The following is a 142,478-nucleotide window of genomic DNA, read 5'->3' on the forward strand; positions in this document are numbered from 1 at the left end:
TTGTAGGCGGACGTGGTTTGCAGAGCTGTCCCATCCAGGCTAGGGCACCACTCAAATGAGCAGAGTGAGGAGGATGGCCTGGGGATGCCTTAGTGGCAAGGATTAGCAGAGGGTGGGGAAGATCTGGAAGTACTCCTGTGGCTACCAGGGAGGGGCTGCACAGCACCCTGTTGGCTTACCACACCACTGCCCTCTCACAGGCCTCCACTCACAGCCTTTCCAGCTAGGGGGCTGCTGTTGGTGGACAGTGCATCTGGGCCAGGTTTTTACTACACGTTTCCTGCTTTGTGGCATTTTCAGGGACAAGAGGCAAAGAGCTGGGTGGTAAGAGGTTGGATGGGCTCACAGCGATCCAGGAATTGTTACAAAGAGATTGGGTCATTGAGAGTCCCTGCGGATCTTGTGCTCTGGAGTCTGTGGTCTCTGTGAGCACCTGAGACTCAGAGGTGGCCTAAGTGTCAGAGAGAAGGATGCCTGGGTCCCAAAAGGTAGTAAAAGGTGAGGAGATGGATCAAAATGAAGAGAGTTTGCCTTTGAACTAGACCTCATTGGACAACAGAGCTGACAAGTAGAATGGGTTACCTTGTAATCCAGTGGCCTCCCAACTACTTGAGGTTCATTAGCATTAGTTTGGCCCATCTAGAGGTAGTTCTGGCACAGAGGGTGTGTTTCAGGAGAGCCAATAAGAACCCTAGATGCTCAGGCCCACTGGAGTGATCTGAGGTCTGGGGCTGTGAATGGAATCTCAGTCCCCTGATTCTGATACATACCAAAAGTTGAGAATGACTGTTGTAGGGGAAATCCATGCATGCAATTACAGAATTTCTGAGAGTTTCCAAAGCATGTGTTCTAGAAAAGAATTTCAGATGACATAGCACCTATCTCACGGCCTAATCATTATCATGTGAAAGAATCCGTGGAAGATTACAGGTGTTCAGAAAATTAGTCTTGTGTCCTATTTGCCCTGCCATTGTCCAGATGACGATGGGCTGGGGTTAAGCCAGACAACACGCTCACTATGGGCTGCAAATTTATCTATAGCAGGCAAGGCCTAGAGGAGACAAAGGGACAGATGTCCTGGGTAGGAGGACACATCAGGCCAATATGTGGAAACAGCCCAGAGCTGGATTTGGAACAAACCTTGGTCAGCAGAACTTTGTGCCCACCTGGAGTTCAGACTGGTTTGTATGGCCCAGGCATCCCTTACCCTTTTCCTGGCGTAATACCCAGAGCCTCATGATCCAGGCTGCCTACCACCTGGCTGTAGAAGATTCTCTGCAGGTGCCAAACCGTGCTGCTGTAGTACCCCAAGCTCCAGTTCATGGGCAATGGCATCGATGCTAAGGTGTTGCCATCCAGGGACGGTGTGTATCATCAGGTGCCCCAGATCCCTGCAGCAAAACCAGCACCTGAGCGGCCTGAACCAGTCCCCAGCATGGACACAGAAATTGGCAGGCCAGGAAGAGCTACATGTGCTTGGCTTGGGCAGCTGGCCTTGCCACCAGGAAGGGCAGAAGCAGCAGGTGGGACTGGGGGATCCTGGGAGTCTTAGTGTGCAGTTTGGGTGGATGGAGCCAGTGAATTGCATCCCCATTACCTCAGGGGGAATAGTGGGGCCCTCTCTGGTGTACCCTGGGAACAGATGGAGGAGGAGCAGCAGGCTGTCCTCACCTCTGGCCCCACCTTCTCCCTCACCTCTGAGGGCTGAGCACAGGTACTCCCAGATGCCCTAATTCCAGAGCTCAGGAAGGGCTGAACTAGCCTCAAGCCCTTTTTAACTTTGTGGCTTTAGTGCCAATCAGGAAGTGGGCAGGCAGCCTAGAGGGGAGGAGGGGTTAGCACCTCTGATGTGTGTGACCCACTGCTCTCAATCCCTCTCCCATCTCTCTCCTCCCATCTAGAGTGGGTTCTGTAGAGAAAGAGGGACCTAGTCATTGGAGCGTGTGGGCTGGTGGAGGCAGCCTCTCCCTCTGCCCCTAGCTGCTTATTCTTTCAGGATCCCCTTTGACTTTTAAAAGCCAGACTCCAAGTCCAGGCTTACATACAGATCTGCTTTATGAAGGGAGTTGGGGGACCAATTCTACCCATCAGCCCTTCTGCCTCCAGCTGCAGTGTTTGGAGGCAGGGAATCTGGTCAGAAGGCAATGGCAGGGTTGAAGCACCCAGTGTCACACCTGTGTTCTCAGAGCAAGGCATCTCACCTGCAGGGTGCACGAGTCACTACCACCAGCTTCTCTTTAGTTACCTTCCTTCTGGCTCAGCTCAGGCGGGATGGTGCGTGGGTCAGGGACCTGTGAAATCTTGCACAGTGGTTTATGAAAACCTTATGAGAATAGCATGACCAACAATTGAGACAGGGAAAGGTCTTGAGTTTTTAGATAAATACCAAGTCACTGAGTCAAGCAGGTGAGTGTACAAAGGGAGAATTTGCCTTTAAACTAGACCTCATTGGTTAATAGAGCTGACAAGTAGAATGGGTTACCTTTTAATCCAGTGATTGGCTTCCTTACCCCCACTGGGGACATCAGCTTCTGGACTGATATAGGGTGTCTGGCTTCCTCATCAGCCTTGCTCCTAGCCCAGCTAGAGGTGGACAGGGGAAATCTGGATAGCACTATTAGCCTGGGACACAGCCTTTCCCTCACCCAGTGCCTCAGTTTCCCTACTGGTGAAAATCACCCCCACCTGCAGGCACAGCAACACCTTCCTGGTTGTTGATTCCACACCTCAAATATTCCACTTGACCTGCACCTTTCAAGGCAGGCTGATCTCAGATGGCTAAAGGTGTGGGCTGCCTCAGGCAGGAGTCAGTTCAGGAGCGCAGGTCCCCCTTGCAGGTGTCTGCCTCTCTGTCTTCGGCTGGGAACAGGGTGAACTGAGCTCCAAGGGGTGAATTTGATAACAGTCTTAGTGGGTAAGAAGGTTCTTCCCAGAGAGGAAAAGGAAGTCAGGACTAGGGGTGCCAGGAGTTGAGTGGCTCTGGAAGAGGAGGAGCAGGAGGGGATATTTCCTAAGGACCTTGCTGTGACCCCACTCATCACGGTCTTTTTCCCAACTCTAACCTCTTTATCTCCACCGCTCCCTCCCTATGGGAAGCAAAATGCAGGTCTGCACTGCAGATTCCCAGCTTCAGGAAATCAATGAAGGGGAGGTACTTCCTCTGGACCCCACTGCACTGTTCTCTGCCTGTATATGGGAAAGGACACAGCTTTCACCCTCCCGTGGTCCACAGTGTCCAAGTCATTTCCATGCTCTGGTCTTTGGGGGAAATCTGGGGGCAAAAGGAGCAAAGGGATTTTCTGAAGGTAGGTGTGGGGGGACGGGGGCAGTTGGCGTGGGGGCGGGGTGGAGTGTTCTCTGTCCCCTAGCTGCCAGTCTCAGGTCTGGGTGCTTCAGAAGCAGTATGACTCTGCATCCAGCAGATGGCGCACGGACGCTCCGACTGCTGGGACCCTATGGAACCCAGAGCGGGGCAGTTTCCTAGGCAACAGACAGCATTTCTGAAAGCCCTGTCCTTGGCAACCATTCCTTGGTTGCCCACGTCCATAGTAAAACTGGCTTCTGAAGGACAGGAGGGGCACAGGGGGTAAAGCAATCTCTCAGAAAGAGAGAGGCTGGCTGGGGTGCGGAGAGGAGAGGAAAAGATCTGTTTTCTGCTGCCATTTCTCTGTACCCGTGACCTGCTAAGTGCATCTTAGTCTCAGCAACCTGGGCTTGCCTAGATGTCCTCCAGTCTGTTCCAGTCTGCCTCACAGCAGAGTGGACTGTCCAAGTCTGGAGAGGGCAGCTGGTGGTGAGGTTTGCTGTGCAAACTAAGAACAGAGCAGAGGGTGAGGAAAGGGGTGATGAATCCAGCCCTTCCCAGCTCAGTTCAGTCTTTGCTGGCCCTGGGCAGGGGACCCCTCTGACCAGGGTCTCTGCTGTCTTTGGAGGGGCTTCCCTCTGTCAAAAGACCAAAGAGATGGAAGGAAGGGGACTGAGGCATTCCAAAGGTTATGTGACCTCTCCTGAACAGGAATGCTCTCCAAGAAGGACACAAGCCCAAGGCCTGTGAATATTCTGAGGAGAGGCAGGAGGTTCAGCCTCAGAAGAGGAGGAAACCAACTTCAAGTGGGTCAACGGACAGATTTGGAGCGTTCAAATTTAGTACAATGATCTAATGTACATTCCCTCAAGAGTTCGTGTCCCTGCTTTCACTGTATCTCACACTGAACATAACCAATACTGAACTTCTGACTCCCTGAATTATTAGTCTGGGGTCTCTAGAGAATTCATTTGTCTGTCTGTCTACATTTTTTTTTTTTTTTTTGCAGTACTGGGGTTTGAACTCAAGGCCTCGTGCCTGGTAGGCGGGCACTTTACCACTTGAGCCACTCCACCAGCCTTCTATCTGCCTATTTATCATTAATATTTCTAACTAGAGGGACAGAGACAGAGACAGAGGTATAAAGATAGACAGGACATGTGTTCCCTTGAGGAACTCGGCCCCTAGCAGAGGAGATCAACTTTGTCTTGTGTTTGTAGGCAGTATGGTACCTACATAACAATGCAAAGACCTGTTGCACTTGGAGGGTTTACTCTGTGCCCAACACTGTCTACTTGCATTGTGTCATTAGTACAACTCTGTGAAGTGAAAACTGTTACCATCCTTATTTCCAGAGAATACAGGCCCAGAGAGGTAAAGTAGTTTGCCCAAGGTCATCTCAGCCACCGAGCTGAGGGTGCGTCCCCATCCTCATTCTCTAGCCCCAAAGTCCCTTCTTCTCCCTTCTAAACTCCCAGGAGAGTTCAGAAGAGCCAGGGGCGGAGAAGGGGAAAAGACAGGGGTCATGGGGTGCTTCATGTCTGGAAAGAGAGTCAGAGGAGAACCAAGCTGGCAAGTGGCCGTGGGTAACACAGGCCAGCCCCTGCTAGGCTTCTCCCTCTAAACCCCGGGGTTGATTGGCGCTCTCCCAGGCACCAGCCTTCTTTGCCATCCCCCACCCTGGCCTAGGGACTGGGTACACAGGGATCCCTTTAGAGCCCAATCAGGCATATAACTTTGGACTGACAGGCGTCCGGGTGCCAGGGCAGCTGTGGCTGGCCAAGGGTAAGGTCACAGGCTGAACACTCCATGCTTATCCCCCTTCCTTCTCTCATCACAGGGTCAATACTTGCCCTTCCCAGCTGCAAAATTCCCCTCTGACTTCCCAGCTGCACCTCAACTTCTGCACAAAAGGATATGGCCTTACCTGGCAAGACAAGGTATATTAGTTTCCTGTTGTTGCTGTGATGAATTACAACAACATAGCTTAAAACAACGTAGACTTCTTTTCTTACTGCTCTGGAAGTCACAAGTCTAGAATGTGTCCTCCAGGTTGCACTCCTTCTGGAGGCTCTGGGGGAGAATCCATTCTCTTTAAAAGCTGTCTGAATTTCTTAGGCTCGGGCTTCTTCTTCTACCTTCAAAGTCACAATACAGTATCTTCAACTTTCTGTCTTGCTGGCCTGCTTCCAGGTTCACATCTGCTTGGACTTTACACTCCTGCTTCCCTCATAAAGGTCCTGGTGTGATTGCATTGGGCCCACTAGATAATCCAGCATAGTCTCCTTGACGCAAAACAAATAAAAAAGGGCTAGGGGTATGGCTGAAGTGGTAAAGCACTTTCCTAGCAAGTTCAAGACTCAAAGTTTGATCCCCAGTAACACACACGAACACACACACACACACACACACACACACACACACACACACACAAATCTTAACTAATATCTCCGAAGTCCACTTGGTCATGTATATACAGCACCATATTTACAAAGTTCAGAGACCAGGATGTGGATATTTTTGGAGTGCTGTTACTTGGTTTGTCACACCTAGTAGGAGGCTCATCTCTCTCCATAACTAGAGGAAGTGTTTATGGCATGCTTACCATGAGCTATGCTCTGTGCTAATCACTGTCAACATCTCTCATCATCCTTAGGAGGTGGGTATGGATCCCCACTTTACAGATGGTGAACCTGGCATCTCCAAATCTGATGGACTTGTCACACCTAAGGCTGCCTCCCTAGATTGGAAATAAACTCCTCCCTCTGAGACCCTCCCCAGGGCTCCATTGGCTTCCTGACACTTGTAGCTCGATCTGATCTGAAGCTCCCCATGCAGAGGTGGTATCTTAGTGCTGGGCGTCCTAACATAGAGCACGGAGGAAGGCACTTGGCATGAAAGTTTGGAAGGAGACATTCTTGTGGGTTGGGGCACATGGATGAGCTCTGAAGGGTTTATGAACTCAATTCCCTGCTGCAAGTACAACATTGTGTATCTGTCCATTTTTCTGGACAGAGAACAGAACTTCCACCAGAGGGGCTCTACATTCAAGGATCAAGAAATCCTGCTCTGAGCCAGACACTGGTGGCTGTAACCTTAGCTACTCAGGAGGTAAAGATCAGGACCATCATGGTTCAAAGCCAGCCCACACAAATAGTTCACGAGACCCTATCTCGAAAAAACCCATCACACAAAAAAAAGCTGGTAAAGTGGCTCAAGGTGTAGGTTCTGAGTTCAAACCCCAGCACAAAAAAAAAAAAAGAAAAGAAAAGAAAAAGAAAAAGGAAAAAACCCTGCTCTGGACTGTCTCCCTCCCTTCCTGGGCTTTCTGAGACAGCCTGCCACTCAGTTCACTCAGCACAGGGACCAAGGCCAGGGAAGATGGTGAAGAGGGGGTGGGGTGGAGGGCTGCTGCTACTGCCCCCTGTTCCCCACCAGTTGTGCATTCTGGTAGGACCCACCAAGACCTCCCAGTCACAATGCAGCTGAGCTTCCTGGGCCTGGCTCAATCCAGGGTCAGTCACCAAAGCAGCTGGATGTCTATAAGAAGACACAGATGGGTCTAGCACTGCCACCTGGCTCTGGACCATTTCTGCTCACACATGGCTGTGCAGCAGATCAGGGGATCACTTGCTGGAATGCAGAGCTGGGTGAGCCCAAGTCTACTTCTCTAACAAGCACCTAGTTGACACTGAGAGTACTGCTGGTCCGTGGACCCCATTTTGAATACAAGGACCTAAGAGACCTGGGCCTGCCTTTGTCCTTTTCTTCTCTGCATTCATGCAGTGTTCAACATTTCTGGCACTCTTATCACACAGTATGTCACTCTGTATCCCCACCCCCCTTTACTTTCTGACACTGGCTGTGAGGGTCTGGGTGGCAGCAGCTATTCACGTTCTCATCCCTGGTGGAGACTGGTCCCTTGAGAGGAAGGCAACTCTCCTCACCTCAGGGGTCCCTGTCACCTCTTATGCTCCTGTCTACCCTGAGTCTCTGTGATGGTCTCACCCTTCATGCTTTTCCTACCCTTGGTGCTCACTGACCTGGCATCACTCAGGCTGACCTGAAAGAATGGTGGGGTACTCTGCACGGCTTTTCTCACAGCAGGACTGGAACACAACTCTCACTATTCCCAGGGAAGGGCAGTGTGGACACATTGTTAGGATTTCAGCATTTGAGACAGAATTGGATGAACGGCTTATTTCACCTTGTAGAACAGGTGTGTTTTGAGCCATTCGGAGGCACTTCTGTTTCTGGTTTGCCCTGTATCTAGGTTTTACAACGGTCTCCTCTAGCGCCCCCTGCTGGCCGCCTGACTGGAGGCTGCACCTGTGGAGGAGTTGGGAAACTGAAGAAATGTAGAACACAAGCTGATGTCAACAGCCAGATGTCAAACTACCCACCGACTGCTTAGGACAGGGTCAAAGGGTGAGAGGAAGGGAGAAGCAGCACTAAGAGCAGACGAAAAAATCCTTTCTTCTCCAGCGGACTCAGGCACAGAGTATGTCCCTACCCTACCCTCTGCTTCACCCTCTGTCTCCTAGGGGAGGTGGACTGGTGGTCCCACACCACACTGCCACTTAGGAACACTGTCATGTACCTAATGAAGACCTCAGATCTCAAGGAAGATAGGGAGGAGGGCTGAGAGGAGGGACCAGAGATTTTCATGAGCTTCCTCCCTTGCTCTTGGCTTCAGGAAGAAGAGAGGCCTGCAGAGGAGAGCTGGAGTACCATACTGGTACTCCCAGGGAAAGGGAGAGTCTTCCCCGCCCATGGATACCCTGACCCAGACCTCCTGTGGGTGCTGATCTGGTAGCTCTAATGCCATCTGTCCTCTCTCTCAGTTGCAGGTCCCCCAACTACTCCTCTCTCTGGTCTCTAAGGACCTAAGGGACAGGGCATACCCAGAAGGGAGGGGATCTCTGTACATCCCTGCTGTGGGAAGCAGCTAAGTTGCCTGGGCACCTGTCCCAGGCACCTGTCTGGGCTGTTGATGCCCAAGTTTGGCTGAGTTTTGTCCCTCCCACCCCACTCCCCCACCCCAGTTGGAGTTTTGTGGAAGGAGAGGCTCTTATCACAGCCTCCAGACTTGCCCTCAACCTCCCATCCCACCCCCTTTCCTTTATTTTTGGCTGGGTGCTCCACGGGTCTGTGGCAGGATGGGCAGGCAAGAAGGAGGTAGTGACTTTGCTCTAAGTGGACAAACTGACAAACCCTGTGCTTTTTCACGGTGACATAAGAATTAGGACTGTTCTCCCTGGGGGCTACTCTGTCCTACAAAACTGAAACAGATCAATCTTTCAGATGGAAACAGCTCCCACCAGCCTCTCTACCTCTCCTGCTGGAGAGAGGGCATCCTGTAGCTCAACCCTGCTGAGATTCATTTTCTCCTTGCCAGGTCATCTCTTACCTGACCCCACCACTTCCCAGCATCCCCCACCACTCTCTTCTGTTCACTGTCCCAAATTTCTCCACTCCCTTCACTCCCACCCCCACCCCCACACAAGGGCTTTATTTATTTATTTAGGTGCTGGGGATCCAACTCAGGGCCTCAAATGTGCTAAGCATGCACTCTACCACTGAGCTACGCCCCACCAAGGGGATTTACTTGTTACCCCTGGAATCAGAGTACTGAAATAATGATCGTAGCAAACACACAGCATTTGTATGTGCCAGGCACTGTTCTAAGTCCACTCTGAATTGACTCATTTAGTGGTCACAGTAATTCTATAAGGTAGGGACTATTATTGTCCCCATTTGGATACACTGGAAAATGATAAAGTTATGTGTAAGGGCTGAAGACAGGAGTTAGAGACCCCCAAAGCAGGTATTTGGGGATAGCAGTCCTTGTCAAAAAAAAAAACACTGCTTTTTTTTTTTTAATTTTGAAGTAATATATACAGAAAACCTCCTAATCCTCCAAAACTAAAGGCACAGAGATGAAAAGCAGGAAGTCCCTGGAGGGCCCCTATGCTGGCCTGCTGCAGCTCCCAACCCCAGAAGCCCAGTGGCAGGGAGGAAAGATGAGGGACCATAACATGTAGAGCTTCCTGGTGCTGATTCTTCCTCAAGCCTGCCCCTTCCCACTCCACTTCTCAGTCACCCCATTTTCTCCATCTCTCTTGGGAAGTCATCTGCTGGCACTAGCCCATATGTGCCAGGGAGGTGTTCTGACCTGCCTAGGAGGAAGCAGCCCTTGGGAGGTAGGCTGAGGAGCCTGGCCTGTCTCTTTTTGGTATTCTTGCCTCCCAGGAACCAAGCCTAACTCTACTCTTAGGTGACTGGTGCATCAGTCCCATACTGTTCCTGGGCCACTGTCTCTTCCCAGGAGCGACTCATTCCTGGACTACCCCTGGAAGGTGACCTCAACTGTCCCAAAGAAGGGGCCAAAATCCAGGGTCAGAGGGGAGTTACAGGGTAGTCAGAGAGAACCATTGAGCTGAAGCAGGCTAGACAAGGAAGTGATGTTTAGGAAGATCCAGACAGGGCCACGGGGAGTGTGGGGGGGATCCTAGTCTGGGACCCAGGAAGATCACAGGATTCTTGGATGATAGAAGTGTTTAAGGTAGTGAGAACTGTGTGTGTGTGTGTGTGTGTGTGTGTGTGTGTGTGTGTGTGTGGTACTGGGGTATTGAGACTTATGAATGGGTGAGTTTAACTTTGTTTTGTACTGAATCTCAATAGCACTTTTTTTGTTTTGCTTTTGTTTGTTGAGATGGGGAGTCTCGTTAACTTTTTGCCTAGGCTGACCTTGAACCTTGATCCCATGGATCTCCATCTCCTGAATCCTTGGGATTATAGGCCTGTGTCACTAGACCCAACCTACCACTTTTTTTTTTTTCTGATTAAAAAGTAATCTATGAGCTGGGCTCCAGTGGCTCATGACTGTAATCCTAGCTACTTGGGAAGCTGAGAAGGAGAGGATTGTGGTTGAAGGTCAGCCAGGGCAAATAGTTTGGGAGACCCCATCTCCAAAACAATCAGAGCAAAATGGCTGGAGGTGTGACTCAAAAGGTAGAGTGCCTGCTTTGCAAGCGTGAAGCCCTGAGATCAAACCCCAGTCCCATGGACAAGCTGAAACTGGAAGAAAATATTTGCAAAAGACATACCCAATAAAGGATTGTTATCCAAAATATACAAAGAATTCTGAAAATTTGGTAGTAAGAAAATGAAAAACCTAAAAGGCCTGAAAAGACAGTTCACCAAAGGAAATATATGGTCCACGAGCATATGAAAAGATGCTCTTTTAATATATAACATATATAATAACATCATATGTTATTAAGAAACTGAAAATTTAAACAACAGTGAGATGCTACTATACACCTTTGAGAACTGACAAAATTCCCAGACACCAAGTTCCCAGACAATGGAATATTACTCAGTGCTGAAATGAAAAGAGCCATCAAGCCATGAAAACACATGGAGGAACTTTAAATGAATATGATGAAATAATGAGTCTTTGCTCCCATTTCCTGCATGAGGGCAGGACATGTTTCTCTCTCTTTCTCTCCACCCCCTCTCCTTTGTCTATAATTTATTTTACTAAAATAAAACCTTTCTAAAACTTTAAAAAAAAAGGGTTATGATGAAATGAAAGTAGCCAATTTGAAAGGGCAACGATTGTGTGATTCCTATTCTAAGCTATTCTGTTTGGAAATCAAAACTACATAGACAGTAAAAGGATCACCATTTACCAGAGGTTGGGAGAAGGAAAGGAAGAATAGAGCACAGAGGATTTTTAGGACAGTGAAACTACTCAGTATGATACTATAATGGTGGACACATGTCATTGTACATTTGTTTAAACCCATAGACTGGACAACACCAAGAGTGAACCCTACTGTGAACTACAGACTTTGGATATAATGATATATCCATACAGGTTCATCACTTACAACAAATATTCCTGTCTGGTGGAGGCTGTTGGTAGTGGAGGAGGCTGTGGGTGTGTATGTAGGATCAGAGGGCCTATGGGAAATCCCTGTACTCTCCACTCAATTTTGTAGTGAATGTGAAACTCCTGTAAAAAAAAAAAAGTGTACTAAAATTTTTTTGAGTATTGAGTGAAAAAGGAGAGAAACAGGACGAGGTCCGTTGGTCAGTACCGTTCATGTAAACTGAAAGCACAAACACAAATAAAATGGCATTCCCTGGTATGAAAAAGGTAATCCGTGTTTAGGCCAAAAATCACAAAGGAATACACAGAAAAATGTAGAGAATAAAGTAAAAACCATCCACAATTTTAGAAAGCTAAGATTACCACTGTTAAAATTTTGCCATATTTCCTTTTGTTCTGTTTCTCTATGTATAAATATGTAAATTTTACATAGTTGTGACTGTATTGTACATATGCTTTTATGTTCCCTCTCTCTTTTCCTATTTCTCTCTCTCTCTCTTCCTATTTCTCCCCCCCCCACATTTCTCTTCCTCTACCTCTCTTGTTGGTGTTCTGTTTCCACATGGTTTGAAAAATTAACATTGTAACACAACCTTTCATTATAATCTGTAACACTTGATTTGTAACATTGCATTAGGGATGTACCATAATTTATTTAGCTATTTCTGTAATATTAGACCTATAGTGCTGTCCAGGGTTCTGTTATGATAGATAATGCTGTCGTTAATATCCTTGTACATATGTTTTCCTACACGACTGAATTTTAGCATGAGATTAACATCTAAGAGAAGAATTGTTGCATCAAAAGGTATGAACTTTTAAGTTTCTAGTGCCTACTGTGAAATTGCATTCATATCTCTACCATTTCAAACTATCCCAGCCATGTGCAGAAATGTCCATGTCACCACGCATTTGCTAGCATTGAGTACTGTCGAAGGGGGAAACCACATGTCAACTTGATAGTTGCATGTTTTCTTCATGTTCACATTGTTGGCATTGTATGTCTCTAATGAATTGCTCATCCCTATAGGAAGTGGAGCCAGATTGCCTGGGCCCAAGTCCTGGTCCTGCAATTTCCTGGTTATGAGACCTTCGACGACTCTCCTAATCCCGTGCTTCAGTTTCTCCATCTAGCAGTAAGCCAGGATGGTATTGTGAGCATTAAATAAATTAATACACCAAAGTACTTACAACAGTATTTGATATAAACTGAGCACTTGATCATGATTGCTTAGTATTGCTGTTGGTAATCTGTTTGCAAGGAACAGAGAGTCGCTGAAATTAGCTCAAGAGAAGTTCGCTGAAGAGATATGTGTGGTCTGGAGCTGGATTCCTGTGAGGCCGAGCAAGGTAAGCTTTGTCTGGTATCTGTCTTTATATTCCTGTCTCCATTTCTCTTTCTGCTAGTGGTGGTGTCTTGTACTAACTCAAATCTCACACATGGCTTGGCTTACAGAATCTAATGGGCCTCGTTCAGGCTATACATTATCAGGCTATAAGTCATAAGTAATCACTTCTGCTCCTACGCATTGCCAAAGGGGGTGGGGATCTTACAGAGAAAGCATGACCCCTCCCTCCCAAGAAGTCATAGCAGGCTGTTCCTTAAAAGGGATTTGTGGGAGGAATAAAGATATATTTTGGCACTGGTGGTATAGTGGTGAGTATAGCTGCCTTCCAAAGCTATATTTTGGATGGATTAGATATGCAGCAAGAGAAAAGAATCAAGGTTGAAGTCAGGAATGGGGTCACATGCCTGTAACCCCAGTACTTGGGAGGATGAGGCAAGAGGATACAAAGTTCAAGGTCAGCTGGGCTACATAGCAAGACCCTATCTGAAAGAAAAAAGAGGGGTGGGGGAAAGCTGGAGTGTGGCTTATGTGATAGAGTGCCTGCCTAACAAGCCAAGGTCCTGAGTGAAAAAAAAAAAGAGAAAGTGGAGATAAATATATCTATTTCAACAAGTCAAGGTTGAGGTGTCTATTAGATCTCTAAGGGGAAATATCGATGGGAAAACACAAGGAAGTCATTGAGACCCAGTGCTGTTTCATGAGCTATTCCTTATCATTGGAAACCTACTGTTCCTCTTCCTATGCCCTCTAAATGTCAAAGGACTCCAGGTTCTGTCGCATCTCTTTCCTACCTTTTCTTTCTTTCGACAGCAGTGGGGTTTGAACTCAGGGCCTCATGCTTGCTAGCCAGGCGCTCTACCACTTGCACCACTCCATCAATCCTCTTTTCTACGTACTCTTGTTCCCTAGCAGCTCTTCCTCCTCCTGAGACTTAAGTAATCTAAATGTTGATAGTTTTAAAATGTTGCATCTCTAGCTCCCATCTCTCCCCTGAGCTCCAGATTCATAAATCCAAACACCTAAAAAACCAACAACACTTACGTGTTGACTACATATTAGGTACCAAGAACTCTTAAGTGTTCATTCAGGAACAGGGTAAAACAAGATGCACAGATCCCCTGGACTTTACACTCTTTTAATCAGTGTCAGACAGCAAACCAGTAAGCAAATAAGTGAGCAGGATCCCAGCAGGTAGTGAAAGAAAACAGGGGAGTGCAGAGTGACATTTGAGGTACATCTCTAATGACAGGAGGGAGGAAGCAAGGTAGGAGAGAATCTTCTAGGAAGAACAAACAGCCAGTGCAAAGGCCCTGAGGCAAGAACCAAGATGGAGTGTTTGCCAGTGAGGAAGAAGGACAATATGTCTAGGAGGAGATGAAGCCGAAGCAGAGACAGATGAAGCTGGAAGGCAAGATGGTATAAGACGTGGGTGATTGTCAACTGGGACCAGATTATATAGGTGAACCGTTTAGGCTGATTTTCTTTTTTAAATTTCAGTTGTAATAGGAACACTTTGGTAGGAATGATGTGAGCAGATTTACATTTTTAAAAGATCATTCTAGCTGCTGGGTAGAGAATGGTAGGTACAAGAGTGGAAGCTGAGAGTCCACAGAAGTAATCTCTCTAGATGAGACCATGATAGTGTACGTGGATGATACGAATCATATTTTGAAGATATGGTTGAAAGGATTTTCTGCTTAATTGGAAGTAAGGGTGAGAAAAAGAAAGGAAGCAAGATGTGATGTTATATGTCTGTAAGTCCAGAGGATTCCAAATCTGAGTCTGTTTGAGTTACATAAGTGAGACTCTGTAACAACAAAGAGCAATAGTTGGATTTTTGGCCAGATCAACTGAGTAGAGAAAGGTTGATTAAGTAAAATAGGAAGAATTTGGAAGGCTGAAGGAAAAGTTCTTTTGGTGAGAAGATGGGCTTTTTTTTTTTGAGAAATGGTTTGGGGGAAAAAAGTGTGTTTTGTACATGACAAGTTGAAAGCATCTCAGATAGTGAAATAGAGATGTCATATATGGTTGGGCAGTGGAGTCTCCAGCTTAGAGGTCAGAGTTGGCATCTTCTAGGTATATAAGATTGCCAGGAAAGACTGCAGGTGAAAGAGGCAGAGAAGTATGGGCAGAGAGCACCCCATCCTCTCCTGTCCTTTGTTTTTTATTGCTGTAGCTTTGTAATATAGTTCAATATTTATGTAAATGAGATAATTTATGCTACTCAAGGAGCATGTTTTTACCATATATTATCCCATTTACCACTCTTTTCAAAATATTCTTTTTTTTTTTTATGTGGTTCTGGGGTTTGAACTCAGGGCCTTCACCTTGAGCCACTCTACCAGCCCTTTTTTTTGTGATGGATATTTTCGGGATAGTGTCTCATGAACTTTTTGTCCGGGGCTGGCTTCGAACTTAAATCCTTCTGATCTTTGCCTCCTGAGGAGCTAGGATTACAGGTGTGAGCCACCAACACCTGGTTCAAATTGTTCTTTAAGTATTTTTGCTTGTTAGTCTTACAATTTTCATAATTATTTCAAAATTTAAAAAAATCATATTGATATTTTAATTAGAATATTATTAAAACATTAATCAAGTTGGAGAGAATTAATGACCTCATAAAATATTGAGGCACTCCCTCCAGAAACAAGAGTTATTTCTTCACTTATGCAGGCCTCTTTTATCTCTCTCAATAAAGGTTGGGTTTTTTTGTTGTTGTTGTTGTTGTTTTGGCAGAATTGGGGTTTAAACTCAGGGTTTCATGCTTGCTAGGCAGGTACTGTACCACTTGAGCCACGCCGCCAGCTTTCTCAGTAAAGTTGTGTAGTTTTTCTTTACCTAAGAACTTAGTTTCATTTCTTTTTCTTTCTTTCTTTCTTTTTTTTTTTTTTTTTTTCTTTTGCAGTACTGGGGCTAGAACTCAGGGGCTACACCTTGAGCCCTTTTTTGTGGAGGGTTTTTCAAGATAGGGTCTCTTGAACTATTTGCCTGGGCTGGCTTTGAATGATGATCCTCCTGATCTCTGCCTGATCTCTGCCTCCTGAGTAGCTAGGATTACAGGTGTGAGCCACCGGTGCTGGCAGGTTCATTTCTTGATAAACATTTCTTTCTTTAATGAATTTTGCCTATATTGAATGACATTTTTTTCTCCTAGTTCTGTTTTTCCTGTTTCTCTCTCTGTCTCTGTCTCTCTGTTTCTCTGTCTCTGACTCTCTCTCCCTCCCTCCCTCCCTCTCTCTCTCTCTCTCTCTCTCTCTCTCTCTCTCTGTTGAGACAAGGTCTCACTATTGTAGCCCAGTCTGGTCTTGAGCTCACAATCCCCTTGCCTCTGCCTTCCCATTGCTGGGGTTATAGATGTGTACCACAACTCCCAACTTCTCCCAATTCTTATATAGAAAAACTATTTCTCAAGATTTCTGTCTTGAGACTATGGCTCAAGTAGTAGAATAAATTTAGTAGCATAATAAATCTTTCCTCTTTAAAAAAAAAAAGAAAGAAAAGCTATTAGTTGGAATATTTAGCATTAATTTAATCACACTCCTATAATGGTTTTCCAATTGTTTCACAAAATTTTCTTTTCCAGTTTTATTCTTGTGATTTCTCCTTACCTACCTCTTCCTTCTCATTCTCTCCTCCTCCTCCTTCCGTTCTCTTTATCCTCCTCTTCCTTTACTTCTGGTCTTATTGCACTGGCTACAACTGCAGAACAAAATTAATGGTCAGCACTGATAGCAGAACTCTCTGTGTCTAACCTAATGGGAATTCCTCTTGTATTTGTCTCTCCACTGTGGGATTCCCTGTTCTTTTGAAATAGAATCATTATCAATTAAAGACATATCCTTCCATTATTAATTTTTGAATATCTATTTAAGTGATCATGCTTTTCTTAGTTGGCCTTTTAATGTAATAAATTATATTAATGCATTTAAATTTTTACTTAAAAATGAATCATGGAGCTGGGCACCAATGGCTCACGCTTGTAATCCTAGCTACTTGGGAGGCTGAGATCTGGAGGACTGCAGTTCAAGCTGACCCAGGCAAATAGTTCTCAAAAACCCCATCTCCAAAATAACCAGAGCAAAATGGACTGGAGGTGTGGCTCAAGTGGTAGAGCACTTGCTTTGCAATTGTGAAGCCCTGAGTTCAAACCCCAGTCCCACCAAAAAAAAATTCATGTTTTCAGAAGAGTACATAAAAGTGTATGTGTATATATAAGTATAAATATATATATATACTTTAAAAAATAAGAAAATGAACACCTATGTATATACTACATAGCTTAAGAAATAATCTTGTAGGTAGTATCTTAGAAGCCTCCCTCGTTTCCCCAACCCAGGATGATTCTCTTCTTTTTTGACTTTACCACATGTGTGAAGCACAAACTGAGAAGCAAGCACAGTGCTGACTATGAAAGCAAAGGACAATCTGGTACCAGATGCGACTCTCAGGGGAAGACATGCTAAGCAGCACCTCCAGGTCCTGGAGTAACTTTCTTCAGCTTCCCCAAGAACTTACAGGGAGCTTTTCTAGGGACTTCAGGGAGCGAGGTCAAGAAGGAGTCCTAGGAAAGACAGAACTCACTGCGGTTATGGTGTGTAGCAGGACTGTAGTGTGGACCAGACCTTGGACGTCTGGATGGAATATGGTCAGACACTGCTCTGTGCTTTCTGCTTCAGAGCTCACTTGTGTCTCCTTCTCTCAGGAAATGATCAGAGTGGAACACTTCCTGATCAGGCACCAGGGCATGGAGGGGAGAATAAGAGCCTTGTGACACTTGGTAAAGAGAAGGCAAGTACAAATAAGAACTGTCCAGGCTCACCAGGCATTCTGACCTGAGATCCCAAAGATGGTACTTGGGCAACAAGGATCTTGGAAATGATAGCCATTAATGTACCTGCCGCCTGAGTTAGTCATGTTACCCAAATCTAATACCCTCTACATATGAAGCACAGTTGAATCCTGGGGTTCCCTTCACCATCTTCCAGGGAGCTCCCTCCTTTGCCTGTCTCCTGTGGTGGATTTCCATTTCTTGTAGTCCACATCTACTTTTCTTGGTTTTTTTCTCTGGTTTTGCTGGGGTATTTTACAAGTAGCTTTTTCAAAAAATGTGCACAGGAAGTAAATCTTTTGAAATGTGTATGTCTGAAAATGTATATATTAGCATCGTATTTGGTTGATAGTTTTGAGTGGGTATATATTCTAGGTTGATAGTAATTTTTTCCAAAATTTTGAAAGTGTTGCTTTTAACTTCCAATGCTGCTGTTGAGAAATTCGGTCTTTCTGACACCTTATACTTTGCACATTGCTTCTGGTTTTTTTTTTTTCTTTTCTTCCTAAAAGTTTCTACACTCTTCTTTTTAATATGCCTTGCTGTAAGTTTATTTCATCCAAAGTGCTGGGATTTGGTGGACCTACCATTATTAGAAATTTTCCTGAATGCTTGGTAATCTTTGGTACAGATTATGGTTGGAGGATGGGGTGAGAGGCTGGTCAGAAATTTGAACTCACAGGTTGAGTTTGATCCTGTCTGGTGATCTCACTGAGCTGGTTTTTTTTTTTTGAGTCTTTCCTCTTGGGCCCCAGGGTGGAGTCTTCCAGTCTTTAGCCTGCAGAGCAAGGATCATGCTCCCACTACTTTGGGAGCCTGGCTGTGGAAGAAGGTTCAGGACCTCTGCATTCAGCATTTCCACGGGACATGTCACTTTGATTTCAGCGTGTTCAGGATGGTATCTCTGCTCACAGCATGCCTAAGAACCTACCTTCTATTTTACTTCTTCAGAGGATAATCTTTCAGATGCAGTTGGCATATGGGAAGGACTGCTGCCTAGCGGTTTCGAGTTAGGGAAGAGACCTGGGATTCTAACTGCATTTCACTGTTGGTCTGTACTTCAGCCCCCTGCCTCTCAGAGTTCCAGAGGCACTTTGGACTGCCAGTTTCTGTGCTGTCTGAAAACTGTGCAATGTAAATCAGGTTGACTCTCAGTTTCCCTTCTGCCAGTTGGAGATGTCTATTTCCTTGGGGCTGATAAATCCATTACTGCATGACTGCTTGCCATCCCGCCTCAAAAATCCTCCTGTTATCTCCTTTCCTGGTCTCTCCATGTTTGCCGGAGATTTCTTGATTTAAAAAATCTATTTTTGGAGTTTTGGGAGGGAGTGAAATTAGATGTATTCTATCACCATCTTAACCCAGAACCCTAACTTCCTTTTCAATATCTTTTAAAAACATATATAATTCCAAGGAATAACCCTATTTGGTCCTGGAGGATTGCTATTTTAATGTACTGAGGTATGTTTATTTCTGTCTTTCCATTTAGAAGTCTTTAAGCGAATATGATTAGCAGGAAATGAGCCTTTCTATGAGGAGGATTCAAGAAAATGTTTCTAGTGGGATAATTTTTATTAACTGTATGAAAGAAAATCAGAGCCTGAACCCCAGTCTGCTGCCTCCAGTCAGCCCTTAGTGGACTGAGGGATGGGAGGAAAACCCTTCCCTCTAGGGTACAAGTAGAGGTCCCTTTTGAAGTGTTTAGTTTTGGGGCTCAGAATAAATCCCAGACTTTATCATTGACAGACCCTGAGAGGAGCTCAGTTGGTAGCCTGACTTGATGTTACATTAACTTGGGGGGAGGAGGGGCTCTGTTATCAGTAACTGGATCCTGAATCCCAGATGCCTTTTTGAAATGCAATGCATTCCTCATATGGGCCCCAGAATCATCCATTTACTTATCAAATGGTCATGAATGCCTATCTTGGGTAAACTGTGATGCTAGCTCTCTGAAGGGAGACCTGCCTTAGGTAATTTTGGTGGGGAGGGGAATGGATGAGAGGCAGGATTATAGAGTGGTGTTATCTCACTGTGCTGCCTACACTGACCTTGAATTTCTGATCCTCCTGCCTCAGTTTACCAAGTAGCTGGGATTACAGGCTCTTGCCATTTCACTCCACTGCTTGCGTAATGCTTTAGGCAGCCACCCCACCATCACCTTGCAGAGCAGAAGGGGGAGTGTGGATAGAAAGGCGGTTCAGGGCTACATCCAGGGCTTTAATATGCTGGCAACGATTTCTCTCTCTGTGGCTTATAATGAGGAATAAGTGAGGGGACTTTTCAGAAAGCACCTACCATGAAGCTCAGAACACAGTAGGATGGGGTCTGGTTGAGGGAAAGCTCTGAATGGCACAAGGAACCTCAGGGACTTTGTATCCAGATCCTTTTAAATACTGGCATTTTGGAAGAAGAGATTAAGGGATTTAGGGACTCCAAACAGCACAAATGAAATTTGTGTAAATTAGTCACTACAACAATCTACCAGGATTGGTGAAGCATCCATGGTGATTGCACGGTGCTGTCCGCCATCCTCAAGACATGTCAGCCTCTGTCGGAGTTTTCTTACATTCTGGGAAGGCTGAATACTCTTTCTTTCATTTCACTCCTCTCAAGTCTCATTGGAAACAAGTTGTAATTCACCTGTCACAAGCAGGTCAACTCACCATTCTTTACAGCAGACATTTCTGAAACTCAGTTTTTTGAGAGATGGTTTTGGCACAGAAATGTTGCCAAGGATTGACATTTGGCAGTTGGCCTGTAAAGTGTAGGAGGCAATCCTTTGGTGGCAGTACAACTGTTTGTTTGCAAACTATGAGGTGGTGGACAGGGCAGGTAGAGAGACCGAGTTCAAGCTGTGTGATCTTGGGTATTTTGGTAATTTTCTGGGTCTTAAGTTACCTATCTGTAAAATGGGGACATCCACAGAGTTGTGGTGAAAACTTAGAAGGATGTAGAAGTATGCTTCTTCTCATAGTGAGGGCTTCAGAGTGGCTTTGATTACCTGGGACGCCATCCTGGGACAGACTGCTGCGTGCAGAGTGTGTGTGTGTGTGTGTGTGTGTGTGTGTGTGTGTGTGTGTGTGTGTGTGCTGCGTGCAGTGTGTGTGTGTGTGTGTGTGTGTGTGTGTGCTGCGTGCAGTGTGTGTGTGTGTGTGTGCTGCGTGCAGTGTGTGTGTGTGTGTGTGTGTGTGTGGCGCGCGCACGGCGCCCTGGCCCGCGGGTGTATTTCCCGGGGATGGCGTGCGTGTGGATGTGAGTGCATGGACGGCCCTGGGAGTGTGTGACTGCCAGCGGCAGGCTGAGAACGAGGCACCCGCGCTCGCTGTGGCTGATAGGCAGCGTTGGGTGAATGAGAGCGCGCGTGGGGCTCCGGCAGCCAGGCAGCCACAGCTCGGCGCTGCTGTGCGCGCCCGCCTGCCAGCTCGGGTAGGGGGCGGACCTCGGGCGGCGGGCTGGGTGGGTGAGGGGAGAGGAGGGAGGGCGCGGGAGCTAGGAGGGAGGGCGGCCAGAGCACGGCTGCCGCGGAGCCCCGGCGCGGGCGCGGGGCCGGGAGCCGGGCTCGCAGCCAGGAGGCGGCACGGCGGGGAGGGAGCGCGGAGTGCGGAGCCCGAGCCGGAGCCGGAGCCCCGCCGCCCGCCTGGTGAGAGCGCTGCGGGCCGCGGGCTGGGCTGGGGACAGACACGGGGCAGTGGGTCGGCGAAGCTGCGGTCATCCGGACGAGCAGAGGGGCATCGGGGAGTGGGGCTACGGATCTCCAGCAACCGGAGAGAACCCGTGAGACTCCTCGGAGCGTTGTTCCCCCGGGGACGCCGCGATTGCCCCCTTCTTGGGGGACTTGACCGAGGACACCCGCCAGAGGCGGGGAGCAAGAGGAGCAGGTTGGAGGGTCCACACTGGCGGAGTGTGAGTGTGTGTCTGCGAAGGCTGGGTGGGTGTGTAGGGGCGTGGGGGGATGACGGCATGGTGTATGTCTGTACAGTGCGAATATGTGTTAGGGGTGTGTGCGCCCCTGTCTGTATACGCTCTGTGTGTGTGTTTAGAGGTGGGAGCTCACAGAGGTTGGGTCTGAACCCATGTAGAAGGGGAGGGGCTCAGTAGGAGGGAATATGTGTGTGTGTGTGCAGGAGTGTGTGAAGGGTGAGTGGGTGAGTGTGTCACGGGTGCTAGGTGTGGCTGTGTGTGTGATGTAAGGGTGCCGGGTGCACGTGTGTCCCTGGCTCACCTCCCTTCCTCCACCATATGTGTGCCTCGCATAGAGGGGAGAGTTCTGGGGAGAGGGTGTGAGTTGCTGCAGCTGCCCCTTGCTTGTCCAGCTCGCCTGCCTGGCCTCCTCTCCCTATAAGTCAGAAATGGCCAAGCGGCCCCTTCCCCAAATACTTCCAGGGTCTTGAAGGAGGGAGCGGACCAAGTCCCAGCAAAGAGGGGATGGAGCTTTTGCCAGACTAGGGACCTTGCTTCTCTGGGCAGCCTTCTGACTCTGCCAGATCACTCACAGAAGAGCTTTGCCCCTCCTTGGGTCTGTTCTCCAGTGATAAATCTCCGACTGGGGCTGTAGGTGGGGGTCAGAAGGATTCAGAAGGGTTTGTTTGTTTCCAGCTGCATTAGTGGAAGTGTGCTTGGTACACAGTGCGCCTCAGTGGATATTCGAAGAACGCAGGAAGCTGAGAAAAAGGGGTGGGGGGAGGAGGGACAGAGTGCATCTGGGAGTCCAAGTCCATTCTCTCTGCTGTGGTTGAGGATGAAGGCAGCAGGTTGCAGTAAGATCTCTGTCCCCCGTGTGCAGGTGTTGGGGCTGGGGGTCAGGGTTGGGGAGAGATGTGTACTGGAGCCTGAAGGTACAGGTAGGAGCTGGCACAAAGAGCCATGATGTCTCTCTCCTTGGGCAGAATACTTTGCATCCTGCCCCCACCACCTGCTTCCCTGTGATCAGAAGCCTCTGTCTGGGGCATCAATCCTGGGAAAGCAAAGGAGGATGGCAGCAGACTCACAGGGCCTCTCCTCCCTCCAGGACCATCCAGGACTGTGCTCAAAAAGTGCTGAAGAAGTGAGAACCCTGCCACCAGGGCCCCTGAGGCCAGGTGGGGCCATGGCAGGGCATGGCTGCCTGGGGCTAGGGCTGCTCTGCTGGGTCCTGCTTGCTGTTCCTGTGGGCCCCCAGCCTGCCTCCTCTACCCCAGGTGCCTCTCTCACCACTTTGACCCCACCACCACAGAGTGAGGCCTCTATGCTGTCTCTCAACCTGGGACTAAACTTCAAATTCCATCTTCGGGGACCTGCTGCTGTCTGGGGGAGCCCTGTGACAGAGACTCAGCCTCTCTCTCCTGGTCCAGGCCAGGAGTCAGGGGAGGAGGTGGCAAGTAGGCTGAGGACTGACCCCCTTTGGGAACTGCTGGTGGGCTCTCTGGGAAACTCCTCCTCAGAGTGGGGCTCTGCTGAAGGCAGCTCTACACCCTGGGCCCCTTCCTGGTTTCCTGAATCCACATTGCCCCATTCTGGGCCCACCAACAAGCCCACTGCTCCCTATCAGCCCAGGATGGGGACCATGACCTGGGCCACTGCTCTTATGGCCACAGCACCTCCATCTAGTATTCCCAGGCCCCAGCAGAGTGAGCTGGAGCTGAAGTTTGATGTGGCATTGAGGGCAGGTGCAGCCCCCACACTCGGGCATCGAACAATACCCCTCCTGCCCAGTCTGCGGGCCAGCCTGGCAGAGATTGCTGGACGCCTGGGACCCTTTGGTGAGTACCCACTGCATCTGACAAGAGCCCTGCTAAGTACCCACTGCCCACTGGCAGGTAGGAGGCAGTTTCAGCACAGACTCCTTTCACAGGGTTCTTTGGCACTACTCTGTCCCCACTCCAGAACTTCTCAGGCCTGAGTCCCCCAGGCACAACAACACCCCCAAACTCTGCCACCAGAATGTCAGATTCTCCAGGTGAGTGTTCATTTCATTGTAACAGTTGTGGGATTCCCCACTCTTAGGTGTCATGCTAATGGCTGACCAGCACCTCTCTTCCTGGACCCAGGGGCCTGCGTTGCTTCTCTCAGGCCCTAGGACAAGGGCTACTGCTCCATGGAGCAGCCTTCTCTTTGCTGTATTGACTCTTATTTTGGTGCTTATAGCTTAGCTCACAGGGTATATGGAGTTATCATGTGGTTACAATTCTTGAGACAGTGACTTCTTTAGGGCAAGTTCTGGGGAAGGACAGGATTTTCTCCAAATTTCCAGAGGCCATAGCCAACTGATAGGATGGCATTGGAGCCCCATGTGTTCCTGTTACAGGGTTCTTTAGCACCACTCTGTCACCACCCCCATCTTTTGTGGAGAGGAAGCTCTCAAGCCCAAGCCTGCCAGACCCAGCTACTTCCCTAAGCTCAGCTACAACTGAGACAACACAGATGCAACATGGTAAGTGTATAGTTCATGTGAACTTGACATTCACTGAGCACTTTCTACATACTAGTCCCTCATCGGTTTTTTGGGACCCTTTTACTTCATAATCAAAATCACCATTCTCTTCATCATCACTATGGAAAAATGTACATTAATGATTTAATGTATTGTCCAGGAAGGTCCCACACAGAGTTAAATAGTAGTCCTTTGAGAGGTTTGCAGTCTCAGGCAGAGCAGAAGGGGGACAGACAGATGTGTCAGGGACAAACAGCACAGGAATGCCTTCATGATTTTCACAACATCTCCACTCACCCCACCCTCACTCTGGATGCCTGGTCTGCTTCCCACTTCCACCCCACCCCAACCTTGGGATTTTCTCCTCTGCATCTGATTGGACATGACATGCTGTCAGATATAGGCAGAACTGAGCCCTTTATTGGGAAGACATTGAAGAGGAGACCATGAGCAGAAAGATGCCATCTTCATTCAAAGAAGCCTTTCAGAACATGCATGTAGACAAGCGAGTGGTACTGGGGGAAGACCACAGGCTCTGACATCTTGAGACCTGGCTTTCAATCCCTTCACTCACTTCCTAGCTGGTCACCTTAGGCAGGTTATTTAACCTCCCCGAACCTATATTTTCTCATTTGTCTACAGTTTAATAATGGTACTCATTTTGTCTGGAAACTGTAAAGCTTTCAGATAATGTAAACTTTAAAAAATTTTTTTTCTCTGTTTTTTCAACTTTTATTTTTTAATAAATTTTTATTAGATATATTAATGTAAACTCTTGGCATTGGGCTGGACACAAAATAGAAGCTGGTTAAATAGTACTTGCTCATTTTGTTCTTCTCCCCCATACACCCCAAATACACTTCCAGACCCAACCTTGCAGACATCCTGATCCTGCCCCCAGGCAGTGGTAAGAACACAACCCAAGGATGGGTTGCTCAGGCAGAGGTTCTGGTAGGTGAGGCCACAGGAGAGACTTCCAGGCCCAGCTTTGCTCAGCTAAGGGTTTGAGGAGGCTGTGAAATCCCTCTGCCACTCTGTAGTAGACTCAGCATCCATAGCCCTGATCCTCTGGTTTCTTCCAGCCCAGACTTGACATCACCTCTGCCTTTCTGGTTCCCTCCAGCCTCCATCACAGTGCTCCTCAGTGGTGGGTGAGGAGCCAGCCAGCCCAGTTACTGTGCAGCAGTTGCAGGATCTGCTGTAGGTGGGGGGGCAGATCTGTGCAGCCAGGATGTTGGCTGGCAGTCTGTCAGCCTGGGTGACAGCACTGGCCAGGCAGGTTTAATGAGTCTGGACAGTATCAGAGGCAGCCCAGCCCTGCCCTCACCGCACTCCTCACTGGTGGCTGCAGCTTCTTCCTGGCTGTTTGTCCTGGATAAACCTAGTAGGGTCACAGTCCTCTTGGGGAAAAGGTCAACCTTTGCTTATAGCCAGGAGCATGTAGTAGAAGAAGAAGGAGCAGCAGCAGCAGGAGTGTCAAGCAGCTGGGGAACAAACAATCTTCTGAGATTCCCCTGGGTTTTTCTAACCTGCGTGCTTTCACCTTGGACTCCTAAGGCTTCCTTGAATTTAGTCATCTTTCCCTTGGACAGAGCTGGTATTTAGCCCATCCATACCCTAACACTTGTAGTGGGCCATAACAAATCAAAGGACTTTAGTACCCACTTCTACTCAGTCACCTGTGGCTTTCCTTTACTCCCTGACCACCTTGGCAGGCTCAGTTCTGATTGCCCAGCACCTGGGCCATCCAGTTGTTAAGTATTTTGAGTGTTTCTGCTACAAAGAATATCAGTCCTCCACAATCCTGGAGGTGGGGGTGGGGAGATGGATGGGTCTAGCATCCAGAGTGGAAATGCGATTCCCCAGCCCTTTGATCTGGGCAGCTGTTGGATAATCAGGTCTGGCTTTTCCATGAACAAACTGGTCCCTCCCCCTCCCAGCCAGCTCCTGCTTCACCAGTTACTCACATTGACATTCCATCTCCTCCCTCACCCCTGAGGTCAAGCAGGGTCACAGGGCCAGAGTGGGACCTCCCTGGAGGGATGGCCTGCCTAGGAGGGGGATCCTGGGAAGGCAGGACCAGAAACCCACTATCTTCTGGGGAGAACTCAAAACTGTTTCTGGGGAAGGAAGTTGCAACTGGGGACATGGGAGGTGAGGTCAAATGAATCCTTCAATGGCAGAAGCTCTGCTTTCTCCCACCTGTCTCCACCCACACTTGGCTCATTGGGGTAAACCAGGCATGGTCTGACCCCTGAAAGCAGTCTTCCTACTTTAGAAATCACATCTCCTGCTTATTTCCTGGCTTTATTCCTATTCTGGATTCTTGTGAAGGTTGAAATTTGCTCTAGTTGCTATAGTGTTTGGAGATGGAGATGAGAGATGGGGGTTCCTATAGCCCACAGGTAAGAGGTGAGGACGGAGGAGGGCAGGGCACTGCCCTCTGATCATTGCACTTATCTATACAGTGAGTAGAGAGGAGGGAATGAGGAATGACAGGCTAGGGCACACTGTGGGCTCCTGGTCAGGACCTCCCTACCTCTCTTCAGAGCTCACAAAGGCCAAAGAAAGACCAAACTAACCTTGCAGTGGGTGAGGCTATGGCATCAGAGGGGAGCAGAAAATGAGAAGTTAGAGTGTATTTATTTAATTCTGCCAATGCCAGGCTAATTCCTTTCACCCCCATCAGCACATTATCTGTTGCCAGTTGAATGGCTTCTCATTTAACTGATGGTTGCTGACTTTATGAGTGTTGAGGGGTGGTTACACTATCAACATGGTGGTCTTCAGAGGTCATAAAACTAAGTCAGTATGAGGATGTTCACTCATTTGAGTGATTGTTGTCTTTCTAAGCAAGTCTACTATGTGCGAAGGGCTTTTAACCCAGACTACAGCTTTCAGTTAGTTAAACCAAGAACTAGTATGAGGCCAGAAGTGGTCATACTCATGCACACCCAAACTCAATCAGTGATGAATGTTAGCTGACAAAAATCATGCCAGACACCACTATATACGGAATGATTTTTTCACACCTGGGCACTCTATTATCCTCATAACTGTCATCTGCAGTAGGCAGTCTTCCTCAGTTCAGATTTGAGGAATGCGATGGAATGAGAGGCAGGACACACATGCTACCATTTGCAGTTGGCAGAGGGCTGTGTATGTTTAATTTTCTGGCTGCTTCCTCTTTGCCCTCCCTAGTTACCTAAGTTCATCTTCCCCTCCCTTCTCTCCAGAGCTGTTTTCTGGCCCCCTCAATTTTTTTTCCTTGTTCTCAGAGCTGCTGGGAGAGCAAAAAGGGCTGGAGAGGTGGCTCAAATGGTAGCGTGCCTGCCTAGCAAGCGCAAAGCCCTGAGTTCAAACCCTAATACTGCCAAAAGATAAACATTTTTTAAAAGCATGCTACTTAGAGCTGCTGGGTTTTGTCTGGCCCCAGCAAGTGCTGGCACTGCCTAGGGGTGATGGTACTCCCTGGTCTTCCTGTGTTGTCCAACTGGGGCCCGGCCAGCAGTTAGGGCAGTGTGATCATCAGAAGACCCTCCCTCCTCATTCTACACCTGTCTCCTGTCCTCCCTACCCCCACCAGGCTGTCCCTGTCCTTCATCACCACATTTTCTTCCTCTGTCTTGATGAGTCTGTGAGATGGGAGTAGGGAGAAGTCAGATTCCAGCATATTCCTGCTGCCTTATCTTGGGGAAAATCCCTGAATCTAACTCTTTCAAGTTCTGTTCTTGCTCCAGGAGAGCAGAACCAGTGGTCTTACTCCTCCCTTCTCTTAGTTGACTGCCCTGTTCCCCAAGGGATGTGGGAAGATGTTGGAGTACAGGATGGGGCTGGGGACTGAGTTAACAAACCCCAGAGCTCCTGAGGGGCTCACTTACTCAGGTGGTATCTTATCTTACTATGATCTCCCCAATTGTTCCTTTCTGAGAGTTCAAGGATACCCTGTGAGACCCAGAATAGTTAATCTCAATATCACCTTCTCTTTGGTTTTGGCAGAAAACCAAAGGGGTATCTGCGTCAAGACCCTTAGAACAATGGATATGTGGGTGAGTCAGGATAAGGGCCACAGTCACAGGTCAGCTGAGAATTGAGATGTAGCTGGAAGGAAGGCAGTGAATGATAGTGTTCACCTTAGAGTGCTGGGTACAGGAGAGAGTTTTACCTCTTCCCTTTCTCTGTGTGTCTGTATACTTGTGCATGTGCATTTCTTGAGCCATTGAAAAAGGACAGGAGAAACATCACCTAGCACCAAGATGGGAGTTAAGAGTCAGGGGTGTAGGACAAGAGACAAGCAAACTAGTGTTATGAAGAGGATTGGAGTAGAAAGAGGCTCAGATCTGGATTCTAGTTGCATTCTGCCAATTTGTGACCTTGGACAGGTCACTTTACCTCTCTGCAGAGCCTCAGTATATTCATCTAGCAAATAAGAAGAAGATATTCAATGAATATCTGCTCAGTGCCAGCACTTAGGAATGGAGATTCAGATATGAGCAAAGGGAACAAAAATCTTGTTCTCACAAACTTCCTTTCTGGTGTGGGGATTGGACTGGAGGGGGCATTCACATTCTTTCTGTCCTGAAGTTCTGGACTTGTGACAGAACCCCCCCCACCCCTTTTTTCAGTAGAACACAAAGTAATGGAGGGAAATGAACAAAGGACTGGGAGAGGGAGAAAGATGAGAACTGAGGGGTTGGAATGGGGGAGGGGAAGATAAGAGGTCAAAAGGACTGTGAGTCTCCTAGATGTTTTGATGGATACTCGGACTGTCTTTCAGGTTACTGGCTGAGGGCTGGGGGTGGGGGTGGGGATGGGGATGGGGCTGTACCATTGCCTCATACAAATGTTCTTTGCCCACAGACTCCACCATCCCCACCTCTGGTCCAGATGAGCCCTCTCTTGCCAGCCTTGGAAACCCTTCAGCACAGCCCGAATGTGAGCCAGAGCCCTGCAACAAGGGAGGGATGCCCGACCGCGAGGGGCAGCCTCCTGCCTCCCCACTGCCCCTTTTCTTCTTGACCCTGGAGGCCGACTGGGCAGAGGCCAGGGCTCGATGGGGGCTGGCCTGGGAGGCTCACGTGTATGGCGCAGGCGCCCTCTTCGGTCTGGTGGCCCTGCTGGCCCTGCTGGCTCTGGCCCTCTTGCCTTGGCGCTGCCCACCCGGCGCCCCCTGCCTGGCGCTTCTGGACCTGCTGCTGCTCTCGGCTGGGGCCACGCGAGCCTTTCCGCTCTTCTACGACGCCTATGGACACCGCGATCGGTTGCCTGCACTCGCCTGGCTGCTCCTGCAGGACCTTCCGCTGCCCTGCCTGGCCGCTGGCCTGGGACTGGCCTGCCTGTTGCTGGCCCGGCCGCGCCCACCGCGGTGCCCCGCCGGCCTGGCAGCGTTGCTGCTCCTGGGGCTGGGGCTGGCTGCCGCCGCCGCCCTGGGGAGCGCTGCCCACCGCCCGCTGCGGCCCCTACGGCTCGCCTCGCGCGGTCTCCATGCCTTCCTCGCCACGCTCCTGTCCGGGCTTCTGCTGGCGCTTTCCTGCTGGGGGGGTCGGCGGCGGCGGGCCGGAGCGCCCCTGGGAGGGTCTGGCTTCAAGGGTGCCACCCCTGTGCCGCAGGCTCGCAGCCCTTTCGCCCCGCGGGAGTCCTGGCGGCGTGCAGCGCGCACTGCCCCGGTGGCCGGCACCTTTGGGCTGCTGAGCGGAGCCCTACAGGGCTACGAGGTGCTGCTGGCCCTGGGCTACGGCGGCCAACCTGGCCTGGAGGGGCCCTGGCCGTGGTGGGCCTTCCAGCTAGGCCTACGCCTGGGAGAGGTGGGCGTCGCGCTCCCATTGGCCCTTCTGGGCCTCTACCCTGCGCTCTGCAGTCCCCGCGTGCCGCCGCGCTGCTGGGCCAAGCTCTTCCGCTTGTCCCCGGGCCATGCGGCCCCGCTGCTGCCGGGAGGCTGGGTCACTGGACCCCCGGAAAAGGAGCCCCTGGGTAGCGCCATCGCGCGTGGCGACGCGGAGCTGCTGCAGCTGTGTGCTCTAGCAGGGCCAGGCCCCGATCTCCTACTCCAGGGCGGTGGCTGCCTGGGCTTCGAAGGCGCGTCTGCCAAACCTACCGCATCCCCTGCCTCCTCCCCTTGCAGCGATTGCACCGTGGACTTTCGCCCGCCGTCTCCGATCAACCTGCGGCGCAGCATCGAGGAGGCCCTCTGCAGCGAGGCGCTGCTGGCGCCCGGGCTCTTCCAGGGCCCCGCCTTTGGGGAAGCCCTGCCTGGGCTCAGCCTCTACCGCACCATCTCGCTGGAAACCAAGCCAGAGATCGGGCCCGATGAGAGATCGGAGGAGTCCCCAGGATCCCCAGCGCCCCCAGAGCTCCCCTCTCCCGGGGCCTGGCCCGCGGGCAGCAGCGCTTCATCAGGTTCCCTGTGCGGACTCTCACGGGACAGCTCGTCCATGCTGCTATGTTCCAGTCCCGACAGGCCCCCGCGCTGTCCACTGGTCTGCGTCCTCAGTCCCCCGCGGCCCTCAGGAAGCAGTCCCAGCCTCCCTGCCTCAGGATCCTACCAGGCCCTGTCCCCACCCTCCCGCGACTCCCCAGAGCCTGCTCCTGAGCTGCAGACCGAGGAGGCCTTGCTGCAGGAGCAATTTCTGGATGCCTGCCGACAGATTGACGAGCTGAGCACGGGCAGCGATACCATAGACCTGTGAAGAGGCCTCCATCTTGCTGCCCACCATTCGCCCCTTTCTGGCGCCTGCTCTGTCCAAGACCTGCACACTGTAACCCTTTCCCAATCCTGCCTGGTTCAGATACCTCTCCCCACTTCCCCCGTCCAGGTGCCCCTGGGTGGGCGAGTCAGCAGCCAGGTTCTGTTGATTGGGAATCAGTGCCACCTTCTCTGGAGCCCTGGGCTCTGATGCCCTCAGCTGCAATTTTAGGCCGGCAGGACCCCACTTTCCTTGGCCTTCCCCAGCAATAAAGCTCCAAGGTGCTGCACTCTTGACCACCACTCCCCACTCTGGTGCTGAGTGAGAGGGGCTGTCTTCAGAAGATCTGGGGCCCTGCCTCAGCCCTATACCCACTTCTACCATGCCCAGGAATTCCAATCCTGTGGTGAGTGAGACTCCCTGTCCTCTACAGGGGCCTTCCCCACGGAAGGGTCCATGCCCCATCCAAAAGTCCTTACAGCAGTTGGGTGGGAAATGAATGCTTTCAGAGTTAATATATCAATAAAATATTTTCAGAGGAGAACGTTCTGATCTCAGAAAAGCTTAAATAGGGCCACAAAAACAGTACCTCCACCAGAAGTGGAAGTGGAATGGGTTTGCCTCAGACCCCAGGGTCCTTCCCACAATCCCAAGAAGTCTTGTCCTGTGGCTGGGATGAATGAGGTTCCTGGAAGACCTGTCTGACTCTCTGGGAAGTAGCTTTTCATAGGGATGGAACACAGTCCTGAGAGGTGGGGCAGAAAATCTTCAGTCTTTGGTGGAAATGCTTCTTTCCTAGAAGCCTGGCTTTAGGTCCTAGTAGACAACTGGCTAGGGACTAAGTGATAAAGTTTTTCGTGACAATGCAAATGCGCACTAAAAAGGCCTGATTGCCTCAAGTCATATTCTCCAGCATTCCTCCTGCCACATTCCCATAGTTTGGGATTTTCAAAGAGGAAACTGCCTATCTTCACTTACCAACAGAACCTCTTCATGTTGGGCTCCCAACCACCCCAGCCCCTTCCCCTGCAAAACTATCATTTCCTGAGGGTGCAGATTCCCTCTGGGGAAAGTCTGTTTCCAATGTCTACCCTCATTCCCCAGTCCCAGCCCCAGCCCCAGCCTAGCACCCAAAGCAGAGCTCACAATGCAGACAACCAGGATCATATTTGGCTACCAGCCATTCCGTATCCCTTCTTGCCTAGAGCATTTTGCTTGGAGTTCTATATACTGTGCATTTATCATTTGGCTACAATGCAGTTGTTCAGAGTGGCACAAAAGCAGGATCTTGGATTAGGTCTGAAAGTGAAAATCTGACAGTGTTTTGGCAAATGTCCTGCACATCACAGGAAGAACTGCAGACACACACATATGAAGCTCAAAGTGGAAAAACAGGAACCCAAGTGCTATGTCTTCCAACTCTGACCATCAGCTGGTGGGGATTAGAGAAGGGAGGCTAGGAGCCAAGAGGGAAGCAGGCAGGAAGGCCAAGGGGGGCCGGGCCACTGGCCAGACCAGGTCCAATGCACTAGTGGGAGAATTCAAGTGCTGTTCTCTTTGCAGATGGTGCTCTGTCTTGGCTAAAAGGAGATTCGAGGGCCTTAGCCCTCAGAGGAAGGAGGGGAGCCAGGGATGTCTGGGAGAGAGTCCTAGTGGGGAAAAGAAATGGGAGGTGGTGGTTCAAGTGAAGCTGAAGGATGGGCCTGGAATGGTTTTGTCTGTGTCTCCTCCATTACCTGGCTCAGCATGGCTCAGAAATTCTTGCTGCATCGTCACTCTGGGCTGGGGCCCAGAGAACTGCCAGCGTCCTAATTACAGGCATTTCTCACTGGTGTCGTAGTGGCTGTAGCAAGCCCAGCATTGGCACTGCGTTGTGTCATGCAAGGGGTGCTTACTGATCTGAGAAATTGCTTCCCTTCTTCCTCACTTTCCCTTCCATCTGCCTCTCATCTGCCTCTGCTCACACCCAGCATCTCTCTGTCACCTTTTCCTCACTCTAGTCCTGGCCAGCTGCTCTTTTTCTCTCTCACTCACTCCCATCAAGCCCCTTGAGTTCATGCACACATACCCTCCCAACAGTGAACTCTAAGCCCCAAGTACCCATTCCATAGTCAGTCTATTTCTCTCTCTCATACACATACAGTTCTTTTCTGTCTGGAATTTCTGAATAGGGCAGGTGAGGAGGAAGGTGTGAGGAAGTATTGCTTCATGCTTATCAGTCCCAACACTTTGTTGGTTTTCCTCAGTAAGAATTACCTCAGTCCTTTGACTTCATAAAGAGGCCAACACTTTGCTTAGTCCTTCCTTTTTGTCTTGTGTCTCTTTCCTTGCCCAAAGCAAGTTTTTCAGGAATCTATGTAGATCCTGATGCATCCATTCTGCAGTTCTAAATCTTGGTACTGTGGGGCCTGGCTGAGAGACAAACTCATCTACATCCATTCATTCATTTCCCTAAAAATTATTGAATCTTTACAATGTGCTAAGTGCTGGGGCTAGAGAGGTGAACAAGAAGGACACCAGCTCTGAATTTATGAAGTTGCAGTTCTCTGGGGGGAAAGGCAAACGTTAAACAATGAACCATAGAAATGATCACAAAAGCACAAGTAATTAATTAGAATTGTGAGAATTGGAAGAATAAGAACAATTCAGTGTTATAAAAGGTTTAGCTTGCAAGGAGTAGTGGAGCCAGAGGGATGGGGCCTGGAAGAGGCTGACTAGAACATCCTAGGCCTCTCTTACTTCCTTTCCAGGCTCCTGCACAGTGATGGATGAGGGGGCAGGCTGGCATTTATTTCCCCTGGAAGCCACATTGCAGGTTCCATGACTCTTGCTATTTAATAAAGAACACTGCATGTGTCCTCGGTAGATGGATGAGCAAATAATCCTGACTGAAGAGCCATGTGCTTTTCCTGATGTGAATGGATAGGGGGAGGCACGGGGATGGAAACAGATGGGGATCTAAGTCTGAACTAAGGGAGGGTAGAAAGGGTCAGTGATCCTCCTGAGGGGCACGGATTCCTGCATTGCAAGTAGCTGCTGCCCCCTGATGGGCATAGGGATATAGTTTGTTTTTGTCCTTTAAGGAAAATTTGCATCCAGAGTGTTTAGAACAGCATTTGTAGGGAGTGTTCCAGATGCATATTAGAACAACTTTCTCAGGTTCTCGTCTCTGTGCATACTATAGTCAAACTGGGAAGGGTCTCCACAGCTGGGGCCCTGAAGTTTACAATTATGTCTGTGGGGATGGAATTTTGACTCCTAAGATGGCGGTGAAAAGGCCAGGGGGAGAAGGAGAAAGAAGAGGGAGGAATGTGGAATTCCAAACCAACTTTGTTTAGATGATCCAGTTCATTTCCTTTGTCTATTCAACTCTCTTTATCTAGGATAGGATTAACCTAGGAGCTTTCACAATCTGTTTTGTATTTCAATGCCTTTTCTCCTGAATTATGTGTTTAAAAATAGCTGTGGGTTTTTTTTTTTCAAGTACATATTACTTAGAGTTAGCTAGGGCTTCATAAATCTGATTCTTTTACATTCTCTTTCTTCCCCATAGCTACTCATTAGTCTACAAATGTACTGAAAGTAGATGGGTCTTGAGGAGAAAGGGAACCTCACTTTACAGTGTACCTTTTATCCTTTTGCATTTCCTATCTACCATGCCGCTATTGTTTAAAAGCAATGACTTAAAAAGTGCCTTAGGTACTTTTTGTACCCAGGTACTCTGTGAACAGCCTTGCATATACATCAGTTCCTGAGCCCAGGGGATGGCAAACACTGTGCCAGGACTCAGGAGCACCTAGATCGTCCCCTGGCCAGTGAGACCTCTAAGCCTTGGGTCTGTCTGATAAGCAAACCTGAGGGAACATCTGTCTTTGGGTGGATCTGGGTTCTAGGTCTGTGTGTATAGGTTGGTGTTATGTTTGCTTTGGGTACATTCTCATGTGATCATAGAAGTGTGTGCTGTGATATATTTGTAAGATTTTTGTTGTTTTTTGGTGATGTCGGAATTTGAACTCAGGGCTTTGCAGCTAGGCAAGTGCTCTACTGCTTGAGCCACATGCCCAGCCCTATTTGTAAGATTTTTTTTTTTTGATAATGTCTGTCTTCATCACCAGACTGTATTCTAATATGAGAGCATGGACCCTGTTTTTTCTTTTTTTTTAAATTCCTAATGCCTGATACACAGTAGAAACTCAGAAAATGTTTATTGACACAATAGTTGTGTATCATCTGTGTCTATGCTTACTTTAGAAGCTGTAATTTGTCATCGAGTCCAAGGTGACATTTGTCTCATTCTCTGAGGGTATGAGAATTTCCCAAATAATGTATGTTACATACTTAGGCCCATGACAGGACATTCTGACTGCGGTTTCTGCATGTAATCTGGGAATCTGTGGAGACACTTCAGAAAATATTTATTGAACATCTGTTATATGACAGATCCAGGGTAAGGCCTAAGACAAAAATAACTTCTGCTTATCCCAATAGAAAGTAAATTGGGGCTGGGTGTAGTGGTGTATACCTGTTATAGGAAAGAAGAAGGAGGAGGAGGAGGGGGAGGAGGAGGGGAGGAAGAGGAGGAGGAAGAGAAGGAGGAGGAGGAGGAGGAGGAAGAAGAAGAAAAAGAAGAAGAAGAAGAAGAAGAAGAAGAAGAAGAAGAAGAAGAAGAAGAAGAAGAAGAAGAAGAAGAAGAAGAAGAAGAAGAAGAAGAAGAAGAAGAAGAAGAAGAAGAAAAGAGAGAAAAAAGACATGAGATGAGAAGGCGGGGAGAGTTTCAAGTTTTCCTTACAGTGACGAGGGCGGTGCTGAGACAGGGGGTGGAGCCGTTCTCAAGAAGCCACGCCCCCGGGACGTCATTATTTTCCATTCCGGAACGTTTCTTTCCCTTCCCACCATGTTTTCCTACGGACTCTTTTGAGAACGAGCACTTCCGGAGCCGCCCGGTAGTTTTGGCTTGGTTGTGCTGCTCGACTCGCGTGCGCTGGCCTGGTTGCTTCGGTTCCACGCGTGCCTCGGTTTCCCGGCCTCATGGCCGGCCTGACTCTGTTTGTGGGCCGCCTCCCGCCCTCGGCCCGCAGTGAGCAGCTGGAAGAGCTGTTTAGTGAGGTGGGGCCGGTGAAGCAGTGCTTCGTGGTGACTGAGAAAGGTAGGGGCGGGCGGGCGGGTGGAGGAGAGGGGCTGGAGGTTCCTGCGGGCGGGATGGGGCTTGTGCACTTCCCCAGACTTTAGGAGCTGTATAATTCTTTGCCTGTTCCTAAGAGAAGGCGCTGAAATTGAGTTTCTTTTCTAAACTGACTGTGCTTGAGATGGCCCATAGGGTGAGTTTGTGGAAGGCAAAGCATCCCGGTACGTTTCGATAGTGCTTTCCCTTTATTATTCGCGTTCACAGATACGATCTTATTTAGTAATGATAAAAATAGCTGACTTTTGGTAAAGTATCGGTAAGGCTTGTTGAGAGTCAGCACGGTCCTGAGTTTACTACAGGTTATCGCACTTAATTTTCTCAACAGTTTTACTGGATGGAGCGTCTAAATCCTGTTGTACAGGATTTAGGAATCTAGGATTTAAGGAAACTTAGTAGATAAGTAAGAAGTGGGTCCACAGTTTAATTATCAGACTTGGAACTCTTAGTCAATATGCTGTTCATTTGTCTCATTTATTGAACAAATACTTAGTGAATGCTTATTATGTTCCAGGGCACTGTTGTAGGTCTTTGGGGTGTAGCAGTGCACAACAGTACACCAGAAATCCTTGCTTTTATGTCATGGTGGGGAAGACAACCAGTAAACAAATAGGCCAACAATATAGTGGTAATGGTGATAATGCCAGGGATTTGAAACGTAAGTCAGACGTCCCGGATCAGGAGTCTGTGTAATGTGTATTTGAGGAGTGTCGATATAGCTAGGTTGGCCAGGGAGGACTTGACTGAGATGAGAGAGTAAACTTTTATGTCTTTCAGGGGGAAGAGCAATCCAAATGGAGAAAACAGTAAGCTCATGGCTACTAAAGTAGGGGTGTGCTTGCTGTATGGGAAGAGTAGCAGGCAGGCTGGGGTGACTGGAGGGAAGTGAGTGAAGGAAAGAGAATTAGGAGATGAGATCCAGTACTAAGTCAGGTAGGACCTTGCAGGCTGTTGCAAGGACTTTGGCTTTTACTCTGCTCTTGAAAGCCACTGATTATAAGCAGAGAGCAGTAAGCATGATCTGCTTTACATTTTGAAAGATTCTCTACCTGAGGTACTACTAATAGGACTATTGGAGACTAGGGGACCATTTAGTAGGCTTGCAATAATCTGAGAGTTCGTGGTGTTGGACCAGGATGTTAGCAGTGGAGGTCGGAAAAGGTGGTTTGAATATGGACAGTTTTTAACGTAAAGCTGAGAGGATTTGCCGATCCAGCAGATATGGAATATGAATAAAAGGAGTGAAGGAGTCCAGTCTTACTCCATAGCTTTTCTTTCTTTTTTTTTTTTTGGAATACTGCTATACACTTTACATTCTGTTCGATATGCATCACATCATCTAGTATGGAGGGTTGGCATGTATTAGAGTGAGAAAGAATTGTAATGGCTTTAGTTGTAGAAATATTCCTTCTTCTTAAAAGACTCATGGGGCACCCAGATAGGCACCTGATGTTACCCAGAACATAGTTTTAGCTCCCATGTAAGTCACCAGGCTATCTCTGTAGGTGGCTGCTTCTTTGTATTTCAAGAGAACAACTGGTGAGAACTGGCATCTTGTAGACTCCCCCTTACCCTCCATGGTATCTGAATATACGAGTAGGCAGCCTGATGTGTGCTAATTAATCACTCCATCTTTAGCTTTATTTTTTGGTAACAGAAGTTATTGTTAGGTTTGTCAACATGGCTCTGGTTGCTGTATAAGCCATGGCATCTGCCTGGTTGTCCTAAGTGTAGACATTAGCGAGTGAGAGAACAAGAGTTCTATATATTAATGTTTCTTAAGCTGAAGATTATTACCCATTACTGGGTCTTGAGTGGGTTGTGGCTAAAATTTTTAGAAAACAAAATAGAATAAAAGAACATCCATAGTAAAGGATGAGTATTTGCAAGCCTTTTATTTATTTATTTTTGAGACAGAGTCTTGCTATGTAACCCAGGCTGACCCTGAACTTGTGGTCCTCCAGCCTCAGCCTCCTGAGTGTTGAGAAGGTATGCACCACCACACCCAGCCTCATTTCAGTTTTATATAAAGAATATGTGTGTGTACAGGGTTCTGATGTATGTTGCATTCCTTACTGTGGATTGTCAAATAATTTGAGAAACAGCTGCTCTTTAGGGCCAGGCAGTTGTGTTCAGGAAAAATAGGCCAGTGAATGGAAATTGTCCTTTGAGTCCTTAGAATAGATTTCGTGTAACCTCACCTTAAACCTTGTGTACATGGTGTAAATCTTTAACAGTATCTCTTACTCCCCCCCCCTTTTTTTTTTTTTTTTTAATAAGCACTTTCCTTTCCAGACAGCTGAGATGTATTAGAAGGAGTGGGTGAGGTATAGGATGAAGTTTTTCCCAAAAGTAGTGGCATGCCAGTTAGTTTCTTTAAGATAGGATACTTTCACAGAGTTGTTGTAAGTATGTGATTTTATTTTGGCACTGAACTCCTTCACGTTTGAGCTGCTTTAGTTTTGGTTGTACTGATCAAGAAGGGCCCTGATTTTTCTTGTTCTTATTTTCTGAAAGGTGAGTGGGCAAGCTTTTGTGAGAAAGCGTTCCAGGAGAAAAGAAATCAATCTCCATGTCACAATATGCCATCCTGGTGCCAAGTGACCAGTTTTTGTGGATTAGCATCTTGTGTTACATTACATGCACTTCTCTTTCAAGTGTATTTGAAAGAAAAGCAGAGCTCTGTTGCTTCTGCAGTTAGTAGACAGATTTCTTGATCTGTCTTGTTCCTTTATCATGCAATAAATTACTTAAAATTTTACTATCAAAATATGCGAAACCAAAAAAAGCATACTAAAAAGACCAAGGTGGGTTCCGGTAATATTTGTATTTATCTATATCCTTGATCGTCATGTTCTTCTGTGGAGTCCCATGGAAAAACATGGGGCTGGTAAGAAGGAGTTAATTCAGCTACTAAAACCCTGTATGACATTCATCTACTTTCCTTTATCCTAAGTTATTCTTTGGAAAGAAGGGATTATACTATTCATTTTATCTACCTTGGAATGTACCAAAGATAAAATGAGGCCAGAGATTTACAGCAGCTTTGTAAAGTTTTAATTTGATAGTGAATAGCTGAGGCATGTAATAATGCTACTAAGATCTGCAGGTTCCTGAAGCAATGTTTATTATTTGAGGTTCTTTTGTCAGGGCCTCAGGCATTTATTGCTGATAGGTTTTAAGGAGAGACTGCATTATTTTGATTTTCAAAGTTAATCATATTTGCCTTTTCTACCTTCCCTGGTAGCCTTCCGTTCTATTTGGTATTGAGTTCTTTGGAAGCCTAGTGTATATCATGAATCCCCCATATCAGGGCAGGAGGAAGAAGAAGAACTGATAGGAAGATACCAAATTAGGAGGAGGAAGCCCAACAGTTTCTGAGCAAAGTGGGAAGGGGGCCACTGATGTCAGCCTTGTTTCTTTTCTCCCTGAAACATTATGTAAATTGATCACAGTACAGTTTGGTGGGATATCTGCTAGCTTAGGTTTGAGGATTTTTTTTTTTGTGGTACTGAGATTTGAACTCAGAGCCTTCACCTTGAGCCACTCCACCAGCCCTATTTTTGTAATGGGTCTCTCAAACTCTTTCCCCTAGCTGGCTTCGAACTGCAATCCTCCTGATCTCTGCCTCCTGAGTAGCTAGGATTATAGGCATGAGCCATCAATGCCTGGCAGGTTTGAGGATTTAAAAGTTCAGTGCTCTTTGCTTATGATTCTCTGTCCTTTTCATCCCATTCCTTTCCCTCTTGTTCTAGGGAGTAAGACATGTCGAGGCTTTGGCTATGTCACTTTCTCTATGTTGGAAGATGTTCAGAGGGCCCTCAAGGAGATCACTACCTTCGAAGGTTGCAAGATCAACGTAACCATTGCCAAGAAAAAACTGAGGAACAAGTCCAAGGAAAAGAGAAAAAATGGTGAATTTCTTGTAATTGAAGAGATTTTTCTCCCAGGGTGAGGAGGAACTCTGAAAATGAGAGAAAAAGGCAGAGTGACAGGGAAGGGGGTGTTCTAGAACTTAGAGCTCCTCAAGTTTCTTTTCAGTGTCCAAAATCATCTGGTGTGTTTTAGTATTCATTTTAGTCCTGTGCTTCCATCTCAGTCTGGAAAATCTGATGTTGCTGGATATTACATGCTTAACCCTATGGTAAATGCTATCTGTTACTAGTAGCTTTTTCCTTGTGATGTGTAACCTAGAAGTCAGTGCACAGACTTACTCCATGTCTCCATAGAAAATTCAGAGTCTCCAAAGAAGGAGCTGAAGCCGAAGAAAGTCAAAGCGGCAGATAAAAAAGCCAGGTTAATTATTCGGAACCTTAGCTTTAAGGTAAGTGACAGAGGACTAACTGCATGTTCTTAAGGCTATTGGAGCCAAGGCATGCTCATTGGTGGGACTCCTCACAAAGATGGTATCATTGGGCTTAATTCCTCCTGGGAGTGAACCTTAGCCAGTTAAATTGAGAAAATGGGCCTGTATGAGCAAGAACTGATGGTGAACTAAGTGTGAAATTCCTTCCCTTTGGGGAAGCTGCTACTGAGAAAGGGAGAACAGAAAAAGCCCTTATCTGTCTTTTTGGTCTGTATTCACAACTGTTCAATGTCCTAGTCTTGAAAGTAAAAAAGAAATAAAAAATTTCAAACTCCTTCCTATTGAATGAACTTAGTAGTCGATGTTTTATGTGTATTTTCTGTGATATTTCTCATTTTCTTTCTTCGTTTTTGGCTTTAGTGCTCAGAAGATGACTTGAAAACAATATTTGCTCAATTTGGAGCTGTCTTAGAAGTAAATATCCCAAGGAAGCCAGGTACTAGTACACCTTTATTTGGTGTGGCTTAGATTGATTATTTAACATGTCTTCTTGCATATTATTGAACTAGAAATACAGGCGTCATGTCATTCTCTTTGTGAGCCCTGGATGATATTTATGATGATATTTATGAAGTGTCTGGCACAGTACTGGAAATGAAAATCCAAATGATAGTGCTATTCTTTTGGTGGTATTCTTAGTTAGAACAGACTTAGTTTTAGAAGATTAGTTATTGTTGGTATTGATTTATTGCTCTCTCCAAGCATGAGTAAGGGTTCACTGAGCAAGGGGACATAGACCATTGCTTTGGGAGAGTGACCTCTTGGCTGCTTGGCAGGATTTGAGCTACCTTACCAGCTTGAATTTCTGTAATTTCCTTCTTTAGTATTCTTTTGGCTCCCCCGCTGCCTCTTAACTTTTCTACATTTGTATACAGATGGAAAGATGCGTGGTTTCGCTTTTGTTCAGTTCAAAAACCTCCTAGGAGCAGGGAAAGCTCTCAAAGGCATGAATATGAAAGAGATAAAAGGTAAGTTTTCTACACCCATCCCAGTGACCCAGGTATTTCTAGTATTTGGTTGAATTAGCACAGTAACCCACTTTCCTGTATGTTCATAAGCTGTTTATATTGTGGAAAGACTCATAGCTTAATACAGTAGCTGTTTCTTGGTGATTTTTAAAAAATTTTTTTATCTTTTCTTTTGGCAGTACTGGGGTTTGAATTTAGGACTGACTTCTTGCTTGCTGGGCAGGCACTATACCACTTGAGCCATGCCTCCAGCCCTGTTTCAGTGAAATATTTTTAGTACGTGATCTTAGGGATAAACTTGAAAGAACTCGTGCTAGGATTCTGTCCTTTATTTGGTAAGAGTGTCCTTTGAAATTCCTAATGAGTGTCCTGGAAATAATCACTGGCAGATGTAGCTTGGCTTCTAGGTTCCTCCTTCTTGTGACCTTATTCAGGGTCCATGGCTACTCTTGGTATTATCAGGTACTGTGCTAAAATAGGGGTTAGTCTGGAGACTTCCTAACTTCTGAGTAGGATACCCATTAATCCAGAATGCTTGTTTTGCTTCTTGCTAGTGTAACTGGAAACACTGTTCTAATCCTTTGTTTATTTTATCTTATCTAAGGTGTGGTGACTATGTAGAAAGGCACAATTTCTGGTAATTATTAAAATGGATAAGGATTAGAAAGTATGGTCAGTTACTGTGAACTTTTTTGTTTTTGTTTTGAAGCAGGGTCTCTTTCTGTTGCCCATATTGGCCCCCAACTCGTGATTCTCCTGCCTCTGCATCCCAAGTGGGAGCTTTATTTAAGGACCAGCAATCTCTGAAATTGCGTTTCTTTGTCTTTGCTGGTTCCATTGCAATATTTGATGAGTAGGAGTTGTTTATAGGAAGTAGGGATGTTGAAAGGAGGAAAGACTTTCTGATGCTACTTTTCTGTTTCACAGGGCGGACCGTGGCTGTGGATTGGGCTGTGGCAAAGGATAAATATAAAGATACCCAGTCTGTTGCTGCCCCAGGTAAGGTGTGGTAGTGTTGAGTAGGAGGGTTGTATGTCCTTGGTGAGAGGGTGAAAACAACTCTTGTATTTGTGCTAAAAGTGTAAGAGAACCTGTTTGTGGGTGGTAATATTGGACTAGAAATACCAAAATCACAAGAGTAGCCAAAAAGACAAGACAAACCATTCAGGGAAAACTCTATAAATTCCTACGGTCTTAGAATAGAAATGAACCAAGGGGACTGGGCACAGGTGCTCATATTTGTCATCCCAGCTACTTGAGAGGCAGAGATCAGGATGATTGCTGTTCAAGGCCAGCCCAGGCAAAAAGTTAGTGAAACCCCATCTCAACCAATAAATTATGCTTGGTGGCACATGCCTGTTACCCCAGGTACATGGGAGGATGTAGGTAAAAGGATCACAGTCTGAGGCTGGCCCCAGGCAAAAACCTGAGATCCTTCCCAAAAAATAAAGCAAAGTAGGGTGGAGAGCATGGCTTAAGTGGTAGAGTACCTGCCAAGCAAGTGTGAGGCCCTGACTTCAAGCCCCAGTATCACCAAAAGGGGAGGAGGGCGACAGGCATTATGTGTCAATTAATATTTGATTATCTGGCGATCTGGTCCCCAAACCAGAAAAGATCCTCAGAACAATCTTTTGAGCCTGAATCCAATCCTAGGATATAGGCATGGGTGAAAGGGGCCTGAGTTTATTGTTCTCTCTACTTGCTCTCTTTTCTCAGCTTTTCATAGGGGTATGATGAAATATTAAGATCAGAAAAACTTTTTTTTTTTTTTTTTTTGGTGGGACCAGGGTTTGAACCCAGGGCTTTGTATTTGCAAAGCAGGCACTGGCAAAACAGGTTCTCTACTGCTTGAGCTACACCTCCAGTTCATTTTGCTGTGGTTATTTTGGAGATGGGGCTTTTCGAACTATTTTCCTGGGCTGGCCTTGAACCACATCTTCCTTATTTTATTTTCCTAATTAACTAGGATTATAATCATGGACCACTGGTGGCTGGCTAAAATTTGAGTTTTATTTAGAAAAAATTTGAGTTTTATTTAGAAAACAATTAGCCTTTTTTATTTCCTGTCCAGTTGTAGGGATTGAACCCAGGGCTTTGTGCATGCTAGGAAAGTACTCTACCACTGAGTTTTACTCTCAACCAGAAAACAGTTGGCCTTTGAGCCAGCAGGGTCTCAGAGAATGTAAGTCACTAAGATTGAAGTTCATGACTGGGCCCCGGACTGAGCACTGAGCATTATTCTGGCTGTGGTGCACATGTGGTGGGCTGTTTGCAGAGCTTAGTCACTGCTTCTCTCCTTCCCGGGCAGGTTAGCCTTCAGGTTGACCTGATGAATGGGACAAACTGGAGAGGAATGTGGGTGACGAGGGTTTTGTTTGTTTCAGTTTTTTCTTTTTTCCCTCATATTTTCTCTAATTATATACAATCATCTCCTGGTGTATGTATGAGAAAGTGGTTCCAGGACCCCCCGCATCCCCCAGATACCAAAATCTTCAGATAATTCCTTATATAACATGGAGGAACTTACGCAATCCTTCCATATATTTTAAATCATCTCTAGATTACTTATAATACCCAATACAATATAATGCTATGTAAATAGTTGTATTAAATCGTTTAGGAAACAGTGACAAGGGAAGAAGCCTGTAAATATTCAGTACAGATGCAATATTTAAAAAAAATATTTTTGATCTATGCTTGGCTGAATCCAAGGATGTGGACCTGGTGGATACAGAGAGCTGATGGTATAGTAAAAAAAAGAAATAGGGAATTTTGAAAAACCAAACAAACTAGAAATTGTACTATTAGGTAGTGCTGTTAAAGTAACTGTGTTTGGGAGAGTAAATGAATTCCTAACTTTGTTTGATCTTCTCCCATAGGTGAGAAGATTCATGAACCTAGACATCAGCAATCAGTGAAAAGGAATGGCAGTTCCAAAGGAATGGAAGAAGAGGAAGATGGTGAAGGTGATGATGATGACGATGATGAAGAGGAAGAGGAGAATAAAGAATCAAAGGTGACCAAGCATGTGCAGATTCAGAAGAGGTAAGCTGCTCAGCCTGTTCGGAGACACTAGGGGAAGATAAGGGTTTCCCCTAAGAGCAAAATACTCGTCTCTCCTGCCCCCTTCACTGAAGAATTGACATGTGTAATGAAGTTTAATACGCCCCTTGCTAGCCTAGATCCTTAGATCTGAACTGTGCCATTACAGAGCTGTCAAGAGTGCGGCCCCCACAGAAAGCAGTGAGGAGGACCATTCTGACGATGATAGTGACCTGGAGGAAAGTAGCAGCATTGATGGTGGAGAGGGACTAGTGCAGAGTGACAGCGGCACTGAAGAGCAAGAAGATGAAGGTTTGCTTGGATCTTCACAAATGCCTTTACATTTTAAATAAGTTACTGGGAAGTGTAAATTAGTTCTGTCCAGGCTTCTTTTTAAGTAGAACCTTAAGTTCTATCAAAATTCACTGATTAAGTCCAGTGAATGATTATGTTTCTTCTGAAGTTTTTTTGTTTTTTTAATTTTTCTTTTTGCTTGCTCTGTTGTTTACTTTATTTTAAAAATGAGTTTGGACCCCAGTCCCACCCTCCCCCACCCCCAAAAAAAATACCCAAAATGAGTTCAGAGTAGTGTTTGAGGATTAAGACCCTTTCTTAGGGGATTTAAGACCTAGCTTAATGCTGAGGCACTACATTTTTCTCATGATCATCCAAGTTGATTGAACAACTGAATAAACAGGATGTATTGCATATTGACACCAAATAGGATTTTAAATAACTTTTTTGAGTTGAGATGGAGATAAAGAACTGTATAGTCAACTCAGGCTGCCATGACAAAATGCCACAGACTGAGTGGCTTAAAAGCAAGAAATTTATTTTCTCACAGTTCTGGAGTTTAGAAGTCCCAGATAAAGGTGCCAACTGATTCAGTCCCTGTGGAGGCTCTCTTCCTGGCTTGCAAACTACTGCTCTCTCACTGTGTCCTCCATAGCTTTTCCCTTCATGCTGTAGTAAGAAGAGAGAGAGAGACAGAGAAGGGGAGAGAGAGAGAGAAAATACAGAAAAACGAACTCTGGGTCATTCTTGTTCTCAGTTTAGAGACAATCTACTTTCATTCTATTGAAAGTATACTCCTTTCCTAATAAACGTCTCTATCATTTTCACTATAAAATAAATGAACTCTAGTCTCTTTTCCTTGTCTTATGAGGGCACTAGTCCTATCGGATTAGGGCTCCACCCTTCTGATCTCACTTTAATTATCTTCCCAAAGTCTCTGTTTCAGAATATGGCACATTGGGAGTTAGGGCTTCAGTTCTATGAATGTTTGGATACATTTTAGTTCATAGTAAGGACCTCTGGGAGAACTTTGTGAAACTACTACCAATCCCTATTGCTACCTTTCTTGAGAATAAACTTGTTTACTCAGGAAGGCAGGTTGTTAACAATGAGAAATGGCCAATAACTGGAGTTCTATGGTTTGTCTTGTGTGGACATTTTTATTCATCTGTTTTGCTTTTATTTCTGTAAGTCTGTCTTGTTTTAATTTGCCTATATCAGAAAGGGGAGGAAATAAACTCTTCTTATGAGGATAGCATGATAGTTACCTTAGAATCAAAGCTTTTACACTGAAGAGACAGAGAGACCCTATACTCCACAACCTAGGCTCATCTGCCTTTTACCATTCTTTCACCCAAAAAACTTGTAGAACTGATATATATGATGAGAGAAAATTGAGTTAATACAGTACAAGACTGGTTTCAATGACTCACACCTGTAAACCTAGCTATTTGGGAGGTTGAGATTGGGAGGATCAAGGCCAGCCTTGGCAAAAAGACCCCATCTTAACCAATAGTTGGATGCAGTGGTACACATCTGTCATCCCATGCTACCTAGGAGGTGGAGATTGGGAAGATTGCAGTTTTAGGGCCAGTCCAGGTAAAAAAAGTCTGTGAGACCCATCTTGACTGAAAAAAGCTAGTCGTGGAGTGTGTACCTGTCACCCCAGTGACGCCAGAAGTGTAAACTAGAAGGATCATGGTCCAGGCCAGCCTGGGCAAAATGAGACCCTATATCCAGAATAGAAGGGGAGGGAAGAAAGAAATACAGTATAGAAGAATTTAATGAGGAAAGTAAAAGTTCCTCACCTGTCTCCCCTCCTCATCAGTTTCTCAGGGTAACCACTGTTGTTTCTTGTGTAATCTTCCAAAAGTTTTCAGTGTACATACAAGCATAATTTTTATTCTTCAAGCAGTGAGTCTCCCTTACACCTACATCCTCAGCCTCTTAGGGCACGCCCCTAGAGACAACCAATATTATGTTATATATTTAGAGAATATTTTAACACATTTATAAGCAAAAACACGTATATATACACACACACACACACACACAAAATATAGTATGTGTGTGTTTCCTTCTCAAAAGTTCTATGTTTTATGTTTCGAGGAAGTCAGCACTGTCACAGTGTATTTCAGAATGCCTTTTCCACATTGGATTCTATCAATCTTTTTAGTTTCTTGTGTGGTTTTTTTTTTTTGTTGTTTTGTTTTTTTTTTTTACCTTAGTGCTGGGATTGAACTCAGGGCCTTGCTGAGTATGCCGTCTACCACTGAGTTACACCACTAGCCCCTATGCTATGGTTTTTTTAAATTATGAGTTTGATCATCTTTTTGTATGTTTAGTTATATATCCTTTGTCCATTTAAAACATTTTAAAATTCCTTTATACAAGATCTTTGTATATGTAAGAAGTTAGCCCTTTGTCATATAGCTTGCATGAGTCTTTTTCAGTTTATTTTTCTTTTTACTTAGATGTACAAGTCTCAAAGAAAAAGAAGAGAAAAATACCCTCTGATGTGAATGAAGGGAAAACTGTTTTTATCAGGTATGCCTTCTGCCTTGAGAACTGCTGTTTGCATTGCCTTCATGGTTATCATCTCTTCCCTTCTCCCTTCCTCTTTCCCTCTCCCCTTTCTCCTTTCTGTTCTGCTCTCTTCCTTTCCTCTTTCTCTCTCTCTCTGTTCTCCTCTCCTTTTCCTCCTTCCTCTTTCCCTCCCTCCCTTTCTGTCTTGTGTCTCTTCTGGCTCTATTTCTGTTACCTAGCCCAGAAGTTAGATGCCATGAGACTGTTAGCACATCTGATCCCAGGAACTTACCAAACAATGAGAAATGTAGAAGAATCTGAACTATAAAGCTGAAGATAAGTAGTAGCAGGGGTCCTGATGCCTTGTCCTTTTTAGATTTCATTCTTTGTAACTGGGTGGCATCTTTTGGAAGAAATCAAGTCTTAAGCTGTTAAAAAATACCTTGATTCTGGCTTTTGTTTAGGGGGATGCTGGGTGACAGCACTTGTCCCAAATGGTTTCTCTTTTCATGCTTAACTTCTCCTTTAAAGCAGTGTTTAGAATAGAGTAAGAAATACCATTTGTTTCCTGGAAAACTGGGGGGTATAGGGGTGGAGATAGGTTTTATTGCTTGTTGCTGTTGCTGTTTCAGCCTTACCAACTGTGATAAATTAGCATTTTCGTAGGTCAGGATATGCTCATTCTTCCTCAAACATGTGTTCTCTTTTCCTAAGTTCTAGTACACTAGGGTCATTTGGGTCTCCTTTTAGAGGTATATAGTTCATCCTCTCATCCAGACTGTTCATTAAGGAAGTACATGAACAAAAGTATGCAGAGAATACCCACATTCATGGCCACATCATAAATATTACAAAGATGAGTTTGGTCTATACAGACTACTATAGCCTGTTTTCTCACTTAACGGCATGTCTTTCTGTGTTGTATGTTTGTTTGGTTTTACTATATTACTTGGAACTTCCTTATAAATAATTTTTTTTTTGGTACTGGGATTCGAACTCGGCTTCATGCTTACAAAGCAGGTACTTTACCACTTGAGCCACACCTCCGGTCCTAATTTTATATTCTTAGAGGTTTTTTCCAACAGGAAGTAAAAGGCTACTATTCGTTACAGTCTTTTAGTTAATAAAGAACTTTGGAAAATAAAGGACGGAAGTAGGGAGGAAAGGGATGGATGTACATGGTGAGGCAAATTAGAAGAAATAATGTGGCTAGAGACTTATTGCAGAAAACCTTTTTTAAAAAAAATCTGGGTTAGTTCATGAAATAAAATCATTTGTAGGTTTTTTTTTCCTCATGTTCAGCTGTTACTCCAGATAGGATCCACCAAAGAATTTTACAAGTTCTTCTCTGGGTTTTATGGAGATTTCCTTTGCCTTTCTGTGTTAACCTTAAATGAGCACAGAAAAGGGTGTAGCGTTATTTATTGAGCATAAGAAAAGTAAAATTGTAGTTGTTTATTAGACATTATTTTTCTTACCCATGGAAGGATGTGAATAGCAGGAGAAATGAGGAATATTTACTCTATATTAAAATTTAGGGGAACAAAAATCTCTTTGCAACATTTTGAATTCCATCAAAAGAAGTAGGTACAGGTTGAAAATCTCTTATTTGAAATTCTTGGGACAAGAAGTGTTAGTTTTTGGAACATTTGCATGGACTTCACTGGTTGAGCATTCTAATCCAAAAATCTGAAATCCAAAATGCTCCAGAATCTGGAACCTTTCAAGCATTGTGTTAGTGCTCAGAAAGCTTGGGATATTCAGATTAGGGAAGCTTGTGCTCAGCATGTAGTTTTCTTTTCTTTTTTTTGGTGCATAGCTAGTAAATTTTACCATGCTTACTTTTGTGCTCTTTTGAAAGACTCTCTGACTTCTATAAATTTTTTTTTTGGCAGTACTGGGGTTTGAACTCAGGGCCTCATGCTTGCTAGGCAGTCACTCTATCTATCAATTGAGCCTTGCCCCAAGTCCTGACTTTTGTAAAATTTAAATTGAAATCTGGATTTCATAGCAACACAATGGAGAAAATGTCTAATTTACAGAGAGAGGGAGGAGGTTGAAAGAAAGAGAGACAGAACTTTTCTCACTAGCCTGGTATGAGTCTTCTGATTGTAGTAAAAGAAACTAATTTTGACCATGTTAAGTGAAGAGAGGGTTTCTTGGATGAACACGGGGATGGCTCATAGAATCAAAATTGTCAAAAGGTAGACCTTGAGAAGGGAATGAAAATATGAATAGTTCTGGGACTTTCGTTGCTGGAAACTGTATAGGTTTTTTCTCTGAGAATACTACCTTATTTATGTATGTATGAATGTATGTATGTATTAATGTATAACATACAACATATGTTCTATATACAGCTCAGTGAAATTTTTCATATTTCTGTATTCATGTAACTATCACTTAGGTCACAATGTACAGTATCTCCAGCATTTCAGAAGTCTCTCTCAGCTGGGGCACTGCTATGTTGAAGTGAGTCTGCATCTACAACTTCTTGTCTTTGTATATGTTTTTTTAAGTATAAAATTCTGGACCAGGGGCATGCCTCAAGTGGTAGAGTGACTACCTAGCAAGCATTGGTTCTGAGTTCAAATCATGGTACCTCAAAAAAATTTTTCGAATTTCTTGGTGAGAGAATTTGATACAGGGTGGGAGGGGGTCAGGTCATTTGGGACCAAAGAACAGAATTGTATCCCAGAAGCTTTGCCCCAGGGGGGCCACTCTGTTATATTGGTGCTATTTCTGAACAAGGGAGGGTGGTTGTGAACAAGAGAACCACCCCGGTCTAATTACATGTATCTTGTTCTGGAACGCAAGATCTCACTTAGTATCTGACCTTTCTTTTGACCTGGTTGTGTTCCATAGAAACCTGTCATTTGACTCAGAAGAAGAAGAACTCGGGGAGCTCCTCCAGCACTTTGGAGATCTTAACTATGTTCGCATTGTCTTGCATCCAGACACAGAGCATTCTAAAGGTATTTGTGATCAGCTGGTCAAGCCCTAGAAGGGTTTCTATCATCATCATGAGCATTGGCTAGGTTCCGTGTGAACATACTTTGTGCCATTCTGAAGGGTACACAGTCCATCCAACCCCCTGGCTTTCACAGAAGCTCAAGAACATTCTGAGGTTTTAGTCCATGAGGACAAACTTCAGCATTTTAGTGGTGCTGCCAGCCATAAATTTGTCTTAAGAATTTTAAGCTCTTGCTTATTTACATTAGGATAATGAATTCCATTTGTTGTTCTTTGAATTTCAGATGTGGTAACATCTCACAGGTATTAATCATTACATGTTGTTTGAAATTACTGGGGATCTTTCTTTTTTTTCCCTTCATTGCTTTTGTTAGAGATTAAAGCTGACAAACTTTGTTGCATGGCAGCAATCAGAAGGAAAACTACTGGTAGGAGTGCTACCTGAGGTATTTTCCCCTAAACCTATTTATTTTGTGCTCCAAGGGTTAACTGGTCCTCATTCTAGTATACTGCTGTAAATAAGAATTTTTTCAACCCATTGAAATCTAACTTCATGGCCTGAAGTCATTCTGCTAAACATCGAGTCTTCATTCTGTTTCATGGATTCTTTCGAGATCTAGAGAAGTCCATAAACCTTCTCTCCAGTAAAATGCCACTTCCTGAGGGTTTGTGGGTGCTCCAGAGATTGTCCATGGTCACACCCTCCATTCTGAACCTTCTTATTTTCTAAATTGATAACTCGATCAGTTTTGATTTCTATCCAGCTTTAAAAAAAAATGTAAATAAGGCAGTACTGAACAGTTCCCTGGAGCTATCCCAGCCATGCCACAGACCAGCTGAGTGACTTTTGGCAAGTCATTTAACCACCACAGACTTAAGTTTCTTATGTATAAAATGATTGAGTTCAACTAGAGTAATCACTTAAGGGTTTTAGCTCTAATCAGTTATACTTCTTGGACCTTCTTCATCTCTAGTACATTTTTCTAAAAATAGACAACTAGTTTTACTTAGAATGTTTCAAGTACAGGTATGATACTGTTTTACTTGGGTGATGTCCAGCAACTTTTATCCTTTTTTGAGTGCAGTCATATATTGGGTTGATATTCTCAGAATGTAGTCTACAATTGATTTGGTAGATGTCTTATTTATTTATTTTGGCAGTATTGTGGTTTGAACTCAGGGTTTTGCACTTGCTAGGCAGATACTCTAGCCCATTTCTTTTTTTTCTTTTTTGCTGTAATGGGGTTTGAACTCAGGATCTAAACCTTGAGCCACTCCATCAGCCCTTTTTTGTGATGGGCTTTTTTGAGATAGGGTCTCACAAACTGTTTGCCTCAGCTGGCTTCAAAATGTGATCCTCCTGATCTCTGTCTCCTGATTAGCTAGGATTACAGGCGTGAGCCACCAGCACCCAGCCCCTTTCTATCTTAATGTATTGTTTTTTCCTAACTCATACTAAATTTTTCTGACACTTTTTTGCTTACTCATGCAGCACTGTCCTCCTCCTACAGTTTATCCTGTTGAGCACACCATTTCAGTACCTAGAAGATTTACTTATTATCCAGAGACTTTTGGAAAAGTGTGGGGCTGAACCTAGTACTGACCCTGGAAATTCTAATGATAAAATTCTTATTAAAAGAAAGGTATCTATCTTCCTGACAGGCTAATTGGTCTATTTGAGTTCTCTCTCTCTCTCTGTCTTTTTTTTTTGGTCGTTGTACTAGGGATTGAACTCAAGGCCTCAAGCTTGCTAGGCAAGCACTCTAGACTTGAGCCATGCTTCCGGTCCTAATCTGCCTATCTGAAACCTGTCCTTCCATATTACACTTGCTCTGCAGTACCCATGTGGGTCTGGTTCCAGCACCGAGGCAGATTCCAAGATCTGTGGATTCTCAAGTCCTTTATATAAAATGATACAGAATTTGCATTTAACCTACACACATCCTCCCCTTTACTTTTATTTTTGGTGGTATTGGGATTTGAACTCAGAGTTTCATGCTTGCTAGGCAGACAATCTACCGCTTGAGCCACTCTGCCAGTCCCTTATACTTTAAATCATCTGTAGATTACTTATCATGCCTAGTACAATGTAATTAACTACTAAACTGTATTATCAAGGAGGAGGAAAAAGTCCATAAATGTTCAATATAGATAGTTATTTTTCCCAACTACTTTTATCCTGTGACTGATTGAATTAACCAACGTGTAACCTGTGGATATAGAGGTTGGGTTATATTTGTCTCTTCCTATTGAGTGTCTGTTAATGCTGTACATGGTGGTAGTTGGTCCTTATTCTGAAGCATTCATTCTGTTTGGGAAGTTGCCACCTGACTAGTGCTATAAGAGATGTGAGTAGAGGATGGGAGTAGGGGCACACAGAAGTAGGAACATTCGGCCCTGTCTGGAGCAGGGCAGAGAAGCTCTCCCTAGACGGTGACCTTTGAGTTAGCCTGCCACATCTGTCTCTTCAGTTAGTCTGCTGGCATTCATTCCTGTAAGGGGCAGTAGATAGTACCCTAGTAGCTCTAGGAGATAGGGTAGTGTTTTGATATATGATAGAATATGTAAAGTTTAAAGGAATACCAACAAAATAGGTAACTTCTATTTCTGTTTTGGAATCTATTGTAAGGTGAATTTTTTTTTTTTTTTTTTGGCTTATAAAGCTGTTTTTGTCAATAACAGAAATTCATTCAGGATGATTGGCCCTACATCTTACCAGTGAAAGCCATGCCTTATGGAGATTGTAGAGTACGAGCCAAAAATTGAGCTCATAGCTTTCTGGTTTCCTACAATATTCATATAATAGAAGCTTCTTTTACCCCAGGAGACAGATCTGTTATCTGATGCTTCCCAAGTGACTCTGAGACAGTAAGATGTAATTAATTTCAGGGTTAAATAGTTCCTGCCTCATCTTTTAGTCTTCTAATAGGCACTCAGTAAGCTATGCTGAGTTAAGTGTTCAGCTGGAATTTTCTGTACTATTTCATGTGGATATTATTAAGGAAAGAGCTGATGAGACCTGTGTTCTAAGAGACATTAGAAAAGATGAAAGAAGTGATAAAATTGCATTGAGAATAGGTGTGCTATCTTAATTGGCTTTGACCCTTCACTGCCTAACATAGTACTTGTCTCATAGTACTTTACCCCTTCCATTCTGTGTCAGGCTGTGGCTGTTGGTAATATTGTCTGTGGCTTACTAGTGGGCCAGTGGGAGTTTGGGAGCTCACTCAACTTTTGTATCTTTGTGCAGGTTGTGCATTTGCACAATTCATGACTCAAGAAGCAGCTCAGAAATGCCTTGCAGCTGCTTCTACAGAGGCTGAGGTAAGGAAGGTATTTCTTTTCCTCTATCATGGAGGAGATTGTAGTTCCTAGGGGAAAAATTTGATGTTTTCATAAAGTGTTATTACTATTAGTAGTAGTAATGATAAAGGTAACACTGATTGTGCACTTAGTGTTAGGCACTGAACTTTACATGTATTACCTTATTTAATCATTGTATTAGCCCTTTGAGGTAGTTGGAGTTATTCCTGTTTCTTAGATGAAGAAACAGGTATAATTATGTCTCTGTTATTTATTGATTGCTGTCTGTGTGTCAGTCTGTATCCTAGACTGATAACATGAAAGACTGGGATAAGAAAGTATTAAGACCATCTGTGAAGTAGGGTACATGTTTAAGAGAGAAAAAATATGGATGATTAAAGAATTTTGGACTGGAGGTGTGGCTCAAGTGGTAGAGCTCCTGCTTTATGAGTGCCTGCTTTTACAAGTGTGAAGCTCTGAGTTCAAACCCCAGTCTCACCAAAAAGAAAAAAAAAAAAAGAATTTTTCTGTTTTCTATAGCCAATGGTACATTGTTGAGCTATGTTATCTGGTATTGCAGTTATCTCTTAAATTCTCTTGAGTATAGAGTTAACTACCATTTCATTAGCTTTCTTTAGAATATGAAAAGTTTGCCTGTTTATGGATCATTTTCTTCAGTTTGGGACTAATCAACTACCATAAAGTAAATTCCTTATTGCTGATTGCCTTGTATACACTCATGACCTTCTGCATAGCTATACTAAATATTGTGAGGCCAGGAATCCATTCATAGCCAGTTAGGCAAAAACATCCTGGGACCAAAGCCATGTGGCTTCCATAGCATAATTGCAGTGTGTTGATTTCCTTTTCTGGGTGTTCCTTGTCAGGTATTAGTTTATGTTTGTTGTGTATTTGAAGAGAGGTTGCAATCTGTTACAGGGTGGTGGTCTTAAACTGGACGGCAGGCAGCTCAAGGTTGACTTAGCTGTGACCCGTGATGAGGCTGCAAAGCTTCAGACAAAGAAGGTGAAGAAGCCAACTGGAACCCGGAACCTCTATCTGGCACGAGAAGGCTGTGAGTGATGGAAGGAAATGTGAACCAGACTTCTCAGTAGCTTGCCTATGCCCTGACAGTGATCTAGCAATTGTATGTTTGGGGGAATGTTTCAATAAAAACCCCCAAATTTCCTCCTTAACAATGTTACATTGTTATTCCACTTTAGTAGCTGTGGCTTTCTGTTAGGAACCCTTCACCCATTTCGTGGATTAGCCAGTCCCATTCTCTTTTTTGCCTAGTTGCCTTCAGACTTTTCCATTATAGTATTAGCAAGGCACAGAGAGAGGGAAAACTCAAAATTATCTTGGCTTCCTGACAACACTTCTAATAAGAGATTTTCTGAAGGAGTTAAAAATTATGACTAAAATTACCCTTAGATTAAAATGTGCACCTACTACCTTTCCCTTAATGTCAGAAAGGTGATCAAATTAGCTCTCAATTTTAAAATGACCGGGTGCAGTGGCTCACGCCTCTAATCATAGCTACATGGGGCGGGAGTGGGGATGATGATAGAGATCAGGAGGATCGTAGTTCAAGACCAGCCCAGGCAAACAGTTAGTGAGACCACATTTCAGCCAATAAAAAGCTAGGTGTGGTGGCATGTGCCTGTCATTCTTGGGAAACGTAAATAGAAGGATTTTGGTCCTGACTGGCCTGGGCATAAAAATAAGACCCTATTTGGAAAATAACTAAGGCAAAAAGGGCTGACAATGTGGTTTTAGTGATAAAGCACCTGCCTAGCAGGCACAAAACCCTGAGTTTAAACCTCAGCCTTGCCTCCTCCCAGATCACAGTATTTATCAGCCTACTTCCTTTACAGCTGCATGGTCCCAACTAGTAATGTTTGACCATCAGCCTTTGATCCTGGGCCTCCTGGTGATAGATCTGTTCTCTAGACTGGCTTATCTTATTTTACTGAGCAATGGCTTCCAAGTACGTGAGGAGCAGCTAAGCTTCAGGGGAAGGTTATAGGAGGAATACTTTGCATTCCAAAGGCCTAAGTTAGGCTCATTCAGAAATTCAGAACTTCTTCCAGCTATTTCTGTCTAACTTTGGGCATGTATGTGAAGCTTCTCTGAGGGGAGAGATAAGCAAAGTCACAAAATGTTCAGAGTTTTAGTCCTTGAGAGATGCTCTAAGCCCAGAACTTAGCCCTGTAGCCTATTTTTGACCTAACCAAATGCCACTGTGTCCTGGCCAACTTAGTCCTTTGGGCTCTGTACAAAGAGTTTGCATCATTCAAATCACATTCCTCCTGTTGCTCAGTGAAAATTCCCTTGATGATGTCTTGGCCTTTTTCCCTTTTTCTTCAGTGATCCGTGCTGGGACGAAGGCTGCTGAGGGTGTGAGTGCTACTGATATGGCCAAACGAGAGCGGGTGAGTAGATCAGGCACCAGCCTTTAGTAAGTCCTTCATAATTTATGGATAAATCAGAAACAATTAAATTAAATGGAATACTCAACTGAAGAGCCAAATATAGGGTACATATCCTACTTCTAGTCTTGTTAGAGAGAAAAGAAGCACATAGGTGAAATAACAAATAACCTAGCATTATTCATAGTATTATCAACATTCTGTGCCAGTATAAGAACTGGGTCTGTATTTGTTTCCTGAATACACAGTGGTAAGCATTTGCTCAGTCTAGCATGCTGCTAGATCATGCAGTAGACAGGAGAGGTCAGGGCTGGGTATAATTGTCAGTACAAATGTACAAGAACATCAGAAAGGAAGCTCAATATAACTCATGTTGAGAAGTAGGTTTTGGAAGGAGTAACTGTCACGTAGGAGGAATTGGTATTTTGAGATTATAAAATCACTTTTGGAATACTCCATATTCTAGGAGTTTTCACTGTTAACAAATGCCATTAAGTTTCTTTGCTGCTTGATAATGTTCTCAGCAATTTTTACTTTTGCCCATGTAGCTTACTTTACAAAAGCCAGCTTAAAGAGTGTAAAGTTGCATAACCATCGTCAGACTTAGCCTAAAGTTCATGACAGCTAAAAGCAGTGTGCTGTTCATGACCTTTTTTGGTCATGAACATCTGATTTTCATGGTATTTGAGAAAGCATTATATACCTTTTTCTGAGCACAGTACAATAATGACATACTGAATTTTGAAACTAATTTTGCTAGCAAAAGGCTTACTGGGTTATATTTATGTGTTTTAAGTTCACAGCAGGTACAGTTTTTCCTGGGAGAAAGATAGTCTGTTGAACTTAGACATGGTAGCTGCTTTACATGTTCTTTTAATATTTATTCATTTCCAGAGTATTTCTTTTTTTTCTGGTGGGACTGAGATTTGAACTCAGGGCTTGGAAAGCAGGTATTCCACTGTTTGAGCCACATCTCCGTCTGTTTTTGCTCTGGTTATTTTTGAAGATAGGATTTTAAGTTTGCGTTGGTGGGTATGGGGACTGGGCATAGATGTTAATTACAGTATTATTTATAAGAATATTTGCACTGGGCCCCTCTATGAGGTAGGAGGTTTTTGGTTTTTTTTTTTTTTTTTTTTCGGTGGCTGGTTTGAACTCAGCCACATGCTTGCCAGGCAGGTGCTTTTACCACTTGAGCCACTCATCAGCCAGGAGTTTTTTGTGTATAATCTTATTTGACTTCACATCAGTGCTGAGAGAGTCATGTTATGTTTTTCTGTATTTCCATTTTTTTTTTTTTGTGGATGAAAAATTGAGTTTTAAAAATTTCATGTGATTTCTCCAGTTGGACGGCTTTCCAATTCAGATCTGACTCCAGAACCCATGACCTTGCCACTACCTAACCACCATCTTGTCTCCTTAAACCTTCTTCTCCCTATCATGGGCATTATAAGGCAGAAAGATGGTGATTTCCTTTTTCTGTGTGTGTGATTACACAACAGGGATCATAGTTTTTTCATTTTTTAGAATTACAGAGACCTGTCTTTTTAAAGTATGTACTGTACTGCTAACAATTTATAATTTTTTGTTTGTTTGTTTCCTCAGTTTGAACTACTGAAGCATCAGAAACTCAAGAACCAGAATATCTTTGTCTCCCAGACTAGGCTCTGCCTGCATAATCTCCCAAAGGCTTTGAATGACCAACAGCTCAGGAAGCTCCTACTGAACGCCACTAGAGGGGAGAAGGGCGTGCGCATCAAGGAGGTGAGAGTTTTCCTGCCATTTAGAACTTGTGTTCTCATCCTGGGCTGTGATGCTAGCTGTCATGTCACAGATTTCTTTTGAACATTCTGTCAACATGCAAGGCTAAGTTCAGCGGTTTTGTTTTTTTGTTTTTGTGGCATTGGGGCTTGAACTCAGGGCCTTCGCCTTGAGCCACTCCACCAGCCCTATTTTTGTAACAGTTTTTTTCAAGATAGGGTCTCATGAACCATTTGACTGGGCTGGCTTTGAACCACGATCCTCCTGATCTCTGCCTCCTGAGTAGCTAGGATTATAGGCCTGATGCCCAGCTGTTTTTTGGTTTTGTTTTTTTTTTTTCTTTTTCTTCTGTGAACTGTCTTTCACATCTGACCAAATTGTAGCAGAATGTGAATTAATGTCATGAATTAATTTAGCAAGCATTTATTAAATACTTGCTCTGTGCTCGGTATTGTACTAGTTGTTGTAATGTGAATTTTATTGCAGAGAAAATAACTTGTATGCTTCATTCTTTAGAAGAGCATTTTATACCAGGCACTGGTGGCTCACTCCTGTAATCCTAGCTACTCAGGAGGCAGAGATCAGGAGGATCGTGGTTCAAAGCCAGCCCAGGCAAATAGTTTGCTAGACCCTATCTTGAAAAATCCCATCACTAAAAAGGGCTGGTGGAGTGGCCTAAGGTGTAGGCCCTGAGTTCAAACCCCAGTACTGTTTAAAAAAAAAAGAAAAGAAAAAAAGAAGAAGAAGAAGAGCATTTTATTACCTGTTAGGCTCTTACTTGATGGTGAGAGTCCCCTGTATGTGGTGAGCACAGACAGCCAGCCATGTGCATCTTTGGCATTTGAATTAGAAAACACTGGATTCACACTAGATTTGATTATAGAGTAATCAGAGTCCTTTCCTCTGCTCCCACAGCACCCTGTGTGCCTCATTCATAGCACTTACAGTTACACTCACCTGAAATTATCACTTGTTTCTCCTGACAGCCCTTTGAGGCAAGTGTTATCTCATCCCTAATCCTTTGTGTAGTACTTGGCACATAGTTATGTCTCAGTCTGTATTTATGTATTTTAAAAGTGCCATTGCCAATATTTCTGGTCTGTTTTGCTCTCTTTTATCACCATAAACCCTTTTTCTAATCCCTGAAAGACTCTTTAAAAACATATGCATTGGTATTGAGGAAATACCATGAGAGAACGTGAACATATCAGCACATTTCTAGCAAACTGTTAGTAAACTCATAGTATTACTGGCATAGGGGTCAGTTGCATAATTTCTCATATTGCCATCACAATATTTGGGAAGTATAAATACTATGTCCCAGTAAGATCATGAACATCTTGAGGACAGGAAGTCATTGTATACTTCTCCCTCTCTCTCTTTTTTTTTTTGACAGCACTGGGGTTTGAACTTAGGGCCTCATATTTGCTAGGCAGATGCTCTACCACTTGAGCCACTCTACCAGCCCTTTTTTTTTGTTGGATATTTTTGAGATATGGTCTTGCTTTTTTCCCAGGCTGGCCTCAAGCCTCCATCTTCCTAATCTCTGCCTCCTGAGTGGCTAGAATTATAGGCATGAGCCACCAGCTTCTCTTGATTCCTCTGTAGTGCAGTAATATCTAAGTTCAGAGTGGACACTGGATGTAAGCCAAACGTGTGTCCCCCATATTTAGAGTTCTCCATTATAAAAAAATTATAGTATGTAAATGATAAACTTTCTCAGAATACCCTGCCATACTCCAGGGCCCCAGTATACTTAACTATATCTAGCTTGAGGATTTTGGAAAAATCATTCCAGAGAGGATCTGGTTCTAAACAAAGAAAGCTGAAACTTCTTCTTTATATTTCTGAGCCTATGTGATGATGAGGCTCTTTCCCATCTAAACCCATCAGGCTTTCTTTCCTCCCTTTTTCAGTACTTTCCTTCCTGGGGGCTTTCTTTAGTGATGAGATTGATGGTCAGGTACCTATCCTCAAGGGTAACTTGCTGTACACTGTAAAGTACCATGTACTTCTCAGCTATATGTATTGTGGATAGTTTACTACTAAAATTTGAAATTTGAAATTGAACTGAAATTTCCTCAAGAATTTTTATTATATTTATAGGCTTATTTGTAGGTCTCTGTCAATGTCTATAAATGTTTAGAAAGGAATAAAATATCTATTTAATCTGTCTTGTGCTGTCAGTAGGTGTATCCTAATAAGATGGACACTGATAAGTGTTTTCCAGTATGCTTTCTGTGATGGTGGAGAAAGCCACCATATAAATGAAGATTCTGTTTCCATAAGCTGGTTTCTCATTGACTCTGTTAAAAGCAGCTCATTCCAGGCAAAGCTTCTCACTCTGAAATTACTCCTTCTTTTTCTTGTTCTACTCATAGTGTAGGGTGATGCGAGACCTTAAAGGAGTTCGTGGAAAGGTAAAGGGCCAGTCTCTGGGCTATGCCTTTGCAGAGTTCCAGGAGCATGAGCATGCTCTGAAAGCCCTCCGCCACATCAACAACAATCCGCAAATCTTTGGGCCTCAGAAGGTGAGCTTCATTTTCAGGGAGACCTGCTCCTTGAGGGCCCTCTGCAGAAATGTCCAGTGCCATTTGACATTTGAATGGTGGGAAAGAGTAGCAAGTGGACAGGGTGGGGTGGGGAAAATGAGAGGTGATTGCAGGTGAGATGATTACAAGGAACTCTGAAGTGGATCTACTGCTTGCCTCAAAGTGCAAAAAGTGAGGTGGGTGGGGAAGATAGCTTGGCTTCTTGTATTCATAGATTACAAAATCTAATGGAATGACTTTCTGCCTTTCTCTGACACAGAGACCAATAGTGGAGTTCTCTTTGGAAGATGGAAAGAAACTTAAAATGAAGGAACTAAGAATTCAACGCAGCCTGGTACAGAAATTAATTCCCCCTCCCCCCTTTTCTTTTGAAAGATGTAATTAAACTTTTTTTTTATTCAGTTTTGCACTTCTGCCCAGTTAGGGTTTTTCACCCATTACTCCCAGTTCCCTAAGGCTTTCCAGGTGTCCTCTTCTCTGCAGGCTGTCTTAGGATAGCTCCACAGAAGAAGGGAAAAGGACAGAGAGGAGCGGCAGACCATTGTTCTTACTGGTCAGCAGTTTGTGTACAATGTGTGGTGTGGGACATATCAAAACTAATGGCTGAGACGAAGGCTTTACATTACTTTTAGGTTTCTGCTGTCCCTTCCAGAACTTTTTTTTTTTTTAATTTATTATTGTTTTATTTTAGAGACTGAGTCTCAACGTGTTGTCCAGACTGAGCTTAAACTTGATAACCTCCTGACTCAGCCTCCATAGTAGCTGGGATTAGAGGAATATGCCATGCTTGGCTCAGAATTCTCTTTTCTTCTCTGGTGGCTCCAGAGGTGTGATGCCTGATGGCTTTAGTACCATTTTTAGTTCAATGTGGTAGAACAGGGACTTTGGGAACAAGCATATGCAGGTTCAAACTCTGGCTCTCTTGCTTGCTTGCTAAATGCTCCTTGGCAAGTTTTTTCCTTTCTCACCCTCAGTTTGTAAGTAGGTAAACAACATCGCCCTCACTTTATTGATGAGCATTAAATGAGATAATAAATAACATTGTGTAGCATGCAGCACGGCCAGCATGCAGTCAGTATTCCATTTACTCATCTTTTCCCAGGACATACAGAAGCAGATTTTTTTTTTCCCCCTTTGGTGAGACTGGGGTCTCACAGTTGCTAGGCAGGCACAAGATCTGAGTTTTTAACCTGCCATTTTCCTTCTCTCTGAAGAAATTTGTTTAGCATTACTTGCAAAGTAGATCTCCTGGTTTCCCTCAATTTTTGTTTATCTGTGAATGTCTTCCCCTTCACTTTTGAAGGATAATTTCATTAGGTACAAATTCTAGGTTGATGATTGTTGTTTCCCCAAACTTTAAGCATCTCACTATACTCTCTTCTTGTTTACATGGTTTCTGAAGAGAAATCTAATGTAATCTTATCTTTGTTCCTCTATAGGTAAGATCCTCCCCCTGCTTTCAGGATTTTATGTTTGATATTTTTGAAATATGACTAATATACTTAGGTGTGGCTTATTTATTTATTTGTTGGTACTTCTTGGTTTTTTCTCTGCTCCTAGATCTGTGTTTTAGTGTTTGTCATTGATTTTGAAAAAAAAAAATCAAAATTTATTGCTTCAGATAATTTATTTTGTCTTTTGGCATTCTCTTTCCATGTGTGTTACACATTTTGGAATTGTCCCTTGCTACTGACTTTTGAATCTTGGGTGAGTACTCTCACCTTCCCTCCCTATCTTTCTAGTATGGGGTTTAAACTCAAATCCTCATACTCATTAGACTGTTGGTGTACCACTTGAGTTGTGCCCTAGCACTTTTTTGCTTTATTTTTCAGGTAAGGTCTCCAACTTTTGCCTGATAAGACTGAGATCCTCCTACCTACAGCTTCCTGCATAGCTAGGATGATGCGTGTGTCACCACACTTGGCTTATGAGTTGAGATGAGAGTCTTGCTAAGTTTTTGCCTGGGCTGGCTTTGAACTATGATCTTCCTGATCTCTGCCTCCCAAGTAGTTGGGCTTATAGGCATGGCCACCACACCTAGCCTTCTCCTTGTGTTTCTTTGTAATGAGAAGGGGAATGGGTGTTTTTTGTAATCATCTGTAACTATGGCAGGGCTTGTGAACTGCTTTGTATTCCATTCAATTTTATGTAGTCTCCAACTGTGGGGGAAGAATTCCTCTTCTTTTACCAAACTCATATAAAGCTCCTCTTGACTATTTCCAACGAAAATCTTCATCCAGAAACCAGATGGCAGTTTCTTGTTTTATGCAGCAAAAAGTGAATGTGAAGCCTGCAACTGGTAATCCCCAAAAGGAGCAAAAAGAACTTGGAAAGGACAAGCAACAGAAGGCAGCACAAAACCACACACAGGAACAAAGGAAGGTCCCCCGAGAACAGAAGGGGAAGGTGGCCTCCACCTCATGGACAGGGTTCCAGACCAAGGCTGAAGTGGAGCAGGTGGAGCTGCCTGATGGGAAGAAGAGAAGAAAGGTCCTGGTGCTCCCCTCACACCGAGGCCCCAAAATTAGGTGAGTAAAAGCTGCATAGAACGGGCAGCTTTTAAGCATGTTTGTTTTTGCATCCCTGTTTTCCTCTTTGTAGCATTCATCCGGATGAAAGAGATGTTTGTGCTGTACTAGTTTTACGCGGGAGGTTGAGGCTCCTGTCTCTCCACACCAGCAGAGATGCCACTCTTGGATCATATGGCAGAGAGGGCTTCGAGGAGCCTTCCAGGGCAGATTTCATGCCATTTTTCTCCTTTGAAGAGCTTCTCCAGATGGTTGGCTCTGTTAGCTAAGGCCACATACTTGAGGTCCCATTGTAATTTCTGTTCGGGGCTGTGTACAAAAGTAGATCTTTACAACATATTTAAGTAAGTGAAGGTTTCTGTGATTTCCGTGAAGTTTCAAGCAAAACAAAACCAACAAAAACAATGAGCACATAAATGTTGAGGCTTAGGACCCCTAAGCAGGACCCTTTTTAGAATGATTTTTCCTGGGCTTGGAAAGATCTGTGTAGTAAATGAATTTAACTCTTGGACTGAGAAAACTCAGGTGGATGCCAATTAGAGGAGGGACTCGGGGTGACACTTGGCCATCCTATTTCAGGTTGCGTGACAAAGGCAAAATGAAGTCCCTGCCTCCTAAGAAGCCAAAACCCCAGGTGAACCACAGGAAGCAAGAGAAACAGCAGTTATCATCCAAGCAGGTGAGTGCTGTCAGACACATGGTTTGGTATGATGAGTCCTTGTTGGGTTGTCAGCACAACCATACCTTGGGTGAACAGTAAAACTTATGGATTATAGGACTGTGCAGGACTCCAGCTCCATAGAGGATGTTGAGGTGCAGAGAAAAGTAAAATGAACCCCCATATCTGTAACTCTGCTTCAGTAGTTACCTTGTGTTCCCTACTTCTACGTCTGCTTTTACCCCACTAGAGTGTATGAAAGCAAATCCCACCTCACGTATCTCAAGAGATAGACTGCTCAGAAAAACCTGAGACAACACATGCACGCATGCACACACAGTCATTATCTACTGAAATTAATAAAAAGCCCTTAACATAGCCTCCATTAAAATTTCTATAATTATCTCAAAAATGCTTTTTATGTTTGATTAGTACCAATCAGGGTCCAAAGTCCACACATTAGATTGGAGTTTTATGTTTCTTAAATCTTTTTTTTTAATTCTATAGTGTCTACTCTTTTTTACCACAGCCCATTTCCCCATGTTGTCAATTTGTTGGAGAAGCCAGGTCATTTGCCCCTTAGAGTATGTTTTATTTTTAATGCCTGCTTACTTCCTGTGGTATTGTTTAACTTGTCCCTGTGATTCCCCATATTGCCTCTCAGCTGGTAATTAGGTCTAGAAGCTTGATCAAGTTTTTTTTTTCTTGGCAAGAGTATTTCATAGGTGGTGCTGTGTGTTTCCTTATATCACATATGGCACGTCATACTTGGTTGCCTGTTTGTAGTGATGCTAATAAGATTGATTAGTAGATGTAGGACTTGTGTGCCTTATCCCTCCATTTAGAAAGTTCCCCTATGTTTTTAGCAATAATTGGTGAGTGTTATGTAGAATATAGTGTTGTAGGCTGTAGAATGGTGATTTTTCCAGTTCAATCAGTCCTTTTGCGGTTTTAATAGAATTCTAAAAAGAAGACTCTTTCAGTTACCACAAAATACCATTGGTATAGGAAGGGCAGGGTATTCCCCCCTCCATCAGTTTCTAGAGTAATAAGCTATTTTCCTACCAACCTCCTCTTGCTATTATGAAATCCTAGGTTTTCATATACTCAGTGTGTTTCAATCAGAGGCTTTTTTAGCTTGAAGTCACAGACTCATCTTTTTTTTTTTTTTTTTAAAGCATACTTCTGTTTTTTTGTTGTATGGAAGGAGGGAAGTTTGAACTCAGGGCCTTGCACTTTTGAGGCAGGCACTCTACCACTTGAGCCACTCCACCAGCCCTTGGTTGTGTGTTCTTGAACATTTGAGGTCAGACTTTCTAGTTTGTTTCCTTTAAGAATAAAAGAATCATTAGCTTCCCATCCTACTCAAGCATTCTGTCTCTGGGAAATTTCTGGTTATACTATACTATATTACAGAGATCTATTTCTGAAATCCCATAAGTGGTATTCTTGATGAGGCAAGAGAAAGCAAGAATGTCCAAAATCTGGGTATTGAGGTTAAAGTGGGTGGAAGCTAGAGTGGGAAAAGCCTTTGAAACACCCAAACAGCACTTTAGTCAGGCTCTAATCCCCTTCACTCTTGGTCTGATTGCTTTTTTGGGGGTGAAGGGAAGTGCTGGGTGTTGAACTTAGGGCCTCACGCTTGTTAGGTAGGGACTCTACTCCTTGGGCCACACCTTCAACCCCTTTTGCATTGGTTATTTTTGAGGTAGGGTTTTTCTTTATTACCAGCCTGAACCATAGTCCTCCTATTTTGTGCTTCCCTTGGAAGCACAAGCTGGATGACAGGTGCTTGCCACCATGCTCATCCATTGGTTGAGATGGGGCTCTCATGAACTTTTTGCCCAAGCTGACCTTGAACCATGATCCTCCCAATGTCTGCCTCCCAAATACCTAGGATTACAGACTTGAGTCACTATGCCCACCCACTCTGATTTCAGACCAGTGGAGATTCCATTTGAGCTTTTCTTTCTGAGGATAGCTCTCTCTGGAAATCTGCCTCTTCTTGATTAACATGATCTTTGTACTTACTTATTTTCTTTCTTTGGTGGTCTGATGGTAAGGTGATATTTAATGTTTGGAATTATTATCTTATGTCTCCTTTCATTTATAGGTACCTAGGAAAAAAGTTAAAGGAAATAAGACAGAAACCCACTTCAACCAACTGGTCGAACAATATAAACAGAAATTGTTGGGACCTTCTAAAGGAGCACCTCTCGCAAAGAGGAGCAAATGGTTTGATAGTTGATGCTGCCAGAAGACTGGGTAAGAAGTCTGGTGTGCACTTCCTGGTAAAGCTCCTAATCCAATCCCACTCCCCTTGTCTTTTACTGAGGGCAGGAAGATTCCAGATGGTGCCCCCTGTGTTGGAAGCTCTCTGGGATTTTTACATCTGAACTTTGGTCCCTCCTTTGGTATGTGGTTGGTTAGCCACAAGAAAATACCCAGAAAACATCATGCTACTTCTTGCATATTACCAGATTATTGTGTGAAGTTGTGTCCATGATTATTAACTATTTTTAGTCTGTTTCCCAAATGGAAACAATTGTAAAAGTTATTCTGGAGCACTGAATTTAAAGATGTATATTTTGTTAAGCATCATCTAAATGAGATATTGTATGACTTTTTGAATAATAGAGTGTGTCTCATTTCTAGTATATGTAAATCATTGATTATTTATGAATCTTTTTAATGAACATTTTGACATTTCTAACTAACTCAGCTATATAATCATGACTACTGCAAGAGTTCACTAAGTAAGAGCAGAGAAAAAATGCTTACTAATTTAATCTCTGCAGGTTGGAGGCACTTGACTCGAGACAATTGAGGGCAGTTGGCCTGACCTCAAGCAGCACCTGATCAGTGTCTGCCACATGAAAGGGTAATGGCTGACTAGAAATCAGCTTGTGGTCAGAGGTACTAGCCTGGCCAGTGATGACCTGCATTTCTCCCATGGAGCACTCTCTGGGTCTTGGTTTATTTATCTGTAGAAAAAAGGGTTTAAATGTTCTCTCTGGGCCATCCCAACTCTAAACTCTTTTTCTAATTCATTCTTACCTATACTCACATTCTTTTCTAAAGAAAAGCTGGGGAGGGAGGTGGTGAACATTAGAGTCAGGGTCCACAAGGATCCTGATGGCTTAAGGAACGGGCTGAGTCTGAAAGATGAAAATCACTGGGAACAAACATAAATCCCTGTACTTGGATCTTAAAAACCTACCTGCATAACTGCTGGTAGGAGATGTAGAATCAGTTGAATTCATGTTAGAAAGCAGCTGTTGGTCATCATACATGTAATGGAACTGTTATGCTGTCTTAGCAGACATGTGAGGTCTCAAGTGAGTTATTAGGACTCTGAGCTGGCCAGACCACACCTGCAAGACAAGCGTGATGACCAAGTAAGGGAGGAAACCAGAATGCCAGATGGAAGCAGACTGGGTCTTGAATTGATTGTTGTTGAAGCTGATCACGGGCAAGTGGAGGTTAGTTAAACTATCCTTTCTGCTTCTGTGAATATTTGAAATATTCTGTAATAAAAAATTAAAGGTAAATTAGATGAGTAACTGAAGAAAAGTGGAAAGTGTACTAGGCCTGCCTGAAAAAAAAGGAATTCTTTGGGTGTTGTGGGGAGAGCCCAGAAGGGTATACAGAGGCAAATGAGTAAAAGCCACAAGGAATCAGATTTGGGCTCAGCATGAGGAAGAACTTTTTGTTGTTGAGACAGTCTTGCTGTGTAGCCCAGGCTGGCCTCTGGCTCAAGGTCCTCCTGCCTCAGCTTCAGGTGTTGAGATTACAGGCGTGTAGCACCACATCCAGCTTGTGAGGAAGAACTTTTTTAATGTAGCTCTCTGAGGGTCATGCATTCATCTCTGGTACAGTCCGAGTGTAGCTGTGCTAAGTCTATGATACTGTCCACTGGCTGTAATGCCAGAGATTTATGCTAGAAGTGATGGTAAGGATTGGTCAGCTTATTAATGACAACTATGAAAATGTGCCCCATGTCTGACCCTAGTCCCCAAGGTACCTTTCTAAAGACAGTCTGGCCATCTTTCTCTGACCAGTGTCCTTTATACATGCCATCATCTACCTTTTGAGATGGCTTAGCCCCTGCGTAAAACTCCAGTAGTTTCTCATCTCACTCTGACTAAAATGATAACAAGCAGTGGACTCGGCCCTCCAGCCCTCTCACCTCTCCTATCTCGTTTTTATTCACTCTCCTCTTTGTTCAGTTTTGATCACATAGGACTGCCTTCAGTTCTCTTGAGTCTGCCACCTCGGAGCCTTTGTGTCTGTTCCCACTGCCTGGAGAGCTTTTCCCTGAGATCTTTATTTTTTACTTGTCTCGCAGATCTCTAAGCTGTTAGCTCCTCCTGGAACACTTCCCTGACTACCTACAGTAGGGCTCTGCTTTTTCTACCCTCTATCCTATGCGTCACTGAATTCTATTACTTTTCTTTCTGACATTAATTACTAGCTGAAATTATTTGTCTCTCTAGTTAGAATGTCTGCGTTGTGAGAGAGACTTTTTCTTGATTGCACCAATACAGACAGTACCTAGTACTGACCCAGGCACATGGTAGGTATGGAATAAATATTTGTTGAACTAAAAAAAATAAGGGAGGAAAGAGAGAAACAGTACTCAGTAGACAGGAGAAAAAGTTGAGAACATGACTCAGAGTGCTTGGTTCCCTAGTCCAATCCAGTGCTATAAAGGACACTTTCACAGAACCATTGCTAAGCCAAGGCTAGGCATATTTCATGGCAGTATCTTGGGAAGGCGGTGAGTGATTCAGAATGTCCTTGATTGGCTTGCAGATGGATGAAGGAGTGGCCATGAAAACATTTAGACCCTTCAGAAGGGCTGGTAGTATCTTTACGATCACTTTGAGACGGTGTGACTGGGGAAGTGTTGAATATTCTTGCAATAGCCTGGCAACACATCTGTCCTAGATGTGGGAGGAAGGAAAGTATTTTATTAAGGGTGTCAGAATGACCACAACCTGCCCGTCAGTTGATCTGCACCTGCTCGCCAAATATTATTTCTCCAGTGCACAAATATTGTTAATATCTGAAAATATATCTTAACATTTAGGATAGATAAAAACTTTCAGATAGTGTTGCCAGAGTCTTTTAGATCCAGATATTTCTTCTAACATCTTTAGCAACCCAGTATGTTAAAACGTTAATCAGTTGCTTGGAAAGTTTATTGCACAGTTCTTTAAAGAGTGATATGAGGATGAATCATCTCCTTTCTCAACAACCAGACTCCACATGTGGTGTCTTCCTTTGAGACACCTTCCCCATGGGTTCTTGGGTCAGCTCATTGACCCCTTGCCTTAGAAGTATTTGTGTGGTAAGAGCTGTGCTTACTTCTATTTCTCTTCAGAGCTTGATGTTTCAGGAAATGGGATTTTCTGAATTAACTTGAAGGTGAAGTTACAAACTACTTGGTTAATAACAACTGTAAACATTTTTATTAATATCAAAGACTCAGGACCATGAGTCAAAATGCTCAAGTTTCATTTTCTTTTTCTTATTTGATTACATAGTAGTCTGGCTGAGAAATTTAGATTTCTAAATAAAGGATCTTAAAATGGTGTGCAGCTTTCTGTGCCTTGTTTGTTGGTTTGTTTTTTTCCCTTGGTTAGTGGTAGTTTCTCTATCCCCTTTGGATTCTGGGGATCAAAATAGGCAAATGCTCTGTCACTGAGCTACATCCTCAGCCTTAGTTGGTAGTTCTGAAGAATCTTCTGTGCCCTGGCTTGAACAATTCCATCTCCCAGAGTTAGTCTGGAGCAAGGAGTATGCTTTAGCTTTCAAGAAAGTGAGAACTGTGGCTTCCTCTAGTACAACAATAGAGCATGTAATTGTTTCTTTGAAATACAGTAATGTGTTGGTGAATGATGGGGCACTTTCTGAGACCTGCTTCATTAGTCAGTTTTGCCATTGTGTGAACATTACTGAGTGTACTTAAACAAGGATGGCCATGATAGTGCTGGATGATTTAATCTGTGGGACCACTGTCATATGTGCAGTTCCCAATTGACTGAAATGTTGTACTTCTGTTTTTTTTTTTCCTCTTGAAAAGTGATTTTCCAATTAGAAATTCAGACCCCAGAAACTCAAGGCTCCAAAGATCCCCTTCTCATGCATTTGGCCTTCAGTTGTCTGAGGAGGCAGGGGGTCAAATGTACCACAGTGACTGTTGACACCGCACCCCCACCGAGAATCTGCAGTCTTAGTTCTCCAGCTGATCCACTTAGCCAGTTCTCTGCTTGCTACCCCTGCAACTCATTGCTTGTGAAGTGATGGGCAAGCATCTGCTGATTTTGTCATATAAGGAACAACTCTGCCCATGAAACTTAAAAGTTCCTGATGTTTCCATAGACCTATCTTTCATGGATATGCCATGTCTGTGGGATGCTGAGACAAGTGTGTATTACAGTTTGTTTCAGGTGATGCTCAACTCCTGCTTCCCTATCACCTCTAACTAGCGCTTTATGGGCTAGGGTGAGATTTTTCTCAGGCCAAATAAAGATTTCCAAACTTCCATTTGCTCAAGATTGAGCAATTAAGAAGTTGTCCATGCTTTGCCTTGTTTTGGTTCTTTCTTTCTTATCCTGGTACCTATTCCTCTTCAGGATTATTTGCTGAGTCTGAGATAACCTTGTTGAATGGGATGTCACTCAGTGGCCCAGACATGGGGTGACTTTGTGGTTGCATTGGCTTCTGATTTCAAACTGGTAAGTGGCTGCAGACAAGTTTCCATGCTGATGAAGAAGTATATTGGGAAGACTGTTAGACACAGCCCGGGAACCAGTACTGAGACGAAAACTGCTGAGTTACCAAAAGACCCTTTGGACCACCCCCAAACAGAGCATCTTGATAGATGGCAAATCCAGTTTTCGTTAGACTTGTCCATGCTCCCCAGAGTCCTCTGCCTTCTATCAGACATGAAACTTCACTGCTGCACAGCCATCGTGGAAATTTCCTTCATTGGATATTTGACAGAAGGAAAGTCCTTTCTCTCCTCAAGGGCAGGGACTATACTTTATGCTTTCCTATGTAACATTGCAACACCCAACACTGATTTACCCATAGTAGGAATTCATGGACTACTGTTAAACTCTCTAAAGGTCATCTGGGTTTGTGAAGGACAACAGAGTCATTTCCTGAGGAGATGCATGTGAAAGGTCTCCAGAATAAAGATTAAGTTTAATAAGACTGTTCATCATGCCTTACATGTGCCACCTATATTCTTTCTTCTCTGCCTCGTCTATACCAATCTGGATAATTTCTCTGCCGCTCCTTTACTCAAGTGTCCAACCATTGTTCAGCTCAAGGCTTGAATCCTTCACTTCAACCATCCTAGGATATTGTGATCCCTCCCTCTGAGCCACTGGCACGCTTACTGGTTGAAATCCTTTCACTTGACAGCATATGCTCCTGTGACTTACTTGTCGTTTCTCTAGCTCTTGCCTTCCCATGGAAACTGTGAGAGCCCCTTGATGGCAAGAATCATTCCCTGTAGAGCCAACCCCAGGACCTAGCACATGGCTGCTTAGTGTTTGGTTATTGAGGATATTGAAAGTGAAGGATGTCCTATCACTTGCTACAAGGATAGCTTCCCAACCTGTCCTATTTTTTGTATTTTCTCTTTCTTGCTCTGCCTCATTCCTCTCATGTTACTTGCTTACAAAATGTCAGTTCTTCTTCCTACTCCCTTTTGTCTCCTGCACTGTTCTCTGGGCCCCAGTCCATTAGCAACTCCCCTCAGATGTTACTTAATCTGACTCATGACCAGAGCCCGTCCCATTCCTGTCCCCCTGCCACCTGAGGGATTCTCACTCAGCTCTCATGTACAGGGCTGGATGGTGAAGTACGAATGTGGGAAACTCAGCTGTAAGAAACTGACTGGTTTTTTTTTGGTAGTACTGGTGTTTGAACTCAGGTCCTTGCTAGGCAGGCACTCTACCATTAGAGCCACTCCAGCATCTCAGAAACTTATTCTTAAGTACTTCCCCTCTCCAACCTGTCTCCCCAGCTCTCCCACTTCCTTTTTTTTCCCTCCAGGTCTGGCTCTCCATTGACTGCTTATACTTTTCAACTTTAAGGGACTCAAAAGCCATGCTTTTGGTGGAATTTTCCCTTTGGATTTACTGCAGGAAATTACTATCTTTGTGTTCTGGTCCATGGTGAGGAAGAGACCCTTGGGACCTTAGATGGAGGGAGAGGCCCAGAACAGTGTCCCTTTGAGCTGCTTATAAGAGGATGGGATTAGGTGCACCTTTTCTTTTTTCTTAGGGGAGGGGGGAGTCCTGGGGGTTGAACTGAGGGCCTTATGCTTGCTTGGCAGGCACTCTACCACTTGAACCACTCTACCAGCTCTTTTTGTGTTGGTTATTTTTTAGATAGGGTCTCACTTTATGTTTGGGCTGGCCTGGATCATGATCCTCCTATTTGTACTTCCCTACATAGCTGGGATGACAGATGCACACCACCACGGCCAGCCATTGGTTCAGATGGGGTCTCACGAACTATTTGCCCAGCCTGCCCAGCCTGGCCTCAAAACTATCCTCCATCTGATCTCAGCCTCCCAAATAGCTAGGATTGCAGGCATGAACCACTGTGCCTTGCCAACACCTCTCTCATAAGATACTTGTAGGAGCATCCAACAAATGCCCTCCTTTGGCAGCACAGTGACCATCATCTGCCAGAGTGAAGGTGCCCAGCACTCTCAACACTGCAGCTCAGCAGCAGTGTTCTGGGGAGCAGTGCAGGCTTGGGTTACTTCAGAAGTGGGCAGTGCCACAAAGAAAATGAGACCATCTCTTAGAGACAAGAGTACTTTGGCCCTTCCAAATCAGTGGGATCTGTTTGAAGTCTGAAAGTGGCCTCTCTCACAAATTAGCAAACAGAGAACCCTCTTAGGGTTGGCAGGTGTGCCTGGAGGTGCATGTCGTACCTTCCTCAGGATAGCAACTGAGAGGTGCTGTCCCTGTGGCAGCTCCACTCACCTGGATGTTACTCACAATTCTGAGCATGTCAGTGGGAAGGAAAGTTCTGGTGTTCTCTGTCAGAAGGTAAGTTAACCCTGAACCACTTCACATTTACTGACCAACAGCCCATATCCATTCAATGACTGACTGCTGAATCCAAAAGTAATCAAACATTTATCTGTAGTCTGTTGAATTGCATCCACAGGTTCCCTGCAGATACAAGAACTGGCAAATAATAAAAATATTCTGTAAAAATTGACTGGTTATGCAGAATTTAAGGAAGAGCATTGAATATTTTATCATTAGTAAATTATGTGCTGCACATCCTTTTTATCGATTAAATTTATAATAAATTTATGTACATATGCACATACATGCATGGCATATGTGTCGTGTTTAAATATTTACCAACATACCACTACTGTAAGCCACTTTAGTCTCCTGCTCACACTGGCTCTGGGAAAGGCTAGCCAACCACTTTGGGTTGTCCTTGCCCAAGTCGTGTTCTGCCCAACTTTTTTTTAATCCTTCCCTCAAGACTGTTCTCTTGGGCTGGAGATACAGCTTGGTGGGTCGAGGGCTTATCTGGCATAGGTGGGGCTCTGGGCTTGATCTCTACCACTTCAAGGCAAAAAAAATGTTTGTTCTTTTGTTTATGCTTAAATATTTGCCATTCCCAGGAGCTGAGCATTAAGCCCTTGGCCTTTCCCAGTTCACTCCTGACATATGCATGGGTATTCATAGGAGGGACTTAGTCTGCCAGGTACAACAGTGGCCTTTTCTCTTACAGGTTTCTTTTAAGTGTTGAGTATTATAGGAAGTTTGGGCCAGGATAGGCCTTGACATGGGGAAAATACTTTTATCTGAGGAAGTTTGGAACCCCTTTCAAACCATACTTGGAGGCATCTGCCTATTGATGGGGCTTGATGCAGTCTCACTCCAGCATGAAAAGGAACAGTCTTGCACAGTTGTCATCAGGAGGCCCCATGATGTGTGCTGGCCTTGAACATTGCTCTTGTCATGTGAAGACTGGCTGAGCAGAACTGCCTGGTTTTAAAGCCCTTTCATCTCTTCAGTGTCAAGTGAGCTCCATATCAAGCCCGGCAAAGGTTATCGAGGGCCAAGCATGCCTTTCCTGTGTTATAGCCAGTGAGAGAGGATACAGGGAAATCCAGACCCTCTCCTGTGCTCCCTCTGTCACTTGGGCTAAGACCAGAGCAGGGCTTATGCCTGGCTCAGAGTACTCTCTTTAGGGACTATCTTGTATTTGAAAACACTTTCAGATGTTCTACAGATGTTTTTACACTTAAAAAAAATTTCTTAGCTGGGCATGGTAAGGCATGCCTGTAATCTCAGCACTCAGGAGGCTGAGGCAGGAGGAATGTGAGTTTTAGGCCCCAGCCTGGGCTATATAGTGTGGCCCTGTCTCCAAAAAATAAAGCAAAGGTTTCTCTTTTTCAAATTAGGTGGTAAGAAAGGAAGGGTATTTTCCTCTGAAAACTTTCCTCATGTAATCAATAATGCAAAATATAATCAAATGCACTCGTATACACTCAAATAGATGAGAATTTGAGCCCTAATACATTTATTTTGTGGTTTTCCTTGGCTATAGCCAGGCTCCATACTGTGGCTTTGCAATGCAGTTACTAATACATGGCAGGGGTGGATTGGCCCCACTTGCTTTTATAACAGCCTTTCCCAGAATCTAGAAGCTGCAGACATCTCCGTTTCCCTGGAGGTCAGACAATGGCTGTTTTCCATAGTCATGAAATTCTCTGGGGATAGCCATGGCAATTTGACAAAGGCTATTAAAGGGACATTAGGATTGAAGTGGCTGCTCAGGGAATCACATCTCCTTGATCCGGCTGCAGGGACAGCTGCCAGCACTGACCAGTTGGAGCCCTGCTCTCCTGGCCTGCAACCAGCTGTGTGTGGGTGCTGCTGGTGACCAACCACTGGAGCAAGTCCCAGGGAAGGGGACAGGTTCTTGGAAGAACTGTTTGCCTCTGTTCTCTCACTTTCCACAGAGGATGGGACGCCAAACTCAAATAACAGTTAATAATATGAGGTCACAATTACCCTGCATACTATGTGTTAGATGTGTGCTAAGGATTATTTCATTGCATAAAATGTTTTTGCCATCTCTATGCTCATGCCCAGAAGCCAAATGAAGAGGACAGAAGGAAATGTTTGTAGAAAAGCAAAAGCGGTTCCTTTCCCTCTGCTTTCAGACCTTCAGTGGTAGGGAAACTCACTGCCTGCCCTTTCCAGGCTCTTCACCCATTTTCCCACATTTCAGAACACATGTCTGGGGAATGCCAGCCTCAATAGGGCCATTCATATTCTCTATTTCTGGGCCTGTGCCCCTTGCAGGAGGTCTTTCCTTCTCTGTCCAGTCCTCTGTGCCAACAGGCACTTAAGCCAATGCAGTGAGAATGGGCTGCAGGGGAGGAGGCCTCAGCAGGGGCCTGGGTGCCCAGTCATTTCAGGAGACATAAGTATTTAGGTTGGGCTGCTGCATACCAGGCTGAGCTCCCAGGGACCTGCTGCAGGGCTTCTGGGTTGTGTTCTCTTGATGACACTGGGTCTTAACCAGGGTCCTAATGGAGCTGCTCCAGGAAGACAAGTGACAAGAAGGGGAAAACAAGAAAGGCTGAGGTTCTCCCAAGGAATCTCAAGTTCTCCAGGGCAAGAAGAGAGCCAGCTCTTCAGTGCTGACCAGCAGGGAGGAGAGAGGAGGGTTGGTTACGCAGCTCCTGGGGCTAAAACTTACCCCTGCCCACTTTCACAGCCCATCTCCCCAGGAGGCTGGGGGACACAGTAAAATCCAAGGGTCAGGGTGTGACCCTGGACAAATCACTCAGACCTGCCCGTCCTTTCATTAGCAAGCACTCAATGAAATAGCCAGTGTGGAAGAGCATGGGACAAGATTATCTAGAGATTATGGAAGGAGCATCTCTAACACTTTTGTCCCTAATGCCTGAGTAAATTCACAAGCAAGGGGAGAGAGGATGTTTGCCCACCTCCAGAGAGACTGGCCAATATTCACCTTCTTCCTACCCAAATGGAGGAACAGCAAGAGCCCTAGGGAGGCTGCATGGTCCCACCTCCAGCCTCTGTAGGGACTCCAGGCCACTGCAGGGAGAAGAGAGTGTCTTGTCTCCAGTTCACCTATGAGATACTAGCTATGCCATTTTGAGCAAGCCCTTGGGATGAAGTGCTATGAAGAGCCAGCCCCCAGGCCACCCTACTTCCTCCTTTGCCAGGGCAAACACTGCTACTCAATCATGAGGCTCTCTGCCACTCTGCTCAGCCTGGATCTCGGCAGCCTTTCAACACAGCAGTCTAGCCAACTACACCCAACACAGAGTTGGCATGTGAGGTGAAGACTGCTTGCCAATTTTGCTGTGAGGGAACAGCCTTTGCCAAAACAGAACACTACATTAACCACTGCCTCTTAACAGGCTTGCACTGAGTTTCGGTGCCCTGGAGAAGGTTTCTGGGGTGTTGGCCTCTTTAATTGTCACTGCAAGGTCAGGAAGTAGATGCTATTTGCATGCTCACTGATCAGAAAGTCAAGCTCAAGGCAGGCCACCCTTACCTTTACTCAGTCAGTATGAACTGAGCACTTCCCCCAGGGCCAACACTCCTTCAGAGCTACAGAGAGCACACAGTGGATTTGTCCTGCCATCTCAGAGTGCACACTCCAGCAGCCACACGTAGATTCACCCTTGTGTTTGATCCATAACAAGATTCTAACTCTTCTCTCCCAGAGTCCTCAGACAGAGGTGGGGACAAACCTGGAAACTAGAGCTTCCTGTGGGAAGGGGCTTGCATGGTCCTTAAGGTGTGTCACATTGTGCCACCACCTTGAGAAGAAGTTTTCATTGTGGAAACTGGTCATAGAAGAACTATGAGCCTCTACAGGGTTGTAGCAAGGAAGTGCAGGTTTCTAAAGAAAGTTGAGAACACTCCTTTATTAGTTTGCTAGGGCTTCTGTACCAAAGTTCCATAGACTAGGGTTCTGGAGGCTGGAAGTCCCAAAGTCAAGGTGTCAGGAGGGTTGGTTCTTTCTGAGGGCTGTGAGGGAGACTCTATTCCTTGCCTCTTCTGATACCTGGATTTTATCAGCAATTCTTTTTTGGTTTTCTTTTTTACATGTAGTGCTGTAACAGGTACTTAAACTGCTTTTGTTGAAAAGCCCCGACTCCTTACCTGGGTCCATGAATTAACTAGAAACAGGAGAAAAGCTTGGCATCCCTGCTTCTATTTTATGTCTGTCTGATAAGCCATTCACTTTGCAGTCACCTTGGAATCCAGAAAGGACAGGACTGATTGATAACATCTTTATGACAAGGGACAGAAACTACCCCTAAGGAACAGTAGAGCCTCCTTAGAACAGACCATCTGCCAGGCAACAATGACTCAAGATAACTTCTCTGGAATCCCTCCCAAAACAGACTTAAGATAATGATCCACCAGAACACACTGGTGATCAGGACTGTTTAATAATTACGCATATCAGTCAGGCCCCGGTGGCTCACGCCTGTAATACTAGCTAGCTTCTCAAGAGGCAGAGATCAGGAGGATCACGGTTCAAAGCCAGCCCAGGCAAATAGTTCATTAGACCCTATCTTGAAAAAACCTATCACTAAAAAGGACTAGTGAAGTGGCTCAAGGTGTATGCTCTTGAGTTCAAACCCCACTACCACACACACACAAAATAATAATTATACATACCTTTCTTCCCCTGCCTCCAATTCTTTGTCTGCTTAAATCTGTAGCTCATGTCTAAGTAACCTGAAAATGGCTGAAGATGAACTGAAGCACTGTCTTCCCATGGCATACCTGTATCACAATAATAAACCTCCTTTCCTTCCCATTCACATTGTCTCTTTATTTGGTATATAGGGGCAAGTTGTCGGACCTGGCGTGGAATCCCAAGAATTAGAGTCTGGGGTCTAAAACTCCAGTTGTAGAACTGGGGATTAAATCCAGGATCTTGCATGTGCAAAACACATGCCCTACCACTGAGCTACACTCCTCTAGCCCCCAGCTTGTTTTTGAGGTGGGATCTTGCTGTGTTGTCCAGGCTGGTCTCAAACTCCAGGGCTCAAGTGATCTTCCTGGCTTAGCCTCCCAGGTGACTGAGACTACAGATGCACTGAGCCCCGCTTCTGCCAGCAGTTCTTAGTGTTGCTTGGCTTTTAGATACAGCACTCCAGTCTCTGCCTCATCATCACAAGGCTGTCTTCTTTCTGTGTTTTTGTTTTAGATTGTGTTCTATGTCTGTCTGTGTCTAACTTCCCCTGTTCTTTTAAGGTCACCAAGGCTACCCTAGTGATCTCATCTTAACTTGATTACATCTACAAAGATCCTATTTCCAAATAAAGTACACATTCAAAGGTACTATAAGACTTTAATCTATCTCTTTGGGGGATACTATTTACCAGGGGTCTTTGATCATTTTACTTTTTCCTTTTTTTTAAAAAAAATCTTAATATTCTTTTTGAAACAAGCATTCATATAGCACAAAACCAAGTACATTCACACAGTGCAAAATTGAAACAACCCTGACTAGAGATGTAGCTTAGTGATGTGATGGGGAGTATCTTTGTGTGTGTGTGGTGTTTGTTGTTTGTTGTTTTTTTGTTTTCATTTTTACAATGTCTCTTGGAGATCACTCCACTCTTTTCCATGGCTGCAAACACTTGATTGTATTAACGTAATTCACTTAACCAGCTCCTTAGATAATAGAAATGCCATTGGTTTTCAACCTTTGCTATGAAAAACTGCTATAAAGAAAAACCTTGTACATATGACACTGTACTATCATGCATTATTGTTTGTGATGCTTTGACATCTTGGGACCTTGCTGATCTGGAGCAGACTGCCCTCCCAGGGTAAGCTAATTAATAGCTAGAGCTAGTAAGCAACTTGGTTCTGAACACATCTTTCATATGCACTCCCGTACCCTCAGCTGCCTTTATCTTAACTCTCTCCCATCCACCAGCCAATATTCTCTCTGCTCTAAATCACCCCAGGGCTAAATATTGGACAACTAGAGACTATCCTGCTAGCCCAGAGCCAGCTGAAATTATTCAAACCAGTCAATCCAAAATGGGCTGGCCATGCCTTGCTGTGGAAACCATAATAAAGGCTCTGGTTTCTGTTTTCTCCACACTCCATCTTGCTCCGGACCAACCCTAGTGCTTACCCATGTGACTCTGCAGGGCATGACTTAAGCCCTCCTCTTGGGAATTGTAAGTGAGCAACTCTTTTTCAAAAGCTGTGGTAGTCTCTGTCATCTCATCTAATTAAAACAAATCCTGGGTACATTATAAAACAGTTATCTTGTGCAAGCGCAGCCCTTGCCCTAAGTTAAGAGGAAAAAAATGAGTGATCCTCTGCTGGGCTCCAAGGGAACAGTGCCTGAGGATGTGTAGAAAGAAGAAAAGCAATGAGAGGCATTTGAAAATAAAGATGTTCCTTTTTCATTTTATAGTATTATAAAAATAATACCTGTTTAATAGAGAAAATTTTAAAAATGCAAAAGAAAAATTAAAATTTAAAACCAACCATTCTACAAAATGTTAAACATAGAATTACCGTGTTTTCAGCAATTGTACTCCTCGGCATATACCCCAAAGAAGGCAATATACTCATACACTAATGTTTATGGCATTATTCACAATAGCCAAAAGGTAGAAACAACCCAAATATCAATAGATGAAATGCTAAAGGTACTTACTACTATTGAAAATTCTTCAGCCATAAAGAGGAATGAAATTCTGATACTGCTACAATGTGGATGAACCTTGAAAACATGCCAAGTGAAATAAGCCCTACACAAAAAAGAAATATTGTATGATTCCATCTATACAAAATACTTTGAATAGACAAATTTGTAGAGGATGAGGCTCAGCGTGAGTGGGGAGTTACTGGTTAATGAGTACAAAGTCAGAAAGGGAAGATAGTAAAGTTCTGGAAGACTTAAAATATTCTAGAAAATTATAGCAGTGGTTGTATAATATTTTGAAAAATATATATATAATTATATATATTATATAATTATATAATGGTTAACATGGTATATTTTGTTATATATATTTTGTCAGAATAAAAACAATTCAAACCATCTTGTTATCCAGAGGGAAAGATAAACATTTTGGCTTATTTTAATCTTTTCCCCCCTCAGGCATATATTTTATAATATTCGGTTTATAATGTATGCATATATTGCCAGGTTCTAGTAATCCTAGCTACTCCAGAGGCAGAGATCAGGATCATGGTTCAAAGCCAGCCCGAGCAAATAGTTTGAGACCCTGTCTCGAAAATACCCAATGCAAAACAGGGCTGGTGGAGTGGCTCAAATGGTAGAATGCCTAGCAAATATGGGGCCCCGAGTTCAAATCCCAGTACCAGCAAGAAAAAATGTATATACAATAGCTTTTTATTTTACATTTTTGTTGTGGATATTTTCCATGTCATTAAATATATTCAAATCACCATCTCAATGTTTACACAAACTAACACTACATAGATGTGCTATGATTCCCTTGTTGAACACTGAGGCTTTCTAATTTCAAACTGGGGTGTGAACTTAAGGCCTTGTACTTGCTAGGCAGGTACTCTACCACTTGAATCATGTCCCCCAGCCCTTTTTGCTTTAGTTATTTTTCAGGTAGGGTCTCATGACCCTTTTGCCTGGGCTGTCCTCAAATCTCTATCCTCCCGATCTCCACCTCCCCAGTAGCTGGTATTACAGGAACCACGCCCAGTCTCTAATTTTTAATTATAAATAATGCACGGATAAACCTAGCTACTTGGGAGGCTGGGATTGGGAGGACAGTAGTTTGAAGCCAGCCTGGGCAAATAGTTCACAAGACCCCCATCTCCAAAATAACCAGAGCAAAATGGGCTGGATGTGTGGTTAAAGTGGTAGAGTGCCTGCTTTGCAAGTGTGAAGTCCTTGAGTTTAAGCCTCAGTTTTACCGAAAATAAATGAATAAATGCAGTAATGAACATCTTTGTATATAAATATTTCAAATTTTGAATTGCTTCTTTAGGGTGACTTAGGAGAATTACTGAGTCAAAGACTATGGATTATTTACAGTCTAGCACTAAGACTGCATTCTAAAAAATGTACAAATTTATACTTTGAATAATATGGAATTTTTAAAAACAGTTTTTACTGCATCCTTATCCTTATATAAAATGTTGTTAATTTGAAGACAAAATTATCTTTTATTGTATGGATTCAATCACTAGTGAGTTTGAACATTTTCTTTTCTTTTTTTTTTTCATTTTTGCATTTACATGCATGTGTACACATTTTTTTTTTCTTTTTTTTTTCTTTTATTATTCATATGTGCATACAAGGCTTGGTTTATTTCTCCCCCCTGCCCCCACCCCCTCCCTTACCACCCACTCCACCCCCTCCCACTCCCCCCCTCAATACCCAGCAGAAACTATTTTGCCCTTATCTCTAATTTTGTTGTAGAGAGAGTATAAGCAATAATAGGAAGGAACAAGGGGTTTTGCTGGTTGAGATAAGGATAGCTATACAGGGCATTGACTCACATTGATTTCCTGTGCGTGGGTGTTACCTTCTAGGTTAATTCTTTTTAATCTAACCTTTTCTCTAGTTCCTGGTCCCCTTTTCCTATTGGCCTCAGTTGCTTTAAGGTATCTGCTTTAGTTTCTCTGCATTAAGGACAACAAATGCTAGCTAGTTTTTTAGGTGTCTTACCTATCCTCACCCCTCCCTTGTGTGCTCTCGCTTTTATCATGTGCTCATAGTCCAATCCCCTTGTTGTGTTTGCCCTTGATCTAATGTCCACATATGAGGGAGAACATACGATTTTTGGTCTTTTGAGCCAGGCTAACCTCACTCAGAATGATGTTCTCCAATTCCATCCATTTACCAGCGAATGATAACATTTCGTTCTTCTTCATGGCTGCATAAAATTCCATTGTGTATAGATACCACATTTTCTTAATCCATTCGTCAGTGGTGGGGCATCTTGGCTGTTTCCATAACTTGGCTATTGTGAATAGTGCCGCAATAAACATGGATGTGCAGGTGCCTGTGGAGTAACAGTCTTTTGGGTATATCCCCAAGAGTGGTATTGCTGGATCAAATGGTAGATCGATGTCCAGCTTTTTAAGTAGCCTCCAAATTTTTTTCCAGAGTGGTTGTACTAGTCTACATTCCCACCAACAGTGTAAGAGGGTTCCTTTTTCCCCGCATCCTCGCCAACACTTGTTGTTGGTGGTGTTGCTGATGATGGCTATTCTAACAGGGGTGAGGTGGAATCTTAGTGTGGTTTTAATTTGCATTTCCTTTATTGCTAGAGATGGTGAGCATTTTTTCATGTGTTTTCTGGCCATTTGAATTTCTTCTTTTGAGAAAGTTCTGTTTAGTTCACGTGCCCATTTCTTTATTGGTTCATTAGTTTTGGGAGAATTTAGTTTTTTAAGTTCCCTGTATATTCTGGTTATCAGTCCTTTGTCTGATGTATAGTTGGCAAATATTTTCTCCCACTCTGTGGGTGTTCTCTTCAGTTTAGAGACCATTTCTTTTGATGAACAGAAGCTTTTTAGTTTTATGAGGTCCCATTTATCTATGCTATCTCTTAGTTGCTGTGCTGCTGGGGTTTCATTGAGAAAGTTCTTACCTATACCTACTAACTCCAGAGTATTTCCTACTCTTTCTTGTATCAACTTAAGAGTTTGGGGTCTGATATTAAGATCCTTGATCCATTTTGAGTTAATCTTGGTATAGGGTGATATACATGGATCTAGTTTCAGTTTTGAGTTTGAACATTTTCTATGTTTACAGTCACATATATCCTGTGAATTGTCTGTGTTCTTCATTCAATTATTTTTATTGGGGTTTTAGAGTTCTCCTGCCTATTAAAAATAGTGACCTTGTGTCATTTTGTGGCAATTATACTTCCTAATTGCTGTTTATCTTTTAGTTTTGGTAAAGTATTTAAATTTTTTTTTAATATATAAAAGGTATTGATTTTTTCCTTTGAATCTTTCCATTACTTTTATGCTTATAAAGTCCTTACTTCTTTTGAAAGTACATACATTTTTCACCTAGATTTTCTTTGAATTTTTAAAATGACTCTAAAACTATACATTTATATTCATTTTCTAGGGTGACTATGGCTAAGTTCTACACACTGGATGGCTTAGGATGACAGGAATTTGTTGTCTCACCATTCTGAAGGGCAGAAGTCTGGTGGAGGCAGGACCATGTTTCCTCTGACACCTATAGAGAAGGATCCCTTCCTCTTCCAGCTTCTAGTGGCCACAGATGTCTCTTAGCTTGTAGCAGTAGACAATTCCAAATCTCTACTTCTGTCTTGACTGCTTCTTAAAAAGATACTAGTCATATTCAATAAGGGGTCTGTTGTACTGTAGGATAACCTCATCTTGGTTTAACTGATCCTATCTGCAACAACCCTATTTCCAGATAAGGCCACACCTGAGGCACTGAATAAGGACTTTAACATATCCACTGGGGGTGAGGGGGTGACAATCCCACCCACAACAATATGTAACTCTTTCATTCACCCAGAGTTTGTTTATTTGGATGTGTGGTATGAGAAGGTATATCACCCCCCTTAAAAAATTAACCAATTGTCTCTATATCATTTATTAAGCACTGCTACCTCAGCTCACAGGTCTGTGATTCTGCCTTCCATTGGACACTAGAGTCCTGTACACTGACTTCTGCTGGTAGGTGTGCCCCACCAATGTGTCTACCAATTCTTGCATCATAATAACACGATTTTCGTTATTTTAGCTTCATTGTATGTTTAATATCTGATAAAGGTAAAATTCCTCATTCATCCTCAAATGTTTTCTCACTATTCTTGCCTATGTGTTTTTTCTGAGTATTCTTTAGAATAACTGTGGCATACTTAATAACAAAACAACAACTCTCCTTGTTCTTTAATTGGACTGTGTCAATGTGCAAGTTAGCTCTGCAGCACACCTCCATCTTCCACTTAGGAACATGGTATGCTTTTCCATTTAATTATTTCATGGATTTTCACAAGTTAAAAATTTTTTAAGATACAGGTTTCCCATCTCTACCTGTGGGAGGTGAATCCTGGGTATTTTTGCAATTGTTGTTGCTGTCGCTGGCCCTCCAGCCACTCACCCCCGTTATATTTTCTAATTGCTTATTGCTAGTTTTCAAGGAAGCTATTGAATTTTGCATCCAGCCACTTTATTAAATTCGCCTGTTAGTTCTAATAGCTTTTCAATTTATTCTTGTGGGCTCTCTGAAGCCTTTTGCACAATCCAATTCAAATGAATAATTAACTCTCCAGCTAAATCAATGACCTTACCTAAATCAGGCCTCTTGTAAATTGAGGGAATTTGGCTGATGGAGAATGCTGTGCAAAGGCAGTGTAAAACAGGGCCTTGGAACAGTCTGATAGCCCCAAGGATGACCATATTCCTTTTATTTTAGTTTTTTAAAATTGTGCTGAGTGGGAGAGTACATTGTAACATTTACAAAAGTTCTGACACTATATCAACTATGTCATACTTGAATTCACCCCCTCCACCATTCTCCTCTATCCTCCCTCCCCCAAGAATGACCATATTCCATATTTTATTTTTTATTAGTATATATTAATTGTACAAAACGGTGTCATTATGGTATTTCCATAATGCATGTAATGTACTTTGGCCTAATTCACCTTCTCTATTACTCTTTCTTATCCCCCCTTTTCTTTTTAAAAGCAATTTTAATGGGTTTCATGATTTTGTTTTCATACATTATATAAAGTTCATTGATTATATTCACTGCCCTGCCCCTCCCTGCACCTTTTCCTTTCGCCCTCCACCTACTGCTGGTTCTCCCCCGAAACAGTCCCCTTTTACATTCATGTTATTTTATGGTCTGGGAAGTGTGGCTCAAGTGGTAGAGCACCTGCCTAACAAGTGTGAGTCCTTGAGTTCAAATCCCAGTACCACCACCCCCCAAAAACCCCACTACATTCTTGTCATTTTTTAGGTCTAGATTCCTCATATGAGAGAAAACATATTTGTCTTTCTGAGTCTAGCTTATTTTGCTTAATATGATGTTCTCCAATTCTATTCATTTTCCTGCAAATGACATAATTTCATTCTTCTTTATGGCTGAATAATACTCCATCATAGTATGTACTACATTTTCTTTATCCATTCATTGGTTGATGGTCACCGAGGCTAATCTGATAGCTTGCTATTGTGAAGAGGGCTGCTTGGTCATAGTCTCTTAATTCCTCATTTCACTGTTCAAAGTCTGTCCTAAAATAAGTAATCAGACCAGTGGATAAAATAATTTAGGTATCAAGACATGTATTGAAAGGTTCTATATTTACAATAATCAAAATTGGAACAACTTCATGAGTAGTAACAGCACATTGCTTAATTGGGTTTTACCTAGGCTTCCTGACCCTCTCACTCTCTCTACTCTAAGACCCAGACCTCTTCCTAGAACTTTAACCCCACAAATCCCACTGTCTACCAGAGTCTCGGGTTCCATTTCTGATGTTACCTTAACCTCTGCATGCCTGGTTGGGCAGAGCCCCTTGGCTCAGGTCAGATTCCTGGGAAATACTCCAGAGATCAGCACAGGAGGTGACAGGAGTAGATTCTGCAGAAGATTAGGAGAAGCAGAAGTTGAACTGCAAAGCAGCTGTAACCAACTCCTAGAATGCCAGGGCTGGGGCGGCCCTTCAGAGTTGTCATAAATTGTCATAAAAGGGCTGGGCACTCCCCAAGAACTGTCCTTTCCCAAGAAGTGAACAGTTCCTGGGGTGAGACCCATTTGTGAGCAGCCAACACTCTCAGAGAAACAAATGCCTCCATCTTGAAGGGGTTGATCAAAGGTGACCACAGCTTCTCAGAGATGGAATTTTTTTCTCCTTTCCTTAAATGTGGCTGACTTATGACTTCTTTTAGCCAACAAAAGGTGGCAGACGTGACTGAATAATTTCTGAGGCTGGGACTTGGAAGTCAAAAGCATCTGCCTTTGACACTTAGAATTCATGCTCTTAGAGGTGACCTAGTGAAGAGGTTCAGTTATCTTAAGACCATTGTGCTGCAGGGGCCTGAGTTGACCACAGGAAGAGAAGGGATCATTGGAGGAGCACCAAGGTGCTAGGCATGGGAAGCATGGGCCTTCCAGCCCAGTCAATAGCAGGATGTGGCCAAGCAAATGACCCCAGGCAAAGACGTGTGGGGCAGAATCACCCAGCTAAGCCCTGCCCATTTGCTGACCTAATGAGTTGCGAGAAATAATAAATTATTGGTTAAGGCCACATTTTAGGGAGGTGTTTTTTACGTGTGTGTCTTACAGTTCTGGGGATTAAACCCAGAACATTTTGCATGTCAAGCAAGCGCTCTCTTTAAGGAGATTTTTAATGAAGGAACAGAGATAGTAAAACACTGCAATTCATTCTTTTTTCTCCATCAAATGTCCCAGTTTGTGGCACCATGATCCTCCTACTCATCCAACCTAGACACTGCAAAGTTGTCATAGACTTCTTCACCCTCACCTCTGTGTCATGTCATTTTCAAGGGTCTGCCAATTCTACCTCCTAAATAATTTCTGAAACAACCCTTCTTCAACCTGCCTGGTGCCACCACTCATTTGCCCAAACATTCAGTCTCTTACCCTGGACAGGTGCCACGGTATCCATACTGCCTCCTCAAACATCACCCATGGCCAGAGTCAACTCCGTGACAGATAGTCCACTATTTCCTGTACTTAAACCACCATGGTGATGCTCTATCTACGGCAGGGCACAGGCTTAGCGTTAACCCGACATACTGAGAGCTCCCTAACTGGATCCATGCTTATTTGACCAAACTTTGCCTGCTCCTCTAACTCAAAGCTTCAGAACTCAACAACACGGAACTCTTGTAGTGTTTGTCACTCATGCACTGTTTCTCCCTTCCTTGCCTTCTCTCCAGAATGCTCACTTTCTCCCTCCTCCCAGCTAGTTCTCAGCTCAGAAATCACCTTTTTCTGGAAGCCTTTCCACTCCCAACATCCACCACTCATGCTGTACTGAGTGCCACCCTAGGGGTCTATTGCTATCAGGTTTAGTGAACCAAAGGAACAGCCAAATTGGAAAATAATTTTGCCCCTCCCCAAGGAAGACTAGAGTGGGGGCAGGCTCAAGGTCTTTTCTTGGTCCAGTCCTAGCCTGGGGCTGCAGGATTGTGAGCTGGTTTCCAGTCCTAGGCAGAGGACTTGCATACAGAGGAAGCATTGCTGGGCCTCCCTAGGCCCAGGAAAGAGAGGGAGGTTTCTGGTCTCTTGTGGAAATGAATTAATACCTTTCTCCAGTCCTTCTAACCCCCACCAGGCTCCTTTCATTCCACTTTGTCTACCCAGACAAACGTTCCAGGAGGTGAATTCAGAGACCCAAGACTGTTGCGTTATTAACACACATTATTGATTTTCCTTAGGCCTGGTCTATGAAGTAATAACATTAGCATTTCATATCTGAGGGATAAGGTTCAGTTGCTACAGTATTAGTGGCTGGAGAATTCAGTGCTATAGTATTTAGAATATGTAGTATTTCCTATCTGTAGTGTTTAGTTTCTGTGGTATTCAGTGTCTATAATATTTAGTGCCCATAGTATTTAGTAGTCACAGTGTTTAGTTTCAGGGCCCTTAGAGGCCATAGTACTTAGTGGCTATCATATTTGGAATCCGTCATCTTTAGTGGTCATATTATTTAGTGGCTATAAAACTCAATGGCCTCCTGCAAGTTGGTGATTGTGTGCTCTGTTTCCTTTGCTTCCTCTGATGAAATTGTCTTCCCAGCAGTTCTGTCTGCCTTGTCAGTTCACTGCTCCCCGAGCCGACGTCCTTTGCTCATAAGCAATTTTTCAGTCCCTTGGCACAGCTTCATTTAAAAATGCACTTTTCTGCAGTGCCTGGGAGATTTTTCTTCTGTTTTTCAAAGTTCAGCTATTTCTGAATCATTTCCTAGCCTTCTCTCCTCCCTCCACCCCTCCTTTGGCCCCAAACTGAAGTCCTTTTCAAGCGGACTTTGTAGATTTTTTTATACCCCACCTCTACAGAACAGGAAAGTGATTTGGCACAAGTTTCATGACCAGATTGGGCAGGTGTCTGTCCAAAGGCATCAGTGGTCACAACACTGAGCATGTGAGAAGAGGGCAACTTGCTGTGAGTTGCTGTGTGCTGGGCAGCTGTGAGGCGACTGACCCAGATCCCCCTCTGGCCAGTGGTGTCTCCCTGTCACTCAAAGGTGTAGAGTTTTATACAGGACATGACAATCCCCCTCTCCGAGGGCCATGTGAGGTTGAAATAAGGCCAGTATAGTCCTGGTGCTGATAAGTATCCAAGGTAACTGTGATCGATGGTTATTCCCATGGCTGGTTGCCCTGACCTGCTAGCCCAGGGTGAGGTGGGGGCACTGGGATCACTGAAGAGCAGTGAGATTAGAAAAATCACTGAGAGTTGAGCATCCACTATTAGAGAAGATATATTAACTGTGTTGATCTCTCCTTCCTTCTCCACTTAAATTTAGAATCTGGCTGCAAAGGGGACATACAAAATTTCCAGCCTGTTGACTGAATCTCTCTCCCGCTGCCCCTCTTTCCCTCCTTGTTCCTCTCTCCTTTCCTTTTCCTCTTTCTCTCATCAATTCCATTTAATTCAATAAACATTTACTGGGCACCCTCTGAATATGAGCCCGCCAGGCAAATCCACATTTGAGTAAGAAATACATGACTCTGCCACTTGAAAGAACTTCCACCATCCTTTCACTGAATAGATGTTAATGAGGGAATTTCCTGGGCACCATTTGGGTCGTTGGAGGAATCAGACTTTATTCTCCTCCTCCTCCTTCTCCTCAGACTTTTTTAGCTGACATCTGGTTCTCCCTCTTGCCTTCTGGTTGACACCTTTGCCTGTGAAGGCTCCTCTCTCAAACTAGCTCAGGAAGCAGCCACTGAGGGTTGGGAGCTGTGGAGGGCTATCAACAGGGCTGATCCTGGAGAACTGAGAGGACTATCCTGGCTACTGTTCATTTTTTTGAGTAACCATTGTCCTGTGATTTGAGACATATTCTGAAAAGTTTGAGAATTTCAGACTCTTAGGACAATTTTAAGAACTGTAAAGGCAGGAATTTAGCCTGGTCTCTGGGGTGGTTTAGATTCTTAATTAAATCCTTTAGCCTTTTTGATTAAAATAGACATTTAATATCACCAAATGATGCTCCCAAACCCCTCCAGCTGTGTACACTAGTCTCCCTTTCTTACCTCTGCTTAAGAATAAATGCTTTTCTTTCTTTTTTTCTTGGGTCTTTTCCTGCCTTGCTCCCTCTCCCTTTCTCTCTTTTCCAGTGTCTCCTCTAAACCAATTTTGCCACTACTCAGGAGACATAAGCTTCCCTGGAAATGCCCCATGTGGTCCTGGTTCCTGACTGACATCATTGTTCCCATCCTTAGGACCCTCTCCTTACCTCTGCTTTGGCCCTCTCCTTGACCATGCTGGGCACTTGGATCAGCCTCCTGCTAAAATAACACATTAGTTATGGTGCTCTGGCTACAGTCCCTACCCTTTATTCCACCCTCCTAGTACCCATGACTCTCAGGCTCTTTGAGACCTCTAGCCTGTGGACACTTCTGTGATGTCCCCACCCCTTGGTTCCCCCTGCTTCCATGTCTCTCCCAGTTCAGATTCCACATTCTACTTCAAGCACTGCCTGTCATGTCCTAAACTTCTCCACATTGACCCTCCCTTGCAGGCTCCTGGCAAAATCCCAACTCCCCATAAATGCAACTAGTGGGTTTCCATAATGTTGGGCGGGCTGCACTCCCAACTGGGCCATTGGCAGCATCCAGCAGTCCCACGACTCCTGTTTTAGCTCTTGCTCTGTCCTCAGACTTCTCCACCTCTTCAAACTCTGTGGTGTTCTGCCAGATGTTTAACAGCGGCTCTGGGAAAGGTCCAGACTTAGTGTTTGCCCATTCGGGTGGTATAAATACTGTCATCGTAGCCTATTTCAGACCTCCAATATCACATCAGTCAGCCACTGTAGAGGCAGTAGATATAGATCTCGAGAGCGTAGGTAATAGTGAAACGATTAGGAAGTGATGAGTTATTAATGTTAATTTTAGTATAACTTGTAATTTTATATGATTTCATTTTTGTGATAATTATATATTCACATGCAGTTATAAGAAATGACACAGAGAAGTGTGTCATTTATACAGGTATACCCTTCATCCGATGATTATTCTTATTGTTCCCTATCAGAACCAGGAAAGTGACATTGATGCAATCCATCTGCCTTACTCAGATTTCACCATTTTTTTTTTGACATCTTGAAGCAGCATTACCTCAGACACTTAATTTTTTTAATTTTTAAATTTTTATTATTTATTTTTAAATTTTTATTTCTTTTATTCACATGAGATTTCACCAGTTTTACCTGTAGTCATTTGTGCATGCCGGTGTCTGTGTATTTAATTCTATTCATTCTAATCACATATGTGGGTTCATATGACCACCACAGGTGATAGAATAATTCCACAACAAGGAGCTCACCTGCTGTGCCTTGATAGATACAGCCACTTCCCTGTACCTCTGCCACCTAGTCATCTGTTCATGTCTATAATTTTGTCATTTCCGTTGTGCTATATATAAATGGAATCATACAATATAATATGCTCCCCTGCCTTTTTTTTTTTTTTTTTCAAAGCAAGTGCTCTACCACTTGAGCCACACCTCCAGTCCATTTGCTGTGGTTAGTTAGCTTGGAGATGGGGTCTTGAGAACTATTTGCTCAGGCTAGCCTCTAACCATGATCCTTCTGATCTCAGCCTCCCTAGTAGCTAGGATTATAGGCCTGAGCCACTGGTATCTGGCTACATCACCCACCCTGCACCATCCCCCTCTAGCTAGGCAGGCGCTATACCACTTGAGTGATGTTCCCGGCCCATAAAACCTGCTTAATGCATTTTTTCAGACAATAATAAAGTTGGTCCAACTTTATTGAAACCTATTACAGAAGACACAATTCAAATAAGAATCACTGTGTTTGATTTCAAGGCTTGTAGAAATTTGAGTTATGTTTTACTAAAAAAAAATTAAAATACATTTGTTCAAACTACGTGTAAAAACGTATGTTAAAACTGAATAGTGTATCCTAGCTAAATGTTTGCAAATGTTTTCTTACTAGGCATTCCAAATGTTACAGTCTTTAAAAAATCAAATAACCAGTTTGGAATTTGAGAAAACCCACACTTACTGTAACATTAGGCCCCAAACTTTATAAACTGGGGTAAATTACAAGATACTTTGTTGCTAGATGAAAAAGATTAACACTTTTCATATGGGAGAAAATTATACTCATATAATATTAGAGAGAAATCACTTCTTGCCTTACAAATGCAAAATAACCTCTCTAGACTCCCCTCCTTGTAGCCACTATCAGCTAGCTCACTCTAAGGCTTGAACCCCCAGTAAGCACAATTTGGGGAAAAAAAGAAATCAGACTTCAGTCTGAGAATTGGCTGAAATAGACATTTCCTACAGCAAGCTTCTCTGACAGTTTTTGTTAAGTAGTCTCTTAATCTTCAAGCTTTTCAAAAATTCTATTCCCAAAATCGTTCTGCAAATGAAAAGAATAAATCTGATGGCCCTAACAGCAGCCTTCGTGTCCAGGCGTGATTTGGCTCTTATCTCTTGATATTTCATTCCATTTCCTCTGACAATGTCTTCCCCTCCCCGTTAGGGAAGTGTTCTCTATTACAGATCCTTGCTTATTTTTAGCTTTAGGTAAAATGCATCATTGAGAAATGTGTTTGATAAATACTCTTCAAGGCCTGAGCCTCCTGTCCTGATCTACAAAGCACAGATACTCGAGGTGTCCTATTGATCTCTGTTTGCCTTTAGAGATTAGAATTCAGCATAGAAAACAAATCCAGCTGTCAGACACCTGTTCCTAATTTAGAACAAAGCCATAGAACATAGCAAAACTCCACTTAGTAAACTTATCTTGTGCAAACATAAAATTTTAAAAATAATCATTCCAGGCTCCATGAACATCACAAACCCACTTAGATTCAACCATGGGTAAAACAAGTTTTTATATTTTTCCCATCTTCCCAAAAGAAGTGTGATTTAAAAAAAATTTTTTTTTATTTTGGTAGTACTGGGGTTTGAATTCAGGGCCTTGTGCTTGCTAAGCAAGTGCTCTACCACTTGACCCATACCACCAGTCCTATTTTGATTTTAGTTATATTTTGGATAGGGTCTTATGTTTTTGCCTGGGGCCAGCCTCTTACCTATGACTTCTAAGTAGCTGGGATTATAGTTCTGTACCACCACTCCTGGCTTATTTGTTGAGATGGGGATCTCACTAATTTTTTTGCGTGGTCTCAAATGCAGTCCTCTCAATCTCTGCCTCCCAAATAGCTGGGATTATAGGTGGGAACCACCATGCTTGACCAGAGTGTGGTACTTGTTCCTGACAGATTAGTCAACATTATAAATCAAATCTGTTGCTAAGAAACACAATTGTTGAGCTGGTAGCAGAAAATCATTCTGGTAACCTCACATGTGAAGATTCTAAGAGTAAAATTAAAGGCACTCTTTTGGATTTTGTCCTTCACTATTTCAGAGGAAATCCACGAAGGGACTTCTAGCTGAGCAGAGACATGGATCAGACCTTGGGTAATGTTCTTCAGTGAATTCAACAGGCCAAAGAAATGAATCTGCATGGAAGGGTCTCTTACCGTAACTCACTGGTTTTGTGCCTGTTGTCCACAGCCTCCTCTCCCTGCATCCAATCCTGCTGACGCCCACCTGGAACCTGGCCTCCAGATGTCTCTGTCCATCCTGCTGCCCTCCTTAAAGCCTGCACCCAAGTCTGTGGGAACGGTGCTGTCATCCAGACAAGTTCCGTTATGGTTCCTGTCACCACCACCACAAAATCCCTGTTCTGGATGATGGCAACAGCCTCCTCACTGGTCCTCCTCAATTGTCCTCCACTCTGCAGCCACAGCAAGATTCTGTAGGTACAAACTCGACCATGTCACTTCCTTGCTTAACACCTTCCACTAGTTTCCGTGGCCCTCGGTGTCCAGCTGAAGATGGCCTTTCCATCCGATATGAGTTCAGTTCAGTTGCTCTGTGGAACTTGAGCCTCTTTCTCTCTTTTAAGAAACTGTGATAAAACTTACAAACAACTCACCGTTTTGAAGTGTTAAATTCAGTGGTTTTTCGCATATTCACAAGGTCCTACAACCTTCCCCACCATCTAATACCACAACCTTGTTATCACCTCCAAAAGAAATCTGAACCTTTTATAGTCACTGCCCATTCCCCCACCCAATCCTGGCAGCCACTAGTCTACTTATCTTTGATGGCACTGGGTTTTGAAGTCAGGGCCTCAGGCTTGCTAGACAGGCGCTTTTACCGCTTGAATCTTTTCTGTGATTTTTTTTTTTTCAAGATAGCATCTCCCAAACTATTTGCCTGGAACTGGTTTCAAACCACTATCCTCTTGATCTCTGTCTCCTGAGTAGCCAGGATTATAGGTGTGAGCCACCGGTGCTGCCTACTTTATAGATTGACTGACTCTGAACATTTTGTATAAATGAAGCCATACAATATGTGACTTTTGTGTCTGGTGTCTTTCACTTAGCATATTTCCAAGGCTCCAGGGTCTTGTTCTTGCTCTGAGAACTTCAAAAATGCTGTTTACAATATCCCCTGCCTCCCACACCCTCTAACAACCCCCTCACAAGCCTCTCACCTGCTCAGAACGCCTGCTTAGACCTTAAGTCCCCCTTTCTCTGGGAAGGCTTTTTCTGACCCCCACCCCTAGTGTGGGCTGGGGCCTCTACTTTATGCCACAGCAGCCCTGTTTCTCCCAGCATGAACACCATCACATCAGATTGTTATTGCCCATCAAGTTTGCCTCCCTGCTGGACGCCACAAGGGCAAGAACTTGTCATCTTGCTCACTCCTGTGTCCCAGTGCCTTCCTCAGGCCTGGTGGTAAGAGGCCCCAGTAAACATGTGCTATGTGAAAAAGCAAACAGATCTATGAGCTCTTGGGCAATTCAGCACAGGCACCTTGCCGGCTCCGGCTCACTGTGTAGCCTCTTACTTTTCCTCTCTCTGACTCTGGGATGGGATTAGAGGTGTGTAGGGAAGGGTTTTGGACAAGACCTTGTGACTCAGAGAATTTGGTTTGAGGTAGAAAGCTTCCAGCCCAAAGCCATGCAGGGATTTTGTGGAGAGGGGATCAGGAGAGACAGCACTTGGAGCCACGTTCCAAGCGCCTAAAGATCAGCCAGCCCTCATCTGTCCTTGTCTCCCTATCCCCAGGCCTTAGCTTGGGGATTTTGAACTAGAAGCCATTCCAATTCTGTCTTCTTCTGCATCGCAAGACCAGGCTCTACCCAGGACTTGACACACTGTGGTTTCTGTCTTGTATCCATACTGGCATCATCGGAGCTTTGTGGTTGTGTGCTAGGAGGAGCTGGGGCCCAAGAGAGACATTTGCTGGGGCCCAAGGAGCAGAGGCTAGAATCCCAGGCTGTGTTAACAATTCCCTGAGTCCTCTGCCAATAAGGTAGCTGCCACCTTCTTGAGGCAGAGGCATCTCCTTCTCAGTAGGCAATGGGTCAGAAAGCAAAGCTGGGTGTCCTGTTCCCAGAACTAAAGTTTAGTGTGGTTGACCATGGTCATCCAAAGCTCTGTCAAATGATTGCTGGGAGATGTTTCTAACAAGGTGGAAATGCCACCTCAGCAGTCCCTCCACTGGATCAGGAACGAGGGAGCAGGCAAGTGGAAGAGCTGAATGTTTGTCCATAATACATGTGTTTTTCATAACACATTCTTGAGGGATTTAACTCTAACTATAATGGGATGCAATTAAGGCTGCTGGACTCCAAATCTTTTCTGCTGCCTCCAGTCCCTTCCATAGCTGCTGGCTAAGAGAGGGGTGGGTGTACCCTTCAGGCAGGATTCATGTCTTCCTAGTGGTGCAAGACAGGGGACCTTGAGAAGAAGCCCAAAATGGAGGAATTGTTTCACTCAGCCCCAAACCAAAGGGACCTCCTTTGTAGCATCCTAAACAGTCACTGTGGGGCAAGTGGCTCACCTGGGCAGGGGTGTGGGGCCTTGTGAACCTTGAAGAAGGCTGGAGCATTGCAGGAGGAGGACAAAGAGGAAATGCTGGGTGAATGTGCCCAGAAGAATGGAGTAGTTCTACAGAGGGCATTTCTAGGCAGGTAAGGTCCCTCCAAGTTCAGTCCTTAGGAGACCCCTGTAGGGTCCGCAGTGCTAAGGTCACTAGATTTAGCAGGCAAAAAAGACCAGACCCCCAGTTAAATTTGAATCTCAGAAAAACAGCCAATCATTTAAAAAAGTGTAAGTATGCTCAGATAAACAACAGATACATTTTAATATAAGTATATCTCTAATATTGCATGGGATATACTTATACTCATGTAAAGCCCAGGCAGCTAGGTATATCTCCTGAGCCTGAGCCTGACAAAGGACAGCAATTAATTCAAACTAGGACCCATGAGTAGCTGATTTTTAGACCTGAGTGTAGGGTGTTATTTTTTGTGGGCAGGCAGGGACCTTACAAACACTCCTTTCAAATCTTAATGCTCTATTGGAAAATTACTGGTTTGCCGTATTTGATCGTTATTAGTATTTCTTGTTTGGGCTGCTGACAATATCAGCAGGATAGGTGTAGGAAATAGAACCTACTCACAGAAGGCTAGTGAGAATGAAATGAGTCTAGTGTAAAGCACTCGTGAAAGGGCCCAGGCCATCCAGGGACAATGAGCTGGGGTTCTAGAAGGAAGGAGAGCCACCGCGCCCAGTCCTCCCAACCAGTGCCCTTCAACCCGGGGCACTTGGGGCTGGTACTCAGTTGTTTGGCAGAAAAGCGGACCAGTAGCGCAGGTCGCCTTTGCGCGAGGCTGGCTGGGCAGTTAACAGTAAAATTTGGGGGCGCCTCGGCCCCGTCTCCTTCTCCTTCTTCATCTGCTACTCTGAACTAGCATTGCTGATTCAGAGGAGGAAGGAAAAGAGAAAGAGGGGCGGGGGATCAACAATAAAGGGGAACTTGCTGAGCGGTGGAATTCTCTCTCCAGCCTCAGCGAGGTAGTGCCCTGCTTGGCGCCAGCGGGGACCCGGGACAGACAGCGGCGGAGCCCGCCAAGGCTGGGGACAGGAATCGGGTGCCCGGAAAGATCAGAGCTCTCCTGCACCGGGTCAGAGAAGAGGCAGAGGCGATCCCTGGCTCCTGCCTTTCAGCCCGAGAAAGGCGCTCTGGCTAGGGGAGTCCAGGAAATGTCCTGTAATGGTAAATTCCTTCCAGGACAAAAGAAAAAGACCCCAGAGCTCGGCAGTTTCGTGATCTGGGGTAGGTACCTCCGCCGATTCGTCCCTATCTTTGTGAGAGTCCTACTCTCCTCTAAGAGACACTGGGCGGGCACCCGAGATGGTCCCTAGGCTCAGAGGACAAAGATAAAGTGGAAGTGTCGGCCCCGCGGTCCCGCGTCCACAGCAGCTGGCCCTGGCTACCCTCGGTCATCCTCGAGGGGCGCCTACCGCGCGCAGGCCCTGCGCAAGGATCGCGCGCGCATCACCGCAGCGGGTCCTCTCCACCCGCCTCCAGCTGGGAGAGGTGGGGTGACTTTGCCCAAGATCCCACCGCTAGGAAACAGCTCAGCCATCTATCTGCCTCTGAGTTCAGCCTTTAACCCTTTCCTATCCCGTCTCCTACTGGCGACCGCATGGCTTCAGACTCCTCAACACAGCATTGGGGATCACTCCTCTCCCTAGAACCGAACCGGCAAGTGAAAGGGAAATTCGCTTTCCAAACTCGTTACATGGCGCATGAGCTCAGCGGCGAATCGTGGCTGCTGGATGATTTGCTTGGGTGTCCTCCCGTCTGATATATTTATTTACGGAATTACAGGATAGTAGATGTAGAATAGACCTAAACCAGGGAGTGCAGGATGCGGATTTTTTTTTTTTGGGTGGGGGAGGTGGATTGGGTGGAGAACAGAGGCCCAGAGGAGTGAACACGTTTTCCCAAGGCCACACAACATCGGATTGGCATCCCCGTGGGGGGTCGTGTTAATTAACTCTCCGCACTGCGGTGCTCCTCGGGGAAGGCTTGACGCGAGACGGCGTCCTGGGCCCCGGACCTCGCTTGCTGCGCGCCGGGTCGGCTCAGCCCGCAGCCGCAGGTCTCTGGGAGCCGCCCAGGGCCGCAGAGAAAGTGAAGTTTATGTTCGCCTGGGAGCGAGGGCGACAAGCTGGGTCTTTTCGCCGAGCGCCGCCTGGCGGAGGAAGGCCACGAAGAACAGGAGGCTGAGTCGCCTGAACACATCCTGGCTGCTGGGGGCTCGCGTTTCTTGGGTAGCCTCAGGCGAAGGGCACAAATCGAGGTTAAATCTGCCTAAAGAATAGGCCATCATGCGCCCATGGCCTCTCCTACTCAGCTTCTGGGGACACTGGGTTCACGTCTAGCCCTTGACCTCTTGGGGGACAAGGTTAAGAAATGTCACAAAGATCTCTCTTTTCCACTGCCTCCTACACACAAGGACCCCTTGCCTTCTGTTTAGCCTCATGAAATATTGTACTATTTCAACAGCTACTTACACATAAACGAATGGGAACAGGGATGTGAGCAGCGAGCCTGAGGAGGGGTGTGGGTAATATCCTCACGTCAGGACACTTGGTGGTTTATTGGGTACCGCCCTCCAAAGCCTCCCCCACCCCGCCCCCGCCCTGCCCCATCTGTCAGGCCACGTAAGTTTGCCACTGAAAGGTTTGAGGGTTTCAAGAATTTCCTTATGAAAGAAACCATCCCAAGGAACTTCATTAGCCATAGACACCTTGAAAGGATTATGACCCCTGTGGAGATGCTGGGGGTGGAGGATCCAGGAGCACCAGGACCCCTAAGATCACTGGTGTGTAGTTCTCTTTTCCCTCTGTGCCTCTGTGTACCCACTAGGCCATGAGCTCCTTTGTTCACTCCTGTATCCTGAGCCTGGCATGGCACCTGGCACATAGGAGGCACTGAAGAAATGTTTACTAGTCAAGACCTACCGCAGCAACTCACATACCATAATTTAACCTGCCTGACCCGAGACATGCCAGGATTGGCCACAGGACTTCCACTTTCACTCCTTCACCCAAAACCTCCACCCTCTGGCTACCCAAGTGTCACAGGAGGTCTCAGGATTCCTCTAGAAGTGTTTTTCCTAAGCTGGGCTCCAGCAAGGGACTTGGGAATTCCTTAAACAGCGAGTGTGCATTTGGGTGAAATACAGGGCAATTCCCTATATGTCTACAAAGGTACGCACCAGCCAACCCTCCTGGTCAGCCTGGGCAAGGCAGCCCCAGACCTCCAAGACACTCCTTTGGGGCTGCCCATTCTGTGCCAGTGCCTTATTCTTGTCCCAGGACTCCCTTGCCAGCCACAGCTGGCCCCTGAGACAGCAGCTGCTTGTCCTCCCTCCTGGGCTGGGGACATATCTGCATATGGCAGTGCCCAAATAATTCCTCGACACCTTCCCTGATGACTGCACAAGAACTCAGCGATTTCTCCAGCCCCCTCCTCACTGCCCTAGGGAAACAAAGCTGAATGTTCCTGTAGCCAATGTTCTCACTTTTAGTGCGGGGTTCTAGGAACAGTGAGGCCAGAGTGTATTCTTAGGAGAGCTGGGAGGCACTGAGGGATCTCACAGCTCCCCAAACAGGGCAAATGGAGTGATGCTGTGAAACAGAGTGATGCAATATGAATTAAGTGGAGACTGGGGAGAAAATTAGAGATGAGGGTGACGGAGGAGGAGGGAAGCCACTTTTGCAGGAGATTTTGTTTACTTCTATTCTCTTTGAAATTAGACTTCATGGTATCAGGAGGGGAAATGCAGGAAAGAAGCACGGAAGGAAAAAACATCAGAGACATGAGGCAGCTGGTGTGTGCTTCCCAGTTCTGCAGAGGACTTACTTGCTGCATGCTCAACCCCGTGTCAGAGGCAGAATGCCAAGATCATTCCACTCTGGGGGGAGGCAGAGGTGAAAACTCATGCTAATTTTATTGACAGGGTCTCACTGTATTCCTCAGGCCAGACTTGAACTCCTAGGCTCAAGTGGTCCTCTTGCCTCTGCCTCCTGAGTAGCTGGGACTATAACAAGTGGATCATGTCTGTGTTTATGGTGCCTAGTCCAGAGCCTGGTATACAGTAGCTATTCAATAAATAGTAGCTATGTGCTAGGAGCTATTCGGAGTCCCTTGTGCATGTTAATTCGTCTTATTCTTCCACAAAGCTGTGAGATAGATAATATTATCTTCGTGCTGCAAAAGAGAAAGTAGAAGCACAGAGAGGTTAAGGTACTTGCTCAAAGTTAAAGAGCTCAGAGGTGGCAGAGCTGTGATTCAAACCCATACAGGTTGATTTGAAAGACTGTGCTTTTTGATGCGCTCTATAGACTCCTGTAAGAAAGAGTAAAAGGAAAATATGTAAGCACTACAATTATCCAAGACCCTTGGCATAGCTAGCTACCAGCAGCAGAGCTGAGATTAGAATCCAGACCTCTTGAGATCCAGTCCCAAGAGTCTTAGAAGAGAACAACCAGTGCTCTCTGAGGTTTGTAAATTGACTTCTTAGCAGCAGCAATGTCCACTGGGTTTGGAAAACTGGTGGAAACTGGGCCTCTCTGCTCACCAACTCTCCATCCATGTGGTCAGGCTGGCTCTGTAGGGCACAATGAGTTCTCCAGGCCTTAGCAACTCAGCCTAGTAAGAAGGCGTGGAAGTTGTGGGTCCCCAGGAGGCAGCCCCTCAGAAACCAGGGCTCTGTCTGAGGCATTAGATCCTCTGGGGCCTAGTCAGGAAAATGCTGTGTCCGGTATGGACTTTCTGTGCTTGGATTGCTGCCGAAATTCCCAGTTCTTTGGTAACCTGAATACTTAACATTTTCAGGGTAATTTTTCTCCCAGGGCATTTGTTCTGGATCACTAATGTCTGGTACATAAGATATCATTTTTGATTTAACATATTTAAAACTCATTTTTTCCCTAGACAAGACAAATTGAATTTAGAGCTTCCCATATGGGGCTTTTCAAAAAGATTGGTGCTGGGATGCACAGGGTTCCCAGACTGATGTCATTTGATTAGTCCTGGCATTCTTTCTCCACCTCGGGGGTGAGGGGTAATTAAAGTTTTACCAACTGGGAGAAGGTATGATTGGGTTTTTTTCCTAAGGGGGGTAAACAAATCCTATCAGATGGATGGGTTTCTGGCATCTCCTATTTTTCTCCACTGCCTGGAGGAACCTTCCAGAATAGAAACTTCCTAGCAGCACATAATCTAACCATCCAGGGAGGCCCAGCTTGTGTGGGAGGGCAGGGTTTAGTAAGCTTTGACCACCCACTTCAGACAGCGCTGGCAAGGTGCCAGCGTGGGGCCTGGGACAATGGAGAATAGGTTTCCCAGAGTGCTATGGGGCTGGACCACTTCACTGGTCATTCGACCCTGCTGAGTCCAGGATTAACACAGAGTCTGGGACTGGAAGGACAGAGGTCAGTGCTTACTTATATGGAGAGGGTGCCGTTCCCCTTGACTGTTCAGAACACGGCCACTGTCTGGATGAGAAAGACCACCTGGAGGTCTGTAGAGCCATGGGGAGGAAAGTGGGGGTGGCCTTTTCCCAGAGGTTTTTCCTCCCCTGAGAGGAAGAAAGGTGGAGATATTAACTCCTCTGACGACCAGGGCTCACTTCTTTTCTTTGGTAACCAGTAGACTTCATGCGTGTCATGACAAAGAGGAGGTCCACCAGCTGTCTCTCTAATGGGGTTTTGTGAGGGCTGGACACAGAGGGCAAGGAGATGTGTATGGGGAGCCCCTACAAGGGGAGCTTCTGCATATCAGCCTTGAGATCTCCCTAGCCCTCCAGGCTTTAGCAGACTTCCCCTCTGCCACCCCCATTGCCCTTTCCTGTGACAAAGCCTCAACCCCATCCATGGTCCTCTCTACATTTTCAGGAGAGGTGAAGGATTTTCTTAGCAAGATGGAACCCTGGGTGCCTGCCCTGAGTCCTGAACTGCTCTTGAAGGGGCCAGGCTGGGCCTACTTGGGCCAGCCTACTTGGCTGCACCTTCTTGGGCGTGACCTGCAGGTCTGGGCCCTAGTGATGGCTCTTGGTGGCTCAGTGTTTATGTTTTTGTCTTTCTGAGCTAATGAAGTTTGTGTACTGCAATAGGAAATGGAGCTAGACAGTGGTAGAATGCTTGCCTAACATACACAAGGTCCTGGGTTCGATCCCCAGCACCACAAAAGTTAAAAAAAAAACATAATTATGTTCTACTTACATTTAACAGCTTCACTCTAATAGTGACCAACATGAAAAAATTGCTTCATCTAGTGCTGCCAGTGGTTAGACAAAAACAAGTGCTCATTGCAATCATTTTTTAATCTAGTTAAATATTGGAATAATGAAACTGCAAGCTCCAAGAGAGCAAGGACCATATTGTCTTCATTCTTACAATGAATATTTGTGAATATGAAAAAAAAAAAAAAAGAAGAAATGGAGCTAGGGAGTTCGCCCTGACCAGCTTTGCAGCAGTAAAGCCTAATCTCACTAAATAAATAAAGCCTTGAATAAATTCCTGCTCATTCCTTGCCAATATTTTCCTGCTGCCCAAGACAATAGCTCTGTGACCTTTAGCCAGTTGCTTAAACTCTCTGAGTCTATTCCCAAATCTATAGAAAGTGAGTATGATACTACTTGCTTTCCTCCATCCCGGTTATTGTGAGGATCAAAACTAATGAGGTATGTGAAAGTCCTTTATAGATGGCAAGGTGCTGTCCCACTGTAAGGGACTATTATAATCATCATGCCTATTGTGGAGGTACCAGAATAGCCATTCTTACAGCATAAAGAGTAGCAACATGAGCTCCCTTACAAGAGGGGAAAAAAGAGCTAACTTTTCCAGTGCAAGTGCGACCCAGACAAAATAGGAAGACCAATAATATAACCCTAATGAAAAGAATTTGAATGATTTTATTAGGGCCCACTCCAGTATAACCAATAACAAGAATGGTCTTCACTCTCATCAGAAGCAGTTGTCAGAGGCAAGGACAACCACACTGCCCTTTTCTGAGCCTGAGGTAAAGCTTTTTTTTTTTTTTTTTTTTTGATTCTGTGTAGTTGAAGTTTAGAGCCAGCTGAGCTAGCTTTGGTTCTAGTGTGAAAGCAAAGGGTCAAAGTGAGTCTCTTCTCTCCCCTATCTCAGGAAGAAATCCAGACTGGGACTATTCTCCCTTAGTTTTGGCAAAAGAACTCTCTTTTCCTTTGGGAAACTGCCCTATCCCCAGTCTAAGTGAGATTGACCTGGATTTGACCAATCAGAATGCTGCATTCTCCCAGCTACAGTGATTCATTCAGCAATAGGCCTATCGTCCAAGCTAGGCCAATGAGAGCCAGCTCTGAGACTTTTGCTGGCAGAAAAAAAGCTGTTCTCTTTCCTGGGGAGAGGAAGGTGGAAGGAAGGTGTGTGCCTGGAGGTTTTGGTGGTCATTTTTGTCACCACCTAAGAATAAAATTAAAGTTGAAGGATGCAGAGCTGAGAGTGGACATGGTCTGAGCACCAGATCAACAGCACAGAAAAGACAAGGTCAGGCAAGTCACATAAGCAGGTTTAGGATTGGCTAGTTTGAGTAAGTTCAGTGGGCTGTGTATATAGAATCTGTACTTAGTGTCTGGTACACCCTGAAGTGATTAAGATGGGGGTAGTGGCCTTGAGTATAAGAGCCCAATAGAGTTGGTGGCTGGGGAGAGTGAATTCTGGATTAGTTGGTTTGCATTTGAAAGGCATGTTTCTTATGAGTTGTTTGCTGTCTCTGGGAGGGTCAGTTGCTCTAGTGTAACAAAGTCCCAAGATATCAAAGCATCAGAAAACCTAGAAAATAATAATAATAAAAAACATGATTAATATAGCTGAGATAGCTGAGGCCTCTCTCCATAAAATTGCTCATTCAGGCTAGTCTGGGTTCATCTGGTGGTGAAAGGCTTCCCAGCAACAAGAGAATCCAAGACTCTGGGTGCAAGCACTTTTCTGGCCTCTGCTTGTGTATAGTTTGTCATTGTCCTATGGGGCAAAGCATGTTACATAGCCAAGAACACAGTCAGGATGGGCAGAGATTCCCTGGGAGTGGTGGTCCCAGAAGGCACAACCCATACATGGAGCCATCACTGCAGTAGTCCATCCACACCCTTCCAAGGCAGGGCAGTTTCAGTTGCAAAATTAAGCCAAAGTTGGCCATCTGCTAAATTCTACCATTGATCCCAACCTTCTCCCTCTAAGGAAGGTTGTCCACCATCTTATCCTCATGACAAGGATTTGGCAACCAAATCTGCCTTGGAATCACCTAAGTGGACAGACTGCTCAAATTCTGCCTCCTCTCATGCTTCTTCTTTTGCTCCCAAATTTAAATGCAAAGGGTGCATGGGAGTTCAGCTCTTGAAGTATGTACCTACTGTGTACCGAGATCTGGCATTGATGCAAGATTTAGAGGAAAACAAAATCAGACCAAAACGACAACCCCTGACTGCTTGGAGCCCACGTGCTTGTGTGTTGGGGCAGGAAATATTGAAACAAATGTGGAGGTAAAACATAGGGACATGAGGGAAAGAGGGTGGTCAAGTGAGTAGGGAAGCAATGACCATGATTTAAAGAGGTCGCAGGACTGGTGGCAGAGATGACTGGAGGGACCTCAGGGGAACGCTGATGGGGAAACGAAGCAGACGTGAGGGCGAACCCTGGAGCCCTTGGTGCAGGTGCCGACTTACTGTGTGTGTGAGTTCCCAGTCCCCAATATTAGGACAGCGACATGGTCAGCATGTGCTTTTCCTGATGGCTGTGCCTCTGATGGGAGAAGCTGGCAGAGGACAGAAGGAAATCTGTATGTGTGTGTTAGGGGCGGGGATAGGGTAGGTACAGATCATGCATTTTTATATATCTTACCTGGGCATGGCAAGCCAGTGGGCTCAGATTCTAATCCTCAGATGTGAGTTTTGGGGCAAGTTTGTGAGGCCCCTATGCCTCGGTTCCATCATTTAATACATGAGATGAATAATGGGCACCCTCGTGCTCTGCCAAGGGTGGAAAGGATCATAAATCCCTATTTCTTGAAGTATGGAGGGGGTTCCTGGACTGTTTCCATGATCTCTAGATAATCGCTGGGCTCTGCAGATCTGTTCCAGATTTTGGGTCACACAAAGTCTAAACCCACAAGAGGGAGGGAGGTGGGGCCTCCCTCCTGTGACTGTCACTGATCTATAGGGCAGGGACAGGGCTGTAGGGTGTTCATGCTGCACCTCTAGGTCTCCCTCAGAGAAACACACACATTTTATACACAGAAGAGGAGAAGCTGTGAGGGTTATTTTGTCAAGAATTAAGTTTAAAAAAAAAAAAAAGGTGAGAGCTAGGCATTGGTGGCTCACGCCCATAATCCTGGCTACTCAGGAGGCAGAGACTGGGAGCATCAAGGTTCCAAGCCATCCCAGGCAAACAGTTCACAAGACCCTATCTCGGAAAAGTCTTCACAAAAAATAGAGTTGGTGGATAGTCATCACAATCTCAAGGGTGTTTTTCTTCCTCTCTCCTTCCTCCCTCCCTCCCTCCCTCCCTCCCTTTCTATCTCCCTTCCTTCCTTTCCTTTCTTTTTCACATTACCAGGGATTGACACCAGGATCTCAAAAGCACCTTAGCACTTGAACCACATACTTGGCCCTTTTTTGTTTTTAATTTGCTTTTAGGATCTCTTACTAACTTTGCCTGAGACTGTCCTCAAACTCACGATCTTCCTGTATCTACTATCCCCCCCAGCTGGGATTACAGGGCCAGTTTCCTGATCTGTAATATTTCTTGGGAACAGTTGCCTGAGAGGATACACTGGGCTTTGACATGGGGGTCCTGCCTCTGGTTCAGCAGCCTTCAGGGCCAAGGGGCCTGTCTCAGGGAAGGCCAAAGGGCGACATCTTTTGTGCCTTCCGATCAGATCCTTTGGCCTGCCCCGTTCTTCATTCTGTGGATCTCCTGACTTCAGGAGAATTCTCTCTGGGGTGGGGTGGGGTGTGAATAGTGGCCTGCTCTGCCCCTGAGATGGGCTGAGGGAATCAAGGGGGGAGATAGGGACAAGCCTGCCCCAGGCTTCAGCCAGATCCCCAGAGGAGATTTTGAAAGCAGGGAGAAGATACCTCATTCTACAACTATCTACGGAAAAGGAGATAGGAATCCCTTTGTCCTTCACAAATACTCTGAGGGCTTCTCTCCTTGGGCAGTAGATTTAATACGGAGGGCTGGCTGCAAAGCAGGGACAACACAGTCCCCTGAGAGGAGGACAAGTTGGCTTCCATGGGGCACCAGAGGCCCTGCCTGCTGCTCCTTTGACTTTTTCCTAGGAGCTTCAGGCCTCGCCTCTCCAAGACCTTGCCGCTGGCTCTTACCACTCTCTCCTTGTTTGATTTGCTAAATCTCTGTTTTGGTTCACTGTTTCACACCCACACTGACAGTCTGCTGTCCCCCCAAGGCCCTGGGACATCTGCCAGGCAGTGAAATCAAATGAGAAGTTAAATACAACTCAGCTCAGTGTCCTTTTCCCATCCTCCCTCTTCTCTCCCGCCTCCTCCTTCCTGCTCAGGGTTGCAGAACGTCCAGGCCATGAGGGGCTGTGCTGCCCCGAACCTTTCCGAAAAATGCTTATTCTGGAACTCTTACCCCAGATACAATCTAGTATAATGGACTCCCTTGTATCCATAACTCAGCTTTAATCATTTTCAGCATTTTGCTGATCTTGTTTATCTAACCTCATATATATGCATTTCTGAAGGATTAAAGTAAACTCCACACATCATGCCATTTCACCCTAAACTATTTTAGTTTGCATCACTAATGAGCAAGGAAGCATTTACCCTCACTAACTGCCATACTACCATCACACCTAATCAAACAAGCAGTGACTTGTCAACGTTGCAAATGGAACCCACTTTCAAGTTTCCCCTCATTGTCTCAGAGTTGCATTTTGCAGCTGGTTTGGGTCTATGAACTCAGAAAATGAAAAGATTTAATGAGCAAATGAAGAGTGAGCAGAATTCGAGTAAGTTGAATCTTTGGCCCATTCTTGGGCTTCCTGCAGAGTTTGCTAACATGCAAAAGAATTGGCTTGTTATATAAGAGTCTCAGTCCTTCCTGCCACCGAATCAAGATGGAGCACCTGCACTGTGCAGAAGCTGTGCCAAGGAGATGCCATGATGTGGTGTTTGACCTGTAGATGTCTTCTTCCCTTTCATCCCTCATGCTTCTTCCTTTATGAGCCTCGCACCCCTTCCATCTCTGTAGATGTCTCTTCCTCTCCTTGCTCTTTTCTGTGTCAAGGGCACTTCTCTGGAGTGGCCTCCTTTCCTGAGAAACCTCTCTTAGGGAGGGCGAGGGATCATTCCCTGAACTTTGGTTCATGGTTCCTGCACCTTTCTGAACCCTTGCTTCCCTGTCCTGTCAGCCCCTACTTTCTCTTACTTTGGGTTCCTCCATAAAGCAGAGACTGAGAGAAAGATTCCCGTGCAAATGTCCCAAGGAAGCAGGAGTGAGGACCAGGGAGAGTGAGGTGGGGAAAAGTCAGGAAAAAGTACCTTATTAAGCTGGTTTCTGGGGTGGGCACCTGGCTTCATTCCCATGCAGATGGCACCCCATTCAGATTGCCCTGAAGATGGGAGGAGGCTGGGGATTTACCCATGGACCTCCCATTACCCACTGGCCAAGACATCTTTGTGCTGTGGGCTGGGAGGGCACCCAGGACAGAACAGTGCCACAGGGACAGTGCAGAAATGCTGTGTGGAGTGCTGGGCAGTGACACTGCAGGTCACAGCTGCAGTGAATGCCTTTGCTACAGCAATTGTCATTTTTTTATGACCACGACATAATTTATTGAGTGCTTTCTGTATACCAGTCATTGGGCTAATAGCTTCCCAAACATTTTATCATCCAATTTTCTAAAGACCTGTGCCGATAAATGAGATCTAAGTGTTGAGCTCTCTCTGGTGGGATTTGGGGTTAAGGCAAGGGCCAGGCCTGGGGACTCAGTTACCTCTCTTTGTATCCTCAGTTCTATGATCCCCAAGTCTGAGAAGTTGAGTTTCCAGGGCAGGCAGGGACAATGTGTAGGGATTACACCAAGTGGATTTGTGTGAGTGGATGTCACTAGACTTGGAACCTGGTATTAAAAGAACTGAAATAAGTGGCTCTAAATTTCTTTTGGAAAATGAGTGTATCTTTCTTGGTTGTGTGCTAATATGCAGAAAGCCACTGGAATGGGATCTCCTGAAAGGTCTCGTTGGGTCAACCCAGCATTTTTCTCTTCAGATTTGACAAAGTTAAAGGCCTGCCTTTGGAGGTTCAACATGGCCAGTGCTATGCTCAGATTCTGCCAGCTGCTTGCAGATGTGAGCTGCTGCCTTGGAGGAGCCTGGGAGAATGCCTGAGGATGGAAAAGGATCGTCAGAAGGAGAACCTGAAGAGCATGTTCTCTACTGAGCCCGGACAGTGACAACACTGTCAGGCCTCTGCTCTGGGATCCCTTTTATCATGGGCAGATTCCCAAGATCCACCCCCTCCCTTTTGGTGTTTTGAGACAGTTTCACTAGTTACCCAAGCTGGCCTCAAACTCATAGTTCTGCCTTTGCCTCTTAAGGAGTACCGGGATTATAGATCTGTACTACTACAGAGGGCTCACAAGCCACTCCTGATGGGGCTTCTTTTTTTTTTTTGGTGAGATTCAAGTTTGAACTCAGGGCTTCATTCTTGCAAAGCAGGTGCTCTACTGCTTGAGCCACACTTTCATTCCACTTTGTTCTGGTTATTTTGGAGATGGGGTCTCAAGAACTATGAGCTTGGGTGGCCTTGAACTGTGATCCTCTTGATCTCAACCTCCCAAGTATAAGCATGAGCTACTGGGTGCCCAGCTTAATGGGCTTCTCAGGCTTGTGACTTCTCAGAAACAAGATGTCTCAGCCTGTCCCGATAGCCTGCCAAGGGGCAGACACATCATTCCAAGACCCTGTACACACCCCAGGCAGACAGGGGCTGGCATGAATGGTGCTACCTGCACTTTCTAGGCCCCTACAGATGAGGTCTTAGATCAGCTCTGCTCCCTTGGGCAGAGTATCACCTCCTGATATTCTGGCATCCTGCTCCTTTCCTCTCTGATTTCCCTCTGGGAATTCACAGGACAGAACTTTATGAGCCCACAGCAGCCTTCCCACAGAGACTGCACATGGCAGTGGTGGAGGACCTATCTGTTGAATCGTCTTCCAGGGCATGAGTCCTGGTGCCCTGGTGCCTGTATAGCTCTCCTCTATTCAGAATGATGGGGAAGAAGGGGGGCTGTGGCAGGGATTCACAGAAGTGAGAGGTGGAGCTTAAAGTCTTCCAAGCAGACTCATAAATGTCATAGGACTCCAGACAGCATGAGATGTTGTGGGTATATGGCTCCTATTTTTCTTTACAAGTTTTCTTTATGCATCCATTTATCTATTTTTCTGTGTATCTCATGGTGGGACCCTTGCTCCCCAATTCTGAGACTGTCCTTGGCAACAGGGTGGCCATGTGATGAAGGCCTGGCCAGTAAGAGCCTTCCTTACAGTGCTCAGTGGCACTTCTGACCGAGAAAGTTGCTCTTCTCTGGTGTGCCCAAGCCCCTTAAACCTGGGGATGCTGGATCTTTACCACCACACGGGGAGGAGGGGCTGCCTGAGGAAGAGAGGAGTGTTGAGGAAAGGGTGTCAGAGATGGACTGGGATCCAGATTTCTTATCAACATGGTTCTATGCAGTCGCTCTCATTTGTGTTGGTTTGCCTTGGGTTTCTGTCACTAGCAGCTAAAGGAGTCTTGACATACACAGAGACAGCTTTTTCCGTGAACTCCCAGGCCACTCACTAAGGCTGTGAGTCACAGTCACACCTGGTGGTGCCTTTCTGTGGGCTTCTCTATTCAGGCACATGGGGCTCGGCTCCCTTCCCTCTCCCTGAAGCAAGTAAACAGGTGCAATGGACTGAATATTTGTGTCTTCCAAAATTCATATGTTGAAACCCTAACTCCCAAGGTGATGGTATTAGCAGGTGGGGACTTTGGAGTGATTAGGTCATAAGAGTGAAGCCCCATGAGTGGGATAATCACATTTATCAAAGGGACCTCCCAAAAGTTCTCTCTTTCTACCATGTGAGAATACAATGAGATGTCAGTCTGCAATCTAGAGGAGGCCTCTTATCCAAAATCAACCATGCTGGGACCTTGACCTTGGATTTCCAGCCTCCAGAGCTGTGGGAAATAAAGGTCTGTTGTTTATACCACTCAGTCTGTGGTACTTTGATATAGCAGCTCAAGCTGACCAAGGCAGCCGCCATTGGCTTATGGTAGGTAAGTTGGCATCCATGCACCACGGACATCTAAAGCCCTCCCTAGGAGGGAACGAAGGTTCTCGTAACTCCAGACACTGCTGACTCATTTTCTCATTTACTCCCCAGAGATACCAGCAGCATTTTTTTTTTTTTTGGCAGAGGAATGGTTTTTAAAATTCACCCACAGAAATGACTGCCTTTGGCGAGCACCTGAGTCTTGCAGGAACATGGGTTGAGAGGATCAGGTCCTGCAACGAGCTAAGAAATGACTGCTTCCAGGCTGCCGCAAGCCAATTTCATCTTGCATGGCTGCATGTTTTGTGTTTGTTTGCTTGGACTTTCGTTGTTCTGAGTTTTTAAAAAATAATCCAGTTCTTCTTGAGGCTGGTTTGCAGAATTGCGCTGCGCTTGGTGCAGAATGTGCTCCTTTGCCAGCGTTGGGCTTCGGGGGTAATCCTTTCGCCTGAATAACTGGTGGCTGCTGTGGCCAAGCCCGGGCGGAGCTGACCCCAGTGATGACTGGACGCCAGCCAGGACTTGCCCTTTCACACACACACAGCTCTCCCGAAGCCCCTCCATAACAGGCAACAGAAAACAAAGACCAGGAGTCAAAGTTAACTTGCTTGATTTAAAAAAATTTGTTCTTGCAAAAAAAAAATATAAGCATTTGCATTTGGGAAGTTTCATACTCTGAGAATGAGCCATAGTGACAGGTCTTATGAGCAAAAGGCTCAAGACATCCTAACCGGATGACATGGCCAAGATAATCTGTCCTGGTTCCCAGAGCCACCATGCAGCCTCTGCTCCAGAACCTGGAACTTGGGACTCTTCTAATATCCTCACTCCTCAAGGTCCTCCAGCATGTCTTTTTCCATTCCATCTCTCTTTTCTCTGCCTTGCATTGTCACTTACTGTCACACTTTCATCTCTGCATCACCACATATCAAGCTTCCAATAGAACAGCCTCCTCCCCTTGGAAAATTTGTACCCCTCACCTCCTTCAAATCCACCCCCAAATTCCTCCCTTCCAATTAGTACTTGTGACCTCCCTGCTCCAGCCCATCTCCAGAGAGCATTATCAGGCTGGAAGGACAGTCTGGGGGTTAGAGGACCTGGGCGCTAGGCCTGTAGGCCGCCTGTTGCCTGTTTCCATCTAAGGAGCAGGCTCAGCATCCCTTGTCCAAAAATTTGAGTTTCCAAAATGCTCCAAAGTCCAAAACCTTCTGAGTGATGATATGGCACCATGACTGGGAAATTCCACACCACGAAACCTTGTTTTAGGCAATTTATTAATACATGCAATTTATTAATTTTTCAATTCATTAAAATATTGTATAAATAAAATCATTTTCAAGCTGTGTGTATAAGAGATATATGTATATATATAAAATATAAATGAATTTCATGTTTGCGCATGGGTTCCATCCCCAAGGCATCTTATTATGTCTAGGCAAATATTCCAGAATCTAAAAAGATCCAAAATCTAAAACACCCTGGTCCCAGACTGAGGAATGCTCAGTCTGTTTTCATTTTTAGCCTCAGTTATCCTGTGTCAACAGGATGTTTGACCCAGAAATAGATGTTAATGTGCCCTGAAAAGTATGCAAATGCTACAGAGTGCAAGCAGGGTTACCTGTGGGCCCCTGAGCACTGCCACCCTCATCTCAGGCCACTTGTCATCTGCTAAAGACAGCACTGTGCTTCCAGCTGTCTGGTGTGCCATGGTGAAATGTCCACCTTGGCACTCAGGTGAAAATCAGCATCCTTGATTTTCATGTTTATCTGGTGAGCATTCTAGCCCACAGCACCAATCAGGGCTGAGCACGAAGAGGTGCTCAGTATTAAAGTGTATTGCTTTGATTCAAGTTTGCCTAGGCAGCTCCACCACCCAGCGAGTGATGGTGACATTAGGGCAGCCAGAGGGTGGAAAAATCCAAGCTCCCTTGTTCATCTTCTTGAATGTGACCTCCACCCTGAAGGGCAATCCCGAAGGCCTGGCCTAGGGCCCTGGCACTTAGCCAATAGTGATGGCCCAGGCCTGGAGACCATCTGCTAAAGGATTTTGATTTTGATTTCCCATTGGAATAAAACTCCCCACAGAATGGGCGGAAAATGGCCTTGCTTCAGATGAGTTAGTCAGGCAAGAACCATAATTTCATATGCAAACCCCAAAGAGGCACACTGTGTCCCTGTGTAGATTGACCCCAGGCCACTCAAGGGGCCACACTGGGCACTCCTGCCCTGAAAATCACTATCTCAAGTGTGAAACCCTCACTCCCTGAGCTCAGCACTACCTCAAAAAAGGGCATTTCTTTTGGCACCCTCCTTTCATGGGCACCTGGCAATCCAACCCCCTACAAGAGCCACTTCCTTTGTTCTTTTCATGGAAACAACCCTAGGTGGTTGCAGAAGATGAGTCAATGACCTCACTCATGCCAAAAAGCCTATCACAAAAATATTACTCAGAAAACTCATCCTGGATCCTCCTCCCTCCCACCAATACCTTCCCTCCCACCCCAAACAGTATACAGTTACATATTACACTTGATGAAATTCATCTTTTTAAAATAACCAAACCCTTGGGGAGCCGCTCAGGGCAATGCCGCTGCAACCACTGTAATATAAAGTCAATCACAATAGAAACAAAACCAGTCACCAGAGAACTGAATTTAAATCCATCTATCCCAGAGACAATCCTAACCATCCAGTCAAAGTGGGTTTGCCTCAGCCAGACCCATTGATGGAACTGCAAACGGCACCCCAGAAGCATCCCCAGCACCAGCTAACCCCAATGCTTGGAAAAGCTGGTGTTTCACTTCAAATCCATGCAGAGTAAAATGTGTAATAAATAAGTGCTTCCAATTTGTGTTGCTTGGGAGTTTCCAGCTGTGAGTGAATGTAGTCTTCATGGTGCTCCCTAGAATTCTCAGGTGAGAAAACTTTGCTTTGAGAATGTCCAAAGGCTATGCCTGGGTCACAATGAAGCATGCACTGGGAGGAGATGGTGTCAGAAGGGGACTGGATGACCCTTGTTGATGGCTGAAGAATTTGGTGAGAATCACAGATGCACTCCACTTTCTGCTGGATGGGTCCCGTTCCTGGTGAGACTGGAATTGTGTATATATCTTTAGTTTCAAGCAATGTGGAGTCTTATGCCTTTGGAAAGGTGGCTTAGAAAGAAATTGACACAGTCTGGAATAAGAGACGCCGACACAAGGCTCTGTTCTCCTGTAGACATCTGGAAACGAAGGTTTCTTCCCTCAATGTGGCCCCTGGGGGAAGAGCAGTCCTCAAGGCCTCAGCACCCAGGGTTGAGGTCCAGTTGCTTCAGCATGTCTTGCAGAGACTCCTGCAGCCTGCTTAGGGCCACCACCTCTGTAGAATAGAGAGAGGCTTCCAGGACACCATTCAGGCTCTCCAGGGTCTCCACCTCATTGGTCTGGGATGGGGGGCAGCTCCTGAAGGTGGCCAGCAGATGGAGAAGGTCCTGGAGGTTCTCCAGGTCATTAGATATTTGCACCACATTTTGGGAAGGCAGACTGGTGAGGATCTGTTGGTAGATTGCCAATGTCTGGTCCATCTGGGACAAACTCAGACCAGGGTGAAGCCCAGGAATGAAATCCAAACCAGTGACCTTCTGTTTAGAGGACACGAACTGCTATGCAAGAGGAAGGGGGAAAGTCAGCACTCAGCAAGCAGACAGAACAACAATTCTCCAAAGCCCTCTGTTGTCCCCACGAATATGGAGGCTCATTTCTGGGCTGCCATCTTTTTCCCTTGCTTGCCTTCCTGGTCCAGGCCTCTATTCTCTGTATCCAGGTGACTTTCATGCCTCTAAGGTGGTTTCCTAGACTCCTGCCTGTCCCAAAGCAAGCTACCTTCCACTTGCAACTAATCTTCTAGGGTTATTCTTTTCTCCAAATGTCCTTTGTGAAGAACCAACCATGGCTCCCTATTTCTTATCAGTCTCTTCCACCCTCAGCTGATTCCTTCCTCCTAGTCAGATTCTCATATGGTCCCCACCTCCTTAGGAGTTAAAGTCACTCCCAGGGAGTGCCCTGCTTCCCCACTCTGCTTCAGTGACTCTACCTACCAGGAGGAGCTCTCACCACCCCAACATGCTGCAGCACTTGTTCTTAACACGACCCAAGTTGAGTGGGGGGTCATGTGCACAATCTTGCTGAGTGACTATTTTGAAAGAAGACTTAAGGGTTTTCTCTATGAAATGCCCAAGACTCTGTCTAGCTCTGGTCTGTTTCTGACACCTAACTTCTCCCTGACCACCCAAGACCACTGTTAGATAACCCACAGTGGCCAGGAGATGGAGAAGTCTGCAGATAGCATACACCTCTGGGTGTGTTTGCACTTGCTGATGTGGTTTCTCTCATAATAACCTGGTGGAGCTTATATGACATGCCAGTATCTAGATAATGAGACACCAGGGAACTTGTTTAGGATCTCACAGATGTGAGAAGATTCACATCTAGTCTTCCTGATTCCCATCTAGGGAACAGCTGAAGGTACAGCCTATCATACCCCAGAGAAAGTCCAGAGTGGGCATGACACCAACTGGCAAATATGCAGAAGGCTGATGGTGAAGGAGAGAAAGATTTGCTCTTCTGTGTGGCCTTGAAAGCAGGTTGTGCAGTGATGGGAGAAGCTGCAGCTAAAACTAGAAGAACCCTAATGACACCAACATCTAGAGATGGGCAGAGGCCCAGCAGGGATGCTGCTGGGGAGCAGTTCACTTGCCAATAGGACACAAGGATCTTTACGGCTCCCCTGGTCCTGGGCACTAGGACTGAAGGAGGTAGAATCAGGGAGGAGAGAGAGGGAGGGAGGCAACAGCAGAGGCGAGAGGATGGAAGGAGCAGTGGTCAGTGTGGGAGGAGGAAGCAATGCCACTGCATTGCCTCGATCTGAGGTCTGGGTTTCCCCACTGTAAAGTGAAAATGAACACATGTGTCCTCATGACATCAGAGAATCCTATGATTTAAAAAAATCTATGGCAAAGTTAAATGCTCTTAAAGTAGTTCAGAATTAGAATCACTGGGTCTTGAATCCCAATAGGCCTAGGGGGCAAGAGAAACAACCAGAAAGAACGGGAGTCCTAGGGTTTGAAATCTTCCTCAACTTCCAATAGGTGCCTGGTATTCAGAAGGTACTTAATACATAATTTTTAGATTATCTGGTTCCAGTCCTGGGCTGGCCAAAGTTCTCCCTACCGTGTGTGAGATGTCATTGATCCTGGTGATGATGGTCTTGATGAGAGTTTTGGTGTCATCCTGGACTTTCTGGATGGGCACAGCTTGTGTGTAGGACAGATAGGACCAAAGCCACAGGAACTGACACAGGGGTCCCCAGCGCATTTTCATTCTCAGGATGTATTTCTTGGGCCTGAAAACAGAAAGAACGACATATTGCAAGAGGCTGGTATCAGAATATACCCGTCTATCCTGCTACCAACCACATTGTGAGGTATGGATGAAAATGAGATTTACTTTCTGGTCTGGCTACCATCTCCTCAAAGCCAAAGAAGATTCATTATCTAGACACAGGCTAATGAAATGCATCCTGTTGGGAAGAAGATCACTGCCTGGTCAATAGACCACAATCTATCCTGCAGACCACAGAACATCAAGCTGAGACATGAGCAAATGGAAGTGGAGGTGATGGGGCTCCACGGAAAGAGAACAGACTGTTAAGGTCAGGTTGGAATCTGGTCATTTCTCACTGCATAACTTTCACCATATCACATAACTGCTCAAAACTCCACCTTCATCCCTATCATCTACCATCTACGTATCTCCAGATTTTTATGAGGATCAAATTACATGATGCATATGAAGGAGCCGAAGGGATTGTGAAATGCATTATCTCACTACCCTATTATTAGAGAGCTATTACTTCCTTGTCCTGCCTATTAATCTTACAGCAGCCTGCTGCTATATCTGTGGTGGCCTCTATCACTCACTTTATCACTTCCTTCCTCTCCCACTTGGGAGCCTGAATCCCACCATGTAATAAGCAGTCAGGCGCGATGCTAGGCACCAACCCTGAATCACAGCTGCATCCTGCTCTCCCTCCAGTGCCTCACAGTTTAACAGGAGAGACAAGCAAGCAAGTGGCCATTCCAATACAGGAAAATGGAACTTTGCAAGGGGGCCAAGGATGGACATCCCAGGAGCCCTGGAAGAAGGGTCCTCTTGGCTGGGTATTAAAGACCGAGAGGGATTAGAACAGTAGAAAGTGGTTGCCAGAATGATCACAAGATCAGCTGTGCAAAGGTGTGGAGAAGGAAAGAACGTGATATGTTTACCCAAAAAGCTTCAAACTTTCAAAGTCATTGGAACCCTGAATTCTAAAATTAATACGCAGATCCTTGACTAAGAAGCAAAGTTTTAATGAGATACACAAAGCAAAAGGTAATAAAATGTATGCAAGTCGGAAGCCAGTGATCTATGCAAGAATGTGTGCATAAGCCTGAAATAATAAAATGGAAGAAAAGATTAGGAGAAAGATTCTGGAGATGGCAAAGAAATTCATCTCTCCTTTGACATTCTTCCTCATCTGAAAGCAGGTAATGCATATTTGGTCCACAGATGGCAATATTAGTATAATTCATTTGCTGGCAATAAAATGAAAGCAAGCAGTCTATTTATTATTTATAATGTTTGATCAAAGTTTTTTTTTAATCTGAATTTTACTGAAGGAAAAAAATGAGGCTCAGGAAGATAAAACAACTTGTCTAAAGTCACACTGGTAAGTGACAGAGCCAGGATGTTCAATATGACAACCTCCCCCACCACCCCCACCCATGGCTTTGCTTTCCAAAGTTATAGTCATCCATAATCATCTGTGGTTCGAAAATATTAAATGGAAAATTCCAGAAATGAACAATTCATAAGCTTTTAATTGTTCCATTCTGAGTACTGTGATGAAGTCTGGCACAGACTCCTTCCATCCCACCTGGAATGTCAATCACCCCTTTGTCCAGCGGATTCACACACTATACATTACTCACCCATTAATTAGTCACTTGGTACCTAACTCAGCTATCAGAGGGACTGTCATGGTATCACAATGCTTGTGTTCAAGTAACCCTTATTTAATGTAGTAATGGCCCCAAAGCGCAAAAGTAGGATGAAAGGAGGCATCAAACATGGAAGGAAGATTAATTCTGGTATTGTGTGGCAATGCTGCAGGGCATATAGGAAAAAATGTATTATATACAGGTTTGGCACTGTCCGCAGTTTCAAGTATCCACTGGGAGTCTTGGAACATAACCCCCCCAGATAAGAGGGGGCTACTTTAGTGCTAATTGCTATTCAAATCCCTGGAACCATGGCAAAGGTAGGAGTGTGCAGTGGTTAGGCCCTGAGGCTTCTGCAGAAGGTTCTGTCCTTATTAGCTGTGTATCTTCAGGAGAGATGCTTTATTTCCCAGAGTGTCTGTTCCTATCAGTAAAAATGTAGCTGAGCTCCCGGTGGCTCATGCCTGTAATCCTAGCTACTCAGAAGCAGAGATAGGGAGGATCACAGTTTAAAGCCAGCCCAGGGCAAGTAGTTCGTGAGACCCTATCTCAAAAAAAATCCATCACAAAAAAGGGCTGGTGGAGTGGCTCAAGGTGTAGGCCCTGAGTTCAAACCCCAGTACTGTAAAAAAAAAAAAAAGTGCTATCTCCACCACCTGCCTCAAAAAGGTAAATGGAATAAAACTGTGAAGCTCCTGCCCACCATGTGCGTGTCTGGCCCAGAGTCAGGGAGAGAAAGTGCCAGCTACTGAAAAATTATTATAATTACTGGGCAGAGCTTGCAATGCTCAGGGCAATGCCACCATAGCCAGATCTGAATGAAGACTCCCATGGACCATGTCCACAGGGCACCTGGTATCTCTAGGTCTTCCCCTGTAGCATAAGATTGAGTTACACTCTTTTCTAAGATTTACGGGTTGATGACACTCTCCTTCCTGAGAAAATTTACTACCAGATTTTCTCTGGTCATATCACAGCTTTTCTCACATACCAGCGTAGAGAGTCAGGTTTGCAAACCCCCTCCATCACCACTGATCACGTGCCTCAGTGGATGGATGCTGCAAAAGAAGCAGCAGTTCCTGCAAAGCATGGACTTGAGAAGCCAGTGCTGGGCACAAGTGATTGAGAGGAGGGGCCAGACTTGGGGGATACCCCTGGGAAGGGGCAGCAGAGAGAAGCAGTAACATCAACTCCATCTAAGATCAAAGTGATGGTGAGAACCTGCCATACCAACGTGTACCACACACAGCAAGGGACCCAATACACTTTCTCTTCTTTCTTCTCTCCAGTGGCAGATTTGTTACACATTTCTCTCCAGCAGGCATGTTAATGTGAATTAAATTCAGGTAATGTTTGGCCAACAGGTATATTAAAAAAAGCTCAGCAGTACTAACCTGGGAAATGCAAATGAAAACCACATGAGATGTCATCTCACCCATGTTAGCATGGTTACTGTCATAAAGACAAAAGATAACAGAGGCTGGTGAGGATTCCAGAAAGGAGAGCTCCACACAGTCGGTGGGGAGGTAAATTAGTAGAGCCATTATAGAAAACAGTGTGGAGGTTCTTCAAGAAACTAGAAATAGAACTACAAACAGTGTCACTAGTGGGTATATGTCCAATGGAAATGGCATCAGTATGTTCAAAAGATACCTGACCCCATGTTTATTGCAGCACTATCTACAATAGCCAAATATGGAACCAATCTAGGTATCCACTGATAGATGAACTGAAAAAGAAAATGTGGACCAGACACACACAATGAAATTACTTTTCAGTCATAAAAAAGAATGAAATTGTGTCATTTGCAGCAGCATGGAAGGTACGTGATGTTGAGGAAGTAGAGACTATAATAGTGGTGCGGGGGCTGGGGCGGGGGAGAAAGGGGAGCAGGGGTGCACGTTGGACGGAAGGAATAACTTCTAATGCCTGGTAGCTCAGTAGTATAACCCCAATTGACTGCAGCTAACCGAGTAACTCTAACTCGCTAATGGAGAATCAGTGCTGAGTGTCCTTGACGCAAAGAAACGTATCTGTCTAAGCGTACAGGTGTTCCGTTACTCTGACCTGGTCATTACACGTTGTATACCTCAATTAAAATGCCACCCTGTACCCAAAATATTTTCAGTTATTCTGTGTCAATTTAAATATATATATTAAAGTAATTAGAAATATTAGTTCAGGTAATATGGTATTTGCTGTTAATTATGAGGAGAAAGTTTTGGCTGCTTTAAGTCCTGTCCTACAAATTCTCCCTGTGAGCTCCTTCTCCTTCCTTTCCTCCTTCCCTCCTTCCCTCCCTCCCTCTCTCCTTCCCTCTTTACTTCCTTCCTTCCCACCTACTTTCTTTCTTTTCTTCCTTCTCACCTACCTTCCTTCCTTCCTTCCTTCCTTTCCTCCTTCCCTTCCTCCTTCCCTCCCCACTCCTTCTCTCCCTCCCTCCTCACTCCTTCCTTCCTCCCTTCCTCCCTCCCTTCCTCTCTTCCTTCCTAACTCCAAGTTGGAAGAGACTGGAGGATAGGGAAATGACAAAAGAAGAAATAAAGACAGAGAAGATTGGACTCTAGTCCTTCAAATCATTCAGGGTCTAGTGGAACAGAAAGAAGCTTGAACAACTTGTTGTAATGCAACCCTAGTACCTCTCCCCCCAAAATTATATGTTCTTTCCTTCTGAAGGAATGAGGGAAGCAGCCCAGCTTGTTTGTTGCAATGGGGTTTTGCTAACTTTTCCCCCACTGGGCTAGCCTCAAATCACAATCCTTCTGATCTCCACCTCCTGAGGAGCATAGGATTTGAGAGGCAGAGACGGGGCACAGTGATTCATATCTATAATTACTAAGGGGGTGCAGGTAGGAGAATCATGGTCCTAGGTTGGTCCTGGGCAATAATCTTGACATCCTATCTGAAAAATAACTAAAGCAAAAAAGGGTTGGGAGTGTGGCTCAAATGGTACCTGCTTAGCAAGCATGAAAGTCTTAAGTTCAGACCCCAGTACTGCCCCCCAAAAAAGAAAATAATTTGAAGAGCAGAGAGGAAGTGTCTCTGGGGTAGGGAGTAAGGAGAGCTTTGCAAAGGAGGTGATATGTGAACCAAGAGCTGAAAGACAAGAAGTTCCCCAGGGAAAAGAGAGGAAGCAGGCATAGCAGCCAAGTTGGGGAGTCAGAAGATGTAGAGGGGTGGAATGCATGAAGCTGGAGAGCTAGACTTTTGTGGGTTTGATTCCATCTATAGTGCAGACTGGCTGGGGATGTACACTACCCAGGGCGCACGTGTGCATGCACACACACACACACACACACACACAGCCATGGTACACTGGTATCTACATTTGCATTTACACTCCAGCCTCCTTGGCCTCAACTTCCTGACCAGTGGGAGGCAAAAGACTAAGAGGCTCTTCTCTTCTTCCTTTTCTCCACCTCCAACCCCAGATTGGGCCACAAATTCAGAAAGTTTCAGAGAGCCTGGTTTGTCTGTTAACTCTACGGTAGCCACATTTGGACTCAGGTGCATGGAGTAGCTAGCTGAGAGTCCACACAGCCACTGCAAGGTACATTATGGTCATTGCCTGGCTTCCTTCCTGACCTCCTTTTTGGTTCTGGGCCCTCAAGAGGCTTGGTAGCCCTCCTGGTCCTTAACCCCCAGCATAAGATACTCTTTTCCACTTACACTCTCTGGTTTGCTATGGTTTTGATGTAGGTTATCCTTCAAGTTTCATGTTTGGTCCCTCAGGTGACAGTATTGGAAAGTGGTTAAGAACCTTTAAGAGGTGAGGGCTAGTGGGAGGTGCTTAGGTCCAGGTGAGGACTTGCTCTTGAAAGGCACTGTAGGACTCCAGTCTCTGATTTCTGTTCTGAGATGTGGTTTCTCCCTCTGTACATGCTCCTCCATTGACATCTGCCACGATGGGCTCTCCCCAGTGCCAAGCCTAAGCTAGTGCCATGTCCTCCAACCTCCCAACTAAACCCCTTTCTTCATAAAGTTACTCAGCCTCAGGTGTTTTATTTATAGAAAGAAAATGGGCTAATACACTTGAGTAGCTTCCAACTTTCTGAATATGTTTTTCACTTAGGAGACATATAGATATACATGTAAGAAAAAGAAGTGTCAAAAAATAAAATTCAGCCAGGTGTGGTGACACTGATCCATAATCCCAGCACTCAGGAAGTGGAGCGGGAGGATCTTCAGTTTGAGGACAACCTGGGCTGCATAGCAAGTTCCAGGCAGCCTGGACTACACAAGCAAGACCCTATCTCAGATAGTTAATAAATAATATTTTAAAAAATTAATAATTTGCCTGTACTAATGGATAAATTAGAACTCTTTAGAGTTGCAGTCATTTTTCAACTATTGGCCACAATATATGATTTGAAACTCACTTGAGACTGCATAATTGTTTTCTCTTCTTTGCAACCAAAGACCTCGTTTGAGAAATCATGCTAGCGCACTTAACTGGTAGGGCTGTGTGGGAGTGGAGGTTATTTCCTTCCTGTTCATCAGGAACTACCTTTAGATCTGATCCCATCAGGGAAAGCAAATAGATTTCAATACCTGTGTCAACTCTGATCAGTTTTTAGTGGCTCCCTGGAGCGCCATATGTGGAGAATCTGCAGCTTCAGCCAGGCTTGGAGGGAGAGAGCGCCACGATCAATTAGTGACGCCCGTACTTGTTCCAGCATCTACCAACAGCCTGGCATGGAGCAGGTGTTTGCTAAGCATTTGCTGAAGGAATAAATGAAATATTGCCCATCCTTGACCTTCCTTGGCTAACCAGGTTAACCTACCTCTAAGGTGGCTCACCTGTTCCCATACAAAAGTCACATGTTAGAATTCACTGCTGCTCAGCAGAAACTCCTGAAGAAGCTCTCTCTCTCTCTCTCTCTTTTTTTTTTTTTTTTGGTGGGACTGGGGTTTGAACCCAGGGCTTCATGCTTGCAAAGCAGGCACTTTACCACTTGAGCCACACCTCCAGCCCCCTAAGAAGCTCTCTTAATGAAGACAGAAAGTGCTTCAGTGTCCAGGGCCCCTTTCTCGGACACCTTGGTTTGCTTTCTGTACCTCCTACATGTCCCCAGCATTCATTTGGGCCCCTATTTCTTCCATCTTCCTTAGCAGTGCTCTCCGTAGACTGTCGTCGCTGGTGCTCATCACCATGAACTCATTCGTGGCATGTCTCCTGCTCCTTCCCCTGTACTCTGGGCCCCTGGCCTTGTCAGAGACCTCTGCTCTTTCCTCCTATCCTCTCTGTCACTTCCCTGCAGAGCTCTTCCATATCCCCTCCAACTCCCGCAGTGCAAACACAATGTGTGTACAGAGAGGACTACATCTTCTGTGTTATAGGTGAGCCTGGACACCGATTATGGATTCAGTTCTGGAGAGCTAATGCACAGCTAATGCTGAGGAGCAAGGCACATCTGCTGTCACAGGTGGCCAAGGGCAAAGGACTTTGTGGGCCAGGGTGCTGGGTGGGCTGTTTTTAAGCAGAAACAGTCTTTCTTTCCATTTTTGGGGGACAACTGTGTGGACAGAGAAGAATTCAAGGCTCTCTGCGGACAGGACAAAGTGGAACTATGGCTGGTGGACTCTTCTCTCCACCTGTGCCCTGTGAGGATGAGGTGTACTGGTTGATTGACTGACTGACAGAGAGTTTGGTTAGATTTTCCTTTAAATCACACGGATTTTGCTTAGAGATGCATATCCCCTCATGTACCCCAAGTACTTCATCTTTCTGGAGTCTCTTCTCTATCCCTGGCTCCCATTCTGTCCCATGGGTGTCTCGGCTAGGGTGGGACAATGACTGGACCTTCTAGACAGCCACCTCCGTGCTCCACATGGGTCACTCAGACACGTGAGGCATCCGCCTGGGGCTGATGGCAGGAATTCATTGCAACTTCCCTGGCTCTGTCCTTAGCACTTGGAAATATTTCTTGGAATGGGGGGAGGAAAATATTTCTCCCAGATACCAAGAAGAGTTATTTTGGGTATAAGATTTGGGTGTAAGTCATTTTGGGTACAAAACACGAGAAAAATGCTCCTTTGGCCAACCTGGAAATGTTTCCCTCAGCCCAGTGTCCTCAGTTGCTTGAGAAAGGAAATAACCATAAAGCATCAATTTTTTTCTTTGCCTTCTCTCCTGGCCTAAATGAAATAAATGAATCAATATGGCCTTCTTGTTCCTAAGACCATTTGAATGGGAGTGACTAGGTTATTAGAAACCTTCTGTGGAAATTTGGTTCTATAGACCATCCTGTGGGAAAGAGATTGACAACGCTGCTCCAGTACAAGCTGGGTACTGCCACTTCAGAACTTTACAGTCAGCTATTACTCTGCAAAGGACACTCCAAGATCTTGTGCTCCTGAGACAGTCCCACCAAATCCCTGCCCTCTGCTCACCTTCCCTGAAGACCTTCATTCATTTCCAGCAGAAACAAATCCAAAGCAGCCATTCACACACAGAACAACCAGCCCCCTTGTCTCATTGGTCTAACTAGATGTAAGGAGTCAGTTTTCCAAAGTGCCACCACCTTTAACACATAGAAACCGGAGCATACAGCCAACCATACATACAAAGAGGTGTACACCAAGCCCAGACAGAAGAAAGGCCTGGTGGGCCTTTCCTGGAGCCCACCTGCTGAGAATGTGTATTTAACCATCTTGGTTAGAAATTCCTAACAGTGGAAAATTTGCACGTTACAGGCCTCTCCCATGACCTGATGTGCTGTTCTGTCCCCCTCTGGCTTTGAGACTCAGCACACTTTCTCTTTGAGATTGGTGTCTTCCTGAGTGTTCAGATACCCACTTCTACTCCGTGGTGGTGCTAGACCTAGACATGAAACTTTTTGCAGTCCCTCCAGTTCCCACGACAGGATCCTCACTGGAAAATGAGGCCAGAATTCGTACCGGCAGAGCAACGGTATGTCTACTCCTCAGAACCCCGAAGCTCGCACCTGCCTCCCCCCACGCCCGACTTTCTTCCTTCCAGACAGAAGTACGCCCCCTGACCTTTCTGCTCATGCAATTTCCCAAGCATCCCAGCTCTGCAGACATGACAATCTGCGTGATTGCCCTGGCTGGCTCTGCAAGAACAGGGTCCTGCCTCTTGGGCACAGCCCAGCCCAGCCCGGCTTCTGACACTCTCCATCTACTAGCTGCCTTCCCACTAGCTACAGTTCAGTACAAAGTTCTATACCCAGAACCATGTCATCCTCGCTGACTCCCACCTGCCTCAGTTTCCCCGGAGTCCAGAGTGAGCTGTGATGCTGTGGCCGGCGAAGAAAGACAGGTGGAGGAGAAAGGGTCTTACCTCGCAGCTGCTGGTGTCGGGATTCCTCTGCGGTTCCATGCCTCACTGCCCCTCTTATAGCTGCCCCAGCACGACTTGCGCAACTGCCGGGCAGGCCGCGCTCCCCTAGCGCCAGCGCCCGCCCCGCCCCGCCCCACGGGGCTGCGACCAGCCGGGCGGCCTCGAGCTCTGGGCCTCGGTGCGCGCCTCGAGGGCCCTTGCGGGAGTCACGCGCGCACCCTTGGGTGGGTCCCGAAAGTCTGGGGGCGGATGGCACCAACAGGAAATCCTCGAGGTCCGGCCAGAGACTGCAGCGCGACTGAGGCATAAGGATCGATCGTCTCTTGGGGTCATCCTTCCCCGGGACGCGGCCGGGGACCGCGGTGGCTCTGCGGAGCCGGCTGCAGGCAGCGGGTCCACCGTGCGCCGATGGCCAGGCCCGGGGCAGCTGGTGGCCGCTTACTTCCGAGGTGCTCAGCCCCGATGGACTGCGCGCTGGGGTTCGAAGGAGCGGCCCGACGTGTACCCCGCGTCCCCTGGAATGGGTGGATGGAGTCCTGGTCTCGCCGCACCCCTGCTTGCAATGTATCTCAATTAGATTCACTCCCTCCATCATTCTCCCTCACCCCCCATGTCCCCTTAGAACAATTTCAAAAGGTGTCATTGTTCTATTTTCATACATGTATGCAAAATATATCGCCCTCCTTCCGCTGGTACCCACCCCTGAATAGGACCTGTAAAACATATTTTTAAATAATAATTTCAAACATACAGAAAAGTGAGCGGTAGCATAATGAACTATAATGTATCTATCACCTAAACGTAGCAAGTATTATTTTCTGTATTTGTTGCATTCATTTTTTAGCAAAGCTAGTTTAAAGCAAGTTGCAAATATCATGACATTTTATCCCCAAATACTTTGATACTTTCTAAAAAATAAGAATTTTTACGTAGCACACAATCATAATTCCTCAATATGATGAAAGATCTAGTTTACATCAAATTTCCCCAAATGTCTCAGAAATGTCTTTCATAGTTGCTTTGCTTGAACCTGGCTGTTTTGCTCTTAATTAATAAATATTTATTGAATAGTGCTAGGAATGGAATCCCGAGTCTTGATTGCGATAAGCATGTGCTCCACCACTAGCTACAACCCCAGTCCTGGATTATGTTTCTTTTTTTGCTGGCAGTACTCAGGCCTCACGCTTGCTAGGCAAGCGCTCTACCACTTGAGCCACTCCACCAGCGCTGTTTTGGTGATGTGTTGTTTCCCTATAGGGTCTCACAAACTATTTGCCTGGGCTGACTTCAAACCATGATCTTCCTGAGCTCTGCCTTCTGAGTAGCTAGGGTTATAGGCGTCAGCCACCGGCATCTTTCTGGGATTACTTTTGAAAGAGAAATCTTTTACATCCTTTGGAAATGGTAGATTTGGGTTTGTTTTTTTTTAATCATAATCTGTAGCACTCAGAAATAACCAAGCTTTTTTCTTGCCCCCAACACATTTGCAACTTTACTCTAGAAAAAACTTAGCTTGTTTTTAGGGCTCCTGGGCTCCGACTGACCTGTCAGCATCAGCTTTTCATGAGTCACCAGGTGAGTTAGTACCTGGGGTTATTGACTGGACACAGCAGCCCTTGGGACCACATTGTAGGGATATAGAAGAGATATTACTTATCTATGTTTTTGCATTTGGTTGGTTTTTAAATATTTTATTTTAAGATAACAGGTTTTTTTTTTAATTCATTGTTCTTCATTCTCTCTCTCTCTCTCTCTTTTTGTAGTATTACTGGGCGTTAAATCCAGGGCCTATGCATGCTAGGTAAGTGCTCTACCATTGAGCTACACCCACCCCCAGCCCCTTTTAAATTTTATTTTGAGACAGGATATCACTAAGTTGCCCAGACTGCCCTCAACCTTTCAATCTTCCTGCCTCGGTCTCCTGAGTGGCTAGAATTATAGGTGTGCGATATTACTTAAAAAAATGCTCACGGTTGGGAATGTGGCTCAAGTGGTAGGATGCCTGCCTAAAAAGTGTTCCAAAAGGACAAGGGATATAAGACTCAGTCTCCCCCACGCCATCCTTCTCTCTTTACAAGTGACTGTAACCAGTTTCTATTGTGGCTTTCCAGAGCTATCCTTGTTCTACCCTTCATATTTGTATTATTTAAAAAAAAAAACCCACACAAATGATATCTTACTATTCACACTTCTATTCCTGCCCTTGTGTTTAAATTTTTGTATCTTGGAAATTTTCAAATCTCCACAGAATTTACAAAAAAGGTGTAACAAATCTCCATGTGTCGGTCATCAAGCTTCAACCACTACCAATCTTATTTGTTCCTCTTACTACATACAGAATATAATTTCTTACCAGTACACAGAGACTTGTGCCTGTCTTTTAAAAGTCAGTATGTATTCCATGTTTTGAAGGCACTCTAATCTAGCTAACCATATTGTTACATACATAATATTGTAATTAATATATTTAAATATACTTATTTGAGCACTGAGTGAATATATCTGTGGGAGAAATTCTGATAAATAGAATTATCAGTTAAAAGTATGCACATTCAAAATGGAAGTATATTGCCAAGTTACATTCCTTAGAGATTACACCAATTTGCATATGCATTTGACTGCAAGTAATAGTGGTTTAAGCAGTAACAACATTTAGTTATCTCTTCCACCCAGTGGCCTGGAGGTAGGCAGGTGTGGTACCGCACAGAGGCATCATCACAAATCCTTCTTCTGATGATCTGTTTCCCTTGTGTTTTGTGCTTATGGCCTCCTCGTTGCAAGAAGGATGTGATCCCTGTGGCATCATGTCCTTACGGGAGAAAATGCGCAGCAGAGCAGTAGTTTTCTCTTCTTGAAATGCTTTAAGTCAGAGGAAGCAAGTCAGATTTTTACCTATTTCTGCAAGAACTGAGATATATGCCCATCCCTAGGCCAATCATGGCCCAGTGGAATGTGATTGACATGGCTGATTTAGACCAATCAGAATTCTTATCAGAATGCATAGTAGGTGCTCCATAAATACCATCAGGGGCAAGATACAGTTCTGAACTGATGACAGCGGAGGGAAACAGGGTGACTGTGCGCTTGAAAGGAGAGGAGAAGAGTTCTTGGGCACAAAACAAATAGTGCTTGCTCAACTCAACTGTGGTGTATTATCACACTTCAGATAGAATTCTTCCTTCAGCCCTGACAATCTTCAAAATTAGAATAAAGTAATTCTGTAATCCCAGCTACTTAGGAGGTGGAGGATTGAGTTTTGAGGCCAGTCAGGGAAAAAGTTAGTGATACCTTATATCTCAAGCTGGATGAGCCCATCCAGCCTGTAATCCTAGCTTTGTGAGAACCCACATCAATCAATGACTGGGCTCAGTGACACGTTACTGTCATCCCAGCTACACAGGGAAGCACAAACAGGAGGACCCTGGTCCAGGCACAAATCAAGAGCTCATCTCAAAAATAACCAACACAAAAATGGCTGGTGGCATGGCTTACGTGGGAGAGGGAGTCCTAGCAAGTATAAGGCACTGAGTTCAACCTCCAGTTCTGCCAAAAAACAAAAACAAACAAACAAAAAAAACCAAACCAAGCTGGGTGTGGTGGTGCATGTCTGTAACCCCAGCTACTCATGAGGTGGAGGAAGGAGGATTGTGGTCCCAGGTAATTCCCAGGCAAAAGTGTGAGACCCTATCTGAAGAACAAGCTGAAAGCAAAAGAACTGGGGTGTGGCTCAAGTGATAGAGTGCCTGACTAGCAAATGTGAGGCTGAGTTCAATCCCCAGTACTGCAAAAAATTAAAACAAAACAAAAAAACAATGGCTGGATTGCACCTATAATCAAGGCTACCCAGGAGGCAGAGATGAGGAGGATTTCAGTTCAGTGCTAGCCCCGGCAAATACTTCGTGAGACTCTCTTCCAAAAAAACCATCACAAAAAAGGGCTGGTGGAGTGGCTCAAGGTTAGGCCCTGAGTTCAAACCCAGTACCACAAAAAAAGATTATTCTGGCATTTTGGATTTGAATAATTTTTTAATCAAAGCATTTATCACAGTCTCATTTGATTTTGTCAGTAGCTCACAGAAGAGGTAGAGCAGGCCATTTCAATGCTACCCATAGGCACCTGAGATCCAGAGTGCTTAAGCAACTTTATCCACAAGGTAGGGGTAGAGCCAGCTTGGCTTCTTCTTCACATACCATTTTCTTCTTTTATATCCAAGAAAGATCACTAGATGACGCTGTCCCAGTTGAGGTGGCCCATGCAGTTCTGACTGATGACAGTGGAGAATTACTGGCATTAGCCATTGGGGGCACCAGGATCTGAAGGTCACCTCACAGGTCCCCAGGCTTTATGGAGTGACTCTTGGCTCTCTGTCAAGGGAGAAGAAAGGCAGGTCAAGGTTAAATCTCATCTGATTTTTAAGTCATCCCAAGCCCCTGCTCAAATGTGAAACATGCTTTTCAATCCACATCTAAGTGGGGTCTGTGCAGGTCTGCAGATATGACCAGAAAGCAACTACATAATTCAAATGGTGGGTCTGCGCTTTCCAAAATTAAGTGTGTGTGTGTGTGTGTGTGTGTGTGTGTGTGTGTGGACTGGATTGGTTCTTTTGGTACACATGAAGCCAGTTAGGAATCACTTCCTCAAGGGCAAAGACCTCACTATTAAGCCCGAGGTTTACGGCTATAATCCTAGCTACTTAGGAGGCGGAGATCAGGAGAATTGTGGTTTTGTAGGCCCTGGGTTCAAACTCCAGAACTGAAACCAAAAAAAGACCTCACACAGACAAAGAGCCTGATGCATGGTAGATTTTCCATGGAGGCCTGTCAGGCTTGTGATGCAGGAACGGTCTGAGTTCTCTCTGCTAATGACTGGCGTTCTTCTGTTGTTATCTATCATAGCATCCTGTTTATTTCTGCATGGCACCAGACAACCCCTATAATTGATCAATCGATTAGCTAATTCCTAATTCTTTTGTTTTTTTGAGCTAAGTCTCGCTTTGTTGCCCAGGCTGGTCTCTAACTCCTGGGTTCAAATGATCATCTTTTTTTTTTGGTACTGGGGTACTCAGGCCTCATGCTTCTTAGGTAGGCACTTTACCACTTGAGCCCTCTGCCAGTCCCTCAGTGATCCTCTTGTCTCAGCTTCCTAAGAAGCTGGGACTATGGGTACATATCACAGTTCAGTTACCAAGGTAGTATAGAGGGTTCCCATATGCCCAGCCCTAGTTTCTCTTATTGAACATCTTAAATGTGGTACATTTATCCAATTAATGAACCAAAATTGATACATTATTACTAATTGGGATCTAAACTTCAGAGTTTCTCAGTGTTTCCCGAATGTTCTTTTTCTGTCCCAAGAGCTCTGTATTTTTTGTTTGTTTGGTTTTGGTTTTGGTTTTTAAATTTTGTTTATCATTTTATTTTATCCTTTTTACATTTACTCACATGTGTATACATTGTTTGGGCCACCCTTCCCCGCCCCACACCGCTTCCGGGCAGAACCTGTTCCACCCTGTTCTCTGATTTGTTGAAGAGAAAACATAAGAGATAATAAGAAAGACATTTTTGCTAGTCTGAGGTAGTAAATTTTATTTTTTTATCCCCGTCATGAGAATGTCAGTTTCCTGAGAGCCAATCATGACTGTGCCTGTCCTGTCTAGCCCAGGGGACACTGATATGTGGAAAGGGCTTCACAAACTGTTAGAGGAAGTGTTGAGCAAATGTTTGTTTTTAGTTTTCAGCAGTGCCCGGCACATAGTAAGTCCTCAATAAGAATCCATGGTATACATGCCCAACTAAGCAGGACACTGACTTCATGTTAACACTCTTCAGACAGGGCTGGTATGATAAGGTCTGGCTTGACAAATCAGAACAGGGCCAAGAGCATCCAGCTATGCTGCAGATGGACAGACACCCACCCCCCAGATCCACTGGCCTCCAGAGACCATGCCTACACTTGGTGGTCACACACCACTCATGTCTCACCTATTTCTCAACTTTCTGTAGTTCTACCTGATGGCTTTGTGCATTAACAAATAACCCATTGGTTTATTTAACTCCCCCCAAAATGGACTCTCACTTCATTTTGCTGACTTGGGCCATTTGAGTTCAGGCTCTGAGCATCCAACAGGACTTAGAATGGGGGATAACAGAGGACCAGAACCAACAGCTGCCATACAGTACCTGTTCTTTCTTTGGAAGGTTCTGTTCTTTACAGAGGAGGATTCCAGGGGTCCTCACTTTCTAAAGGCTCAGTTGTTGAAAACATAAGGCTACAATCATGGTAAACTTTACTCCCTCCTTACTTGCTCAGGCTGTTTAAGGAGGTGAGACTTTGGGTTAATCCCTGGGCAGGTCAGTCAGTTTAGCTGTGCCTCAGTTCCCCAGACATTGATTGACTGCTAAATCTAGTCAGTAAGTGTTAGGAAAATAAGAAAGCCAGAGCTTCATCTTTAGGACACAGTGCCAAACTATGCCCTCATTCTGGTCAGTCTTACCATGGTTGTGTATGTGTAAGGGAGCAAGAGAGTGAGAGAACCAAGTGGTCCCTTGGATAAATGGCCCGGCTCCCTCCAGCCAGGCCACTGCTGGTGCTGTAGGCTGACTGCTTTCCTATCTGGGCTCTGGGGGATGTTCCCCAAGAAGGATCCATGCTAGCTATGTACACAAAGCTTGCCTTCTCCCCTTCCTTCTGGCCATTTTCTTGTTTCTTTCCCCTATCCTCTCTTCCCTCTCCATTACGGACCTTCTTAAACAAAGTAATGAAAAATAAACTGAAATTGTTAGTGAATGTCTTATATCTCTATCAGGACATCTACAAGTGGTCCTGGGGAGTTCCAAAGGGTGATCTTTGTAGCATCCTACAATTAGCAAGCACACAGTCTCCCAGGTCATGAGGTACATCACAAGCCCCTGGACAACCAATTATTCAGCTCATAGCTCCGTGGGTCAGCAGCACAACTTTACTTCTATGCCTGGAGGTTGGCCAGTTGTCAGCTGAGATGATGAGGGTAACTGTGCTAGCCTGGGTTTGTTTCCATGGTGACAGTTGCTAGGTTCCCAAGAGCAGCAAAAGAGGGCAAACTTCCATAAGCAAGCACTTTTCAAATCTCTGCTAACATCATGCTTGCTTCTTTCCCATTGACCAAGACAAGTTATATGGTCAAGCCCAGGGTCACTGTGACAAGAGTGACCCAATCATGGCATGAACAGATTGGGACCATTACTGTCATAAGTCCTTCACCAGAGAGAATGCCCACTGCACTCTGGGAAATATGAGCCAATAGTGTCAGCAACCAGAGGCTGAGTTGTCAAGTGGAAAAGCCGGAAGGGCGACTAGACAAGGCCTTGAGAGGATGCTGAAGGGCCAGATCACTGGAAGGGAAGCTTCAGGGATGAGAGCAAAGATTCTTTACACAGACAGATAAAGAGGGGCTGGATTCTGAAGGACCTGGCAGCTAGTAAGAGCCATTAAAGGAACCAGAGTAGATTCCCATGGCCAAGTCACCATTTTGATGAGTCAACTAGTAGAGAAATCTAAGAAGGAATGCAAGGGAAAAAATATTAAAATCCAGGCAACAAATGATAAAGAATTGTTTATTCACACATTTGTTCATTTGCTGAAACAAAAAGCATAGAAGGAGAGCATAGTGGGCCCTGGACACTGTGCCAGGCCCTGGAGACACAAAGCAAGTAAGACACAGTCCTGGACCTCAAGCAGTTGTTTAGAGCCTGAATGAGGGGCAGTAGGAGACAGAGCAAAGAGAAACCTGTGATGTCCCCACCAAAATTCATGTTGAAATTTAATCCCTGTTTTTAGGTATTAAGAGGTGGGACTAGCTATGACATTTAAGAAGTAATTAGGTAATGAAAGCTTTGTCCTCCTGAACAGATAATTCACTCATTAATTGATTAATGAGTTATAATTAATCATTACAAAAGCCAGTTTGGCTCTGAGTCTTGTGTATCTTTCTCACCATGTGAGGCCCTAATGTCTCGAAACTGTAGAGTCCCCAACAGCAAGAAGGGCCTTACCAGATGTGACCACTTGAATTCCCAGCCTAGAACCATAAGCTAAATAAACCTTTATTCTTTATAAATTACCCAGATTGTGGTAAATTACTCAGTTACAGCAACAAAAAACAGACTCAGATTCATTCAAAATGCATTTCAGAGTAGAATACCAGTCTTGTTAGCTGAATGACCAATTTGGGAGGAAAAAGCAGTCATATTGCCATTGGCTTTGCCACCTGGAACCCAATACTGATGCTGATGGAGACAGAGACCTGGTGAGAGGACTGGACATGGAGCGGGGGGACTGAGCTGCTTGTGATAAGTGTAGTTGTTCAAGACAGCAGATTTTAGGGTTTTTTTGTTTTGTTTTTTGGCGGCTCTGGGGTTTGAACTTCAGGCTTCATGCTTGCTAGGCGGGCGTTCTACTGCTTGAGCCACACCTCCAGCCGTAGGACAGCAGATTTTAGACACTGGGCAGTTAATGGAGCTACAGTCCAAGTGAAGCTATGGATCCAGGGACAATGCCTTTTTTTTTCTTTTTGGCTGTACTGAGGTTTAAACTCAGGGCAAGGTCTACTACTTGAGCCACACCCCCAGGTTATTTTTTTGCTTTTAGTTATTTTAGTTATTTTTAGTTATTTGAGGACCAGCCTCAAACCACTATCCTCTTATCTATAGCCTCTCTTGAAGCTGGAATGATAGGCTAGTGCCACATGGCTTATCGATTGAGATAGGGTCTCACTAAGTTTTTGCCTTGAACCAAGATCCTTCTAATATCTGCCTCCTGAGTAGCTAGGATTACAGGAGTGAACCACTTCTCATGAAGCTTAGGTTTGTGGAACACTGTGATCTGCAAGGTTTTGAGCAGATTAGTAGCAGTGGAGGGAGAGAAAGGAGAGAGTGGGGACAGGAATTTGCTGATGTAATGATCAGAAGGTGCTCTACTGAAGCCAAACGAAACAGAGGTTACCATGGAGCTTAGCAGTCTGCATGAGATTCCCCCATGCACAGAGCGAGAACAGTGACTTTTTCCTCCTTTTAATTATTTATTTTGCCCAAATAATCATGCTCAATGCACAAAATTAGAAAAGACAGGGAAGGAAAGCCATGAACAATGTCATCCTAGTCCCACCATGCTGAGGTACCCTTGTTCATATATCTGCACTGATGTGCCCAGACTTGGTAACAGCCACTTACATCCAGGGCTGGCATCCAGCCTGGAAGCCCCAGGAAACAGTAACAGTCAAGAAGCTGACTGCAGCAGGGTTGCCCTCTGGGCTGTATGATCTTTCTCTCACCTGGTCACCCTTTCCCGCTGGAGCAGAAGAATTTGGGCCTTGATCCTATGTAGAACCCGATCCAGGAACCGGGGGCTGAACTGGCATTTGGGAAGATGCTCAGAGAAGAAGCAAGAAGCCTAGAGCCCTCCAGAAAGCTGAGCTCTAACGCATCCGGGGGCTTCCCCAGTCTCATAAGCATCCACAGACAAGCCTCCAGCAGCTAGAGTGTCTGCCATTGAAATGGCAGAGAAAGTGGGCTCTGTGTGTCACAGGTGAAAGTCCCCGGGAAAGTGAGTTACCCAGCATTACACTAGGTCCTGTGTGGTCCCGTAAACATGAGGAACATCATTCATACCTTGGATCAGTTCAGTCTCACAAGGAAAAACCCAAATCACCATAGAAATGTGACCATCACCGCAATTGTCAGCCAGACAGGCTGCACAACACGGTGTCTCTGAGGGCTGGTCCTAGGACCACACTGAATGAAATCCTGGCTCTGTCATTTATTAACATCTGAATTAAGGTAAACTGCTACTCTTTCTCTCTGCTTTTGCTGCCTCATTTGTAGTGGGAACATTACAGAAGCACCTCCCGGTGTTGGGAGGATCATTTGGGTTATTACAAGTGAAGCACTCTGCAAGTGTTAATTATTCATCAGAGCAGAACCATTGAAGGCAAAGGCATAGCTTGCTATGCATGGGCTGAGCAGCCAGCCGGGAAGGCGTTCCACTGTGCCTGCTCAGCTCAGTGGAACGCAGTGGCCAAAAAAATCCATCCTTCCTGCTTTTACGCAACCATCAGTTCTGGTTTGTCCCATTATGGTCGGTAATGGAGCTGAGGAGTCAGAAGATCTGTCTGCCCAGAGCCCAGGCTGCCAAGCGCACTTCTCCTGCAGCTAGGTTGCATAAGCTGTGGGGTTGCTGCTTGGCCCCCTGTGGAAGAGAGCATGGCTGAGCAGCTGGCCCCGAAGCCAGGAGCTGCTGTCTCCTGTGCAGAAGGCCTGCTCCTAGGGGTGAGGCTCCCCAGCACCTCACCTACTTGAGCATGTCTAAAACCAGAATTGTTGTATCTTGGGGGACTGTTTGGGGAGAGGGAGAGAATACTGAAGGGTAAAGAGGATGGAAATATGCTGCATATATAAATCTGAAAACAGCATAACGAAACCCACCAAACACTGTGTGAAAGAGCAGGGAGCAGGATGCGGGGGAAATTGGAATATAATGGAGGGGTGAACTTGTTCAACATACACTATACATACATGTAATTATCACACTGAAATCCCCTCTTATTATTAATGTATGGTAATTTAAAAATAAAATAAATTTAAGAAGAACAAAAAAGCAATGAATATTTCTTGTAGAAAACAACCAGATAATTCAAAGTTCTTATAATTCCACTACCTTGAAATCATGGATGCTACATATTTTGGCATAACTTTTCTCTCATTCTTGTGTCTTTTTAGGCATATATTTTCTATCAGAAATAGGATCATATAGTACATATTATTTTGCAATTGTCTTAAACATCTTTTCATGTCATTAAATACTCTTCCATGGTGTTATTTATAACACCTGCATTGTGTGAATATTCCCTAAATTATTTAACCAACCCCTATGGTTGAAAATTTAGAACATTTTCATTTCTTCCATAAACAAGAATCTCAGGCATAATCTCATAGATAAATCTCTGCAAATATTCATGCTTTTTTTCCCTAGGACTATTTTCAAAAGCTGATCAACAAGTACACATATTTTTGAGGCTCTGGATGCCTATTGTAAGGGCTCCCTAAATGAGAGGCCCAGTGATGGCTTTTTTGCTGAAGACCTGTGAAAGCACATCTAAGCCAAGAAGGGAGGTGGGTGCTAGGCAGGTCACCAAGCGCCTTGGAAATTCCTCCATGGCTAAAGGAAAGTGGCTGGATCCAGGTGTGGTGGCACATATGTGTGATTACAGCACTTGGGAGGTTAAAGCAGGAGGATGGAAGATTTGAGGCCAGCCCTAGTTACATAAGAGTTCCAGGTCAATCCAGGCTACAGAATGAGACCCTGAATCAAAAAAGAAAAAGAGGGAGAGAGGGGGAGAGAGAGAAAGAGAGAAATAAAAGAGAAAGAAGGAAAGGAAGGAAGGAAGAAAGGAAGGCAGGAGGGAGAAAGGGAGGAAGGAAGGGATTCTCTGGGACAAGAAATGCATAAAAAATGCACTTGGTCCATATGCACTTGGCCAACGCACATCCAGGACACCTAGCTGCCCTTAGAGAGTCTGGGGACCCAAAGAGACCAGGTAGGACTGCATGAATAACTCCATGGAGGCAAATGAGTTGTCTCACAGACAACCAAAAAGGAGAAACTCTTTCCAGCTCACAAGCCTGCCTGTCACTTTTGGTACATCTAGATGGCCCACACCATTGAGTTGAGGCTGCCTCTCAATGGAGTGAACTCTTCCAACGGTAGCAGTGTGTGAGCTTCTCTCTGCACACAGCTACCCCAGCCCAGCAAGGGGTACTCATTTGTTGACCTCTCCAGCTCACAGCCCCTGGACTTCCTTCCTGCATTTCCAGGTCAAGGCTGCTGGCATGGTATTGTCTGGAACAGTGTACATTGAGCATCCCTTCTGGAGGACAAGGCCTTAAAACACACACATCTGATGACCAGCAATTTCACCTATAGCAATATCCTAAGAAATAGCCCAAGATCTCCTGGAACCAACTCCTGCTGCCTCACATCCTTCAGCTCCCTTTGGCATCCCTGACATTAGAAGGGCATTTTCCGCCCCATTACCCAACTCCATGACTCTTCAATGCACAGATACCTCTTCTAGCTGGCCTGCCCCGACCCCCCACTGAACCTGTCCTTTAGTGCATGTTAGAGTCAGTTACATGCATGATTTAACTTCTCAACCATAGTCTATTTGAGGGCAGGCAGGCAGAATCCCTGTCTATTTTATCCGTATTCTGCTTCACACTTGGCAGAGCGCCACACCAACAGCAGGGTCAGAAAGTGTGATGGAAGGGGTGCCTTTGGGGAAAGAAGATTATTTGTATGACCCAGGAACACCCTGAAGCATTATGAAATGTATCCTGCTGCTTCTGAGACTGGCATCAAGCTTGAGCTGAGGAAATGCACTCAGAGCAGCAGCATTTTCACCCCTCCTTTTGGAATCACAGTCTAAAATTTGCTTGAGCACACAGAGGCTGGACAAGGTGAGGGGCACTGGTCAGAGGCACGCGGATGGTCTAGAAGGCATGGGATCTGACATTACACTCCAGGCTCAGGTCCTGAGCTAAGTTGCTTCCTATTTATACTGCCATACAGATGTGGTTATTTCTCATGGAAAAGACTCGTTTCTTTACAATAAGATTGAGCGTGCAGGACTTCACATATATGCCACAAGCTCTCCTACTGAGTTTCAGGGGGGACTTGATTAACTATAATTTGATTCAGAGGAGCTGGCTTCCTGAAGCAGGAGTTTATGAGAGAAAAAGGGGAGACATTGCTGTGACACCTGCCAAAGAAGCAAGGGGGACATGCAAGCCCTTGCCATATTCTTTTCCATGATCCCCAAATGGCACCTTTTTGTTGATAAGAATTGAATTTTTATTGGTAGCTTAGTTAATTATGGATGGCAAATGTGCCTTTTCTGACAAGGGAACTTGATTGAAATAGTTAACCCAGGCTGTATTGGTGGAGGAAGCCAGCTGCAGTCATCTTTGAAGGTGATAACACTGTTCCAATATGAGAGAAAGTAGAGGCTCAAAGTCGCCTAGAAGAACCCTGATTCTACTGCTGGACCTTGAGAAGTCAGGGCTCCTTCCTCGGTCCTGGCAGGTCTCACCCTGCCTGTGCTGCAGAGGTTCCTGGTGCCTGGGTGTCCACCGCCCAGTAAGATGAGAATGGCTGGTTTGGATGCAGGCATCAGTAGAGTTCCCCAGATGCTGTAATGAGCAGCCAAGGTAGAGAGGCCTTGGCCTCACAGCCCTTATCTTGAGGATTTCAAACTCAAGGGGAGACCCTGAGGGGTGACAGAGGCTCCCACCCCTACTCTGCTTAGAACCACCTGGGGCTTTCATGCCCTGGGTGCCCAGTGCTTCATTTAAAGCAGAAACTCTGGAAGGAAAACCTGTACATTAGCATATATCCTTTGGAAGGTCCCCAGGTGACTCTAACATGCAGTTGGTGCTGGGAATTAGAGTCCACAGGCTTAAACCAAATTGCCTCTCTGGGCCTTCCTTTTAGGCAACCAGTCAGCCTCAGCTTGACCAGGATGGAGCCCAGGGAGAAATGTCCCTTTGAGATTCCTGTTGAGCTGAGGGGAACAAGGATGAAGGAGAAAACCATCAGCATTCCACACGCAGTATGCTGAGATGCCAAATGCTCAACAACGATTCATTCCTGCTCTCCAGTCAACTTAATGCTTCCAGCAAATTCGCTGACAAATTTACTCGACATAATCTTTCTTCATAGAAAAAGCAAAATATACTTTAGTCTTTGCCTAGAAAAGTGATTTTTAAAAATGTCACAAATGGGGTCCAGATAAACGAGGTTCACTGGGGACAAAAGGAACTTAGAAGACAGAAAATGGAATCTGAGAACCTCCGAGGTAGGTCGATGACATGCCGGTTCTGTATGCAGAGGGGACAAGAACTGCTGAAGGGGAAAACAAATGAAGTTTAACAATCAATGCATAACCGAGAGCAGGTGAAGCCAGGGTCAGCGCCCTTGAGGAAGACAGGCTGGGGACTGCAGGAGGGGCCAGCAGTTGTGCCAGCAGGCCAGGATGGATTGAGCTGTTATTTCCCCATGGCACCCAGGCTACTGATCCCAGCAGAGGCTGACCTTGTCAGGCCAACATGCCCCTCCCCACTAGCACTCTCCTTTTGTCACCTTCCTCCCTCCTCCACAGCCTGTCTGGGCAGGGCATTGACATATCCTTTCCATAGCAGAGTACAGGAATTATAGCTAAAAACAAAATCTCCTTCAGCCCAGAAGACCTCCACACACAGGCAAACGAGAAAGAAAAGTTTTATTATTGAATAGGCATTCAACAGAATGTGATGCACATGGCGGACCATTGCTAAGAGACGGTGGATGGAAAGGAAGCTCACCCTTTAACATGGTCCCACACATCCAACCATTCTTACGTATTCTCAGGATCAACAATAACTAGTCCTCAGGTAGGAGCTGCCAGCACCATTTATCACACAGGGTTTACCCCAGATTCACCTGGTTATTGGAGTGGTCATCTGTGTTTGTTAATTTCCACCCTCGCCCCTTCCAGGGCCTTCCACATGCTAGGCAAGTGCTCTACCACCGAGCTACACCCCTGCTCCTGCAACTGTTTTCAGTCAAAACAAAACTAAACTTCTCCTCTCTTTATGACAAGATGTAGCTTTGAAACTTGGAGCCATACTTAGGTTCCTCCTCTCCCCACAAAACTTGGAGAAGGAGAGCGCAATCCTCCTTGGTGATTGCATTGAAAGGGAGGGGGGCTGGTCCCTGAGAAAGAGGCCTGAGTGGGCACTGGGAAGGGTTGAATGAGTATTTAAACAGATGCACACACACTTCAGAGATGGGGAGAGAGACTGCTAGTTAGAAACTTTCTAAAGTAAGTGCTATAAGGAAAGAGAGTGGCTGGGTGTGGAAGTCTCTTCTGTTATTTAAGCCTCTTATTTATCTTTATTTTTATTTTATTATTATTGGTGGTACTGGGGTTTGAACTCAGCTTCACACTTGCCAGGCAGTAGTTCTACCACTAGAGCCACTCCACCAGCCCTATTTTTTTACCGTTTTTATTAGTATATAATACTTGTACAAAGGGTTTTGTCTTGACATTTTCCTGTATGTGTACGATGTACCCTAGTTTGGTTCATTCCCTCCATTATTCTCCCTTTCCCTCCTCCCTCTTCTTGAAATGACTTTGATAGGTTTCAGTGTTCCATATTCATACATGTGTAGAAAGTACCTCAACCATATTTACCCTCATTTACCCTCCCTCTTCCATTAAGCCTCTTTTTTTTTTTTTAAATAGGTATTTGTCCTTACAGAATTCAGCATTGGCCCTTATATGGTGCATGCCTGGGAGGGAAAGGAATGTTTGGCCCCATCCTGGCTATGACATCAGAAAACCCAAAGGGTATTGTTAAGCAAGATTTGATCTAGCAACCTTGGGAGCAAGCAAGGCAGGTCTTTAGGAGCCTCCACTATGTGGGTCATTTCTGAATTTGGTAGATGAGTGGTCCCTCCAACCTCAGACCTCCTGATCCCACCGCATTCCTGCCCTTCTAGGTCTCACCAGTTCCCTGTATCACACCTCTCTCCCTGCTGTACACACTCTGGAGTATCCTCTCTGCTGCCTGTCGGGGAGGTAGGCTGTTTGGGGATGCTCGCCTGGTGGGGCTTGTGACTTCCCAGCTGTGGTTTCTCTCCTGCCCCCAGCTCAGCTCATGGCTTCTGCTCTACTCCAATTAGACTCTAGCCAATTCTGTGGAAAGTTCAAATCTTTAGGGACTTCATAAATTAGCCTTTACTGGTAAGTGTCCTCTGGAAAAAAAAAGAGAGAGAGAGAGAGAGAGAGAATTGGGGAATTGGGGTGGGAGTTGCAAAGCACAGCTCAGTCATGGCCTGGTTTTCCTATGCTCTGCCTTTTGTGTTGCAAGTAATCAGGCGGAGTCATGGAAGAGGTGCTGGGGTCAATGCAGGGAGAGCTGACTGGCCCAGGGGGCACTGGGCAATTCTGGGCAGGTTGGGGGTTATGGGCCATGGGAGGGACAGTGCTGATGTACAGGTGATATGACGACACTAGTTTTGTGCTGGCAAATTCTGAGTAGCACCTTGAATTTTAGAGTGTATTTGCAAACATATGGCATGACTACCCTTTTATATTTCTGATAGGAAATTCAGGGCAGAATCCTACATTTCTGTACACACGTGTGTCTCAGGGAATGTTCTGTGTCTGAGTGGCTCATGTGTGCATGTTCTTTGAACAGAGGACAGGTGTGTCCATGGAATTCTGTGCTGGGTCAGGGTCCGGGGGTGTAGTTCTTTGGTCCTAGGCAGTGTCAGCAAACGAAGGGACACTGAAACTGGTGATGTGTTGACAGGATAGGATTCACCTGCTTCCTTCCCACACCCATTTTCTGTGGCCTCTTGACTGTGCACTTGACCACCACTCCGCTGGTCCTGACTTTGGCAAGCCGAAGTGACAAATGTTCTAACTTTGCTCCTGCCTCTGGGCCTTTGCACCTGCAGGCCTCTGCCTAGAACACCTCTGCTCTTTCTTCATCAGGCTAAATGTGTCACCTCTGCAGGAAGCCTTGCCCAACAGCTCTGGGTAAGGAAGGAGCCCTGCTAGGGCTCTCACCTACCTTGGATGTGCCTCTTGTATAGATTACCACACCTTATTCTAATTCCTCACTTAGTTGTCTGTCTCTTCCACTAGACAGAGAAGTCCTTGTGAACAGATTGCATCTTCTCTCCCTGGCTTTCCACCCCCTAGCACAGCTCTTGGCAGAAATCGTGCTTGTGAAGTGAATGAATGTTGGGTAACAGCACCCCATATTTGCATAGCACTTTTCCATTCACCAATCACTCTCTTGCATACATTGTTCTCAGTTCTCCTCCCTGCTACTTGGCTAGGAAGGAGAGACAGGTGTGACCCCATTTCCTTGGTGAGGATCCCAAGTTTCTAGACTCTGGGTCCCCTGCTTCCATGTCCCTTCTGGCAGCTCCCAGCCGGGGCAGGGCCTCCAGAGCTAAGGTGGCTGTGACCCAGGGTAAGCTGGCTCAAGAAAGCTTTGACCTAAAGCCTGGATCTCAAACACCCTGGTTACTGGAAGGTGTGTGTGTGTGTGTGTGTGTGTGTGTGTGTGTGTGTGTATGTGTGTGTGTGTTTGTGAGGGAAAATGTTGCAGAAAATGGATGGAAGTTGGCAAGATATGGACCAGGTTTCTGGTTCCTTTGAGATGCCCCCAGCTTGGTTCTTATCGCCTCTTTGTATTCAGGTCTAGGGTCTCAATCTACATTCCCTGAGTAGGTGTACTAGTAGTTAGGATTCTCCAGAGAAACAGAAACAGTAGCGTGTGTGTGTGTGTGTGTGTGTGTGTGTCTGTGTGTCTGTGTGTCTGTGTAAAGACATTTATCAGTAAGAACTGACTCCTGTGATTATGAGGGCTGACAAGTCCAAAATTTGCAGGGAGGGCTAGCAGCAAGCTGGAGACCCAGAAGAGCAGATATTCCAGTTTGAATCTGAAGACAGTCTTCTGGAGAATTCTCTTTTACTTGAGGAGGGTCAGCTTTATTTTTCATTTTATTCAGGCCTTCAACTGATGGTTGATGCCTGACCGCATTATGAAGGGCAATCTGCTTTCTCCAAGCCCACTGATCTAATGTTAATCTCATCCGACTCCCTCCACTCCTCCATACAAACACCTAGAATATTTGACCAGTTATCTGGGGAGCATGGCTCAGTCAGTTTGACACATAAAAGTTTGACACAATAAGGGGTGCCTGAGATCCTCTCCAGGACATTAAGAAGGTGAGGCAAATTACTGAGTATTCTGTGAATAAAGCAGCTATCCCAGATCTCTTTATAATGAAACAGGGATAAGATGATGGCTGTCTGGCTGGCTGGCTGGCTGGATGAATGGGAGTATGGAAGGATGAGTGAATGGATGCATGAGTGAAGGATGGGTCAATGAATAGTCAGAGGGTGTATATAAAGTTACTGGCAACCAGTCACTTTTTAGTCAGCATTAGACTGAAATTTTCGAAAACACAAAACCAAAAATGACAGACCAGAAAAGTCAACTTATCCAACTCTCTAAATTTCCACCTGAGAAAAATAGCACCCAGAAAGTGTGACTTTCTTAAAATCACACATGGATAGAGGTTCTATTGCCTCCCAGCGTGATTGCTGGCACTGACAAAGGAATGAAGCAGGTGTATGTTAGATCAGGTGATGCTAAGCTTTTTAGGAACAAACAGACTCTGAGATCCTAGACTTTACATCCCTAGGCTGACCGCTCACACCGTGTGTCTGACTCACATTGGTGAAAGAGCTGTACTCCACAGCCTTTCCTGACACTTCAACAGGACGCTTCTGTGATCCCTGCAGCAGCAGGAGGAGAGAGAGAGAGAGAGTTGGTGCATTTGGGACCAACTATTAACATGCTTCAGCCCAGAAGCAACATCTATCATGGAAGAGGGCTAGAAATGCAGTGAGCACATGGACAATGGGGACACATAGAAGTTTCTGACAGAGCACTTTGTCATCTCTTTATTGGGATTCCACTGTTTCCTTTTCTACATCCAAACCAGATGAGTTGCCCCCGGATATCGGAAAACCCCAAGGATCTCCCTTGGCCCCTTGGAACTTCCAAGGGTCCTGAGTTTTACACTGCAGAGAAGGTGTCCACCCTCCACTACTGCAGAAACTGAAGCACGTCTTCTGTGTGTGTGCGTGAGAGAGAGAGAGAGAGAGAGAAGGAGGGTTTGGAGACCATTCCTCTCATCCCTTCCAAGTAAAGCATTTACTGCCTTTTCTACCTAAAGCCTACCAGCAGCACCCTGGGAAGATGTCTGGTCTACCACTGTTATTCACGCATCTTTGGTACATTGAAGTCTGTATCTTCAGGCTTTAAAAATTTATTCCCTCCAGGAAGTTATTTGTTCATAAGTATTGATCAAATGTTATGACTGCCAAAAGAACTTTACAGGTTCAGATCACTGGTACCACATACTGTTTATTTTTGTTGTTGTTTTTTGGTGGGACTGGAATTTGAATTCAGGGCTTCACTTTTGCAAAGCAGGTGCTGTATTGCTTGAGCCACACTTCCAGTTCATTGTCCTCTTGTTGTTTGGAGATAGGGTCTTATGAACTATTTGCCCAGGTTGGCCTCAAACTGCTATCTTCCCAATCTCAGCCACCCAAGTAGCTAGGATTACAGGCATGAGCCACTGGTGCCCAGCTCCACACATTGTTTATGTCCTTTGAAGTTCCTTGCAATACTTGGAACAAACTGCTACCAGGACCAGCCAGGTTTGAATTGCTTTTCTCCCCAAAGGCAATAATAATTGAAGCATTCATTTCTAGTGGCATTGGGGTTCTTTAAATAAATTTAGACTGAGCTTTTTATTAAAATAACCAAGAACAAAGAATACCAAATATCTACAAATACCAATTTAAAACAGGGATATAGATTTTCATTTTAGTGGAACTGGGGTTTGAACTCAAGGCTTCACACTTGCAAAGTGGGTGCTCTACCACTTAAGCCATGCCTCTATCCTAAATCAGGATATGTAA

The 142,478-nt window shown here is 45.1% G+C and overlaps 3 protein-coding genes and 1 pseudogene across 9 annotated transcripts; 2 read left to right on the forward strand and 2 right to left on the reverse strand.

Moving 5' to 3' along the window:
- The first annotated feature begins 20,999 nt into the window (after positions 1-20,999).
- Positions 21,000-31,017, forward strand: Prrt4 (proline rich transmembrane protein 4). Of its 3 annotated transcripts, none has more exons than XM_074063825.1 (5): positions 21,000-23,119; positions 23,212-23,316; positions 23,665-23,790; positions 28,651-28,725; positions 29,912-31,017. In XM_074063825.1, exons 1-5 carry the CDS (start codon positions 22,354-22,356, stop codon positions 30,445-30,447), a joined length of 1,608 nt encoding a protein of 535 aa, XP_073919926.1. In that variant the 5' UTR covers positions 21,000-22,353; the 3' UTR covers positions 30,448-31,017. The 3 variants fall into 3 exon arrangements, with proteins under 3 accessions (XP_073919926.1, XP_073919934.1, XP_020038443.2); XM_074063833.1 differs by having other exon boundaries at positions 28,651-28,877; positions 29,912-30,233; XM_020182854.2 differs by having other exon boundaries at positions 28,651-31,017.
- A 4,369-nt stretch (positions 31,018-35,386) lies between these two features.
- Rbm28 (RNA binding motif protein 28) lies at positions 35,387-92,713 on the forward strand. Of its 4 annotated transcripts, none has more exons than XM_074063860.1 (20): positions 35,387-35,619; positions 39,411-39,569; positions 39,885-39,979; positions 40,382-40,457; positions 40,897-40,989; positions 41,917-41,988; positions 43,869-44,034; positions 44,201-44,343; positions 46,800-46,872; positions 49,717-49,826; positions 53,075-53,148; positions 54,067-54,202; positions 55,498-55,562; positions 57,165-57,323; positions 59,702-59,851; positions 60,132-60,206; positions 62,144-62,400; positions 62,980-63,079; positions 65,172-65,323; positions 69,700-70,287. In XM_074063860.1, the coding sequence occupies exons 1-19, from the start codon at positions 35,502-35,504 to the stop codon at positions 65,304-65,306; spliced, it is 2,256 nt and encodes a 751-aa protein (XP_073919961.1). In that variant the 5' UTR covers positions 35,387-35,501; the 3' UTR covers positions 65,307-65,323; positions 69,700-70,287. The 4 variants fall into 4 exon arrangements, 3 of the variants coding, with proteins under 3 accessions (XP_073919961.1, XP_073919953.1, XP_020038447.2); XR_012444570.1 differs by having other exon boundaries at positions 35,388-35,619; positions 65,172-66,540; XM_074063852.1 differs by lacking the exon at positions 69,700-70,287 and adding an exon at positions 91,889-92,713 and having other exon boundaries at positions 35,388-35,619.
- On the reverse strand, positions 48,152-48,252 carry LOC141421174 (small nucleolar RNA SNORA26; annotated as a pseudogene).
- Positions 92,714-109,817: 17,104 nt separating the features above from the next.
- On the reverse strand, positions 109,818-122,946 carry Lep (leptin). 2 transcript variants are annotated; one of them, XM_020182860.2, is made up of 3 exons: positions 122,894-122,946; positions 113,783-113,954; positions 109,818-112,215 (listed from the first exon to the last, which is right to left on the reverse strand). In XM_020182860.2, exons 2-3 carry the CDS (start codon positions 113,930-113,932, stop codon positions 111,856-111,858), a joined length of 510 nt encoding a protein of 169 aa, XP_020038449.2. In that variant the 5' UTR covers positions 113,933-113,954; positions 122,894-122,946; the 3' UTR covers positions 109,818-111,855. The 2 variants fall into 2 exon arrangements, with proteins under 2 accessions (XP_020038449.2, XP_073911477.1); XM_074055376.1 differs by having other exon boundaries at positions 109,819-112,212.
- Between the last annotated feature and the right edge of the window lie 19,532 nt (positions 122,947-142,478).

Source organism: Castor canadensis, chromosome 2 (genome assembly GCF_047511655.1).
Source record: "Castor canadensis chromosome 2, mCasCan1.hap1v2, whole genome shotgun sequence".
Taxonomy (NCBI): Eukaryota; Metazoa; Chordata; class Mammalia; order Rodentia; family Castoridae; genus Castor; species Castor canadensis.

Bases quoted from the DNA above. Each gene is read 5' to 3' on its own strand.
- Prrt4 (XM_020182854.2), top strand. From the start codon at position 22,354: ATGGCAGCAGACTCACAGGGCCTCTCCTCCCTCCAGGACCATCCAGGA. The intron at 23,120-23,211 runs GTGAGTACCCAC...CTCCTTTCACAG, and splicing joins TGGACGCCTGGGACCCTTTG to GGTTCTTTGGCACTACTCTG. The intron at 23,317-23,664 runs GTGAGTGTTCAT...TTCCTGTTACAG, and splicing joins CAGAATGTCAGATTCTCCAG to GGTTCTTTAGCACCACTCTG.
- Lep (XM_020182860.2), bottom strand. From the start codon at position 113,932: ATGAAAATGCGCTGGGGACCCCTGTGTCAGTTCCTGTGGCTTTGGTCC. The intron at 112,216-113,782 runs GTAGGGAGAACT...CCTCTTGCATAG, and splicing joins TCAATGACATCTCACACACG to CAGTTCGTGTCCTCTAAACA.
- Rbm28 (XM_074063860.1), top strand. From the start codon at position 35,502: ATGGCCGGCCTGACTCTGTTTGTGGGCCGCCTCCCGCCCTCGGCCCGC. The intron at 44,035-44,200 runs GTAAGCTGCTCA...GTGCCATTACAG, and splicing joins CATGTGCAGATTCAGAAGAG to AGCTGTCAAGAGTGCGGCCC. The intron at 44,344-46,799 runs GTTTGCTTGGAT...CTTTTTACTTAG, and splicing joins TGAAGAGCAAGAAGATGAAG to ATGTACAAGTCTCAAAGAAA.